This window comes from Triturus cristatus, chromosome 3_2, assembly GCF_964204655.1.
Source record: "Triturus cristatus chromosome 3_2, aTriCri1.1, whole genome shotgun sequence".
NCBI classification, from domain to species: domain Eukaryota; kingdom Metazoa; phylum Chordata; class Amphibia; order Caudata; family Salamandridae; genus Triturus; species Triturus cristatus.
In genome coordinates, this window is record NC_140584.1 from 1189759194 (window position 1) to 1189903372 (window position 144179).

A 144179-nucleotide genomic window follows, 5' to 3' on the forward strand; every position below is an offset into this window, starting at 1 on the left:
GCTGAGTGGGTAATAGGGCAGCTTCTTCCCAGTAGTACCAGTCCCCTGCCAAAGTGGGGGGGAGGCGGGCAGGCCAGAGGAGGGAGGTAGGGAGGTAAAGAGGGTTTAGGGAGCAAAAAAAGAAAAAATTAAATAAACTCACCTTGCTGCCACCACCGCTGTCTCCCGCGCATCGCCTCGTCCTTCTTCTGGCCCTGGGCACAGGCTTCCAGCCTACCCTGCAGCCAATCCTGAAGCTGCTCTCGCATGAGAACAGCTTCAGGATTGGCTGGAATGCCGGCAACTTGCACTCCCAGGGAGACTGTACCTGCTCTCTCCCGCCCCAGAAATGCAGCGGAGGCTGGAGAGAGCTTCACTGCGCATGAGGGGTTTGGCCAGCCTGGCCAACCCTCATGTGCAGTGAAGAGAGTGCCCACCACTCCCCCACCAGCAGTGTCATCCCCTGGACCCGCCCCAAGACTTCTCAGAGTCCTGGGGGTGGGTCCAGAGGATTAAAATAAAATCATAATAAAAAGGGTTTAAAACCCTTTTTATCATTTTATTTTCTGTCGGTGGCAGGAGGGGCGGGTCTCCCGCCTACAGCAGTGGCTGCGCACACACCTACGTTTTGGGGCCGGGAATCAATACCGCTAGCGGAGGGCGGCTGGAGGTGACGGAGCCTAGCCAAGATGGCGGTGCACCCGGATACAGGGGGAATACGTGGGGCCCTGGCAGCAACGTACCCCACGACGAGGTGGCCTGGGGCCCTGTAATTGACGATGTGATGACTTATATGGTGCAGAGGGAAAGCATAAACAGCTGCACCCTGTATACCTGGCGATCTCTCTGAAAGAAGCCTCACACCATCAGATTTGGTGCATTGAGAAGGGAGGCGACTCTGCCTAGATAGACTTGCACTAAATGCTGATCGCGCAATAATTACACTCCACGCTGTTACTTGAAGCGTAAAAGGCCATTTTATTAGGACAAGGTTGCAATCACTTAGACTTTATTAACAGTGCATAAATGCAATCAATATACTTTTCGCATCCCATACCAACTCATTCTCCCTTCAGCCTTCTCAAAACCATCTCGCATGTTTGCCTCTTCCCCATTCACTCGGTGACCTCCTTCCTCTCCCCATTCTCACCTTCACTTGCCCTCCAAGCATCCTCTGTTGAATTCCCTTTGTTGCTCATTGCCTCCCACGCCCCGCTATCAGTCACCTGCGTACCTTTCTCCCCCCTCCGAGGGGTGGATCCATCCGTATGTGACTTACCACCCCTCCAAAGTACCGCCAACCAGCAAAACCCCCATAGGGCAGTTACCTGCCCTGCCCCTAGATCCTGTGCGCCTTTTGTCTCCCTTCAGCCGACCGTGCTGCACCATGTGTATTTCTTTCCACCACATAATAACTGCGTCCCGCATTCCAATAATACTATGACCTTCCCTGTCGCAAAAGGTGCACACCATCATTGAACAAGACCACTTGTTCCGCCATAAAGCTATCCCGTTTCCTGCGAGCCTATTCCCTTGATGCATGCTCAACCGTCTCCCGTTCCCCCTTCTGCAAGGCACAATTCATTCAACTTTAACCAATTATCCGACAGTTCCCTTTTTATCGAACCACAAATCCCATTGCATGTAACTTTGAGTAGTGTCAGACCTGACATACTCCCGAATACCTTTGTCCACAACATGTAACTCCATATCTGGACAACTCCTTGTTGACCCCCGTTCCACCCATAATTCCCACAACGCCCCTATTGAACTCCACATTTACCCCAGCATGTTACATCCTGGTGGCTGTCTCCCCAGCCTGCCTGCGGCTGTACACCTGCAAATCTGCATCCGTTGCTGCCCCAATGCACGAGAGAATGGCCACCTATACCGGTAACCGTCCTGGTTCCGCTTTACCCCTGCATCCTGTAGTAGAAAAATAATAATTAGTCCTGTATGAAATCCTTCCCTATTCCATAGCCCATTGCCCATTTGTTCCCAATCCAATCTCGGAAACCCCTTTCAACACTTAGAGCTTCACATCCTAATTGATGCACTCTTGTCTCCCCCATCGTTAACTCCCCCCCCATGTTCCATCCTGACCCCATGCGGCTACAGCCCCATAGCGCAAGGATTGTAGCTCTCCATAGGCTGCCCCCTGCCTATGCTCCATGGCCTGTGCTTAAGCCACATGATGGCCGGAAAGCCGTCATTCCACCTTTTCCTTTTGGGAAAGCAAATCCCCCCCCATTCGCAGACCCTCCCTGTCTTGACACCAAGATATTCGTATCAGACCTTCTGTTGTCTTCCCCGTCTCTTAAAAAACTCGCTCCACTTTCCCCGATCATTGCCTCCCAATTAAACTCAGGTACACCACCCCATCCATACCTATGCCTCAAACCGCTCTGTCAAACACCCCCTTTTCTTGCCACCCCACACTCGCTAGGCTCACTCAAAATCCCCTTCGTATCAGCCAGTCCCACTTTGCCTGCTGTCCATAGTGAACCAAAACGTCCCGTTCCACTTTTTGCATTCTCTGGCATCTAGTTCCACCAACCCTGCAAAATTTGCCATATGTTCTTTGATTCTTCATACATCCTCAACCTTCCCCACACATCCTTATTCCACACCTTCTTGTTCCGTCTACCGCTTGCACCTGCTAAAACACGTCCCCCTTATGCAACATCTTATGACACCCCTGCAGTCCATCTCACTATTCCTACACACCAAAACCATTCCCCTTCGCGAAATCCTACCCCTCTTTCCATCTCACAACCACACTCCCCCTTGGAAAGCATCCAAGTCACATATCCACATAAACTGCACTGAGCCCAACCATACCTTTCGGCACCAAGGCCTCTCAACTTGTTAAAACCTCTGATCCGGTGACCTGTCCCTTTGCCTACTCCACAGGCTCCCTGTCTTTTTGCACCCCATGTGCCCCTTAACTGTTATGCCTCCCGCATCCCCACTGGTCCTCATGTCACTAAAACCCCCACTGAGTCAGCTACCATGTTTCGGAACAGGTGCCCCAAACCTGCCTGTCCCCAGGCAAGTCTTCACCTAGATATATGCCCGCATGTTGCACACTGCGCCTATTTAATGGGACAAACCCAATAGACCCACTGCTCTTGTGACACCAAAAACAACCCCACCCAATGAACTAACTTGTTAGCCAAGGTGCTCCCATACTTGCCCGATCCCAGGCATGTCCGAGCCCATCACTATATGTAGGAGAGTAGGATCTGCTTCTTATAGTTACCCCCATGTTTTGTTGATGTGACACGGTTTTTGACTTAGTCTGACTGGGCTCCTGCTATCCAGGACCCCGATCTAGCTGCTTTCTCCTCTAAACTGATTGCATGTACTTTGGGTACACTCCAGATTGGATTCTGGGGTACCCTTATCAGTCCCTAGTATATGGTATACTATGTACCCAGGGCATATGTACCCCAGAGGCCTCTCAGGGGCTGCAGCATGTATTATGCCAACCCTGGGAGACCATTCAAAATGACACCACAGGTCTGCTACAGCAGCCTGTGTAAGATGGTGCATGCACCCCTTACCTAGATATAGGTTCACAATATCTATCCTATATCACTGAACATATAAACCTATCAGTCACCCCTATGGCAGGCCTTATCAATCCTGAAGGCAGGGTGCTGGGTTTTATGTGAGAGGGTGCACCTGCATGAGCAGAGCCCCTCTTCAGCCTTCGGAACCTATATATACTTAAGTGCATTATAACCTCGGGGTAAATGCTAACTTTAAAATGGCTGCAAGGAAATATGTTGTGTTTGGTGTCAAATGCCTTGGAATCATACCTTCACACCAGTAACTGGTGTGGGAGGTATGATTCCACCTTCCTAAAGGGACATATGCGACACACCGGTACACCCGGTGTTGTGTGCAGATTTAGATTCTGTGTATAGATTTCCCAATTTATGCCCTTGTATTGGTACAATTCACATTGCCCTTATTTGGACATAGAAATACGGCCCTTATTTAGACATTGTCCGTACAAACCAATTACAGGCATGGCCACCTACATCCGTCCGTCCATCCACGTCCCAATGAATTCTTGGAAAACCAGACCCTTCAGCCTTTAGGAATTTCCCTCAGTTTGAATATTGATTTCTCCAAGAACTCATTAAGTATGCATGAACATCTATTCCTTAGTGGTTCATTCATGACGTTCCTCTGCCCGACTTTTACGTCAATACTGGCATTCCTAGACACCTTCGAGGTATAAATATACCAGCACTTGCCCTGGCAAATTGCGGTTCCTGGAGGATTCGATCCGACCCAGACTACGCGGTTCGCCATGGCAAGTTCGGAAGGAGATCGAGTTCCAGCCTGATGCACTGACCTGACGCTGCCATCCTCCTCGCAGAGAATCCAGCTCCAGTGCTCTCTGACTTCCCTTGTGGGGGGTTAGACTATCGAGTCCAGAAAAGAGATTCCAACCTCTCTCATTCTAAGGTATGGAGCTGAATAGAACTTAGAGAAACTTTTGGCAACTCTTGGCTAAACTAAAATATAGCTAGCTATACTTTAGACATGGCACCTACTTCAAACCTCGTACTGCACTTAGGTTAGGTACACTGGGGTAGAACAATTTAGAAGCATCAGATGAGTATCACATTTTAGCTTATGTTATTTATGTATGTATTTTGATTAATATATGTCATAGCTACAAACCTTGCTATTGCAGCATTATTTTATCTTACTGCAAACATCGTACATATTGTACTTCGCAGTCTGTCTTACGATTGTAGCAATTCATATCTCTTGCATGAGAAATAAGACTGTTCAATAAACCCTTTTATTGAAAAGCCTGTCTCTCTATTTCTGTGCAACTCTGTAGAAACGAAGCATGCACGATTGACTGCGTGAAACTGTTATCTATTGTTTCCACGATTCTGAGACTGTTCCGATTCTAAAGAGAAACAAAGTTGTCATGTTTATGCGGTTGTCAGAAACTAATTCCTTCTTGTTCATTCGAGAAGTTTCTAGTGACCTCTGAGTTAGCTGGCACACACAAGTAATTAAGTTTAATGTACTCAATAGAGACATACTGACCTTAGTCCTATGTTAAATCTATAGTGTATGTTATTCCAATGCGAAGAGCCTATCAGGGATATGGGAACTACACTACATGGCGCCCAACGGTTTGGTAAGGCACTAATTTAACGCTAGATACTGAAGTAACTCAGTCGTGCTTTTCTCAGATACCCTCTACTCATAAAACTCCATAAGACATCTGGAGTGAGTAGGGATAATATCCGCCAAAGCTGATTAGGACGAAAGTCCTATGTATTAGCTGTTTGGTTTTGCTCAACGTTGAAGGATACAGTGTTCCAAAATATTGCGCACCTTATCTTTGTTTCCTTGAAACTTGCTCCGCAACTTTCATTAAACAATGTTGGATGATGTTCCTATCGTCGACAACGGTCAAGCTGCGGCTGACCTTACAGGTCTTAATAAAAACGAAGTGGATGTTATACACATCCCACCAAATTTAAGGAGAACCATCACTCTAAAACTTATAAAATATGGTCTGACACCAAGAGGTGGAAGAGCAGTTTTTGTGATAGAGGCACACGAATCTCACCAGACAGAGGTATTCTATTCATGGATAGTATTCCCAGAATCAAATCCAGTAACACACTAGATTCACTTCTACAAAGAAGATGAACCACCTGAGGAATATATTCCTTTCAAGGATATTGAAGTTCCAATCACATACCAGGAGCATGAGCTCTGGTTTAAAGGCGCCCTAAAACATTACAATCACATTACCAGGCTCGATCCCCTAGGTAGACCAGGAGCAACAAGGCCGATTTTTGCTGGCTATATACCTGACCCTGACATTGAATCAATGTCGGACAAGGAATTACTGAACTAGCTAGAATAATTGAAAAATCCTATGAAGAATTAGGCAGAGACAGTCTGGGAGGGAAACCAGTTAAACCACAACTGTCTGAAAGTCCTGATAAGGTGTTTACTAAAAACACTCCTACGTCTTCTAAAAAGAAGTGGGAAAATAGCAAACAGAATTGCAAAGAGAAGCATTCTCATTCCTGAGGTGTGGAAATTTAGCTTGTAACTGAACATTATCTGCGCCATCCTGCCTCTCCCCAGCGCCACGCACAGCGAACGCACGGCCGCCATTTTAGGCACCCCACTCTCTCCCCCGCTCATTTTCGACCGCCAGCGCGTTCCCCTGGCGCTGCAAGCATCCCCCGCGTGCCGGTCACCCCCGCTCTCTCATACACGGGCCATAAACCCTCTCCTTCTGCGCGACCCTGCCATGGAATCACACCCCGTGCCTGATCAACACCTCCTTTCATCCCATACATGGTCATACATCCTTCCTGATAACCCCCATCCTCCGCGCCCGATTATCCGAACCGATCCCAGGCCATCACCTAGCCCTACGGATGCAGTTTATTGCCCCTGCTGTAAGGAAAACACCCCACATCAGAGGGATCACAGCAGATCAAGGCCCTCACCCCCTGAGACCCGACCGGTTGCACACACCCCCGGGAATTGGCGGAATGTCCAGCAGTGTGATAGCCATCTCCTACTGTGGGTGGGGTGGGGACTCCCACTGAAGATATGTGTGGGAACGAGCTCGAAGTGGGGATTCCGAGGAAGTTCTTTCTTGTATCAAGACAATCTCAAGAATGTGCCATGTGTGATAAACCTGCAATAAAGCCATAAACCTGTGTATAAGAGGCTAGGTCTCAGAGATGCAGTTAGAGCACCTCTTGACGATACCTTGCTGTCTGATCTGATGTGTTCTGCTCCGACGGAATAAAACTTTGTTTCCTGCCTTCCAGTCTCCGGCGCCTGCCTCTTTCATTGGTAAATTATCGAATGGTATAAGAGGCGATTACCGCCGGGCAATACTTGAAAGGTTATCGACTGAAACTGCCGCTACCGTTTAACAATTGGCGTCCCAAGCGTGGGGCCCATCAGCGACACGTGGATCCAGTGGGAGAGGTCCCGACGACAGAGTGAACGACTGCAACGATCGGGAGAGCTCCTACCCGATAGACCCTCGTCTGGCAGTCGATCATCCGAACTTCACTGATTCCGAGCAGACCTCTCTCGAGCGATCTACGGTCCTGACTGGGAACCATCAGGAGTGCCGCGGCAATAACGGAGAGTAGAGGACGATCGGGCGCTGGAGGCGGAAGACGAGAAACTGTCCACGCGGTCCGGGTAAGGTCGTGAAACACGACAAATTGCAAAACGATTGATTGATTGAAATACTAGTATTGCTTATTGATTGTTCTCTTTGAGATATTCGCTGTCTACAAACGGGGAGGAGTAGAAAAACTCTCTCTCTCTCCCTTTGCAGATAGTGAAGGGTAGGTAACGCAGACTTTTGTCCCCGTTGTAACCCGTCGTGCCTATCTTTATCTCCCCACTGATTGATTGTCCGAACATTGATTGTTTTGAAGAATAGTGAATTTGAGATATTCTCTGTTTGCAAATAACGTAGAATAGAAATATTCTGTCTAGTCTTTGCAAATAGTGAAGGGTAGGTAACGCAGACTTTTGTCCCCATTGTAACCCGTCGTGCCTATCTTTATCTCCCCATTGATTGATTGATTGTCCGAACACTAGCTGTTCGATATTGGTTCTTTGGAGGTATTCTCTGCTTACAAATAACGAGGAATAGAGATATTCTGTCTAGTCTTTGCAAGCAGTGAAAAGATAGGTAGTGCTGACTTTTGTCCCCGTTGAAACCCGTCATGCCTATCTTCTCCCCACTGATTGGTAGTTGGTTCTGCCCGGACCGCTTATTAGAGGTGAACCATCCGGCTCCTCTGGAGGGCACCCCTAATAAGGACATGTTCACTAAATACGAACTAATCGCCGTAGTTTGTAGCAAGCTATGGCATAAAATATACAAAGGGGGACCCCGAGAGTCAGTGGCCACTGGTGGGATCCTTTTTGACCCTACAAAACTAAAGAAACACTAGGAAATAGCCCTTTGTGGGTTATATGAAACTAGGGGAAGGAGCCAAGCTCACGGTCAAGACGGCCACGAGGTAGCTCGGCTCCATCGCTCTCGCAGCCTAAACATGTCTGCCCTACCACCCACGCCGCCCAATGAACACGACAAAATCCCACACAACCGGAAGCCTGCTGATACCCACCATCGACGTCACCGAACTGGACTAGGATCACGCACAATTGGACTATGCCATTTTCCGATTACACTGTAACTAGATTGCAAATATGTACAAACACTCCAACAAAGTAATATGATTAAAACGTTTTAATAACTTATAGGTATAACAACATTCCGACAAGGTGAACAAGTTAAAACACGTTTTGAACAACTATTTACATGACAATCTGCTGCAACCTGCATCCCAAGGCATTTACGTCCGCGTGACACCGTCCTCGCCTCTCCTACCTCGAAGTTGCAACATTGGCCTGTTTTGGGCGGTCCTTTTAGTCGGCTTTGGGCTATAAAAGCCATGCAAAAATCCATCGACATCAGTGGCGGACAACTGTGTGAATAGGCCGGAAGCTACATACGGCGGCAAGACCCTGGCAACGCCGAGGTGGGGCCTGCCACGTCGTGCAGATCTTCCCATTCTCTTCTTCCTTCAATAACGAAGGGTGCCCTGGCGGGGGAAAGCGACGCGGACGGGCCTCCCCAGGTGGAGGCTCACCAGCAGATGAGGGCACCCCAACCGTCTCTTTCACCGACCAGCTGAGTTGCACCCTGCCATTTTACTCGCCGGCCAGCTGAGTTGCACCCCAACCGTCTCTTTCACCGACCAGCTGAGTTGCACCCTGCCATTTTACTCGCCGGCCAGCTGAGTTGCACCCCAACCGTTTCTTTCACCGGCCAGCTGAGTTACACCCAGCCATCTCACTCGCCGCCCGGATGAGTGGGCGCCCCTGCACTCACCGACCGGCTGCAACGGGACAGCCGTTCAAGTCTTGCCTACCGAGTAGCCGCTCAGGCGCAGATCCACTAAGATTGCCATTAGCGTTTGATTCGTGAGGCGGGTCCCCGCAGCAGAGTGATCAGGGACCCACCCCGGTGGCTGTAACGAAGAGCTGCTGCTGCCTTTGGACTCCGGCGGTCGGTTCTTCGGATCCAGGCCTAGCCCACCGTGAGACGGTTCTGGACTCGGAAGCTTGTCTGCTTGGGCGTGGGCCCCACCCTTGACAAAACGCCCCCTCAGCTTTGCAGAGTCTGCGGGAGTCATTGGCACTCGACTCCCGCGGACTTCCGGTAAGGGCAAGCCGCCGCCATTGTTCTTTGCCCCGGGCGACAACCACCTTGCCCCCGCCGTATGCTATGAAAGAGACTGATTCAAGGCGGCGACAGCGAGACCTGCCTGCTGTCCCGCCCTGAGGATGGATCACAGCATCGCTGCGAGATCGTGGTGACGTCATGCTGACGTAAGCTGACGCTAACAAAAGTTCTCGAACTATCGAAAAGGATTCTGGTCCAGCAGCTAGTTAGAGGAAAGACTTAGACTGTGCACTGGACCCACCCGACCTCGCCCCAAAATGGCGTCGAGACGCCTCTCACACCGTGGCCGGCCTGAACGGTTGTAGGCCCGTATTTTGTATACTGACATTGTTTTAAATAAAGGGCTTCTTAAAGGAATTACGGAATCAGTGTCATGACAAATCATCTAGGTTGGTAAAGGTTTTTTTTTTAATAAATGATTGTTACTCCCAAGCCATAGAAAACAGATAATGCAGACCCCATTTACCTGAATCTTTTTGATTAACGGAAATTGTACCCGTCACACCTGTCTTTTTCCAAGAGTTGTCAGAAAATGATCAACTATAGCTTAAGGTATATGCCGAATGCAAGGTATGGTATCTTGCACCATAATACACGACCGATTGAGAAATACATGTATGACCAGGGAACCCGAATTTAGGAGATGAATGAAATAGAGCATCTTTGTCTCGGAAGAAAGGAATAATAGGTCTGTGGTATTACCCACTCCTGCGGCTAGCCTGGTACGTAGTAAGTAGAACTTTTTCGTGTCTACATGCGCTAATGTACCTTGAATACTGCACATCCCCCCTCTCTTTTCCCTCTCTATAGGTCACGACGAAGTTCCGACTGAAGAATGGAGTGGACATGGACCGCACCGTGTTCAATATAGGGAAAAACATAGACAAACGTTGTGGGATAATGCACAAAGTGCAGACCACCATTGGGAACATGAAAAACTGTATGGTATGATTGTGCGTGTGTGCTACGATTATGCGGTATGAATGTGTATGTATTTCATGCTTGGGTCGCATGACGAGAGCGTCATCGTATGATTGAAGTGCTCGTCCATCGATCAAAGGGAGGGGAGTAAAAGGTCCAACACCCCCCCCCCAAGATAAACTACAAAATACTGAAAATACGCAGCATACATAGGAAAGAGGACAGGAAAGGAGAGGTCCCCATACTCAACGTAGCCCTGAGTCTCCGTCTTAAGTTTCTGCGCTTGATGTATGTACTGTCACGCTCTATCCGGTGTTTGTGTGTACGTGATCACCAAATTCGTGTCTTTCCCCCGCTTTTGTTTTCTTACATAGAACTTACCCATGCTACTCCATGTTGTGTGTGTGCACCAAGTAGCCTATTATCATACACATGTCTCTCTCTCTCGTTTTGTGTCGTACATACGCCAAATAGCCTACTTGATGCGCACGACTCTCTCTCTCTCTCTCTCTCTCTCTCTCTCTCTCTCTCTCCCTTGCACTCTCTCCCTCCCTCGCTGAAGGCTTTCTTGCCCTCTTTCTCTCTCTCTTTTTTTTGAATAAATTAACGACATTTACCTCTTCGGTAAGTGTATAATTGGCCTGAAACACGGCGGTGTTCGAACAAATTGACAGAAACAAAAACAACCGTACTTCACCACGTTACTACCTCTCCTTTCTGCAAATGTTGAACTTAATTGGCTGAGAAAGAAAGGACAGGTAAGACGACTGATGTCTCCCAATTTGGCCCTCATCACGGGGACTATATGTCAGTGGTTTTTCGTTTTTAGAGCTTTAACAACACCATCTCCACCGCCCAGAATTGCCCCCGCCCAATTGTTCCGAATTAGAATGTCTAAGCACCCGACCTCCCAGAATCACCCCAGCTCTGTACTAGCCGCCCCAGAGTATTTCGAGCAAAACAACTGATGACTTTGTTCTCTAAAGGTACATCGCCTAAGCTGATGAGGGTTACCTATTGTCTCCAGCAAGAAAAATGTTTAGCTTGTGTCCCTCCCCGAAATAGATATCTGTGAATCCATGACAGTAGCACCTCGCACTTTTTCATAAACTTAGCAGTCCTCGGAGGAAAATGTGTATTAACAGAACTTGTGTTAAGATGAACGAGTCTCTACCAGAGAAGCCGGTTCGAATTTTTGATAAACCAGAAAGTCAACAAATGTCAGGCTTCCTGCAACGATTATAGGGCGCAGGAATCGACACCTAGCAGGCCAGACGATGAACAGGAACACCCACAGAAACCTGCACCACAGCAATGATTAATAGATTAGTAACACACACCGACTTAAGAGTTAATAGACATCAATCATGCAGCGACCGACAAGGGCATTTCCCTAACTACTCGGTGGTTGGGGGAGAGGATGAAGTGTGTAAATGTCTTTCCTGCCAACTCTCTAAGATTTTGTTTCTTGTACTCATTCAAAGATAACCTGCGGCCATCGGAAGAGAGGGGTCGGACGTGACGCACAGCCTGGCTGCGGACCATGGAACATCTATGGCGTCGACCAAGGGGGAAGCAACGAAGCAAAAAGGGCGTGAGACGAGGCACCATTATCAGGATGATAAGCAATAGAATGAAGGGCTATCTCGAGGCCCCCTGCTCACTGACCAGCGTGCCTGAAGTCCCAACCCGTCGGGCCCGATTGATGGGCCCAGTGCTGGAAGATTCTGCTCCCCTTGGTCCGCTTTTTGATCCGATCCCACTCCACCCCCTCTTCCCTCGGCATCCCGAAGCACGTCACACCCCTTCTCCCTCTCTCTCTCCCTCTTTTACATGGATTTTGAATTTGACTTAACTACAGAAGAACAAAAAGCGGGTACCCCGTCTCAAAAGTACCTATGATGAACTGTGTTAGGGAACAGGACTGTGATCGGAGAACCGCGAATGGTCACACCCTGCCACGTGAGAAATTGGATTTGAGCTGGACCTTAGCTCCACCGCCGGTGCTCAACAGTGCCAACAAAAGAAGAACAATAAGAGCTTACCAGTGATGGCTCTTTATAATAGGACACTGGAAAGAAGAACTCATGTTAAGTTGAATTCCTCTCCCAACCACCTTTTTATATTAACTATCTTCCTATCGAGTTTTCATGATGCTGCGTCAGTCACTTCCGACTGTACACTGAGAAGTTAAGAAAATCTAACTTTGTATAATGACATTCATACAACACCAGCCATGCACACGACTATACTGACTATTTTTGATCCACACGAAGTCTGGGCCTTAAGTAATGTACGAAATATCCCTTGTTTTGCCAGAAACATTTTTTTGTGTTTGTTTTACGGTATCATGTTTGTGCTCGAACAAGCTCCCCTCCTCCTATCCCTGGGCCTGACATGCGGCACAGCTGATGTCATTTTGTATGTACTACCTCCTCGCCTACTTTATCAACTGTATGTAACTATGTACAAATGTGTCAAGATTGCTCCTGCCTGTCCTAAAAACTCTGTACTTTTAAGGAATGCATGAAAAACATTCACGGTATTATAGCTGAAGGGTTAACGAAGATGAATGTCGGCCAGGCAAGCTGGCGAGATATGTTAAAAGGGAGGACTGTGGAAATTTAGCTTGTAACTGAACATTATCTGCGCCATCTTGCCTCTCCCCAGCGCCACGCACAGCGAACGCACGGCCGCCATTTTAGGCACCCCACTCTCTCCCCCGCTCATTTTCGACCGCCAGCGCGTTCCCCTGGCGCTGCAAGCATCCCCCGCGCGCCGGCCACCCCCGCTCTCTCGTACACGGGCCATAAACCTTCTCCTTCTGCGCGACCCTGCCATGGAATCACACCCCGTGCCTGACCAACACCTCCTTTCATCCCATACATGGTCATACATCCTTCCTGATAACCCCCATCCTCCGCGCCCGATTATCCAAACCGATCCCAGGCCATCACCTAGCCCTACGGATGCAGTTTATTGCCCCTGCTGTAAGGAAAACACCCCACATCAGAGGGATCACAGCAGATCAAGGCCCTCACCCCCTGAGACCCGACCGGTTGCACACACCCCCGGGAATTGGCGGAATGTCCAGCTGTGTGATAGCCATCTCCTACTGTGGGTGGGGTGGGGACTCCCACTGAAGATATGTGTGGGAACGAGCTCGAAGTGGGGATTCCGAGGAAGTTCTTTCTTGTATCAAGACAATCTCAAGAATGTGCCATGTGTGATAAACCTGCAATAAAGCCATAAACCTGTGTATAAGAGGCCAGGCCTCAGAGATGCAGTTAGAGCACCTCGTGACGATACCTTGCTGTCTGATCTGATGTGTTCTGCTCCGACGGAATAAAACTTTGTTTCCTGCCTTCCAGTCTCCGGCGCCTGCCTCTTTCATTGGTAAATTATCGAATGGTATAAGAGGCGATTACCGCCGGGCAATACTTGAAAGGTTATCGACTGAAACTGCCGCTACCGTTTAACAGAGGCAGGTCTCCTCCACAGAAGGAGCCCTCTGAAAGAAGGTACAACCTCAGGAATAGGGATAATTTGAGAAAACCTGACAGATATCAAGATAATGATACACGTTCCTCTTGTACCTTTCAGATATCATCACAGACATCCGAAAGAAGAGAACGGTCAAAGAACAAAGAAGAACGTGTGAAGTCCAAAGCCAATCAACACGTTCAGAAAAATAAAGCAAAACCTAAATTCTCCAAGAAAAAGGTAGCAGGTCTGAAGATCTGACATGCCGAGAATACTGAGAACCCAACTCAGGAACAGGGAGTGGGCCCAGACCATGCGGGACAGTGCAGCAGAAGTTACAATAGCTCGCCAGAACCTGAAGGGACTTCTGGAGACAGTGGACTTGAATGAAGACATACAAGTTGAGACTGTAGACACCAGGGTTAGTTCTCCACATAGGTTATATAAAATAACACTCCGGATGGAGGAAGACATACCAAGAAATGTGAAAGCACTCTTTTGGGAGCATCTTTCAAAGGGTTATGATAATCCTCTAGCATAACAGGACTGGCCACCAGAGTTTGCCAGGGAGTGCCCACATGGCGAGGACATCATTATGCCTGCCTTCTCCAACCATGTTTCAGTTCATTTAAAATATACATTAGCGAGTAAATGGGCAGTAGCCCAAGCCCCAGCACTGTATAAAAATCATGTAGGATGGGATGAGGGCTCACCTCACCAAAAAATCCCGTTAAAAAATCAACCGACTGCACAAAGGCAGTACCCAGTTAAGCAAGAAGCTAAAAAACACGTCAGGGAAATTTTAGATCAATTTAGAGAACTGCATCCTCCTGAGGTGTGAGCCAGGAGAGACGCGGTATTACTAACTTTTAACTTGCTAATCTGCACATCTTACTGTTTGTATTTCAGGGCTGCTACGACTTTTTTGGGGGTAATTTTAATTGAAAGGACACCCAGTTGTTACTAGTGCTGCTATGTTAGGTGGGAAGGTCTTTTTTTAATCGTACTGGTGCTGCTTAGTGTCTGCACGTCTGCACATGCGAGCTGACACTGTTGGTCGCCATCTAAGGAAGGCGGGCAGCGGGCCAATCACGGAAGAACAGGGGCATTACAAAAGAAAGAAGCTGGCGCAAGTGCGCAGCGGACGCGCGCAGCGGGTGCGCCTAAGGCAAGCCCGTCTGCGCCCGTCCACGCTTGGATCGCAACCAGCGCCAGCCACGCTGCTTGCAGCCCCCCCCAGGTTAGAATTGTGTGGACAAGAGAGCAGCTTTATGCACTTTCACAGCCAGACTGTTTAGAGCCTACACATTTTGAACCAGGTCAAGTGGAGGCAGAAGGATGGGGACACAATGAGTTTCATTGTGGGTCTTGCAAGTTTGTCTTTAATAGGGCCCCCGGGAAGGAGAAAGTAAACATTTGTATTCCTGAGGATATACCCCCTTCTGGTCCGCTCAGTAGTTCCAGCCTCGGGCGACAGATTAAGGCCGGCTTGATTAACTGCAGGTCCCTTCCTAAACATGCTGCGGATATCTGGCTTTCGCTAAAAACTTATGACTGGGATCTGTTGTTTGTGACGGAAACCTGGCTGAGAGAGAGCTCAAATCCAGATATTTTTTTATCCATTCCCATAGGCTATAGAATAGTTAAGGTCGATAGGGCAGACAATAGGCTAGGTGGTGGCCTGGCCATAATTTTGAAGGAAGGTTGGGAAATTTCTTATAGGAAAATCGAGGACATTGGGCCCATAGAGGCCATGTCTTTTCATATTAAATTTTCCATAAACTCCTCTATGGCAGGGCTCTTGGTCTATAGACCCCCTAATACCGTGGCCACTTATTGGCCGAAACTGTTTGATTGTATTGCGAACCTCTCTTTGAGGTACTCTAATTTCACCATTCTTGGTGATTTTAATGTCCATATGGACAAGTTGAACTGCCCGTCAGCTATTCTATTAGAAGATACCCTTAAAAGTCTAAATTTGACTAAAAAGTATCATATCCAACTCATGCAGTTGGCCATTGAGGGACAGAATTTCTTTTCCTGCAGTAGCTAACGCTATATTTGTTAGCATGATGTAGCCGCACCTATATGTATGCACAGCTGCACGTCATTTTATTTCAGTTAGTTAAGATAAGTTTTCGTTCCTTGTAAATAGGTCACGTTGCACCATAGTTGGAGAAGCCAACAGACTCCATTTCGAATCTGTTGACTCAGGCTCGGGTAGCGAACACGTGTGGTTCTCCCTATACACCAGTCACGTCCCAATTAAGTTGAGTTACAGGACAGCTGAATTCACGACTGTTTCCTTGCTCCAGGGCCCAAGGTCGCATCTGGTTTTTAGAGACGATAAGCACATTCTTACCGGCGCTGGGCTGTTACTCCCCTGTAGCGAGACTAAAGGGAGTCACGCTTTCTGACCTTCCTTATAATAGTAGAAACAGACTTCTGAGTCGGCTTTGTGTTCCATATATGGTTCTTCCGGAACCTTTCGTATCTATTTGTAGAATGCCAAATACGGTTGTTTTATGTAAAGCGTGTTTTGTATAAAGGATTGGTCTCATGTGTAAATCGGCAGTCTTCTCGGCGCACTGACTGGGTGTGGACGAGTGGGCTCCTCTGCGCAGAGTCTCATAGAATAAAAGATTGCCTCTTCTTCACTGCCAACGGACTATTTATTTCATAATATATATTGGCTATCAGTGAGTATGGCCGATCGATAATTTTCAGAATACTTCAGTTGGCGACTCCGCCGGGACTCCGCGTTTGGGGTCGTCCTCCCGTAATACGGGGTAAAATAAGGACATTAGGAGGAGCGCTCTGGTCGGAGGGTACTGACTGACTTTAGCTGAACAGGGAGCTCCCAGCTGCTAGTGACCCCTCGCCGGAGTCCTACGGGTGTAACCCAGGAACTGATCCAAGTTGATCATCAGGAAAGGGCAGTGGAGAACTCGCAATCCTACCTGAGTGCACCAGGTGAGTGTGTTGGTCTGTTGTTTATGAATTAAATAATAACTGATTTTTGGTAGTTGCGGTGGTCGGCGTGCCACGAGGAGTTTTGGAGGTCTGACGGGGTAGCAGTGAGGCTACACGGGCAGATGCTCCGCGGACTTGTTCTGTGAATAATAGAGGTTTTATTCAGACGCCTTTGTTTGGCATTTTCTAGTGCTAACCCGGCCGGACTGCCCTCGGGAAAGCCTGCGGTTAAACCTAGGTGACTTCTGGACATATCCGAAGCGGCGCTAAGGCAGCGGGCTCAGTCGGAATAGTCTTGAAGGTGAACTGGGAGGACTGCGGGATGGCCTGTAGGCCGGTCTGTGGTTAATTCCTGTCTGATGACCTCTCGTAAGTCTTTGGACTGTCGGGCTTCTTTGTTTCTGTTTGGTCCGGTGGCTAAAGGGTCGCTACTTCTCTATGAACGGGAGTCGACGGGCTCCGTTCTTTGGCTGTTTGATATGAAAGGAACGACAAACTAATGCTATCCTTTCCCTTTTATAGCAGATTTTGTACTTAAATTTGTGTGTATGGTTGGTGCAAAGAAGAGGGTGATTGAAAGCGAGTGAAATATGGCCATATTCTGATTGTTGGTGACGGAGCGCGAAGAGTGATCCTTTGAAAATGTCGTGTTTTAGTAAAATCTGTTTTGGATGTTGTTGCAGGAAAAGAAATACACGGCTAGACGAAAGTCAACCTGCCCCACCGGAAGGCAGTCCAAATTTCGATATGTATGTAAAACATGGCCTCACACCTATTTTATTTAGTAATTTATGGCACAAATATACTAAAGAGAATGAAGAATTACAGTGGCCCGTAACAGGTTCTTTTGACGAAAAAAAAGATACAGCATTTACATTTACAGGATCGGTTGTTCACCAAGAGGAGTAGACAGGGAATGTTTGATTCTTTGCGACTATGGCAGAAAGAGGCGAAACGCCGCCGAATTAGAGAGGAAAAATTGTTTAAAGTACAGAATGGACAGACTATAACTCAGAAAACTATAGCATACGATAAAGAACAAACCGAGAAAAGGATTGAATGTTTGGATAGACAGTTCCGCTTACAGGCAGATAAAAGTTATACAGCCCGACCGGAGGTAGAGGATGAAATAGAGGATTTATTGAACACCCGTCCTCCGCCCCCCTATGCTCCCCAGCGGGTGTACCCCGCAATACCGTTGGCCGGCGCCCCCGGCGCACCCGTCGTGGTAGCCACGGCCCCTGTGTCTCCTGTTTCTACTGTATCAGCTGGAACTATTAATACTCCCTCCTCTGCGGCATCCGTTACGACAACATTATTGACAAATTATCTAATGAACTCTATCGCGTCACCAATGACACTGACCTTCCCTTCGTCGTCAGTAGCCTGGCCTTCTCAGTCGGCCACTTCAACCCCTGCCAGAATAGATTTGACCCCTTCCCATGCCCCCGGGTTAGTGGGTGTCCGACGATTATATACACGAGCTGTTGAGGGGTGTTCGGAGAAGCAAATGGTAATAGACCAGGCATCCCAATGGGTGCGAAACAGTATCTATACTATTGAGGATATTTGGGGAACTATGAAGGATTACGAACCGGTAATGCAGCAATATGCATTAGAGACCATGGCTAATCGGTTGATTTCACTATGGGAACAATGTTTTGAGGATGGGAGAGCCCCGCAGGTTTCATATGATATAGTGTATCGGGCTCATAAGTTTGAACTAGGACCGGAGTATGTATACGGAACCTGGCTACCATTATGCAATATAGGCTAAGATTAATTACAAAATGTCCTACATGGGATTCCCAACATCCCATGTGGGAAGTTCATCCCATTTATCATCCTGAAATACCGGAACTCAAAGACAATGCTAATCAGATCATTCAAGCTCGTGTTGAAGCCCGTTTTTAAGAACAGTGGGTATATACCCCTTGGAAGAGAAGTGAAGTTCTCTCCCTAAAATCTCATCTGCCTGATCCACGTAAAAATCCCACAGCCTATTACAAAGAACTTACTGAAGCAGCTTCCTCAGCCGTGATGACTCTGGCTGACATGGAATTATTCTTTGGGCTATTGGTCCCAATTGATGTGTGGCGTCAGGTACATGATCAGCCTCATGCTAATGAATTAGGGGGAACGTGGGAGCAATTCAAGATTTGGGATGGGGAACGGAAGCCCGGGGATAAACCTAGAGCTGAGATTTTGGCTTTGCCAGGTCGAATAATTACATATATGCACACCCTAATTCCAACCCGGAAAGTGGATTGGGATAAATTAACTGGTTGTAAACAGAAGAAGGATGAAAGTGTGTCAGATTTCTTTACTCGATTTGAGGGTGTGTTCATAGATTTCAGTGGGCAAGATTTATCGGTAGAAGGGGGAATAAGGTTGTTTGTGAATCGTTTCGTGACCAATTTATTGCCCAAAGTATCAGCGCGGCTTCAGGCCGCAGAAAGTACTTGGACCACCTCCACTCCGTCAGTTATATTGAGCATGGCTCAGTATTACAAGCACAGGGAGAACGAAAGTAAAGACAAATCGTATAAAAAGGTTAAGGATCTTAAAACTCGATTAGTACAACAGGTGGCCAGGGGACGGGGACGAAATGGAGGAACAAAGGGTTTTGGTCAAAGAGGGGCAGGAACCGGAAGCAGAGAAGACGGGTCGGCTGTCGCTTTGGGATCGAATCAGTGTGCTTATTGTAAGCAGGAAGGGCACTGGCGAACCCAGTGTCCTTTCCTTCTGGCACAGAACGGAGCTATAAGGGGCAGGAGTAGAGGAAGGGGAAGGGGTGGTATTGATCGTGGAGACCTGAGAGCAGAAGAAGTAGTATGAGGTGAGTCTAAAGGGAATTGTTTTGATAACAACAATGGGAGACAGTACTACAATGAAGATTATGTAACCGGCGAACAGGATACATATTTTCCTGCATAGGACTGCCGCGGACAGAGAAGGGGCCAAGTGTCAGTACCCGTTGACCAGAAAGGGCCTTATGTTAAAGGACAGTTAATGGGAATTTCTGAAAACTTTTTAGTGGACACGGGTGCAATGAATAGTTCGATTGCTCGGTCATTGGTCCCAGGGGCTGCTCTGTCCGGGCACAATAATGTCTCAGTTGGATTTTCTGGTGTTCCGGTGGTAAGCCCCATTTCAAAGCCACTCTCATTTACTATAGGTCCAGTTACAGTGGACTCTCCATTTTTGTTGAAGTCGCAATGTGGGGAAAACCTACTGGGGTTGGATCTGTTAAAAAAGATGCATGCTAAAATGTATTGTTCTCCTGATGATGGAGTATATTTAACGGTTCAGTCACCAGAACAATGTACTAAGCAGAATATCATGAGAAATGATCACCTCCCTCCGGAGCTGGCGGCCATTCCCTCAATGCTGTGGGCAACTGGGGATACTGATGTAGGGTTATTGAATATTCCACCAGTTTCCATTACGTTGAAATCAAATGCTCGACTACCTCGTATTCCTCAGTATAAAATATCCCCAGCAGGTGAAAAGGCATTAATGTTGATAATTCAGGATTTGATTGATGAAGGCGTGGTGGAAGAAACAGCCTCTAATATATGTAATAGCCCTATATTACCGATATTGAAGAAGGCTCCTATAGGGAGCAGTCCTGATTATGCTGACACGTACCGCTTTGTAATTGACCTCCGAGAGGTTAATAAAGTGGTAATACCACAATATCCGGTGGTCTCAGATATTACAACGATACTTACTATGATTCCCCCTAATGCCAAATATTTTTCAGTTATCGATTTAAAGAATGCTTTTTTTAGCATTCCCATACATCCTGAGAGTAGACATATTTTCGGCTTCTCGTTATCAGGCCGTAGTTTTAGATTTTGCCGTGCTCCTCAGGGCTATACAGAGAGCCCTAGCATTTACAGTCAGGCTTTGAAGGCAATTTTGGATGAATTAACTTTCCCTCGGGGAAACATTCTCCTCCAGTATGTTGATGATTTGCTAGTGGCGTCCGATACGGAGGAAGACAGCAAAGCAGCTACTGTTGAACTGTTGTCCCACCTAGCAGCCCATGGAAATAAAGTATCTCTCTCTAAATTTCAATATTGTCAACAGGAGGTGACCTACCTTGGTCATCTACTGTCGAAAGAAGGGAGGAAGCTGACTCCCGAACGTGTGTCTACCATTTCTAACATGTTTGTTCCTCGTACTCAACGAGATGTTTGTGCATTTCTTGGCATAACTTCTTACTGTCGCCAGTGGATCCCTAATTTTTCTCTTCTTACTAAACCACTGTTATATCTGATCACGAAAGAAGTGCATGAACCCTTACCCTGGACGGATGAATGTCAGAAAGCTTTTGATTCTTTGAAAACTGCTCTTTGTTCTGCACCTGTTCTAGGAACTCCTGACTACCAGAAGCCTTTTGTACTTTACGTGCACGAGGTGGACGGCTGTTCGCTTTCAGTGTTAACGCAAGGATTTGGTGGTAAGCAAAGACCTTGCGCTTATTTTTCGGCAGTATTGGATCATGTCGCTAGAGCACTTCCTAGCTGTCTGAGAGCTACTGCCGCAATGGCGGTGGCCATTAGACAGTCGGAAGGACTCGTTCTAAATTCTGATCTTACAGTAATGGTACCACATGCAGTGGATACGCTCTTGAATAAGACAAAGACACAGCACCTTACTAGTGCACGTCTCACTGGGTATGAATTGACTCTGTTTGCTCCCCATATCACTATTAAAAGATGTGCCACTCTGAACCCAGCCACATTACTACCCCTCCCATCGGATGAACAAGATAATGACATACATGACTGTATATTTCGGACGGAAGAGGAAACGAAGGGACGGGTAGACCTCACAGACACGCCCCTATCTGAACCTCAAGGGCAGTTGTATGTGGATGGCTCTTGTTTTAAGTTACCAGTTGGCACGACGACAGCTGCATACGCGATTACTACCCTGTGTACTGTAGTTGAAACGTCTCGAGTTCCCTATCATTCTGCACAGGCAGCTGAACTAATAGCCCTGTTACGAGCCTGTGAGCTAAGCGAAGGACTGGTGGTAAATATTTATACGGATAGCCAGTATGCCTTCGGCGTGGCTCATAGTTTTGGGAAACTGTGGGCAGAAAGGGGATTCTTCACTTCCCATGGCCAACGAATACAGCATGGCCCTCTAATATTAAGGTTGTTAACTGCACTGACTCTGCCTCGGAGAGTAGCGATTGTTAAATGTAGTGCCCATAAGGCCATAGTGGACACTGTGGGAGAAGGAAACGCTTTCGCTGACCAGATTGCAAAAAGTACAGCTAGATCTAAAATGTCCCCTATGTATGTAAATTCAGCCAGATGGGTGGAGGAGTCAGATATGTTCAAAAACACCATGGAGAGTGTCCGAGAGATGCAGAGGGAAGCTACCCCTGATGAACTAACCCGATGGGAAAATGAAGTAGGGAGGTTTGATGATAGTGGTTGCTGGGTTGATTTGAGTGAAAAGCAGCGATGGATGCTTCCTAATGCTTTTGTTAATGCCGTAGTGACAATGGCCCATGGGACTGCTCATATAGGAGCAAAGGGAATTTGTAGCCTAGTAGACCCAGTTTGGAATAATCCCAATATTTCGAAAATTGCCACTCATCTGGTACGACATTGCATGGTTTGTTTACAACATAATCCTGGAGGGAGGGAACATGTTCTTAGTGGGAATTTTGCGCCACCCTCCTTACCTTTCGAGGTACTTCAAATGGATTATATCCAACTGGAGAGAGTGAGTAACTTAAAGTATGTTTTGGTCGTGGTATGCGCTTTTAGTAAATGGGTAGAAGCTTACCCTACCAAGGAAAATACTACATTGGCAACTGGGAAGGCCTTGATCAAGGAATATTTTCCGAAATATGGGGTCCATCGGGTCATTTGGACAGACAATGGGACCCACTTCAATGCAGATCTTATCAGGCATATTTGTAATGGATTGCATATAAATCAGAAGTTTCTTGCTGCTCGACATCCTCAGTCAGCCGGATTGGTTGAAAAATATAATGGGATATTGAAGTTAAAAAAGTCTAAAATTCAGGAGAGCACTGGGCTGAGGTGGCCAGATACATTGCCTTTGGCCCTAATGTCTATACGTATGACCCTCCATTCCCGGTCAGGCCTGTCCCCATATGAAGTCATTTTTGGACGACCGGCTAACGTCTGGGGTGTCCCTCGTCCGAGACGTTTTAGAGAAATAGATTACCCAATGATGACTGATTATTTGTACACATTAACTAAGGATCTTTGTTCTATCCATCAGCAGGTATCTGATACATTGCAGCCCCTGCCAGAGGGTCCAGGACATCGTGTGGAACCTGGCCAGTGGGTGATGGAGAAGAATTACCAACGGAAATCGAGTCTTGAGCCTTAGTGGACGGAGCCAGTGCAGGTCTTGTTGGCCACCCGAACAGCAGTAAAGGTGATCGGACGGAAGCACTGGATCCATGTGGCCCACGTCAAGAGGGTGCCTCTCCCTCTTCCATTTGATCGTCTGAATCCAGAAGGAATATTAACCCAGGAAAGTGAAAAGGTTCCTTGTGTGGTTCCCTTTTCCGAGGCCCAGGAAATTGAAGGACAAGAACAAGGAGCCAGGGGCACGAGAGAGGCCGTATCACCAAGTACGGAATCGGCCTCTGAAGCTGTTGCTCCTGTCGTGAAACGAAGGGTGCATGGAAAATGTGGCACCTTGGAGGACTCCACACCTGTTCTGTTTGAAGCCCCAGGATCACCAGGCCAAACTTGATACAACCTGTGACCTAGAAACCAACATGGTACCCCTAATAATGGTAGGAGCTAGGGAAAGACTTTGGTAACAGGGATTTGTTAGAAGTATTTTCGGGTTACTGAGCGAGACATTGGACTGAACCCGTTGAAAGCTGGAACTCTGTGTTGCTCTGTTCAGAAAGAAAGATCGAAAAGAAAAAAAGAAACGGGGGCCAGGTTGTAAATTGGAGGAAAAGCGGATGAAAGGATTTGTTCTTTTGATGGACAATAGGAGCCTACCTGTGAGGCTCTAGACGGACACAGGAAAGAAGCACCCTCTGGCAGGACGGACTGCTGGGTTGGACTCTTAGTTAGGATGTATTCTGTTGGTCGATTTATTCCTGAGGAGGAGCGTCCTCTTGCTCCTCGATATATGCCGATCTATATACCCATATTTTCATCATGGACAACCAGAGTGGAGGTTGCTTTCGTGATTATCATCGCAATATTGTTTATAGTGATAATGAGTGTGTTTCTATATTTAGAACTTTATCACCCTGTGCATACTATGATAGGGACTCCTACCCCGCCACTGGAGCACCATTTCTTTACATTAGCCCCTCACAAAGAAAGACATCGTCAGACTTATGCCAATAATGTATTTGTGGAAATGCTGCATCAGACTCACAGTACTACTAATACGACCAACTGTTGGGTTTGTGGTAGGGGTGGGTGGAAATTGCGTAATCGCGTCACGCAAATCTCCGCGAAACGGTAAAAAATCTCAGCGAACACGCAGAAATTCCGCGAACACGCGGAATTGCTTGTTTGCGATACTTTTTTCCTGTTCGCGATCGCTGTTTGCGTGCTCGGGGTGAAATATCTCGCGAACACGCATATTGAGAACGCGAACAAGCAAAAAATTTCGCGAAGTTGCGGAACGCAGATTTTTGGGCAATTTCGCGTTCTCCGTGGAACGCGAAATTACCCAAATTCCGCAAATTCCGCGAACGGAACGGAATTTACCGCCCAGGCCTAGTTTGTGGTTTGTTACCTACTGTAATGCATCGACACGACCTCTTCATCTCATTGCCCCTATCTTACTTGGGAAGTTGTGAGGTCTGGTTTAAATTGTTAAGTATGATGTACTTACACTATACTGTAGATGCTTCCTGGCCGAAAATCTGGCTCTCCTAGAATATCGCACGTCAGCCCCAGACCACTCCTGTATCCAGATAAGGCGCATCCCGCTTTGGATCTCAAGCGACCCTGTACCAGAGGGCAGAAAGAGGGTTGCAAGCAACGATTCTAACTTGAACAGGGTAGATTGACTGGTTCAAGATCTTTTTCCTAAGTCTTGCTCTGTGGAGCCGGCTACTATTGCTCTCAATCATATCACCACACCTCTCGAAAGTCCATCTTCCCTCTCATTGCCCTCTCTGTCTTGTGAGATGCCCCCTAACATTCAGCCCACTATTACACTCGACAACTCCATGCCTCTCCTTAATCTTGTCTCATGGAATGTCGCGGGGCTCCCCAAAAAGCTCCTGATCCCGGAATGGCACGATTTTATTAGCACATTTGATGTTTGTGTATTCCAAGAAACATGGAGCACAATCCCTCTACACAAATCAGGGTATTCTACACACTATCTACCGGCCCTAAGCTCAGGGAAAGGTCGCCCATCGGGGGAATTACATGTCTGGGTAAATATCAAGCATAATTGGCTGGTACAGTCTCACAAGAATGTTTCCCCCGATCTTCTCCATTTGACAATAAAAGGTTCACATAGTGGTCCCACCCTAGACCTTTTTAACATCTATGCCAGAGGTTCGACGGGTGGACAGATGTCTCAAACAGTGTCTGCCCTGGATCACGAATTAACTCTTATTGATCCAAACTCTACTGTTATCATCAGTGGAGATTTTAATTGTACCTTTGAACCTCTAGCCTCAGAAGATCTATTGGGATCCAGTGAATCAGACCTCATTTGGGGAATTCCGCCTCTAGAGCTCACTCTGATTAAGAAATGGTCACAAAGGGCTATTCAACTGAATGCACTCACTCAAGAATTTAACTCAAGAATTTAACCTACGTGCAGTGAATGGAAGATCTATATCTGACAAAGGCGGTGCCTTCACCTTTAATAGGTTAACTTCTCCATCACGCATCGATTATATCCTTGTCGACATCTACTCCTGGGGGCTTATCACAGATATGGTTGTTAAAAACACAATAGATAGCGATCACAACCCATTGTGTTTACAAACTAAAGATCCCTGGATGACAATACCCAATGCGGACAATGAACCTCCTTTAATGGCAACTAAGCAAGTATCATTGGCAGGGTGTAGTCGACGCCTTAAATGGCATGGGATCTCACAACACGAGGAGAAGCTCGTTTCAATCAAAGAGCTCCTAGCTAGAAAACATACTGAACTTTGTGATGCTAGCACCAAAATGGATGATCCCCAACTTATAGCTTCAGTTTATCTTGACACCATCAGTAAAATAGGGGATTTCTTTATTCTTGGGGAGAAAACTCGTTCCAAGGTGGATTCCACGAAAAGCGGGAACCCATGGTATTCTAAAGATTGCAAAAGGGCCAGAGTGACCCTGTCTAAAGCCCTAAGGAAACAGGATAGAAATTTAATTAGCAAGGCGAGACAAGTCTATTCGAGATCCTTGATAGTCGCCAAGCGGAATTGGGAAGAAAACCACTGGCAGGAACTCAAGCAGGCGGCTCTAAACCGGAATTCAACGGCTTTTTGGGACCTTCTAAACAGAGCCAAAAGGGCTAAAACAACAAGCATCCCAAACCATATAGCGGAGCTGCAATGGTTCAACCATTTCTCTGCTATATATGCGGGAGAGACTGTATCTGCTGCTCCGGTGGTGGACGATCTGCCCCCTACTGTAGAGTTCCCAGCGGAGACCAATTTTGGGACCCACGAAGCTATCCTGGGTATCAAAAGTATTGCCCCCGGTAAGGCGGCTGGCCCCGATGGCATACCAGGTGATCTTCTTTTACACGATCCAATTCCCTGGGCCTCTTTTATCTCTGTTGTTATGAACGCTATAGCTAAGGGTTCTATAGTACCTGAGTCCTGGAAAGCCGCGGTGGTGATTCCGATCTTTAAAAAGGGCAATAGGGAGGACCCTGCCAACTATAGACCTATTAGTCTAATTGACGTAGTACAGAAAGTGGTTGGCAGGGTTCTCCTGATGAGATTGAGATGCTGGATAGAGAACAGGGACGTTTTATCACACTTTCAAGCAGGTTTTAGACAAAAGGTAGGCACCATGGATCAAGTTTTTAGATTTTTTATGATTTACTGGAAAACGGCAGTTTTAGGCAAGGGAACTTTATATTTAGCTTTTATTGACCTAAAGTCTGCTTTCGACTTAATTCCTCGCCAACGATTGTGGCAGGTCTTATTTCAATTAGGTGTTCCTCATGAGATCCTAGCATTTTTAAAGCTTTTGCATGAGAACAACCATGCTAATATTAGATGGGGTGCTCAGGGCCAGGTCACAGGGAGTGTCGCGGTGAACAGGGGGGTACGCCAGGGCTGTGTTCTGGCTCCCACCCTGTTCTCTCTATACATCAACGGGGTGGTGGATTTCCTTAGAGAGGTCCCAGCTGATGCTCCAGTCCTGGCAGATGAAAAGATCCCTACTCTCCTGTTCGCCGATGACACTCTCCTGATCTCCAAATCCCCGGCTGGCCTGCAAAGAATTTTAAATAGATTTGACTCTTTTTGCAAGTCCTATTATAAACACAGAAAAAACCAAATTAATGGTCATAAACCCTCCGAGACGTTTTAGATATACTTTTACTCTGGATGGCACACCGTTAGATATTGTGGATTCCTTCGATTACCTAGGCATACGTATTACAAAAGGGATGAAGTGGAGTTCGCACCTGACCAAGATGCTCCTATGCCACAAGAGGGTATCCGGTGCCATTATAAGAGAACAACACCTCTCTACTAGTCGACCTGTGGTACCGGCCCTTGTAGTATATGAGGCACAGGAACTGTCTAGTTCTATGTATGGGGCGGAAATTTGGGGCTACGAAAATATTCATGACCTGGTCGTCTCGGAGAATAAATTTATGAGGAATCTCATTTCTGTCCCAACATCATCTCCACTAAAACCCTTGCTGTATGACCTAGGTAGACATTCCATCCAGGACATTGCACGTTTACGACCTTTATTGTTCTGGGCAAGACTGCGACGGACCCCAGAACTTGCCAAATATGCTGCAGGCTTAAATGATCTTATTTCAGCGGACACTGGGAAGAGGCTAAAATGGATTACCTATATAAAACAAACATTGAGATCCATTGGCTATGAAGATTGTTGGGAATCCCAGATACCCCCTTCGAAACAGGATCTTAAGAAGGCCTACTGGAGCTGGGTAAACTCAAGAGAGTTGAACAATCCAAAGTCGGGGAAGCTGAGCGAGGCTTTTTTCTAACATAAGCCTTTCCGCAAATTGGAAGCATATCTCGACTTTATCCAGTCTCCATTGGATAGATCCTTGTATGTGCGCTTTAGATTGGGGTCCCTCCCCCTCAACTGTGTGACTGCTGGTTGGAAGGGATCTTTATCTTCATCTGTCGGTTGTCCGAGCTGTCCAGCACCCAAAGAGTCTATTCCCCAATTTTTATTTGCCTGTTACCACTATCGAAGACCAAGAGCTAAGTGGCTGAGTCCGATTTGTAGAATGCTCGGATGCCGCGACTATCGTACTGTGTTACGCATTCTGCAAACCGATGCCTCGTCCCTTACTATTGTCTGCGGTATTGCTAAGTATCTGGGTTGTGCTTGGCTGCTGCGAAAGAAAAAAATTGCCCTTCATTTGCACTGATTTACCTTTGCGATTTGCTCTTCTTGCACTCCAACGATCTCCAGGCCACCAAGCACTTTGTATTTTATATATGCTGTTCTTAACTATTTTTATAATCCTTTTTAGATGTACCTATGATCAATTGATTTTTTTTCTGTCTAACTTGATCCTTTTTTATTACTGTATGTTGTCCTTTTATGATATTTTTTATCGAATAAAGCTTTACCTACCTACCTACCTATTAAATAGTACCTCGGCATTTTGTGTACAGGGAGTCGGACATATTCCCGTGGGAGATAGCTGGTGTAATTATACCTATCGACTCCGTACTTTTAGTAGTCCACCATTGATAACGCCCCCTAATGTATATTTTGTGTGTGGAGAGAATGCATGTACCTGGCTTCCCCGGGATGGATGGGTCGTTGTTATTTATCCTTTCTATACCCACCTGTATACATAGCTCCCTCCAATTACCATAAAGTCCATAGGTTAGATGGATCAGGATCACTAATAAAAAGAGATAAAAGAGAATCCGACATGCCTGAGACAGATCAAACTGATACCCCTGAGCAACACTAGGTTGATATAGTAAAGGGAGTGTTTCCTATATGGGGACCCATAATAACTAGTAAAGAAGTGAGACGATTATCCAGGGTTGTTGAAAGAGTTATTGATACCACTACTGATATATTGACTAATCTGACCGTAGATCTTCAGGCTACGAGACTCGTCTCGCTTCAAAATCGTATGGTTTTAGATGTCATCCTAGCGGATAGGGGAGGAGCTTGCCGGGTCACCGGCAGCTCCTGTTGTGTATACATCCCTGACTCTGCCCCTTCAGTTCATTTAGCCATAAAAAAGTTACACCGATTAGCATCGGAGATACATGCCGATACTGGCAGTTGGCCCCTCTCTGGTTGGTTTTGGGACCTACTGTCAGCCTGGGTGTTAAAAATCTGGTTTGCGATGTCAACATAATCGGCGCCATCTTGTCCCCTCTCAGGCCCGCACGCTCCCTCAAGCAGTAGCCATTTTTGAAATCGCCACGGCCCCTCTGCCCCTCCCCCCCCCCCGCCGACCACCAGCGCGTTCCCTAGGCGCTGCAAAACATCCCCCGCGCGCCGGTCACCCCCGCTCTCTCATACATAGGCCATGAACCCTCTCCTTCTGCGCGACCCTGCCATGAAACCACATCCCGCACCTGGCCAACACCTCCTTTTATCCCTTACATGGTCATACATCCTTTCGGTAACCCCTTCCTCCACGCATGATCGTCCGAACTGATCCCAGGCCATCACCTAGCCCTACGGACGCAGTTTTATTGCCCCTACTGTAAAGGAAGCACCTCACATCTAAGGGATTGCAGTAGATCAAGGCCCCCAACCCCTGTGACCCGATCAGTCGCGCTCACCCCCCGGGAATTGGCGGAATGCCCAGCTGTGTGATAGCCATCTCCTGCTGTGGGTCTGGTGGGGACTTCTACTGTAGATATGTGTGGGAACGAGCTTGAAGTGGGGATTCCGAGGATGTTCTTTCATGTATCAAAGCAATCTCAAGAATGTGCCATGTACAATAAACCGTGTAATAAAGCAATAAACTTGTGTATAAGAGGCCAGGCCTCAGAGATGTGGTCAGAGCATCTCGAGAAGATTCCCTGTGGGTCTGATCTGATGTGTTCTCCTCCGGAGAGAATAAACCTTTGTTTCTTGCCTTCCAGTCTTCAGCGCCTGCCTCTTTTATTGGTAAATCATCGAATGGTATAAGAGGCGATTACCGCCCGGCAGTACTTGAAAGGTTATCGACTGAAACTGCCGCTACCATTTTTTAACATGGGGATGGAGGATTTTTATGGTATTGGTAGGTATAGTGGGTGTCATCTTTACCTGCTGTTTATGTATACATTGTGGGCCCGCCTGTTGTTCCTATTGCGCCAGGAGAGTAACTTCTGCCCTGGTACTGTCACCACTCACGAGGGAAAAGTCTCAGATGGTACAACAGGAAATTCGGGAATTAATGCAAATAGATGAGGGTATCTTTGAGGATTGATTAGCTACATCACGCTAAAAGGGCGGTTCTGAGGGACAGAATTTCTTTTCCTGCAATAGCTAACGCTATATTTGTTAGCATGATGTAGCCGCACCTATATGTATGCACAGCTCCACGTCATTTTATTTCAGTTAGTTAAGATAAGTTTTCGTTCCTTGTAAATAGGTCACGTTGCACCATAGTTGGAGAAGCCAACAGACTCCATTTCGAATCTGTTGACTCAGGCTCGGGTAGCGAACACGTGTGGTTCTCCCTATACACCAGTCACGTCCCAATTAAGTCGAGTTACAGGACAGCTGAATTCACGACTGTTTCCCCGCTCCAGGGCCCAAGGTCGCATCTGGTTTTTAGAGACGATAAGCACATTCTTACCGGCGCTGGGCTGTTACTCCCCTGTAGCGAGACTAAAGGGAGTCACCCTTTCCGGCCTTCCTTATAATAGTAGAAACAGACTTCTGAGTCGGCTTTGTGTGCCATATATGGTTCTTCCGGAACATTTCGTATCTATTTGTAGAATGCCAAATACGGTTGTTTTATGTAAAGCGTGTTTTGTATAAAGGATTGGTCTCATGTGTAAATCGGCAGTCTTCTCGGCGCACTGACTGGGTGTGGACGAGGGGGCTCCTCTGCGCAGAGTCTCATAGAATAAAAGATTGCCTCTTCTTCACTGCCAACGGACTGTTTATTTCATAATATATATTGGCTATCGGTGAGTATGGCCGATCGATAATTTTCAGAATACTTCACCATATTTTAGATCTCCTCTTTACTAATGACCCTGTTATTCAGGTGGAGGAGCCCCTACCTGTGACCTGGTCGGACCATATGTTGGTCACGTTCAGGCTGACTTGGAGGGTCTGTGACAGCCATAGAAGGTCTATCACAGAGAACAGGAGGAACTGGAGGAAGATTATTCCTGAATCTATAGGTGGTGAATTATATAACACCCCCCCCAAACTCTCCGGCGATACCAATCTCTATGCTCCTCTTTTTAATGCTTGGATCAATTCAGCCCTTGACAAATTGGCCCCGATTAGATCGGTCAAATTGTCCAGGAGTAAACCTTTGGCACCCTGGTTTAACATGGAGCTACGTAGGGAGAAAAGTTTGTGTAAGAGGCTTGAGCGTGTTTGGAGAAGAAATTATGAACCCTCAGCTAAGTGTGAATATAAGGCGGCACAGAGGAAATTCCACACCGCGAAGCACAGGACTATTAGGGAATACGTGGCAAAACAGATTATGGACTCTGACAACTCCCCTAGAGAGATTTTCAAGATAGTAGAAGGCTTTATGAAACCTCAGGCCTTGAAGAGCACGATTCCCCCATCGGTGGCTCTCTGTGAGGAACTGGCTGTTTTGTTCAAAATAAAATTTCTACCATTTATCAGGAACGTCTGATTTTGCAACACCTGACACATCAGATAAATGGTCAGCTTTTTGTCCTTTTGAGATGGAGATGTCACTGAAGGAACTAATGAAAGTTAAATCAGGCTCTCCTCTTGACCCCTGGCCTGCCAGATTCTTTAAGATATTAGCACCTAGGCTTAATGGTATCCTGAATTCAATCTGGAATACCTCTTTGGAGACGGGGATCTTTCCATCTAGTTGGAAAAAGGCCTTTTTTCGGCCTAGCCTTAAGAAAGTGGATGCCGATCCAGCAGAACCAAAAAAAATTAGGCCTATCTCTCTCCTGCCGGCTCCCGCTAAAATCTTAGAAAAAGAAGTTCAGAGACAACTTTCGGACTTCTTAGAATCAAATGACCATCTTTACGATTCTCAGTCTGGGTTCAGGACAGGATACAGCACAGAGACAGCCCTTCTGGAGGTGGCAGAGTCAATTCGTGAAACCTTAGACCAGGGAAGCTGTGCAATGCTGGTGCTGCTGGATTTGTCCGCAGCTTTTGTCACGGTTTCCCACAGGATCCTCCTGAATAGATTACATCATTTAGGAGTAACAGGGACTGTCTTGCGATGGTTTCACTCATTTCTTGAAGGACGGTCGCAACACGTATTTCTGCACCCCTATGTCTCCAGCTCTAGTCCTATGCATTATGGGGTTCCACAGGGTTCCTCTTTAAGCCCTACACTTTTTAATGTCTATTTGACTCCCCTTGCGGTAATTGTAGAAAAATGGGGGGTGAAGGTTGTCTGGTACGCAGATGACACTCAACTTGTGTTCTCTTTTAAAGATCAAAGCGAGACAGCCTTCGCTAATTTTGTCTTTTAAATATTTCATCATGGATGACGGATAGCTGGCTAAAGTTGAACACTGATAAGACGGAGGTCTTATTTTTTAATCAACCAATTCCTCCACATACGGAGCTATGGTGGCCAGCTGAGCTAAATCCGCCCCGCTACCTGTATCCTCGGTGAGGAATTTGGGTTTCAGGTTTGATTCCCAACTCACAGGTAAGGCACAAATTACACATGTGTCCTCCCAGTGCTTTTGGAAACTTAAGGCTTTGCGTAGATTTCTTCACTTCCTGCCGATGGATTGCACAAAGTCAGTGGTTTAGGCCCTAATTACCTCCCAACTTGACTATGCTAATAGCCTATATATTAGTCTCCCAGAGTATCTGATGAGGAGACTACAGCGTATTCAAAATGCAGCAGCCAGGCTGATTAGAAAGGTGCCACTGCGATATCACATTACCCCCCATTTACGCAGCCTACACTGACTTCCGGTGAGAAGAAGAGTTCAGTTTAAAGCTCTTGTATTGGCTCATAGAGCAATAAGAGGGGTAGGTCCTCATTATCTGAAGCGGAGGCTCCAGAAATATCGTCAAGTGAGAACACTCAGATCTAACAATTGGAACCTTTTGGTCACCCCTCGTTTTAGGAAGGCAATGACGGGCGGCCGTGTATTCTCTGTTAAAACATCTACATTATGGAATATTATGACTAATAATCTGAGAAATATAGAGGCGGAAATGCCTTTTAGGAAGGCTGTTAAAACCTAGCTTTTTGGTCTGCCCTAAATACAGTGATCCTTCCTGGTCTCTCCTCCCTTAGATAGGATGCTAGCGCCGGGACACTTCAGTTGGAAGTAGCCACGCGCTCTATAAGTGTTAATAATAATAATAATAATAATCAACTTGAATATCAGGGGGTGATTGAAACATGCACCTCGTCAATGAACAATCCTTTGTTTCCTGTCTCCAAACCAGACAATACATATCGTCTAGTTTTGGATTACAGACACTTAAATTCTTGTTGCAAAACATTTGCAGTGCAAAATGCACATGGTACAGCATTAATGATAACATTGTGCGTAAAAAATATAAAACCACATTAGACATTTCAAATGGTTTCTTTTGTCAAAATATTGCATCAGAAAGCAGATATTTGACTGCTTTCTCAATAATGGGGACCCGGGGTCAATTTTGTCGACTGCCCCAGGGATTCAAAAACAGCCCGGGGTTATTCTCAGCAAGGGTAACAGAGTTACTACAAACTTATGATGACGAGGCATTGTCATATGTCGATGATATATATCTGACAGACGATGACCTGGATAGGCACTTAAATAAGGTGAACACCATAATATTGGCTTCGCCTCAGAGGGTTACAAATTCAACTTTGAAAAGTCAAGAATTGCCCACCTCAACGTCCTTTTCCTAGGATATGAACTATCAAGTGAAGGCAAAAGCCTGGCAGCCAACTTTTTAGGAAAGTGTGCGCTGCTCCAACCTCCAAAAACACAAAACAATTTACAGTCGATTCTAGGTTTCCTGAATTTTTGAAGAACTTACATTTTAAATTACGCAGAAAGGGTTAAACCTCTCTACGAATTAATCAAACCTAATTTTAAAATCACACATTGGACACAAAAACACGCAGAAATTTTGCGTTCACTCCAAACAGACATGTTAGCAACGAAACTTTTAACGAAGGTGAAAAAGTACCAATTGCATACAAATCTCACTTGTATACACAAGCAAAAATGAAATTCACTTCTACAGAAAAAATTCTGACAGCAGTTCAAACCGCTGTTGCAAAAGAAAGAGCCCTAGCACAGGGGAAACGCATTATGGTTGTGACTCCTGTACCAGCCCTAGAGGCAGTTACAAAGTCTAGCATTCCAAATGCAAAAGTTTTACATCCGAGATGGATACAATGGGTTAATTCTCTTGCTGCAACTGATGTTGAATACGTTTTTGATCCATATTTAAAAGCACAAGCATTCCTGCAATATGAACACGAATGTCCTCTGCCTACTGAAATTCTCCCTCTTGACCAGTACATATTTATATTTTATACTGACGGCTCTGCACAGCCTGCAACGGGGAGTAAACAAGCTTACAGTGCAGCGTGTGCTATCGTTAAAGGTCGCATGCGAGATGGCAAATTCAGACCAATGGTCACAAAAACCCAATCTCTAGGAGATTGTACAGCTCAGTGAGCTGAACAACAAGCATTTAAGATGGCACTTGAAAATACAGATCGCGAATTCCCCACACTGCTAGTGTGCGATTCTTTTTACTGTGTTCAATCTTACAATGAATATTTACAGAATCGGATTCAAAATGGTTTCAAAGATGGAAAAGGTGGCACAATCAAGCACAAATTGCTTTGGGAACAAGTAGTTCAGTTGCGAAACGGACTACAGAACACTCACATGATACACAGGCTGTGTCCCCAATATCATGGCGTTCACGTTGAAGGGAATTCATTGGCTGATGAAGCCGCAAAAGGGGCTGTGCAAACAGCTTCCATAGCTGCAATCACTCGTTCAAAAATGAGAATAGATGGCGAAATAATGCTGGCTGTCAATGCATCAAGCAAAGGCAGCGGTGCGGCATTACCTAAAAAGTTTCCACTCAAATACTAATTTATAATTGATGCGAATGGTATTCCGTTTGCTCAAATCCCTGGAGTGGGGGGTAGAGTAATTCCAAACAGGGAACGCAGAGCAGCTTTGATTTACGAAGCGCATCTGGGAGAGGGTCTGATACATCAGGGGATCTCAAAGATAATTTTAGAACTAAAAGAGATGTACTAGTGGCCAGGAATGAATACACTGATTCATATCTTCATCAATAACTGCATAGACTGCAATATAGATCACAGTACAGAACGCCACCAGGTACCTGACTACAACATACCCAGCCCAGTTCAGACACCATTATTAGACAGCATTAGACTATCTACGTGCAGGCATCCTCTTGGACAAATGCAGTCCCACAAACACTAAATCAAGGTTCCTATGAATGTGGCCTCAGCGCTCGGCTGATGCTCAAACTGTTATAAAAGATTTGTGAGTTTTTATCTGCACATACGCAATAGGCACACTACATTCTGACCAGGGTCCTGCGTTTAGCTCTAGGGCTTACAAAGAAACCATGGCCAGTCTGGGCGTAGCATTGCGGTATTCTTCTCCATTCCATCCTGAGGGAAATTCTGTTGTGGAAAGAAAAAACCGGGACATAAAGCAGTCTATAACAGCTAGGGTATTAGGTTCGGGTGATGGGTGGGTCAAATAGTTATATGGGGTCTAGCGCGCAATAAATAACTTGCCAAGACGTTCTCCAGGGGGGTCACTCCATATGAGGTTCTGTTTGGGACTAGAATGTTGGTTCCGGACTTAGATATGAAAGGCACAGTGGTGGAAAACAAACAATGTGATATCAAAGATCGTTTGCCTGTTTTACAGGACTTAAATCATTTAAGAACGCAACACAACAAAGCAACGTGGTCCTGAAGCCAACCACCACTGAGAAAAATCTGGCCGTCCCAGCAAGGCCTGTCTGGATCCCAAAGCTTGGTGATCTAGTCAGGGAAAAGATCGCGGATAAGAAGGTATTTGGGCCTTCATACAGACAACCAGTACCTGTCCTAGCAATCCACGGATCAAGAACAGTACTTTTGCCGCCCCTTGCTGGTAAAAAGGAGAAAAGATTTGTGTCCATCGACCTGATCAAATCACACCATGTGGCCGATACTGAACAGTAGGCCAAGTGGACTCTGCCAATGTAGCAGACGCACTCCTCTAGCTACAATCCAAGAGGTTCAAACTGAGAGACTCATCACCTTTGAAGATTCGACAGTAAGAAATAGAGGACTAAGCAACAATGCTATGTACCTTTTACCTCCTGAGACCCAAATAACAGTTCGTCCAGATACACCTGTTTACAACGAAGTAACAAGTGATCAACTGGTTCCAGCAATTTCATCAACTACGGATGCTGTTCCAACCATTGATAGAACTGCTTCTGGCTATTTTATGAACTTTGATACGTTTTCTGAGGATCCCAGCGAGCCTGAAACGATGCTAGTACAAAGAACTTTCAAAGAACAAGCAACAGACTTTTTTCAACTCTTGAAAAAGACTTATCTGGTTTCACCATGGATTGAACTATGGATTGTTTTGGGAATATTCTTCTTTCTACTTTGGTTAGCTTTGGTAATAACTCTGGGTATGCTGATAAATGGAAGATATATTCAAATGGACACAGCAAGTAAAAGAGTGAACTTACTTCTCCAACCACACCAATCATCCCATCGTGAAGCAAGAGAATTGTCAGCAGTGAACATCACAGCGATTTCTATACCTGATGGTATAGTTTGGGACAAAACTGAATATGAAATTTTTGGCCCGTCGGAGCTTTTGAAGATTCCACATTTAGTTAAAATTTCATTTATTACCTCCAGTACCTTTTCTGAGGTCTTTAGATTTTACCTGGACTAAACTCTGCTACAGAAACCAAGTACTTTGACGATCTGCACGACGCTGGATGACTGAAGAATCTCCCTTGGAGTAAAGGAGTTACTCCCATGCAAGGCAGGCACCTAAAACGTATCTGACTGGTTTGCATCTCCCAAGCTCCTGAGGACTCTGAAGATTTCTGCAACACAGGAGGTGGGTTCCCGAGGTCTCTGAGGTTGATCTGTGCTCTCAGCAATTCTGAGGCCCGTATCCCTCGTGGGGACTGTGCAACCCGAACCCCTGTGCACTGCGTACATTTGCAGCAGCATATGCTTTTTGGCAATCGCTGAGGCTGTGCTTTGGGCTACTTGTAGTCCTGATCCCAAGCAGTAATTTCACTGAAGATTTCCAGCCTACACTCCATGAGTTTTCCGTGGGCTGGTATTTTGTGATTCAGCTCGAGGTCCCTTCGTGATCCATGGTCCGTTGGCCTGTGGGTCCCTGTGAAGGTAACTTTGACTTTCTGAGGGCTTTCCTGGTTGCTCCAGATGTGCCCTGACTCTCCATAGCTTGGACAGGCCCCAGGACCTTGCTGGTCCTCACCGAAGCATCTTTCCTCTGCCCACGTGGGTTGCAGTTGCCAAGGCTTGTTGGTGTTCAATCCGGGCACTGACCCCCCCCAGCACTAGACATCCTTCGTGGGACAGCTCACCTCTGGACTTTGGTCATCGTCGACGTCTTCTGGTCCCCGTGGCTGCAGAGTCAAGCTTCACCTCTTCTCACCTGAAACACCGACATCGATGGGCATTTGTCTATCGTGCCCCTGGTCACTGTGAAGTGACCCAGACTCTTTCCCCTCTGCTTTCAGCTTCTTCTTAGCTCTGATCCAGGCTTGGATCACACCGTACACTTTTCAACTCCATGGCAGCAGAACTTTTCCGCATCACGCCATTGAAAACTACGAAGGTTTCCGACATCACTTGACCCCTATGCACCCGGCTCCTCTGGATTAGGTAACATGGGTATCTCGGTACTCTCAAGGGTGCTGGCCTGAGAACCTTCTATGTTTTACTGGGTTTGCCTAAAGTCCTCTCCGAAGTTTCCTTAATCTTTAAAATTCCAACTGTGACTTTCCCATAGAGTTGTACAGAGCTCGTATTTGTGTTCTCACTCTGCACCCGTCCTCCGTGGGTCCCCTGTGTCACTACCTTGGGTGGTTCCTTGGGGTCCCAGTGATTCTATGTGCTCTAGGCACTGTGTCTAGTCAAGTCATGGTTGTTATACCATTTTCGTAGTATATGTTTTGGTCTTCCCCTGGAGCCCACTGTGTATTGTGCTATTTACTGTTGTTCTAGTGATTTAATATTGTGTGCTTTGTTCTCTAATCTCATAAAGAGGTTAGTAGAGAGTGTTTAGTAATAAATACATATATTTTATACATTCCTTGTGTGGTTCTCCTTTCATTTGGTCATTCAGGAGGTTATAATCTGGTAAACCAAGCTGCTTTACATTCCTTCGAGACTTAGCCTGAAGGCTGCTCTGCATAGCTACCACTAGGATAGCTTTCAATAAAGGTTGTCTTTAACCAAATCATCAATAAGGGTTGTTTAGACTGGTACAAGTGGACAGCGTATACAAGGCCAACTTCTCACACTATATACCCCACCAATTGCGTACAAAGCGAGACCCAGTGAGTGTCTCAGTATTGTCAAAAGAACCCCACTCAACGGTATACAACACCATTATATTGCCCGATCCACAGCTTTTACCCCCCTCTTCGACATATGTCCTCATCCACTGAGGCACACCGCACCCTAAGGAGTTCCACTGCTCCCACACATTGCTGCCCCGTTTTTTCCCCAGATGAGTTGTCCATCCCATGATATCCCCTGACTCCGTTCATTGGAGCTCTCCTTGCAGCCGAGTCTTCCCAAGTCCTCCCTGAAAAGGGCTGTCCGTATCAGACCAGAAACTCCTCTCTCATGAACTTCTTTCCCCCATAGTCTGCCAATCTTTGCGGTAAGGGATCTACCTCAGGTCGTCAACCTTTCTAGACACCTGTGGTCTTGCAACCGTACCGACCCCCATCCGGTAACACCCCCTTTGCTCGGAGCCGTAGCACCAGCTTCCTGTCGGGATATATCGAGCGCCATGGGCCCATAGCCTCCAATAACCGGGTAAGTGCCTATTAACCCGGACTACCCCCTCCCCTCCCTGAGTGGCCTTCGCCTTTTCCTCCAGGAGGCTAAATGTGACCTCGCGCAAGTAGATATCTCATCTTCTTTCCTCGGCCCTCAGTCTTATCTTCCTTGGTTATCTGGCGCAGGGACCAAAGCAGGCCCCCCCCCCATCCCAGTGGTGACACCTGATCTGCCTTCCCGATGCTCCAAAAAAGACCTATCCCTCCCACCCCCAATTCAGACTTTCCACTCCATATTAAGTGGTCCCCCATAAAGGCCGATAAATCACTCGCCTGTCCCAGCTTTTGATTTGAGTGGAGGCTGGGTGTTGCATCGATGCCCTCCAGTGCGTACCGTGGTCCCGCTCCAGGTCCCCCGTGTTTTAGCCACGTTGGAATTGATCCTAACGCTTCTCCCACATTTTCCCAGCCAGGCAAAAACCATCCCCCATCCTTTGTGCCATTCAGCTACTTTTCCAGAATTGCCCTCCTCCACGTCTCACACCCCAAGTTGCTGGCACAAATTTCAACACACCGATGTCCTTCTTCAAGGTAACGGGCACCCTCGGCCCCCTTGTCACTCCCTTCCAGCATGGCAACTTGTGATGCTTGCTCCAGATGTTTCCTCTTCTTTTCAGGCGTTTCCCACATTGTCTATCTGGACACCATCCCAACCGTGCCTGTTGGCTCCACTTTCCCTTTTGCTCCTCAAGCAGGCGCCGCAGCTGCGCATATTGCTCTGCCAAAGCTCTCACCCACCCCCTTCAGCAAAAACTGCCGACCGGCAGTAGTTCCTTATTTCCGTGTGTCCCCCTTCCCTTTTTATTTAGTTTATTCCATTACCTGAGAGTCCATCTGGGACCTGCTCATCCTGGCCCGGAGCCGCTGTTCCCTTATGGTCCTCGTCCCCTGCTCCGTCTTATACCCCACCTGCCTCCTGAAAAACACCAATCATTCTGGTTGCCTGAAATTCCCCCCCCTGAAAAAAACCCACTCAGCTGCACCCCTACATCAATAAAACTTAACTCACACCACGATTTCATGCAACACCAAGACTCCCAACCCGTCATCAGTGTAGTAGGCATCAGAGCCCTACCACCACACCCCCGTGGCTCCACGCGCTGCACCTTTCATGCAACATTCACCTCCCCGTCACACACCATCACACTCCCTCTCTTCATCCGCTCCCCGTCCCTGCCATTATTCTCAAATGCATTCACCACGTGGTAGGATTCACTGCACGATCCCTTGTTGGAGGGTAGGCCACCACGGAACCCACTACTACTTCTGGCCAGCGACCTGGGGCCGTTGTGCACCCTGCTGGCATCGCCCCGCTCGCTACCGGCCTCCCCAGCCGGTACTGGTCCCCAACCCCCAGGCTGCTGTGACCTTGGGGGGTTTCATGTGCACCACCGGGCCTCACCGCCGAGTGTTTGCGGAGTTTTCCGCACTCCGGGTTACGGAGAGCTCACGCGGTTCCGAAAAACTCCGAACTGTGCAGCGTAGCGGAGTTTTTTACCTCGCTCGCATTCATCAAAGTTAAGTTGGCGACCGTGAGCGAGGAAAATAAGCCTCCCTGTGAGATTTTTCCTGGTTTGCGATCGCCAACATCAAGTTGGTGAGCGCGAGCGTGGAAAATCAACCTCCCGGTGAGATTTCTCAACGCGGGGGGGTGGGGTCAGGTTTCTCATTGCGAGTGGTCGCATATGCTCGCGACCGCTCGCATTGAGAAACAGCCCGTTTGCATTAAGAAAGCTGCTGCTTGAGTAAAAATCTACTTGAGCGGCAGAAAAGGAAAGCATGGACCGCTTGCGCTGTGCCTTTCGTGATGATTGCACAGTGCGGACAAGCATCCAGGACTGTGCAATCACCGCAAACTGCACTTTTCTGTCGTACTCCGCCGCTTGCGGATCTCCGCGTAGTGCGGCAGAGTTTTTTTCCCGCATAGTGCAACTCCGCGAACTCCAACCCAGGGTTATCTAAGACACCCAATTACCTACTGCACTAGGAGGGCACCCCCGCCCAGGGCGCCACTGCTTCTCGCTCCCAGGTTACACCCCCTGGCCCCCTGTCCCCAGCTCCTAGAGTAACCCATCCAAGATCCCCTAGAGCACGCCTCACACTCCATGGCACCCCACTAAGGCATAGGGGGTCCCCGACCCATCATTAATAAGGCTCTCTGGGCCTGGTCTCCCTTCCGCTCCCCGGCAGGGGGTTTCAGAGTACACTTCTATCCTTGGGCCCCAGCCCGTCTGGCCTGCTGTAGCGCAGGGCCCAAGCTGTCCTAATGCTGCAAGCAATATACTGGAGAAAGCCTCCGAGGTGGGCCGGGGGAGGCCCGTTCTCCTCACGGGGCTCATTAGCAAAGTGGGGATCCACCGGCACCACATTCTGCGGCACCGGCTCATTTCAGGCAGCCCCTCACCTTCTCGGCAGCTGATTACCGCCAGGGTGCAGCGCAGGCAGGCTCCTTCTCCCGCCACTGCGCGCTGCTCAGAGACGTTTTAATGCATGGGCAAAGTGGGCTCTGGCCCAGGGCCCCAGCCTTTCAGGGGGCCCCCTGACAGTCAGCTCCATTCTCCAGAGTTTTGCCCTAATGACCTTGAATATTTCCTGAACAGTTTGTTTTAAATTCTGTTTTCCTTTCATTTATTTCTTATGTACCTGATGTGTGAGAGTCTAGTACAGCCATTTTGCAGAGAAATGTTGTGTTTATGTTTCATGCAATATACATAAAAAACGTTTATTTTAGATCAAAACAAGGCCTAACATATAAGAAATGGGAGGGCGTCACAGAGATTATTGCATTAATATTGGTAAGCTGCTGCTGTGTTACAATATTGAAAACACACATAACTATCCCTGAAAATTAGATGTAAGCACATTCAGGGCCTTATTTATGAGAAGTGATGCATCGCTGTGTGTAAACAGGGATGCGTCACTTCTTAGTGCACCCTCGTTGCGACATGATGGATGTGTCATATTTACTGTATGACGCATCATGTCGCAAAGAGTTACAGATATGTCAGTATTTCTGACGAATCTGTATGCGCAAAAGTGATGCATTGCTGGGGTGTGTCTGAAAATAGACGCAACTCCAGAAATGTGTCCTTTCACATGGGGCAAGCCCCATGTGAAAGGGCCTGCATCAGTCTTATGCCTGCTGTGTGGCAGGTGTAAGATATTGACGCAATGGCGTCCTAGAAGTGGCGCACTGAGTTCTCATAGATTTCAATGCGCCACAATGCGGGGTTTACGAAGTGAAGCATCTGCCTAGATGCGTCACTTTGTAAATAGGGCGTAACATTGCACATATTTTATGCTGCCGGTGTGTCACAAAAAGTGACGCACCAGCGGCATAAGAGTGAAGCAAAGCATCATAAATAAGGCGCTTAGAATTTGGACGAGTGTTCCTTTGCACTGTCAGGGACCTAATGAAATGAAATTGTGTATTTAATAAAGCGCGCAGCTACTCAGACTAGAGTGTCCTGGCGCATGACAGTGGGAGGAAAACATGCGTAAAAGACCCATCAGTTATCAAAAAGCCAGGTTTTTAAGTTCTTTCATGAAAGAGAGTAGGTCCTTGGTTAGTCTCAGAGAATCAGGGAGGCTATTCCACAATTTTGGGCCTAGAAAGCCGTGGGATCTGCCTCCAATGCGGGCACTGCATATTTTAGGCATGATGGCCAGGTTGGCATTGGAAGAATTTAGGGGTCTAGCTGTTGTGTAGCGATTAACGCGCTTATTTATGTAGCCGGCTCCTAAGCCATGGAAAGCTATAAAGAAGATGGTCATCGCTTTGAAGACGATCCGTTCTTTTATGCGGAGAGACTTAAGAATAGGGGTCATACTAGATCTGGGTTTAGGTCTCAGGATGGCTCTGGCCGCCGCGTATTGTACCACTTGTAGGCGCTGGATAAGGGATTTGGGAAGACAGAGGTACAAGCTGTTGACATAGTCAAGCTTTGATGTCACCAGAGTCTGCACCACGATCTTTCTGCTCTCAAGCGGTAACAGTGGCAGGAGTTTCTTTTAGCATCCAGAGTATGCCAAAGCAAGTGCCATTTAGATTTTGAATTTGAAAGCACATGGAGAGTGTCTTGTCTATGACAATTCCTACGTTTTCGACTTTCTCCTTTTCAGCGGGCAGGGCGGCAGATCTTTTGGCCAGCAAGCGCTCCAGTCAGGCGTTTATGGATTACCAAAGAAAACAACTTCAGTTTTGTCAGGATTGCACTTCAGCTGATTGATCTTAAGCCAGTTAAAAACCTTTGTGAGGCAAGACCTAATCATTGCCCCGTCAAAGTCGGTTCCTTTTTCACACGTAAAAATCAGCTGAGTGTCATCAGCATAGGAAACAATTTTGGCGCCCTCTTCCTCTACCAGAAATGCAAGGGGGATAGATATATATTAAAAAGGGTAGGACTGAGAATGGAGCCCTGAGGGACACCTACATTCATGGCCGGAACTGGGGATGAGAAAGGGGGGAGCCAGATGTCCTCAGATCTATTTGCCACGAAGGATGACATCCATGTTAAGGCGGTCCCCCCCCCCAGACCGATGTTAGCAAGTCTCTCCAGGAGCCTCTCATGTGGGACCATATCGAAGGCCGCCGACGTATCGAGCAATATCAGAACAGTCTTGCCTCCCTGGTCCAGCTTACCCTTGAGAAATTCAGTCACTACCAGCAGAGCGGACTCCATACTGTAGTTAGCCCTAAAACCGCATTGGGACTCATGAAGGAGCTTCCCATCTTCAATGTGTTTTTGGAGGGCCTTGTTTACATGCTTCTCTAGTACTCTGGAGAGGGTCGGAAGAAGGGAGATTGGCCTGTAGTTGGCAGGGTCCGTCGGTTTGGCGTTAGCCTTTTTTATCAGTTGAAGAATCTTAGCATTCTTCCATAATTTATGCATGTTGCCTGAGGAGAGAGAAGCATTAAAGAGCTGGTTTACTGTGGGGTTTATGGTGGGAGCTAATAGGTTCAAGCTATTCCCTGGACATGGGTCAGTAGGAGAGCCAGACTTAATGCTTTGGAGAGGGGTCAGTGACTCTTCAAGCTGAAACTCAGGGAAAGCTAGTAAAGATGGAGGATCCAAGAGGTGAAATTTGCTATTAGAACTAAGGTAGAAGGTCATTTCTTCCTCTGAGATGTTAGTGAAGGCTTGTTGGATCATGGAGATCTTTTTGTGGAAGAATTCAACTATTTACTTAGACCATTCTTCAGTGCATGGCTCTTCCTTTGTGCCGGCTCTCAGGGCAGTAAAGGATTTAACTATGCTAAAGATGTCCTTACTCTAATTTTGGGCATTTTCTATCTTGGTTTGAAAGAGGTTTTTCTTGGCTGCCTTCACGAGAATGTAATGAACTTTTAAGGTGTCTTTATACACCTTCCTGTCCTCAGGTAGATAGGATTTAAGCCATTTCCGTTCAATTGTTCCACAATTTCTGTTGCGAGATCTAAGGAAATCGTTAAACCATGGAGCTGGTGGGGCTGACCTCTTTGAGGAGCAGCAAACAACCAGTAACACTGAATCAATGTTGGTTCAGAGCCATGAATCTATTGAGAGGGCGTCCGAGTCGGGGCAGCCAGACAGCTCTGGTGAGGAAAGACCGAGGGCGTCTGCTAACATCGGGATGGATATTTTATGGAACGTCCTCTAATTAGAGACCCTCTGCCCTGTGTTAGCTCAAGGGGCTGTGGCAGAGTTGAGAATGACGAATTCTAATAGGAGGTGGTCAGACCAGGTAATGGGAAGAGGTAGGCTTACTGATATGTCAAAGTTGTGAACGATTTGGTCTAGGGTATAGCCCTTCTCATGGGTGGCCAAAGAAACAGATGGAAACATGTTGCAGGCCTGCAGCGCCTCCAACAAGGAAATTGTTTGAGGGTCTTTTCCATTGTCCATAAGTATATTGAAATATCCCAGAATGAGGCAGTTGTTGTATTTTAAGGCCAGGGATGTGGTGGCTATATTAAGCGTAGTAATAACATTTCCAATAGCACTGGGAGGTCTGTAAATCAGAAATCCAGCTATGCTATGATGGGGGGATAAGGTACAGCAGAAGCCTAAGCAGTCTAGTTTTTTATTGTAAATTATGGCAACACCTCCCTCCTTCCCCTTTGATCGGTCCTTCCTAGGAATTTAATAACCCGTAGGGATGGCTGAGGTGATAGTAGGGTTGGAGGCTTCAGACAGCCAGGTCTCAGTGAGAAATAAAAGATCAGACTGTTAGTCTAAAAGTAGGCCATAAATGTATGGTTCATGCTTTTGTATAGAGCGACAATTTAAAAGGGTGGCCTTTAAGTCCTCTGTTTTCTTATTGTTTTTACACTTATTGTTGCGTGGGAGGATATTGGGTGCAAGTTTCCTGCGCTGGAGGAGAGTCAAGTTGCACTTATTGCATCGAAAGTCTATCTCCAACCTCGGATCAGCGGCTGTACAGTGACATAATGGTAGCCGCCTAAGGCTAAGCAGTTTTTCTCTATTGCAATATAGTGGAAGAAACTCACCGGAGGGGAACTGGGCAGCATGGCCAGCGCCAAACGCTTCCGGGTGCAGACAGGCTTACCTTCGGCGCCAGCGGTGCGCCCGCTGTGAACGTCCACTTAGCGCGTCCGTTTGCATCGGGAATATATAGGCTAATGTCTATGATGCAAACTGGATCGCCAACGCAGCTGAGGAAGCGGAAACTGCATAGGCATAAGTGAGGAGCCCGATAGTAGCCCCAGCCTTCCGCACAATCGGCGTATCAGCCGCGGCGGACCAGGACTGGAGGAAAAGCGAGATGCGAATCGAAGCAGCTAAGGAGGTGTAGGCAAGCAGAATCAAGTAAAGTGCAAGTGCGCATAGGTAGGAGAAATTGTTAAAAAGCACAGAGTAATTCAGCCACACATATACAATTTAAAAAGTATTAAAAACGTAGTAGCAGGGCAGGAAACCCTGAATCCTACACCTGTAAGCTGCACATGTCCATTTACATCGGGAATATATAGGCTAATGCCTATGATGCAAACTGGATCGCTAGCGCAGCTGAGGAAGCGGAAACTGCGTGGGAAACAGGGGCTCAAATTAGATCATAAATTCAAAGCTGTCCTGAACAGGGGCCCCCAAAATATGTTTGGCCCAGGGCCCCCCAAATCCTTAAGATGTCCCTGGCGCTGCTCCAGACGCGTTCCCCAGTGAAGCCAGTCCTCGGCCTCCAGACGCCCATTCTCAGCGTGTGGCATCCTGTTCCACATGCTGCCACCGCTCTGCCCAGAAAACTTGACTGCACCGCGTGTGTCGGATCCCGCTCGGCCCCCACCCAGACTACATGCCCGGCCGCGGGAGATCCGCCCAGCCTTCCAGCTGTGAGACAAGCGGTGCGGCCCCCCAGGCTTTTAGCCCGTATGGATGCCGCCCCCACAAGCAAACACCAGCACCGAGAGGTAGGCTCCCATGCAACGTGCTACCCGGTGAAACCGCCGCTGTGATGCTGACCCCTAGCCAAGCTGCCTACAAGGCCCACAGCAGAACCCCACTAACTTTTCTGTCTACCCTCCTGGTGGTGCTAAGGTGTCAGACGGAAGAGTCCGGATCCTCCTCTCCTGACACTTTTATACCCTCCCAACTCCCGGCCATTTAACCTTCTAATCCCTCCCCACTTTGTCCTTCTGGCCATTGCGCGAATTGCCCCGGGGAAGACTGGTCTGCGACCTTCACTTTCCCCGGGGGCTGTCATTCACCGTCATGGACTTGGGGTGTTTCTTATGCAATGGGGAGAGTCATAGCTCTGCCACAGATCGGCCTGGGGGGGAAAGGGGGGTCCATGTGGCACTCTGACAGTGCGCTCTCTGGGCGCTTCAGATCAGATGACCACTGCTCCCTGTGGACACCGGCGGGGTGGCTGGCGGAGTGATGGGAGAGATTCTGCCCTGGAACTGTATTTGCCTGCCTGGATTCATCGTCCTGCGCTGGTTGGGGCCCCCGCTGGAAGGGGCCCAGATCGGCCACTGCAGACTGCTCGGCTGCACTAGGGCAAGCGGGTCTGGGACCACGTGACTCCTCTAACAGCCCTACTCACAAGCCCTATTGGATTCAGCGTCCAGTTGTGGCGGGGGGGAGGGGGGGTGGCACCTCCCCAGGGCAGATCTACACTCGGTGGAGCTGGCTGCTCGTGCTGCCTGTGCCACGTCTCTGCTCCCTACATCAACTGTCACCTTACAGTTGGAGGTGGGGTGCAATAAACCGCCATGCTGAAGCCATCCCAGACCAAAATGGACTTCTGTGCCGGATAATGGATTACTCCGGAACTTAACAGATCTCTACACATCTGTAGTGTGGAAACCCGTGCATTATGACCTCATGTGCTCCACGCTAAACAAACGGGGGTTCAAATGAATGTAAATTCAAAATATTTATTGTTCGCAAATTATAGTCACGTTTTGATCAAATTGGAATGTACACAGTCAGCTCCGCCACATGTTCAACTAGAAATAATATACCGTCCGGGTTGGAATTCTCACCGGATGAAGAGTAGGTGTCTTTTATACAACAATCTACAATAAGGGGCTGACCAGCTTAGCTTATCTCCTTACTTACATTTTGATTTGTATATTAACAGATACCGCTACCAAGATATTAGGTATGCCCCCATAATATTCTTTATGCACTGGTGAACACTTATTCACATGCATGGACACACGGATGTGGTGTGAGTGGCAGGTCTCCTCTCTGCACAGGAAATATGCACCACGGAAGATATATGTTGAAAAGTTATATGATGGGAATAAAGAAGACAATTATTTCTAGTTGCACTAAGAACTTATACATGTGACGAAGCTGACTGTGCACATTCGACTTCGATCAAAACTTGACAATAATTTGTGGAAAAGAAATATTTTGCATTTAAATTCATTTCAACACCCGTTTGTTTAGTGTGGAGAACATGAGGTCATAATGCATAGGTTTCCACACTACAGATATGTAGAGATCTGTTAGGTTCCGGAGTAAGTTCGGAACTACACACAAATCACCATAGGTGATGGGAAGAGTTTGGTAGTAAATATTGATTTCAAGAAAAAACGTTTTGTTTGTATATGATCTCATAGCACTGAAGTAGTTGCGAGAGATGCGACGAAACACGTGTTGGCGGGGATCAAAGAGAAGTTAGAAAGAAGAAAAATAAAAGAAGTGGATATAAAAATGTGTGTACAATTTGTCGCAAGTAGAATGAAAATTTTCAAGCGTGTGCTAGGGAACTAACTAGTATTGATGGAAACTGAAGCACAGATTTTGACAAAAGATGAGGTAGTGACCCTCAAAGATTAAGTCTCCAAACTGATGTCCACAGCGGCCGACCTGGAAGAAAGGGCAGAAGATGCAAAAAAATGATATAGAAGGACAAACCTGCACCTTATCGTCTTTCCGGGCGGAGGTCTCCAGGAAGAATGGCCTCCTAGAGGAATGGTTCCGGTCCTGGGTCCCGATGAATAAATTGTCTTGTTGTTTTATGGTGGAATGGGTGCATCATGCCATTACTGAAAGACCTCCACTTGGGGTCCCCCTTCGCCCAGTGATAGCACACACCCTCAACCATCGTAACCATGAGGTTATCCTCTGAGAAGCCTGGACGCAAAAAGTTCTGCGATACCTCAACACCAAAATCTTGATCTTCCTGGACTACACCAGAGCAGTCGAGCAGGGTCGCTCCTTGTTTGAGGATTGTAAGCAGAAACTGTGCTCTCAAAGTCCAGTACTTCCTTCTTTTCCCGGCTAGTCTCAAGGTGATCTTTGACTCGTTGGCCAATTTTTTCGACAACACTAAACAAGCCTGGAAGTGAGCAGCAACTACTAGGGCTGACAGGTTGCAGAAGCCTGACACATCCAGGGGCGATGGAAAACCCTCAACCCCTACCTACGCAAATGCCCCGGAGAAGACGTACCCGCTCCCGGAGAGACCAACCCGCCCAGCATAGAAGACAGGAATTGGCAAGTAGGGGTGGGCGATGGACTACTCTCCTCAGTCGGAGTTCACAGTGTTTTGCCCACTCCGCTTGGAGCACAGTGTTCAACAAAATCTCAGCTGAATGGCGCGTAGCAGAGTTTGCTGCCCAGTACCCACCCCACAAGCATTGCAGTGATAACACAGGATGAATACTTCAGCACTTAGCACAGTTCAAGGAGTGATTTTGAAGTAATGAATCAGTGAGATGCAACAAGACAAAACCAGTCGAGACACCATGTGGACAATGTGGTTTATTATTGTGTGACATTATTTTTTAAGACCAAAGAACATAGTTCTAAGTTTAGTGCTTTCAGAGTTACGATATTTCAATAGTCTAAAAATATATCACTTTTGTGCTCAATTACACACCATAGGAATCAATGAGGAAAAAGAGGGAAAATGCATATAAAATCAGGCAATGCCTTCATGAAGTTCACCTACTCATTTTACGTCAATGTCTGGACCAGGTCCAAAGTTTCAGCGGAGAAGTTTAAGAGCGTCCTGGATCGGGGGGAGCAGAGGGCTGAGGGTCTTGAAAACTGGTGCGCAAAGACAACGAGGGCTACTTGAAATGCACTGCACAGTTGTTCTCTCAGTTAAGTCTGGCTTGGTCTTCTTGTAGGGAAGAAGTTGCAAAGCCTGGGGACCAAGGGAGCAGAGCTAGTTAGTCGGTGGTGGGGACGGGTGCAAAGCGAACAGGTCACCTGGGTGTTGTGCGTCTTCAAGGGTCCTCAAGGTCAGGAGCAGGCAACTTGATGAGGCAATCTCAGGACAGATGGGTCATCCATCAAGTGGGTCTCGGGTGCCTCAACGTCCCTCGATGGATGCTTGCTTCTGGTGCTTTGTGAGTCTGGAGCGGACTCTTCTTCTTGATTTTATTGCTGTGGGTCCATGTCCCAGGTATTGGCATGCTGTGGCTCAGGTAAGCCCTGGTGCCTCCAAACTTGGTGGAGAGGCAGATCTGACCCTCCGGAGCTGTGGTAGCTGTTCTTGCTTTGGTGCTGCATTGAGGTCGTTGAGGAGCAGCAAGTCAATACACCAGACATTACGGGATTGTTATGTTATGTTATGTTAATTTAATTTCTTAATGTTGGAAAACGAGGCAGCATCCGTGAGGCCTGCACAAATAACATGACTACATTTGTCCTTCACTAGGAACCAAACACCCAATTGCAGCGCCTGACTCTCAGAGGGTAGCGTTGCAGAGCAGTCTGAGGCTTACTCAAGGGAGGTGGTGTGGGCAAGTAATCACCCTTTGCGGGTGCACAAAAATAACACTCAATAATTGATTGTCCAGTCTGTACTTTGCTTTAAAAAATGAAGAGTACATTTATTAAACACACACACTACTCAATACTATGCACCGATTTACAAATATACATAAGCTGTTGGAATTACTTTGTGCATTGCATAACATCTCCACCCCTCCCACAGGGCGGGTGGGGTCTAGTACCACCACTCCCATGTATGCACGTCATCTTGCCCCCAATGCAGGTAGTTGACCATAACCTGGAGCGAGGGCCCTGCGCACTGGCACCATCCCAGTGGCGACCCATCCCATTACCTCAACAAATATTAAAAATGGGTACACCTGCCTTGGTGACACATGACCCTGATTGAGCATCTCCTACTGACCATAAAGTATGCACCTCTATATCTAAGGGCTAGCAGTCTGGGGTCTTCACCTAAGCGCAGCAGCAAGAATCCATTTTTACTCACACTTTGGAATAACAGTACTCATCACCTTGGTTGATCATTTGAATGCATTGCAATTAGAGCCCCTAAAGGCATCACAGATGAAATCACAGGATTGCGCATATACAGCCAGACACCCTAGCAGGACCGCCTGGCAACATAACCCCACTTGGCTTATGACATCTCCTTACACATGTGACTTACAGTCCCTTCAAAAGAAGTACTCCTGGCAACTACACTTCTCCTGCAGTGCGCCTCTTCACTTTAAAAGGAATCACAGGTAAAAGCATGGGATTACGTAAATACAGCCAGACCCCCTAGCAGGAAGGTCCAGCAACATAACTCCATTTAGCTTAACATCACCTTACACAGTTACTTCACTTTACACATGTGACTTTCAGTCCACCTAAAAAGAAATAACCAGGTTAAATGCATTTCTGGTGCAATTACACCACTTCACCTCCAGGGGATGCCCTGCTCCATGGATCCCTAAATCAGCCCTTCACTCCTTGATTCATTTCTTCATTCACCTTCCACTGTAGACCAAAGGTTCCAGCCTAGAAAGTGTTAACTGCTTGCTGAGCCCTTGAGGGGTTATTCTTTCCAAGTCCCCATGAGACTTAGGGTGGAACTCTTTTTCGTGCTGGGGGGGAGACTGCGCTTCTCCAGCAGCTCCCCCAGCACCTTTGCACACATATGGTGGTGACCCCATCCGCCTGAGGACACCACGAGCAGAGAAACAGTTGATTTTCCCTGCAGGCCGGTCCGGACCTGCAGGGCATTATGGTGCGATTCTCTCATCTTCATCAATAATCGATGAGCGGCTCTCCCGCTGTGTCGGGTAGAGTCGCGCTGGTGGCGCTGGTGGCTTCGCCGCATCTTCCCGCTTCGGTGGGGGGCCCGGTCCCACCCGGACCCCCAGGTGATGGTAGGCCGCTCGGGGAGCCCACCCCCAGCCGCTCCTTCGGTTTTCTGGGGCCGGGTCCCACCCGGGCCCTTTGCACCTCCTTTGATCTTCTGGGAGTCCCGGTTCCACCCGGGGCCCCCGATGCCCCTTCGAGGGAAGGCAGCCTGGGGAGCCCACCCCCGGCTGCCCCCGCTGGCTCCCCGCCCAGCCAGCACTCTTCTGTGCTGCCACGGGAGCCGGCTCCTGTCTTCAGGTCTGCCCGCTCTGGCGGGCAGACCCTCGGAACCCAGCAGGTCCTCCTGGACAACGGGGGAGTGTGACGGCACTCCCCCGCCATTTCCTGCACATCGGGGCCTGGGGATGGGGTCCCGAGCCCCCAGGACCATCTTCATGGGGGGCGCGATGGCGCCCCCCCGGCTTGGACCGCATTCCTTTGGCGGGGGCCAGGGTGGGCTCCTGGCACCCCGTGGCTGCCACCTCATCTTCTTCGGGGCCTGAGGATGGGGTCCCAGGCCCCTCCTCCTCATAACGGTAGGCGCGACGGTTGTAAGCAAATCCTGTGCACACGTGACAATATAGTTAATGAGATCACAGAAAAGATAACAGGGTTCAATGAGCAATGGAAAGATGTTGTTTTAATTCAAACGATGTCTTTCATCAGTACAAAGAGCGCCAGCCGACACGTGTTTCGTCAACAGTAGAACAACTGTGACTCTTCAGGGCTGTGTATGTCGTTGCGTTGTAGCTGAACTTTCTTCCGAAGTGCTCCCTGGTGGCTCTTCGTCGGCGTGGGCCAGGGTGGGCTCCTGGCCCCCCCGTGGGGGATATCTTCACGGGGAGCGCGATGGCGATCCCCGCCTTTGCTTCGGGCCCGGGGATGGGTTCCCGGGCCCCCTTTTGGTCACCTTCACGGGGATCTCTGAGACCGAGGGCAGAGCCCCACGTGCTTCGTCGTCGGTCTTCTTAGGGGTCAAAGGTCGCCTACCTTCCAGAGGCCATATCTCAGCCCTTGGGGGTCCATTCTGCCCCATTTTCGCGTCTTCTTGCTCCCGGTGGTACACCTCAGCCACTGGGAGCACTCTCCTTCGCCCTCCGGGTCTCCAAGAGGGTGGATTCAGCAGGGAGCTGTCTTCACTGGCTCCCTGCGCCAGCCTTTCGCCTGGCTCTCCTCCTTGGCCTCTCTTCTCCCTGCGCAGAGGCCACTGCTTCTGCACACCGGTCCTGGGCTCTTCTTCTGGTGCTGATAGGGTCCTGGGGGCAGTCAGGGGGTCTCTCCTTTCAACTGCCCATTGTGCCAGGCTCCAGCACCTTCAGCCTCAGCAGACCACACCCCAGAGAGAGCTTCTCTTCCTGTGCAAGCACATTTTAAAAGTTGAGTAGGGGGCTGTCAGGAAGTCTCTGTTGGTCCTATCAAACAGCGACACATCACTTCCCTGCCCCCTCCTTCTTGTCCAGCCTCTGGGCTTGTCCAAAATGGTGTCATCCAGGGTCTCTGGCCACATGTCTCTGAAGCCCCTTCCCCCCACACTGCCTTCCCTCCTTGGTGCAGCCTGGTGCCTGGCACCCAGTGACAGCTGCTAATGGATGAGCATGTAGCCCCACCCATCGTCTCTTCATGGAGAGGAGGCCCTAGCTTGTGGAAGAAAGGTTATCAATCCATCCAGCTGAGGTCAGCCCTCAGCCTGGGTCTCGTCATGGCTGGCTCAGAGAAATATGACAGTTCTGGATGACCCAAAAGCAGTACAAATATGACTTTGGACTCTGCAGAATACTTCTTTTCACATCAGCTACAGTGGACTTTAGTGCGTGTCTGGAATCTGTAGGCCTTGTGGAAGTCACTCTAGCCATGGGCCCCACATTCCCATAGGGGAATAATGAAGTGAAAACACAGTAAAACACACTGACTTTCCCTGGCATGTTTTTTTCCAGTGTATAAAGCCTATTCCATGTCACCACCCAATACTGCATAAGTCCTGCCACACCATTCACTTTGTAGCTGCTCCTGGACTGCGCACGCTAGGAATCTCCCCTGCGCAGCCCGTACACATGTGCACACGCATGTACACATGTGTCTGCATGTAACCAGCCTGGTCAAGCCAGGGGGACACCAGTAAAATCCCCTTGCAGTCTCTTACATCCTGAGTTCACTGTGGGTGAGTCCCAACTTATGAGGCTCCCCCACAGTAAAAGCTCAACAATTAGGTGCTCAAAAAGCGAAAAATCCGGGCAGCCCATAGTGTCAGAACCATCTTCTAACACTTAAGCACAACGGTTACCCTTGGGTGTCCTGACGCTGAGCATTGCCTATCAGGTTACTGAGATGTAACGTGACTATATGGTGAAAAACCACATTTTCAGTCCCCTCCTGAAAGAGAGGAGCTTGGTTGACTTTCTGAGGTAGAAAGGTAGATTGTTCCAGGCTCTTGAGGCACTTGTAATAAAGCTCCTACCACCCCAGTTAGCTTTTATGAATGGGGGAATGATCACTCTTTTTGCTCCCATGGAGCGAAGGGTCCTCTGGGAACATACCATTGGAACTGTTGTTTCAGATGGTCGGGCCCACTCCCTTGAGGGATTTCAAAACCGTGCAGAGGGCTTTAAATTGAGTCCGTTGTTTAACTGGGAGCCAGTGTAGTTGTTCTAATTCTTTCTTAACTGAAACAAACTTAGGTGTCTCAGTCAGCAATCTGGCCGCCGAGTTTTGCACGCTTTGGAGTCTGTTTAGGTGGTTATTATGGGCTATTGAGATAAAGACTGTTGCATTAGTCTAACTGCGACATAATAGGTGCGTTGACGACTGTCCTAAGAGTGTCCGCCGTAAGGAAAAACTTTATATTCCTTATGATTCTAAGAAGGAAGAAACTCGCTGAGAAAACCCCACTTATCTGGTCCCCAAAAGTGAGTCTGTTGTCCACTATAAACCCCAGGTTCTTCGCTTTCTTAGTCGGTTCAGGGAGGGTCCCCAATTGTTCCGGCCACCAGTCAGGCGTCCAGATGTTCAGGTTGTTCCCGAATATGATGAACTCCGTTTTGCCTGAATTAAGTTTCAGGCAATTTGAGGACATCCACCCCGTGATGGCTTCCATACAGTGATGGAATCTTATTCCTGTTTCAACCTCTTGCCCATGCAGGAGTGACAGCACTATTTGCGTGTCATCCGCATAGAATGTCAATTGGAACCCAAAAGTTTTCATCAGGGCCGCCAGAGGTGTCACATGAACATTAAAAAGTGTTGGGCTGAGGGGCGAGCCCTGTGGCACTCCACATGGAAAGGAAAAGGTCTGGAACTGTCTTCGTCTAGGTCCACCGTTTCAGTTCTATCGGTGAGGAAAGATTTCAGGAGGTTCCAGGCATTGCCTTGTCCCCCTCCCTCTAATAAACAGTCCATTAAAACATTATGATGAACCTTTTCGAAGGCCGATTGGTGCCTACGGTGTGCAGGGGAGTGATAACTTCACCCCAAGGGAGCTTCTCGGCTATTTCTCGAAAGGCTAGAGGTGCTCCTGGACTCTTGGAGTCCTTTCAGGTTTCAGAACAACAAAGCAGCGGCGCTTGTAGAGTTCTTCGTACAGCTGGCAGGGTTTGGCACCGTTTCTTTTTGCAGCAGGGCTCCTGCTCTCGCATAGCAGGACTTCTTTTGTCTTGGTCTTCTTTGGTCGATGAATCTGATGTTCAGGTCTTGGGGAGCCGCCTAAATACTGGATTTAGGGGTGTTACAAGTGAAGACAGGTAGAGGCCAATGGTCTTCTTACCCTTAGGGTGTCTACACCCTCTAGTGTTCCCTTCCCGTGGTACGAGGCACTACCCTAGCCCAGATTGGAGTTTTTCCCACCATCTCAAGAAGGTGGAATTTCAGGAGAGGGGTTCGTCTTGCCTGCTCCTCCCTAGAGGTGTTGCAGGCTGAGGGGGTGCCCTCCTCATCTAACTAATTTTCCAGCCTTTCTTTCCACCAAAATTGGACCAGGAAAGGGGGCTTGACCTCCCTCTCTATCTGGGGGTTCTAGGGTTGGATTTCAAAGCCGGTATTGCCTTTGAAGCTTCTCGCCTGGGAAGGCCATCCTGACCTGGTGGAGGTGTAAAACACACCCCCACCCAGAGCAGGTACTGATCTGTCCTCTGAGAGTGCTGGCCCTCACCGCATGAGGTTAACATCAGGTGGTGAGAGACTGGCAAAAACCGGCCAGAGACCCCACTAGTGTTTGGTTAGGTTTGAGGGAATCCTTTTTTCCTGTGGGAATGTATTAATAAGTCCAACACTGGCATCAGTGAGGATTTATTAAGACAAGATGTTTGGTACCAAATATCTTAGAAATCAGTGAAGCCATCATGGAGCTAGGGAACTGTTGTTGAGAGTATCCGGCCCATGTACTCTTTATGTCTTCCCTGTGCACTTACAATATATCAGAATAGACTGGGCATTGTAGGGGCATGTCTGCTAATGCTGATATGCCCACACATAGGATATAGTGCACCCTGCCTTAGGGCTAAAGGCCTGCAGCAGGGGTGACTTACGTATATCTTATACAGTGTATGGGTGGCATGGCCCACAGAGCTGTGTGCCATGTCGACTCTTTGAATTTTCCTGCACCAAGACATGCAGCCTGCAATGGCAGAGTGCAGAGCCTGGGTGAGGGGTCCCTGGGCTGGTACAACCAGTGCTGCAGCCCCAGAAGACCCTCTTCAGTACCCATGACCTAGGTAGCAGTGGTACCATTTGCTAGGGACTTACAGGGTTAGTTGAAGTTGTGACAATCGCGATGCAGTGTTTTGGAACAGAGATCTGGCACTGGGGATCGGGTTAGCAGGGACCCAGTGCGCTTACAATTCGAAATCGCATCAGGCAAAAAGTGAAGGCTAAGCATGGAAAAAAAGAGGCACTTTCCTACAACAGACATGCACGTGAATAAAGGGCCAAGACAAAGAGTATAGGGGATAGTGGGCATCCCTGTTTGGTCCCCCTTTGCAGTTGCCATTTATCAAAGAACAATTTGTTGGTGGGTGCCCATGGCATCGGTTTTATGTATAAGAATTATATCCATTTTAGTATTCTTTCTTCAATCCCAATGATGCTCAACATCTCAAAGAGGTGAGCCACGGTGAATGTGTCGGAGGCCTTTCCACCGTTCTGGGACTGTGGCTGTTTGGGTGTAAAGCTTGGAATCTGCATTAGCTCCAAAAACTGGGCAATTCGGATCGGGGCCCACGGGGGTCATATAAGCACCTTGTAGTAGTAAGCAAACTCTTTATTAAAAATCATCTGCGTCGTGACCAATTGTCCCGTGTGAGTTTTTACAACCCCTATTGACTTCTGTGGTTATCTGTCCACACTAGCCAGGCAAGGGGGCGTCCTGCCCTGTCGCCCTCTCTGTGTTGTTGTGCCAGGTACTCTGTTTAGTGCAAGCACCGGAGGCGCTCTATCAGCAACTGATAGGTTTAATAAAGATCCAGGAGTCATGGCCTATCCACTGGGTTTGCCACTGAATATTTCAAGCTCTTGAATGCGCCCTTCAGTAGTTAAGGTTTAGTTCAGGAGCGTTGTTTTCACACCATTCAAGGTTTTTATACATATCCCCCTGAGGACCACCTTAAATGCATCCCAATCCACATTTGTGTGGGAGGCTGTCCCCTCGTTATCTTTAAAATATTGTGCGATCAGGTCCCTTATCATGGCCCTAAAGGAAGGATCCCACAATGCTTTCTGCTGTAGTCGCCATGTCAGAATTGTGGGTTGAGGTCAACCTAATGTCAGCGTGAGCATTAGCGGGTTACGGTCTGAGTCAGTACAGCGTGCATATTCTGAATTATGTGTACATCGTATCAGATCTTTCGTCCCTAGAAATCTGTCCAACCTTGTGTGAAATCTGTGCACTCCTGAGTAATAGGAGAATTCCTTTGTCTGTGAGTCTGTCTCCCTTCATAAATCCACCAGTTCTGATCTCAAGTATCATGTTCGGAAGTCCTGCGCTAGAAGCCTACCTGAGCTTGATGGGGAGGTGGCAGTGAGTGGTTAAAATCACAGTCAAGCACTAAATTGTAGTCGCGCCCCCATAGTCGATAGGTTCCAATCTTCCTTATAAGATGGGTGGATATCGTATCTAGGAGATTGAGCTGTCCATTGTTTGGTGCATATATACTAGCTACCAGTATCAGCATCCCGTCTAACGTTACATGCAATAACGTAAATCTGCCCTCTGGGTCTATTGTCATCCGGGTGGTAGTAATAGTGACCTCAGTGCCATCCAGATCAAGGTGCCTCTAGAGACGGCCGAGAAGACTGTGCCAAGGACTCGGCCCATCCAACACTTCTCCAGCTTCCCTAATTCTGGGGCAGTCATATGTGTCTCCTGCAAGCAGGATATGTGTGTGTTACCTTCACCTGAGGAAGTAGTATACTCTATGTTGTTTCATTGTAGAGCCTAAAGCCCTCAACATCCCAAGTGATGAAACTATCTATTAGACATGATTAGTGGCGCTCAAGTTGAGGTGGCTTACCAAAGTCTCATGTAGGGGAATGGGTGCCGGGGATCGCTGTTCCTGTGTCAGCGCAATCTCAGTACATATGGCGCGGATGTGTGTCTGCAGACTGTCTCGGCAAGGGTGTCTGGTTTGTATGTTGCGGGTAAAGAGAGGGGAAGTCCCACATTTGCTTTCCATAAGCCTCGGGCAGGCGGCCACATTGGGTGAGGCATATCAGTTTGAAGGTCTGGTGTAGATGGGTTCAGCCGTGTCCCCCTTCCCCGTGTGGAGCAAAAAATGCTCAGACCATCGTAACTAATATCAACAACAACAAATGCAATAACTTAACCATGTGCTAGATACGCTTGCCATGCTGCAGTATCCTGCAGTGGGTGATTTCTGGCTCAAGTGTAGTGACACTGTCGCTCCACTGTGTCAAGGATGGGAGTCGGTTCTCTGGACAAATAGCAGGTAGGCCTAAGCTGGTACGTTGTAGTGACTGATGTCTCTCAGGATACATGACTTGGGTGTTACATCAAGTCATCCGCTGACTTGGGGCTGACGAGGAGCCCTTTCATCGGTGACATTTGTTCACTGGATAGTGGAGTTCCCTCCATCGTCTCCATGTCACTTGTTCCTGCTGAGTTCTGCGGATCTGTGAGTGCCTAGATGTCAGAGATGAAGGATGCTCTTTCCGCCACTGCCTTCTCTCTCATAGGGGCCCCAGATAGTGGTTTGCATCGGTGGGACTGGTGACTCTGTGGTTTGTCACATCAGGTGAAGAAAAGCGATTTTTATGTGCCATGACTCTGCGCTGAGCTGGACAGATCACTCTGTAAGGTATCCCTAGATATTTCAGTGTCTGCTTATTCTCCAGAAAGCTTTGTCTGAGCTTCTGTACCTTCCTCGTATAATCAGGGAAGATGTGTATCCTGTTTCATCAACAGTCCAAGGTCCTTGAACACATGCCCTTTTTAGACTATCATCACGGTCTCTGTAGTTTAGCAGGCAGGCCTCCAGTGGCTGCAAGAGTGCCCCCACGGGCAGCAGCTGGTTTGGGACCTTGTGTGTTGCTTCAACAGTAAAATATTTGGATTGGGCTGAATAGTCAGTTCAGGCAAGCCCACCACCCTTAGGTTATTGTGGCAAGACTTGTCTTCCATGTCCTCTGCAAGTTCCTGCAGTGTCTTCACTTCTCGGCTCATCTCATTCATTTGAATTTGTAAGGAGGATACAGTCAGTCTCAGGGCAGCGAGTGTTGACTCAGGTCCCCCAACCCTGTCAGACAATTTCCTATGATCTGCTCGGAGTAGGCCAAAGTCAATCGCAAACCCATCTATTTTCTGTTCGAATGCCTTGCGGGAGTCCAGAATCGCCTTGAGGATAGACTCCATTTTGTTGACACTTGCAGTTCCTAAAGGGGAGATCTGACCAGGCGTCATTGGGTTCAGGGTCCCAGTATCCCCCGGGCTTTGGGTGGCCGTCCCTTGTCCCTCTGGTGCATATGGCCTTGGCAGTGGGCTTACCCAGGTCATTTAACTTTGTGCCACGAATGCGGCTCAGACTGTGTGGTCTACTTATGCTGACATACTTTCGCGGCATATGAGATGGTACAGCTGTATTTGATGCCATGGGCATAGGGTCTAGTTTGCTGCAGGGCCCGGGATCCCCTAGCCCTGTTTTGGACATTTGTGCCCATCCTACAACTCTCACCTTGGTTTCATGTGCTTTGTTGGGTTGACATAGTCACTCTCACTCCTCTGGGGGCAGGCCATGGTGGCGTCATAGATCCTGACTCGCGGGTCAGTCATTCACTGTAGTCCATGCCCAACCAGGGTACGTATATCTTATTGTATTGCAGACTGTACACTCTAGTGGCAAGCTTTATTGTTGTTGTGAGCAGGACCCTCATAGGTGTCTTTGTGGCCCCTCTTACCGCCGCTGCTGTATCCCAGGGGTCCATGACCCAGGCCCACCTCAGGTCTTACTTAGATACGACCCCAAATCCACTCAGCAGTGAGTACTCCACTGATGTCTTAAGTGCGACACTCGTAGCAAGTGGCAGAGGAGGCGCCTGAGTCAGGCCAGGCATCTCGGGCCTCTCCCAGGGTCGGCCCAAACCACGTGGAGCGGCCCTCTGCTTTCCTGCTCACCACAAGAAAGGCCAGGCCTTCCCCAGGATCAGCCCACGCTCCATGCAGCGGCCCTCTGCTTTCCTGCTCGCTACAAGACAGGCGGGGCATCTCAGGCCTCTCCCGGAATCAGCCCACACCCCGTGCAGCAGCCCTCTGCTTTCCTGCTCGCCACAAGACCGGCCAGGCATCTCAGGTCTCTCCCTGGATCCGCCCACACCCTGTGCAGTGGCCCTCTGCTTTCCTGCTCACCACAAGACAGGCCAGGCATCTCGGCCTCTCAAGGGTCGGCCCACGCTCCACGCAGCGGCCCTCTGCTTTCCTGCTCGCCACCAAGTAGGCCAGACATCTCAGGCCTCCCAGGGATCAGCCCACACCCCGTGCAGCAGCCCTCTGCTTTCCTGCTCATCACAAGACAGGCCAGGCATCTCAGGTCTCTCCCGGGATCAGCCCACACCCCATGCAGTGGCCCTTTGCTTCCCCGCTCCCGCCTCGGGAGCATTACCAATCACCGTGCGTCCATGCTGCGAGGCAGAGCTCAGGTTGGACACTCCAAGCTCCTCCTTGGGCCCTTCTGCGCTTTACTTCTCTGTCGTTGTTATGGGTAGAATTATTCCCAAGGGTCCGTCCGAATGCTTGGCGGAACAAAACACTCCAAGATAAGTCTAGGTGTCGGCTTGGGTTGCCAGGCTGCAGTCAAGATTTGTTTGGTAGAGAGGAGCGCGTCTCTCACCCGTCCACCATCTTGACCTTCCAGGCAATGCGCCCCAGCTCTTGACAGGTTTTTTCAGCCAGAAACCCATGCAAACCTCACACTCTGACTAAAAGCACACATGTTCCTCACATGTCTATGAGGGAATATTCTAGATTCTGTGGGGAGTCACAATTTCCCTACCAAGTCTCTGGATAAAACTGCTACCTCACGTGTAGGGGTAAACCTAGCATCCGCGACAGGAAAGGACACCAGAAAGCAACATGGACACATCACATTTTTGGGCACTGAAAACAGACCTTTTTCTGCAATGTGGGTGGCCATTGGATTTTCAGCCCGCACCCACGGAAACCCACGGAAACCTAGCAAACCTGCACATTTTAGAAAACTAAACAATCAGAGGAGTCCAGAGAGGCATGAATTGTGTGGCTCTCTCTAGGTCATCTTACCCAGAAGCATTGGCAAACCTCAAACTATGACTATAAACAAATGTTGTTCCCACATTTTTGTGACGGAAAGTTCTGGAGTCTGTGGACAGCCACAAATTTCCTATCAATGCACTATCGTATGTGCTGATGAAGTTATTAACACATATTGGGCCACCTTGAGATACGTGAGCTCAGGATTTGTGCTGTACAAGAAAGGATTCATCTTTGTACACGGACAGTGCGCATCCTGAGTTCACGTATTTCAAGGCGCATTGATATGTGCTAATGAGTTTGGCACATGCAAGAGCTTTGAAATACATGAGCCCAGGATGTGTGCTGTACACAACAGGATTCATTTTTGAACAGTGCACATCATGAGCTAAAGCATTTCTGGCTCAGCGCAAGGACTCTGTGTCACAGCAGCGACCGGCCACCATGTCTGGGGAATTGGGTAAATACCCGGTCGCGCTTCAGCATCCTCTGAATCGTTGCAAATCTCACTGCTCCTAAAAAAGCTAAAAGCTGTTTCGAAGTCTCTGTACCTTGTGAAGATCTTTTCTGCCCTTGTGCAAGGTTTGTGCTATGTAAAAGTGCCCGAAATAAATGTGGACTCTGCCTGTCACCCCCACTCTAATCTCATCCTCCAAGAATGAGGGAGAAAGCATCAACCTTTGATCTCAGAAAGCAATAACCATCTAGTGCTCAAATTGCAGTGTGAAAGTGGGAAATCTGGCATCAATCCCAGCTTCCCTGCTTGACCAAATTGTTTGATCTTGTGCAAAGACTTTATTTCACAGTAGCATGTTTTTGTTCATTATTATGTATGAGAGTGCATTCAAATACCTGTGTTCAGGATGTGCGCTGTACAAAAAACTCTCATGTTTGATTTAATAACTTATATTGTGCTCCAGCTATAACAAGAATCTAGTCCACATATAGGGAACATAACAAAGAACTTGCCTCATTGGGCTTGAATACCATACAGTTGTAAACATACTCGAAAGTGTAAAGGTGCTCAAAAGTGTGCTTGCCTGTGTGAATCAGGGTCACAATCTTTAGGATGGAGGCAGGAACGTTTCTCACTTGAAGGGCCGTCAGTTTAATTTAGTGCACAAATGTGCTTCCGTTGAGGACCCTGTTTGAAGCGAGCCAGCCCACCCTCTGCTTGTAGGAAGCCCACTCCAGGGCCTCCTCCTCCCTTCTTGAGTTCTGCAAGAAGCAGAAGGCCTGGCTCTTCATATAAGCACCTTGGGGACCACAAACCGGCACACCTGCCCAGGTGCCTGGATACCCTCTCGGGTGATTAGTGTGCTATACAAATCTGCATAACATAAACTTTACTGTGACTTTTCCGAGGGGAGTTGTAGTCTGCTGATTGGCCTATATTACCTGCTCCTGGGCCTGACCCACCTGTGCCCAGAAGATTTCAGGAGCTACTAACAACAGTAGGATAAAAGTGGGGGGCCATGGTCCGACATCAAGGAGCTGCCGGCAAACAGCACTGCATAGGTTTAGAAACGTATTGTTTTTTTCTCAATCTTTCATCATTCTAAGGTTGGTAAAATGGTTGCTTTGGGTAGTAATGCGTGAATCAGTGTTTCTGTATAATGTGTATGTGATATAAAGTTGTCTCATATCTTATATTGGAATGATCAGTGCTATAGAAAAATAATAATAAAAAATGAGTGGAATTTAACTGCTATTTAAGTCATTAGCATTATTAGTCATAGAGGCAGATGTATCTGACATTCTTACAGTGCAGGCATATTTCCTACATACAGGGCTTTAACAAAGTCAGAAACCTGCCCCCAAATGATAGCTTCCCTTAAGCACTTGTGAAGTCATAATAAACCTTTTGTTACCCTCCAGTGCATTGGCACATTGGTTTAGACTCCAGATCGCTCCCCGCCAGGTTTGGACAACAACAAAAGCAAGGCTGATGGCCCTTTAAGTGAGGCCTTTGTGTTGGGCCCAGCTGGAAGTGAATCTAAGAGACCCCTCTTCCTCTGCAAGTTGCTGCTTTGAAAGGACAGCAGACTCCCTCCTGGCAATGCTGAACGAGGCCCGGGTTTGGCAGATGACACCGGGATGCTTTCAGCATATTTCACTAATGCTGGCCCAAATCTAGCTTAATATTAGCTGCCAGGCCCAGCACCAGGCTGGATTCCATTCATTTCTTGTAGTGATGAAAGGAAATATGTACGGAAGGGATAGTGAAAAGCTGGTGTTGAAGAGGAAACAGATGAAATGCTGGTGGGGGATTTCAGAAAGATGGGAGGAAAAGGACATTACTGCCCTGGCATCACCTGGTCCATTAGGACATGCAAAAGTGGCTGGAACCAAGCCCACGGCTGTGTGCTCTGCAGAGAGGCCAAGGATTGGATGTGCATGTAGTCCGAACACTTTAATAACCCACTGGCAGGGGCTGTGAGAAACATGATCTTTAGGGTATTCAATCGTGCACTCTAATAAACACTCGCCCTCAACCTGAACTCACCCAGACCCCTGGCATGGAGTCGGGTCACAATCTGCTCTGTAAAAGAGTAATATGTTGCATTTGAATAAAAATGCACAACCCCAACATCTGGAAAAAGCAGATGCTCTTCGGGAGGGCAGGATGAAGTAAAACACATGGAGTTTAACCAGGGACTGCTTTGTGACATGGATTACTTTAGAGTTTCTCACAGTCATTGTTGAGAACTCCATCCAAGCTCTGGCCTCTGATGTTGATCCCGTGAATATAGGGCCTGCTAGGGCCCCCCCTTGTCTCTCTTAAAGCCCAGGGGGACGTGATCGGTGTAAAGGAGCCGCACAGTCAGATGAGACTGCCCGGTTCGGGGGTGGTATGAGGGGACAGAGCTAAGGAAGAAGGGCTGTGGAGTGGGCGGGACAGGAGGCGTGACGACAGTGACAGCAGAACGGAGGGAGCGTCAATGTTGAGCTGTTGGGACAGGTTATTGCTGAACATGTTGGGAAAGGCGTCTTTTTTCCTTTCTTCATTCATAGCTACGCCATCATTGGACCCAACACCACGGCTCCTGGTTATCTTTAAGTTCCAGAGTTAGTGTTTATGGTGAAGGCCTGGAGTGCAGCATTGTGGTCCGAGTGACTGTGCCTTCTCTGTCCTTTTCAATACAACATCACTGAAGGGGTCTCTTACTGCACCATCCTTTGTCCCTGATGGACAGGATGCGTCTCCTTCCAGTCTTGGGTTTTCACTCTGTCGCTCCACATTTAAGTGCACTTCTTTTGCATGACTAATCCTTTTCGAATTCTTTGCCACAATGGTGATTTTTCCTGCTGGTTCATACTGTCACAGATGCGTTGTAAAAGAGGGTTTTTCTTCAATTATCTGATGTAACATTGATAAATGCAAGCCTTGCCAAACATGTTGTGCCGGAATTACTTTCACATACGGGTTGTTTCTTCATACGTGTATCATTGTATGGGTTAAACATGAAATATCCGTTTAATGCACTGTTTTTGGACCCAGCTGCTGAAAGAGCTGGGATGGTCCCGCCCTCAGACTTCATTAAGGCGGATGTTGATCTGCGCTGGTACCATTTATTCCTGAATGTCGGGTTCGTAGTTGGATTTGTGGTGACAGAGCTGCCAGTTTGGTCCCCGTCGGACTGATTTTTAAAGCGAGTAGTTATTAATAGAATTAGGACTTGATTTCAGATTTGCCTCGGTGCCCAGTGAACCCCCTCCCACGATATACATATGGAATAGAAATTAGAGTTAGGTTTAAAGTGGTTCCTGTAGCCTATATTTTCATAATTTGAAAGCTGCAACGTTGTCGTGGTTTTGGGCTGATACTGGGCTGCGTTGGGCTGAATTTGGGCTTTAACCTTAGCTTTGGGCAAGGGACGGGTCTCAAAATCTGGCCACACTGGCAGCAGAACAAGGAAGATGGAAATTAGGGGTGTGATGGAGCGCCCGTCCGGCCAACTCTACACCGGGCCCATCATTTGGGTTTGTCTCCTCTACTCCTTAATAACTTAAAATGAGCATTCTTGTATTTGATGTGTTTGGCAAGGGAAGCCATCGCTCTTTTCAGTTCCCAGCCCTGCACGTGAGCATTTTTAAAGGAATGTTGTGCAGAAGCGTTGCTTATCCACAATGAAGATGGCTGCCACTCTCTAGGGCTTCTGCCGATCCCAATGACGGCCTGCCTCTGTAATGCAAGAAGGGTGCGGATCTGAGTCAAACTGGAGGGTATGGTGGAGGGAAGACATTGGAGAGCAGTTTGGGGCACTACCGAAGACCTGAGGATCACTGGCTGCAGTATGAGGGTGCAGTAGCTGTGACCCACCCACATCCAGTGTGCACTCCTGGAACTGCCAGCACAGCGAGGGGTGGACAGGACAAAGGATAGTCCGACAGCGTCCGCTCACTGCAGAAGATGGTCTGCAGGTTAATGTGAAATTGTTCATCCTGAGACTCTGGAAATCGACGACAGTCCCTACACATTGGGACTAGTTTAGGGAGAGGATGAACAAGCACTAAATATAACCTTAATGGTCATAACTTCACCTTCAACATGATGTGAGGCATTTTGTGAGACCCCCAGAGTGCTGACCGCTGTCTGTGTAGCACCTCACCCTGATCGCCTAGATGTCTCCCCACAACCCCGATTGTGCAACCGCAGACCTCCTTCTATACAGCCTAGAGACCCCCCCTTCATTTTTCATGTTCCACTGCCAGCTAAGCCCTTGTTGTCCTTTTCGTAGAGAAAGCTATCCAATGCTGGCCCTGCTTGCGAGTTCTCCTACCACTACAGTCTTGTCCCAAGCGATGACTCTTGACCGAACCCCTCTTTTTTTGCAGGAATCCTGATTACTGGTAGGTAAGGGAGGAATGTTTATTTCTGGAATATGCAGAAATTTGGTGACACGGTGTTACTCTTGTAATGTGGGGTTCTGGCCAATTTCGCCAATCACCCCATAGTGGGATTTATTCTCATACAAGCACCAAAACGGGAAGTTGGTGAGCGCTAGTAAGATTTGGCATCCCCTAGTGCGCATTATTTTTGGTCGATAGGAGGACATCTGGTCTTCCCAACTCAGGCAGTCGCGACTGTTCGTGGTCAGAAGGCTGCCACTCGCGTAGAAAATCTACTAGAGTGGCAGCAAAATTAACTCGAGTAGATGCACCATCTAGTGCACAGTGTAGTGCCGTTTGTGTTGATTTTTTATAGCGGAATGCGCTCCCTGCTCTAAATCACACTGCAAGCAGCGCTATATGCCTATTTCCGGCCACTGGAGGAACTTCACAGAGTCTCGCTGAGTTTTTTGTAACTCTGTGGAATTTTACGGAGTCAAATTCCGCGCGTTTCTCCCAACCCTATTTACTGAATGGAAAGCTCCAAAGGGTCAACGCTTATATAAGCCTCACCATGATCATACGTCTCCCATACTCCTTCACTAAAAGCAACGCAATGGTAAACAACACCCCGAGTTTGATGCGAGCCGGTGGTTGCCGATGGGGGCCACCAGCACTCATTTTTGGTGACTGGCACCGTTGTTTCGGCATCAGACAATTATGAAAGCAAGAGAGGGAAAAACACAGAAAATTCAAGAGAGAGAAAGATGGAAAAAACGTCACAAAGGTAGAAAGCAGGAACCTGCAAGAGTGAAATAACGATATTGGGAGTGTCGGGCAGTGGATTAAAAATGCCTGAGGTGGATTATGCCAATCCAGCCTTGGTATACAGGGCATCGCAAGATAAACAGCACTATGTGAATGCAAAGACTTTTACCGGAAGAACAATAATGAATAATGATTAAGGTCCAATGAGGGGAATGTTATTAGGGTGACACAAATGAGCCTACTCAGTTTTGTTTCCCTGCTTCTAAAAAGAAAGAAGTGGCAGCATCTCTGACATATCGACCTCTAATGTGCAATGTCCATCAGGGTGGTGGATGATAATGACCTCTATGCCTTGATAGCAACCCTTGATAGCAAAGAGATGATGGACGGAGCGCTGAAACTTTTCAGACACTCACCCCCCGTCACTATTAGATCTGGGTTGAATCCATCATCGTTCTTTAGATCACTTCGCCACCCCAGTTCAGACCCAGCCATGTGCAAATCAGTCTTGACCCAGTGCCTCATGGGAACAGTCCAGCCCACACTGCCAAGCCAGGTCTTCCCTGGACCTTGAACAAGCATCCTGGGATCGGTTTCGGGGTAACACCCTTTATCAGCCAGGCTAGCTTGAATCCAGTGGCAAAGTGTGCAAGGGACCCTCATCTGGGCATACTTTGCCAACTTAGGGCGAACAAAGCAAAACCAAAGGATGATTTCAACCCAGATCTGTGACTGGGGGTGAGTGTCTGAAAAGTTTCATCGCTCTGTTCATCATCTCCTTGTATTTCCTTTGTTCTCCCTAAGTTGGCAGGGAATGCCCAGACGTGGCTCCCTTGCTCACTTTGACACTGGATTCAAGCTAGCTTGGCTGATGAGGGGTGATACCCCAAAACTAGTTCCAGGATGCTTTTTTGCGGTTCGGGGAAGACCTGGATTGGCAGGTTGAGCTGGACTTTTCCCATGAGGCACAGGGTCAAGACTGATTTGCATATATAGCTGGGTCTGAACTGAGGTGGCAAAGTGAGCTAAAGAACGATGATGGATTCAACTCAGATCTGTGACTGGGGGTGAGAGTCTGAAAAGTTTCAGCGCTTCGTCCATCATCTCCTTGTGTTTGGCTTGATAGCAACCGCCATGACGGTTTCTGTCAAATTACAAAACGTTTTGTGAAAGGCTGCTGTTGGTTTTGCTGGACATCCATAAACTTTTAACAATTTTCTTGCTTATCAAAAATAAACTAACAAAGTATGAGTTTGTGTTTCAAAAAACAGAAAAATGGATGACCCCCTACACCCTAAGACTTTTCTCCCAGGGTGTGTGGGTCAGTCATCTTTTTTCTGTATCTCATTGCTAGGTTTTTCCTAGCTATGGCAGACACACAAAAAACATCAGAGCACTTAAATAGAGTAGTCAGTGCGATGGCTTTATACTGAGAGCCCCATCGTAGCCAGCTTAACCTTTATGGAGCCACAGGGGGCTCTGTAAATGGAAACCTGGCAGTCCACCTACCTCTAAATAAGATGGGTGAAACATCAATTTGTGGACAGGGTATGCCATCATGTTTGTGACAGTACTCTGTCCGCCAAACTCAAAATCCACTCTTTAGATGAAGTTTTTCATGGCCGGACTGGCCGTAATGGGCATCGGGTGTATCCACAGGAGGTTGGAAGGTTGGGGGGCTGCTTTTGTTACCAGGGGGTGGTTTTGTAGCAGTGCAGGAATGTTAAAGGCACTGCAGAGTTAACTGTATATATCCAACAGTTTTCAGGCAACAATAATAGTGCCAAAATACCTATGATGATTAATGTACCTGCTAAATAGAGATCACAGTTTTGTCTAGTGGCAGCTTTGACTCATCTAAGATAGCACAGAGGGTTAACATGCCTGCTACAAAGAGTGTGCACCACACAGATGACAGAACAGTATTTTATGTGCACAGCTCAGTGGGTTACTGCTTTTGTCACAGAGATCCTTGTGTTTCTGTGCGGTTCATAAATTACAATCATAATCTAGGTTAGAAAGTTATATTTTTTTCCCAGTGTTTCATTATCCTAATTTTGCTAAAACTGGTTTGTTTTGGGCAGAAATACATTCTTATTAGTAAAGTCAACCCTAGCCACTGTGTTATGTTCTGAATCCTGAGTTTGTGCTTGCCCAGACCAAGAACACTTGCCTACCAATATGGATGGCATGTGAATCCTACACCTTGTAGTCCCCTTTGCTGTATGTAACATTTTCAGTTCTCTGATTTACATACATATGATTCATAGTCTCTGTATGTGCTTGTGTTGTAAAGTGCTCCGACACTGTACGCTGGCACGAGAGGCGCTTGAAAACAAATCCCATATGCGTATCCTAAAACAATGAGCCTTTCTCTGCAACGAAAGGGTGCGGCGTTTGCTGCTTGTTTCATTGACGAGGTAAAAATGCACTCACCGCAACCACGGACACCAGCTTTCTGAAACAGACACCGACTATGGGGGAACTGGAAGACACCAACAGACAGATGACTGTGGACAACTGGGAGCCCCAGAGATACCAGAGAAGTGTGCTGACCTTCTGGATCACCCTCTGGCCCCAGTGACTGAAGGGAGTATGAGGTACTGAGACAGAGGGAACCTTGCTTACTGCAAGAATCCATTCCAGTTCGCCCCAGGGAGGCGAACAGCTCCTGTGGAGATGGAAACAGAGTTGCTGGGCCTCTGCTGGAATCGGACTGTGGTTTGGGGAGCCGGCCAGAAAATCTGAGAACTTTCCAACAAGGTGTCAGCTGTACCCGGACTGGCACAAACGTTTGGGCTTACAAAACATGTCAGTCCTTCAGACATGTCAGACAAGCGTTCAAGCCTACCTGAAGAAGACAGCACCTTGGCAGCTTCATGGGAGTAGTTTTCACTGCCCTGAGCTTTCTGGCAATGCCAGCGGGGGATGGCTTAATCACCACCTCCAGCCTCGTGGGGCCCTTTGAGGACACAACTGGAGCTGAGAATGTCCGCCCTCACGGCCGCCGTCGCTGATGGGGAACCCAAGTGTGTCGACGTTATGGTCAAAAGCATGGAAGGCATTTTAACTTGTTTTACCTTATTTTGCATTTCATATAGGATAATATTGAATTACTTTTTACCAGTGCTTTTGTTTAGGAAGCTTTTGTTTAGGAGGAGTTTTTGTTTCCTTCTAATTCTTGACCGCAACATTGAAGTTTCTTCTCTTTCTTTGTGACATCTCTGATTGTGATAGGTCAGGTGGACTGTGAGCTCAGTGACCGCCCACATCAAGTCTTTGATCTCTGTCTCTCTCAGAGCCTGGCATCTGGTCCCCATAACAAAGCTACGATCATTGGTCCTGAGAGCTGTCGCTCTCTTCGACTTTGCATGAGGAAGTTAATTGAGTAAACTTTAGCACATATTTCATGACTGCAACTTTAATAACATTATGTGTAGGTCTTTGGTAACAACTAAAATCACATGAGCATCAAGGTAGACAAATCATTTCAAGATACATCTTTAAAGTCACTAGCCAGGATAGTGTGTTTATCTGGTTCAGGGCTCTGTCTGAGAAGTGAGAAATATACCCTGGATTAATACGTTATTAATAAAAGATCAGATAATGATGACTTGATAAATGCTGGGTCAAAGAGTGGACGATTGAAATCCTCCACATGATCAAAGTAATGGCCGGCACTGCATGTCACGCACTCGGCTGGTTCTATCCGGAGTATGTCTAACAATACCTAAGCAGTCAAATATACTTGTTTACTTATTTCTAACAATAAAATCACCAAAAATCGAAATGCTGTTACCAAAGGTATCAATGTTCTCACATGGGCTGACCAGCAAAGCCATCTCTGTAAGAGGTAGAGATGGGGGTAGATTCCTGTTGTCGGATTGATAACAATTCTAAGAGTTTTCCTGAAGATCGATAAGTCTTCGATTTTCAGCGGTCCACCAGTGAGCAATCTTCGCCAGGATGCTTTCTTTCAACGTATGAGGGTAAAGTTTCTTCCATCAGTTGTGACGCGCCAGTGAGAGGTGGTGATCCTAAAGTAACTCCTGCGTCTCTCATGGGGCATTCCACTATTCAGTTCTGACAACAACTACAACAAACCACTACAGCACACAATAAGGGGGCATGATTTTGCTGAGTGTATCCTGCACCCGTTAGAAAACCCTTCACGTCTTCCTTCCATTTCCACGCAACTTATTGTACAATCAATTAATTTACGATATCTCATCGATGGTTTCAAAATGAAGATCCTGTAAATTTGCTCAGATTACTGTTTCGGATCATGCACCATTATTTACATCCAAGCGTTGTAAGCCAGGCCTTTAGCACATGAATGCTCCTCTCCTCCAGGATGAGGATGTGACATCAGTGAGGGATCTGTGTCTTCTTTTACTGTGGTTTGGGATGCCGTTGTGTCTTTTCTAAGCCGTTAGCTCCTGCGCCTTGAATCTGCAACAGCAGATACAACTCTGCAAGTGGGAGGAAGTCTGCATATATAACTTCTGGGATTTAATGGTTGTTTGTCCAAAGTCAGCAGATACACCTACATACACACACTAATGGCAGCCATGATTATGGGAACTTGCTTTCAAGGAAAGCTGATCCTGGGTACCCCAGAAGAAATGAAGAGTGTTGTGCTTTAGGGGAAATGAGGATAAACTCAGCCTATGGAATTTAAAACTGGCTTCTTTTACAATTAATAATGGAAATTATATAGTTGTAACTCACATGAACATTAGTGAGCTCTTTAGCAAATACTGTGCATAGTTAAATGCCTCTGTAGCCTCAGACGAAGAGGTGGAAGCTTATCTGAGGAGTGCAGAAGTCCCCTCATTCAATTCCTGATCTAAAATATCTGAGCCCTGGAGACGTAACAACTGAAGAGAGTGTGGGGGCAACTGCTTCTTTTGAAATGAATGAGTATCCAGGTAGGGGTGGCCTCACTACTGACATTTACTCTACATTTCATACTAAAGCTTCTCCCCTTTTTAAAATTCCTTTTGTGAAACGATGCGCGGGCTGATAAACCCGATTCATTGAGTATGGCCGCGATACCCTTCCTTCCAACCGAGGGGCGGGATGCCTTAGCTGCTCATAGTGTAGGCCAATGTCCCTTTAAATACTGATCCACATACTCTAACTAGAATCCACCCCTTTAGATTAGGAAGAATTCTTCCCAGTTTAATCCTTCCCAACGGGCTTCACTAAGAGGTGTTTGTTCCATTTCAAAATCCAGCCTTTTCTGGGCATGGAGGACCTTAAGGGGTCATGAGCGATGTCCCTTTCAGCCCCTTCCTAATCTTCATCAGGAGAAGGCTTTTGAGACGGTGAGTGTCGCGAAGGAAGAGTCTTGACTCACCGTCAGCAGGGTACAGCAGGAACGATGAGTTGCTAAGAGGCCCTCTCCCCACAGGGGTGACACCCCTGCGTGCTCATAAAACACCGCATGTATGTCACCCTTCTAGGGGGAAGGGTAAAAAGGGAGAAAAGAACAAAAACGAAATAATCTACTGCTGGCAGGCTCAGGCACGGGAGGTCCTTGCTAGATACTCTTTCTCTGGGAAGGTCCACCCCAAGAAGCCCTGCAGGTGGGACAGAAGCACACAACACATCAGACGCGCGCTCTGCTCCTAACCCCCCCCTTCTCTAGCTCCCCTCCCTGCTATACACTTACTTTGGCCAGTTTATGCTTTTCCCTTAAGTCTGCAGGTTGAAGAAACAAACGTCTTCGTACAGTACTCAATGGTACTCAATGGTAGGAATGTTAATAGTACTTATCTGCCGTGCGGGAATACTGGATCTTCCTTGGTTACTTCACCAGGAAGTCTTCCTGAATCTCGGCATGCCCAGCTACCGGCGTCTCCCGGGTGTCCTTGGGGAGTCGGCCAGGTAGGGATGCACGTCCCCGAGAGGGTAGGGCGGAAGGGAACAGAGAGCCGCGCTTTCGCGGTAAGTTGGGGGGTGTGCGGTCGTCACCGCGAAGCAAAGGGGGAGTAGCGGTTTATATTCCTGTAGCAAAACACCATAGAACCGGGTAACGCGTAGAGCGCGTCACCACCAGGTAGGCGAGTGTGTACCACGCACCCGCCCTTCTCTCCGGGAAAGGGAGCAGCGCTCACCTCTGCTGGGCTCGAGGGTTATTCGCTCCTTGCCGCGCTCTGGAAGGGCGGCAGTGGTGAACACGGGCCAACGCCCGTGATGAATCCGGGAAGTGGGGAGGTTCGAGCCAAACTTCTCGCTCCGTAGCAACGAGGCCAGTCAAAGGGATCTCCGTCTGAGACCCGGAAGTACTCAAAGTGACAAGCCCCGCGTTGCAGGTAGGCGGAGCTTATAAAGGCCCCGCGCGACTCACCCGAGGAGTCTGGGAAGTGTAGTTTCTAGTCGGGCTCAAGCCTACGCTGCGCCTCAGCTATCGCCTCCGTCCCTGCACCCTGACAGTACCCCCTCCCCAGGTCCGGCGTCTCGACGGCCTGCCTGGCTTCAGGGGGTGACGGGAATGAAACTGCTGCAACAACAAGGGGCAGTGGAGATTGGACTTGGGTTCCCAGGACCGCTCCTCGGGGCCGTACCCTTACCAGTCCACTAAATAGTATACCCGCCCCCTGATGACTGTAGAATCTAGGATACTCTGCACTTCGTACTCCTCTTCTCCTTCTACCTCGATGACTGAGGGGCGGACCGGGACCCGCGTGTCTGGGTGACAGGGTTTGAGTAAGGAGACATGGAATACTGGGTGTATGCGCCACTGAGGTGGCAGTGTGAGCTTCATGGCTACAGGGTTAATGATTTTGGCGATCAGATAGGGGCCCAGGTATTTTGGCTGTAAGCGGGTGTTGCCCTTGAGTCGTAAATGTTTGGTACTAAGCCACACTCGGTCTCCAACTTGATATTCTGGTTCAGGGTTTCTCTTTTTGTCTGCCTGTTTCTTGTCTCGCTCTTGAGCTTCTTTCAACTGATTCGTGGCTGCGTCCAAGGTCTGTTTGAGGTGCGCATGGTGTTCTTGTATAGAAGGGTGCGAGGAGGTTCCGGGCTGGGCGAAAGGCAACATGTTGGGATGAAACCCTTGGAGACAGTAAAACGGGGAACATCCTAAGGAGGAATGGGTAGTATTATTGTAGGCAAACTCGGCGGACCACAGTAAGCTGCTCCATTCATCCTGATGTTGAAGCGTAAAGCACCGAAGATACTGCTCTAGTGTTTGGTTAAGTCTCTCCGTTTTCCCATCCGTCTGGGGATGATAGCTGGAAGAGAGACGAGCATCGATCTTCATACAGGCACACAGGTGCCTCCAAAATTTTGATGTAAATTGGGTTCCCCTGTCGGTGATGAGGATGGATGGCACTCCGTGCAATTTCACAATGTTTTGTAGGAAGACCATGGCTGTGGTGCTGGAATTTGGTAATTTGGTAAGAGCCAAGAAGTGCCCCATCTTGGTTAAATGGTCAATCACTACTAGGATGGTGTCATACCCTTGACTAATGGGCATCTCTACTATAAAATCCATTGATACAGTGTGCCATGGTGTTGGTGGAGTGGGTATAGGTCGTAGCAATCCACTGGGTCTTTGGTGTTGCGCCTTAGCTTGAGAACAGATGGAGCATCGGGCCACATATGCTGCTACATCCTTTCGTAATGATGCCCACCAAAAATATCTGGCTAGCGTCAGTTCTGTTTTCTGTATTCCCGGATGTCCTCCCAAGGGGGAGTCGTGGATCCACTGCAACGCCTGTTGTTGGAGGTTCTCGGTAGGCAACAGGATTTTGTTTTCATGGAACAGGTATCCCTCCTTCATATGTCGTTGGTGGGGGGCTTCTTGGATCCAGGTATGGGGATCGACTGAGGCGGAGTATTCCTGTAGTTCGGTACAGAAGTCGTGAGACGACAGTATTGCCACTGTCTCTTCGGGAAAGGACGCCCTTTGCAGGATCACAGGAGGTTCTTCGTCTTTTTGGGGAGCCAGGGGTTCTGCCACCGGGGGTCGCGACAAGGCGTCTGCCTTTCCGTTCTGGGGGCCTGGCCGGTACTTGATCACGAAATCAAAGTCCGCAAAAAATAGCGACCATCTGAGTTGTCGAGGTGTCAGGGCTCGGGCACTTTTCAGAAAGAGTAGGTTGCGATGGTCCGTGTATATTTCCACGGTGTGTCGGGCTCCCAACAGATGATGACGCCACTCTTCGCAGGCTCTTTTAATGGCTAACAGCTCCTTGTCTGAAATAGTGTAGTTGAGTTCGCACGGAGTCAGCTTTTTAGAATAGAACGCGACGGGATGGAGTTGTCCGGTTCCTGGGTGACGTTGTGACAATACACCTCCTATGGCGTAATACGAGGCATCCGTTTCCAGAATGAATGGCAGCGAGGCGTCCGGATGTCGCAATACCGGGGCGCTGACAAAGCGTTGTTTGAGCTCTTGAAAGGCCTTTTCTGCTAAAGGAGACCAGTGGAATGCCGCCCCTTTTTTCAAAAGAAGAGTCATGGGCTGAATGATTTTCGAGAAGTCCTGAATAAAGCGCCGATAAAAGTTGGCAAACCCCAAGAAGCTTTGCAGGGCCTTTACACAAGACGGCGACATCCATTCCCGAATGGCCAAGGTCTTCTTAGCATCCATACAGAGTCCCTTAGGGCCTATGACATACCCCAGGAACTCCACTTCTGGGGAATGGAACAGGCATTTTTCGAGCTTCGCATAGAGAGAATGTTGTTGGAGTCTCTCCAGTACCGCAGAAACATGGGTAACATGGTCCGTTAAGGAGGTGGAATACACTAAAATATCGTCAATGTAGACGATGCAGAAGACATCTAATAGGCCCCTCAACACCTCGTCCATAAAGTACTGGAAGGCGGCGGGGGCGTTGCAGAGACCAAATGGCATCACCTGATATTCATATAGGCCGAATTTGGTTCTGAAGGCCGTCTTCCATTCATCCCCCCGCCGCACTCGTACCAAATGATATGCTCCCCGAAGGTCCAATTTCGTGAACACTGTAGCCCCTTTCAATTGATCTAACAGGACCGGGATCAGGGGGAGAGGATATCTGTTCTTCTTTGTGATGCGGTTGAGGGCTCTATAATCGATACACGCTCTTAATCCTCCCTCGCGTTTTGGTATGAAAAAAAGAGGAGATGACGCTGGGGAGGTAGAATGTCTTATGAAGCCATTGGCCGTGAGGGTTTTGAGATATTGCTGCAGATATTCCGTTTCGGCTTCGGTGAGGGCGTATATGCGACTACAGGGAATGCTGGCGCCTGGTTCAATGTCAATGACGCAATCATATTCCCGATGAGGCGGGAGGGTGTTCGCCTCTTGTTCACTGAACACCTTTTGGTATTTGAGGTATACGTGGGGTAGAGTTGTTGTACAGTTCACGCTGGCGGGTACCTCACTGTTGGCCAGAAACCCAGCGGGGTTGCTTGTGAGCGGTGGTGATGGCCCCGTTACTCTGGTACAATGCTCCTTACAATAAGGAGAATTCAGCGTAACCGACCGAGCGGTCCACTGTATTAAGGGGTCGTGGAGCGTGAGCCAAGGCATGCCTAATATCAGTGTAAACTGGGGTGCGTCAATAAAATCAAAGCGTATGGCTTCTTGGTGGTGGGCTCCGATTATCATCTGAATTGTAGGTGTATGATATCGTATGGGCCCTGATGTTAGTTCAGACCCGTCCACCGCCTTGACCATCTCAGGTATTTTCTTCTTCACCCCTGGTAGACCTATGGCTCTAGCATATGTTTGGTCAATAAAGTTGCCTGTTGCGCCGGAGTCCAGCAACGCATGCACCGATCTCAGGCCGATATCAGGAACGTCCAAGGTCACATAGATGTTGATATGGGCAACCGCGTTCTGGACGGTGTTGATCGCCGCGTGGCAGACCTCCTTCTCAAGGGGCCACAAACAAGGGGTCTGAATCGTGTTTGGGCCTTCTAGTTTTCCGGTGATTCGGGGGAGTAGGCCATCGCAGGCACTTTCTGTTCTCCCTTGCTGTCTCGAGACGGAAGCCGGACTCTTGCTTTGCATTCCTTGATGAAATGACCAGGCTTCCCACAATAGAGACAGAGCCGTTGCTTCCTTCTCTTCTCTCTTTCGTCCGAGGTCAGGGGTCCTCTGATCCCTCCTATTTGCATGGGTTCGCTTCCATCGGTGCCAAGGGTAGGACTCTCGTTGGGAACGCGGGCGCGGGGCGTTGAGAATCGGATCTCTGGGCGCGGTTTATCCCCCTTTCTATCTAGGAGTCGATGATCGAGCTGTACCGTGAGATCTATTAACTCGTCACATTCGGAGGGTAAATGTATTACCTGGGCCAACACATCCTTTAGCTCACTTCTCAATCCTTGGTAATACAGAGATGACCGTTTTTCAATAGGCCAGTCTGTTTCGGACACAAGTCTGTTGAACGTCGTTATATATGTAAGCAAGTCTTGACTTCCTTGTTTTAAGGTGAGTAATTCTCTGTCCAAGGAAAGGAGGTGCGCCTTCCTATCAAATAGTTTACGCATCTCGTCACAGAAGGTGTCGAAGTCTCTCAGGATCGGGTCGTTTCTTTCAATAAGGGGAAAGGACCAACTAGCAGCATTCCCTCCCAGATAGGACATGACGAATGCAGTCTTGGTTTGATCATTATGGAAGATCTCGGGTTTACATAGAAAGTGTAATTTGCACTGCCCCAGGAAAATGCCGAATTTCTTTGGGTCGCCATAATATCGTTCGGGAGGTGCCAGAGGCAGGTATGGGGGATGGAGGACCTGGACCGTCGGAGAACTCGCACTCCCTCCTGTCGCTCCTCCTCCCATCCCTTGCTGAGTGGGTGGAGGTAGTGTCCACGGTTTGATGTATTGGGACCCTCGCTTATCGCTAACCCCCTGACGAGATATCCCTGCGACCTCTCTTCTCATTGTGCTCATCTCATTGCGGAGGTCTAGATTCTCCCCGCGAAAGGCGTCTACTTCCAGCCGTAAGGCTGTTATCGTTTCTAACACCGAACTAAGTACGGTGTTAGTATCCATCGTTCGGGCTGTACTAAAACGTGGGCTTGTCACTCTGTCGCGAAGGAAGAGTCTTGACTCACCGTCAGCAGGGTACAGCAGGAACGATGAGTTGCTAAGAGGCCCTCTCCCCACAGGGGTGACACCCCTGCGTGCTCATAAAACACCGCATGTATGTCACCCTTCTAGGGGGAAGGGAAAAAAGGGAGAAAAGAACAAAAACGAAATAATCTACTGCTGGCAGGCTCAGGCACGGGAGGTCCTTGCTAGATACTCTTTCTCTGGGAAGGTCCACCCCAAGAAGCCCTGCAGGTGGGACAGAAGCACACAACACATCAGACGCGCGCTCTGCTCCTAACCCCCCCCTTCTCTAGCTCCCCTCCCTGCTATACACTTACTTTGGCCAGTTTATGCTTTTCCCTTAAGTCTGCAGGTTGAAGAAACAAACGTCTTCGTACAGTACTCAATGGTACTCAATGGTAGGAATGTTAATAGTACTTATCTGCCGTGCGGGAATACTGGATCTTCCTTGGTTACTTCACCAGGAAGTCTTCCTGAATCTCGGCATGCCCAGCTACCGGCGTCTCCCGGGTGTCCTTGGGGAGTCGGCCAGGTAGGGATGCACGTCCCCGAGAGGGTAGGGCGGAAGGGAACAGAGAGCCGCGCTTTCGCGGTAAGTTGGGGGGTGTGCGGTCGTCACCGCGAAGCAAAGGGGGAGTAGCGGTTTATATTCCTGTAGCAAAACACCATAGAACCGGGTAACGCGTAGAGCGCGTCACCACCAGGTAGGCGAGTGTGTACCACGCACCCGCCCTTCTCTCCGGGAAAGGGAGCAGCGCTCACCTCTGCTGGGCTCGAGGGTTATTCGCTCCTTGCCGCGCTCTGGAAGGGCGGCAGTGGTGAACACGGGCCAACGCCCGTGATGAATCCGGGAAGTGGGGAGGTTCGAGCCGAACTTCTCGCTCCGTAGCAACGAGGCCAGTCAAAGGGATCTCCGTCTGAGACCCGGAAGTACTCAAAGTGACAAGCCCCGCGTTGCAGGTAGGCGGAGCTTATAAAGGCCCCGCGCGACTCACCCGAGGAGTCTGGGAAGTGTAGTTTCTAGTCGGGCTCAAGCCTACGCTGCGCCTCAGCTATCGCCTCCGTCCCTGCACCCTGACAGTGAGTTGGTTCATTTGGAGAAAAGCACTGGAGTCATTTACCTTACTAGCGGGTTTTAACTTGACTTCTGCCCTGTACCAAGGAGCTACCTTATGTGTTGGAACTCATGAATTTTTTTAAATTTTACTGCAGTCGTTAGTCGTATGTTGCTTCATCCCAAGTCACTACATCACAGAACCTTACATCGCAGAACTGGATACATCGGTTACCACTAGAACACGTCATATATGTGGAGAAGTGTGGCTCAATGATTAGAGCGGCAGACCCTGATGCAGAGGTCTAGCCTGGTACCAGGGTTCAATTCCCCGCCTCGGCGGGTCTTGGGCTCAAAAATTCCACGGACCTGATAATTATCGCCTCGGTGCCTATTCCAATCATGGAGTCCCACTCTGGGCAATAGCTTGCTTAATCTCCACAACGGCCCCCACAACACTAAGGATGCCTGGCCTCCACATTGGGGGTGCCCAGGAGTGGATACCTCACAGGGAAAGCCAGGATGGGTTCCACAGCGGTATTCGTACAAGCGCCTTGAGACCCTTGCGGGTGAGTAGTGTGCTATACAAGTATCAATTTACATTTACATTTATGTCTTTCACCACTATTTTATTTTGCACTTATCATAGCTGAGCAGGGAGATGCCTCCTTCTCAGTCCTCTAGCTTTTACCTGATTTGTCAGACATGGAGGCATCTGACAATAAATCTCTTTGCCTCCTCTGAAACTGCCCCTCTGAAGAGTTTCTGTGCAAGTCTGAGGTCGGAGGGGCTGTGGGGAGTGAATGCTCCTCCTTGTCCCAGTGGTCTCCTCCATGCCAGCCCTCCTCTCTCCTGATGTCCAGGTTCTTGGTCAGGGTCACAGAACAGACAGCGTCAGTGATTCTGGCCCCACTCTCGCTGGTCTACCCTCCCAATATCATTGAAGACTTGTCAGGACAGCCTCCTTCCGGTTTCTCCATCCTCACTGGTGCTTCCTCCTCCACACAACACACCTTAGCAAGGCTCAGGTTGAGGCCTGGAGAGTGAAAAGAAGGGCTCGTAAACAGCGGTCTTTCGAACGCCTTACTCAGGACCATTCAATCTTCAAGAAGTCATATGCATGCATTCAGTGGGGGGGGGGGGAGTCAGTAGGTTTTGTGATGCAAAGACTTTGTCTCTGCAAGAGGCAGATTTCGTTCAGGCACTTTCATTCCTTCAGGATGGGGTTGCCTTAGAATGAAAGGTATCCACTTTGGAAAGCCAGTGGGCAGCCAATAAGGTGTTGAGCAGTATTTGGGATAATCTGTCAGCTAATCAACGGTCTTCAGTGGATTAGTTATTCTCCAATAGCATAGCTCATGTTCAATGTATGGGGCTGATTCACAATTAAAGCAAAATAATGCAGTCTGACTTTGAAATCCATGCCCTATGAATAGTGCAGGATTCTATGAGGTGGAAGAAGGTGACAAGGTTGTGTATTAGAGGTCTTGAGAGGGCGGATGTCTGTTGCATCTGTGCTGTGTTTGGCAAATTATTTGATCACGGTGAAGATTTCTTTGCTGTTGTGTGCGTTGGCGTTGATACGTTTCTGTATGGTGGTTCTGAAGAGGTGGTGGTGTGCTGTGATTGTGGTTTTGAAGGCTGCGTGGTCTGCCGAGGTCTTGCTGCTCCTCCATCTTCTCTCGAGCTGTCTGCAGGTGAGCCTGGATTCTTGGAGGGCAGGGGAGAACAGGCTGGCTTTCTCAGAGGATTGCTGGCTGGAGGGTTTCCTGAGGGGGTCCAGCGTGTTGGCACAGTTGGAGAGCCATAGGTGAAGGTTGCGTGCTGAGGCGTTGGCATCCTTTGGAGGTCGGCAGTGGGATTTTACGGAGGGAGGTGGTGGTTTGGTCTTTGGAGACCTTGTACCAGCTTCTGCATGGGTAGCGGTGGGCGTGGTGGTGTTTGGTGGGTTTGGTGGGTTTGGTGAAGGAGAAGTTGACACAATGGTGATCACTTCATTGTAAATCAGAGGTGTGGCTGACGGAGATGTTGTTGCTTGCAGAGAACATGGGGTTGAGCGTCTGTCCTGCTGAATGGGTTGGAGAGGTGACCAGCTTTTTGAGTTCGATGGTGGCGAGGTTCTCCAGTAGGGATGAGGTGTTGTATTTGTTGAAGATGTCCTGGTGGAAATCGAGGTAGTCAAGGAGGATGTAGTACATTGAGGCGAGAGCGTTGTGTGTGATGAAGTTGCCTATGGATTCGCTGAAAGGGGTATGGGGTCCAAGGGGTCTGTAGACAAGGGTGCTGTGGAGAGTGGCGTTTGGATTGGTCTGGACCTGGAAGTGGCGGTGTGCCATGTCGGGTGAGTGGTCGTCGAGTTAGTTGTGAGACGGAGGCTGTTTTTTGTACAATGGCATTGCCTCCTCCTGGTCAGTTGGTGCGGTCCTAGTGGATGATTTTGTAACTGACGGGGAGGCCGGCGGAGATGTCCAGGGCTGAGGTGGGTTTCATCCAAGTTTCCATTAAGTAGGCGACATCAGGGGAGATGGAGTCGAGCAGGTCCCAGATCTCCACAGTGTTAGTTGAGGGAGCGTGTGTTGAGTAGGATGCAGCTAAGGTGGTCGAGTCTAGTTCTTGGGGGTTGTGCAGTTGGTGGGTTTGGGGTAAGGAAGCAGGAGAAGGTGCAGTTGCTGCAGGTGAACAGACCTTGGGTGTCATTCGTCAACGCAAGATGGCAGGTGATGGTTTGTCCATGTTGAGAGCGTGGAGGATGCTGGCATCTTAGCAGTCAAAGGTGTGGGGACCAAGGTTCGTGGTGCTGGGATTGACACAGGCACGGACAGGCGCAGACGTGCTTGTCTTTGGCGTGCAGCCATCATTAAGTAGTGGTAGAGAGGTGGGAGGGACTGATCAGCTGGAGGCGGGAGGCGGCGCTGGAAGAGGGCGGGCCGCAGGGACACAGCAGTGACAAGGATGGGATGAAAAGAGGACATGGATTCTGTTTAAATCTCTATGCCTGGTTCATGATGCAATTTATTCAATCAACAGCTTAAGTCTCACGTCAGTATCTTCCCAGTCACATCTTGCGGTCAGTTTCTCACTGTAGCTTAATGGGTCCAAAGCTTCGGAACTGACAGGCTTTTCCCGTTACAGCTCCCAGAAGCAGATCCTGCTTCTGGGTTCCCTCAAGTAGGAGTCAAATGTCATGAATTGCAGAAGACTTCTGAAGACCTGGCTTTTTTTCTGGTGTTTAACGATGGTTAAAGTTGGTAGGTAGAGTGTTTCATGAGGACATTGAATTGAGCCCTTTGGATTGGTGTAGATCAACGGCAAGATACCGAAGAGCACCTGCATCAGTTCCTTCTGGCATACAGACAAACCCCTCACTCCACAACCGGGTGCACCCCTGCCAATCTGATGCTCAAACGGCCACCGCGGGACATCATCCCTGAGGACACTGAGTGGGTGCCGTCCAGTCTAAACATAGAAATGGTGCAACAGAAACGACAAGCAACAAACGAGAAAGCCACCAAAGATCGGCAAATGGAGGCTCCAACGTTGAGCGTGGGGAATTGTATTATGCTTAAAGACCTCCACCCAGGGTGGAAGTTTTGCGCTCCTTATGAGCCGAAGGTGTAGACAGTGACACGGGTGGAGGGCACGATGGTAACTGCCCAGCGTGGTCGGCACACAGTAGTGAGGATTGTCTCCTGGTTCAAAGCCATACGTGTCAATGCCGCGCACACAAGCACCCACCACAAGAAGAAAGTGGGCTGGAAAGTGGGGATGAATTTCCGAACATGGCAGACCGCCCTCCTTTGCAATCAACGGGAGGAGCAACACCAGAATGCAGCAGGCAAGATGGAGTGTCCCCTGGGCTATACTGGGAATCTTCGGGGAGTGCCCCGGATGCCAGCGCCAATGGTGAACACGGTCCAGTCGGAGAGCCGAGAAGTCAACGTTATCTGTTGTGGCCTAATCCAGTGCCCAGTAAGCGATTGAGAGACTTTATGTGTTGACATTTGTTTGAAACCTGTTTTCAGTGCTTTTGCTGTCTCTGTTTCTTTAATAACTAAAAGACGGGAGGGATGTAGTGAGCCACCCGGCCTCTCCTATACTTGGTGTCTGCAGGCACCCCTCATGGGGTGCTTTTGCTGTCTCTGTTTCTTTAATAACTAAAAGACGGGAGGGATGTAGTGAGCCACCCGGCCTCTCCTATACTTGGTGTCTGCAGGCACCCCTCATGGCCGGGCTCGGCCCAAGGGTATAAATAAAAGAGCTAGGGTCGCACGTGATCACTAGCCGAGCAGACACTGATTGTTATGTGTAGTGTGTACTTCTTGCCGCCAGGTAGGCCCACGACCCCATCGGGCCTTGCTTTCTACAGCCTCTTCTCTTAGTGCACCAGTACTCACCGCCTCTTGCAATCTCTGATATTCCCTGGACAAACACCTGTTATTTTTCATGGAAATCATTTGATGAGATACTTTTCTCTCTCTTCACTGAAGTGTCTTAGATGTCTTCAACGTTCTAAACTCTGCAGACAAATCAATAGAAAAAATTGAAATTAGAGTGATAATTTCAAATGTGTACCTCCTGTGTGCACATCAGATATTTTCATCTCTGTGTGTTTTTTTTATTCCTAGGAGATGTCATTCTGCGTGTTGTCGCTCTGGGACGAACCTATCAGCGCGGTGGCGACGCTGATGGGAGATTTCACACTCCAGCGTGGATCAATTACTCATTGCCTTCAACATTGCGGCGTGGCTGGAGCTCTCAGCGTCTTACACGTCCCACTCATGTCAGAAGCTGATCATAAACATCCCTGGCCTCCCACAGAACTCCTGGGTCCTCTAATCAAGGATGGCGGATGCACTGAGGTGTCAGAAAACACCAGAGCGCTGCGTGGGACGGGCTGGGCGCGCGGGCAATGAGATGAAGCTGATTGGAGCGTTGGGGGTGGGGGATCGGGGGGGAGGTTGGAGCACTAACAGCAAAAGATCCCGAAGTTTAGCTCGCCAAAAGTCTGCTGCATTTGTGTAAACCAGGGGCGCAACTAGACCCCAACTTCGGGGGTGGGGGGAGGTAACACTCCCAGCCAGGGCTGGCCCTGACACTGGTTACACACAGTGCAACAGTTTTTTTTGGCGCCCTCCCCCATTTCCTCCTTCTCCATGAATTCCCTCACTACCACTCACCAACAATGCACCTCATCTCTCTATAGCACTTTTCTGACAAACATTTCATTTTTTTATAGCGCTACTCATAGTTTACTCACGCTCAGTTCTGTGATCTGCATGGTACACGTTCTTTGTAGCAGGCACATTAACCCTCTGCTGTGTGGGTGGCAGGAGTGCCCATGTGAGTGCACTGGCAGCGATGCTACAGTGTGAGAGTCGGGTAAGAGGAGTGACTGCATGGTGAGTGAGGTGACCATATGAATTTGGGAGCGGATGTAAGTACAGAGTGAGATGAATAAATTAATGGTTAGTGATGGGCTTGTTTGAGTGAGTTTGCATACTGAGCAGTGAGGGGGACAGGTGAGTGAAGTGTCACATGAGTGCAGGGTGGGTAGTGTGCTCGTGTGACCGCAGGGTGAAGTACAGGGTGAACAGCACAAGTGCATTGTGAGTGCACAGTGATCACTGTGAGTGCAGGGTGAGCGAGTGAATGGTGTGAGTGCATGGTGATCAGTGTGAGTGCAGGGTGAGCGGGTGAATGGTGTTCAGTGTGAGCGCATTGTGATCGCTGTGAGTGCAGGGTGAGCGTGAAAGTGAAGGGCGAGAATGAAGAGTGAGTTGACTGAATGCATTCCTAGACACTTGACGTAACTCAGCATGTTATTGACAGCGGCATAGGGTTTCAGATATAAGTGAAACTATTGCTATTATGGCATTAATCAGGGATCGAGGGTGGAGGAAATAAATAATGTGCTGATCCTGCAACAAACTTCCAGTCTTATATAAAAAATGTACGAGTCCCTGTTTACGCACTGCTCCCCATCTTTACAGCGTCTCCGCGGGGCATGGGAGGAGGATGTGGGCTCACTTGAGGAGGAGGACTGGACGGAGGCCCTGGCCTCCCCACGCGGGGCGGCTATTGCTATGAGCCTTTGACTCATCCAGTTTAAATACCTCCATAGGGTATATTTTACTAGAGTCAGACTGTACAGTGCTGGCCTGGTGGCATCCCCGAATTGCCTTTGCTGCTTGCATGAAGAAGGGACTCTGCTGCATACTATATGGGATTGTTCTGCGCTAACTAGGTTTTGGCGGGGTGTACTGGCATGCCTCTCAGAGGTTCTGGGTTGGGATCTCCCTCGGTCTCCTAAATTAGTGCACCTGCATGTTATGGATGATATAGGGGGCAATGTCTACAAGCGCCACCTGATGCTCCTGGGCTTTACCCTTGCCAAGCGCGACATTGCGAGGGCTTGGAAGGCGACGGCCGCACCCTCCGTCTCAGTGTGGAAGGCAGGACTGGATTTCTGTATGGGCCTTGAGGCCCCCATTTTTATAGCACAGGGCTGCCCGCGTAAACATTATAGAATCTGGAAGCGCTGGGCGTATTACAGGGGATTGGAATTGGAGCCCATTCCAGCGTAGAGATTGTGTGGGTTGTAGTCTTTTCCTCCCTTGTCTTGGGGGGGCCTGTATCATACGCGTATCGGGTGGTATGGTGTCTCTTGAACATTTTTCATAGCGAGGGTACAACTGTAGCTCTGATCATACTTGCTGATTTCACTGGGTTGACTGTGCGATGGGGTGTGGGGTGGGGGGTGTTAGTTTTTTTGTTTAATTTTGTTGTAATTCATATGCATGTCCCTTCATTATTCCTTTTTTGTTATTACATGAGAAAACTGTCAGGATTTTGTTCATTGGTGCTACGGAAGCCTCTGGGTTACAGAGCTCCGCTGAATGTGCATTTGACAAATTAAATTTGTTTTAAAAAAAAACTTCCAGTCTTATGATTAGGGTTGCCAGCTCATTATTTTGATGTCCCAGACGGTACAAAAATAATCAGTCACCTAAAGCTGTATTTTCAGCACTTATCTGTGCATACGTCGAACAGCAAATATAAATATAAATCACTTTTAATTGTGTTCTAGGGCTGCCTGAATAATCCATGACTGATAATTAAAGGGAACAAAGACAGAAATGTCACATTACAAATGAATGCATACTATTTTATTTATAACTCAATTTAGTGTCAAGACGAGGTCTTTGCATGGTCTTTTAACAACACATGGCTGGCATTTTTCTTTTGGCAATCCTACTTTATATTCCTTTTCATGAAATGCATTCTCGTACTATGGCAGTAAATGTAAAATACAAATGTAATGAATAGGCAGAGTGGGGGCCCAGGGGGTACTGGAACCAGAAAAAATTAAGCCTCGGTAACCATTTTACAAAGGTATGTAAATATGCAATTGGTCTTATCCCCTTCGGTGCTTCGGACGGCCGACGCACCAATGCTCAAGTGTGTCGGACGGCCCCCGGCCGTCCTCGCACATGGCACAGGGAATCCCCCTGGGGATTCCCTTTACCCCCCAACAGCCTCGAGAGCTGGGTAAGAGCTTCTCCGGCTCCCTAGGCTGTCTGCTTTGTTTCCCTGAAATGACGGTCAGCGGGCACATCACGCTGACATTATTTCAGTGAAACAGAAACTGAAATGAGCCAAGAGGCTCATTTCAGTTTCGCTTTCTACATGCTCAGGGGGCTATCTCAACCCCCTGAGCATGTAGAAAGTCAGGAGAGGTATCGGTGGAAAGGGGAGAATCTTCCCTTACCAATGGTACCCATCTGTAGTGGATCCCTGCTTGGGGATCGCCCCAGGAGGGCGATCGCCAAGCAGGGATCCACCCACTAGGCACCAGGGAGGGGGAGCGGCACCTTGGGCAAGGGCCTTTGCTCCACCCATATTAATTTTAGCATAGTCAGTCTTTCTGCCTTCCCCTGCGGGGCAGATGGGGGCAGTAATCCCCAATCTGCCACCCCGAGGGGGTGAGAATCCCACTAGATAACAGGGATATTTTTCTAAATTGAATTAGGGGTGGGGGCTGCCCAATATGGGCATGCCAATTCTCGCTCCCCCAGCCGCAAAATGACAGTCTTTCTGCCCCCCGGAGGGGCAGAAAGCCCAATAGAAGCCAGGGATTTTTTTCCAAATGCAAATTAGGTGGGGGTTGCCCAAAATTAGCATGCCAATGCCCCCACCCCCTTGCCGCAAAAGTGCAGTAGCCCCCAATCTGCTGCTCCGGGGGGGGGGCAGAAAGCCCACTAGACATCAGTTTTTTTTCCAATCAATTTAGGGGTGGGGGTTGCCCAAGATGGGCATGCCAATGCCTACACCCCCCCCTCCCCCCCATAATTCCAGTGTTCTGCCCCCCTGGGGAGCAGATGGAGGCAGTATCCCCCAATCTGCCCCCAAGGGGTGGCAGAAAACACCCTAGACCCCAGGGATTCTTTTTTTTATAGACCCGGGGTGCTGGCTGCCCAATATGGGCATGTATATGCCCCCACCCTATCCCCCCAAAGAAAACAAAAGACTTTCGGCCCCTCCAGGAGGCAGATAGGGGCAATAGCCCCTGATCTGCCCCTGATCTGCCCCCAAGGGGCGGGGTGCAGAAAGCCCACTAAGCACCAGGGATTTTTTTTTATATGGGTAGGGTTGGGGGATGCCCAGAATGGGCTTGTGAATGCCGCCCGCCTTAAAAATACTACAGTCTTTCTGCCCCCCCCCCGGGAGGCAGAAGGGGCAATAGCACCATAACTGCACCCCCTCCCCCTCTTGGGGGGGGAGCAGAAAGCCCACAAGCCACCAGGGACTCTTTTTTCTCCAAAGTTCGGGGTGGGGGCTGCCCAGAATCGGCATGCCAATGCCCTCAGCCCCCCAAAACAGATACCACAGTCTTTCTGCCCCTCCCAGGAGGCAGATGGGGGCAGTAGCCCCTGATTTACCCCTCAGGGCGGGGCATAGAGCCCTCTATGCGCCAGCTATTATGCTGGCTTTTTTATACGTAGGGGTGAGGGCTGCCCAGAATAGGCATCCCAATGCCCCCACCCCCACAAAGAATAGCCACAGTCTTTCTGCCCCTCTTGGAGGCATATCAGGGCAATAGCCCCCAATTTCCCCCATCCACAGGGCGGCAGAAAGCCCACTTGTCACTGACCTTTTTTGGAATGTGCCTACCTGTGGATTTTGGGTACCAGCGCAGCCGGCACCTAGGGAAACATAGCAAACCTGTATATTTTTGAAAACTAGACACTAAGGGGATTCCAGGATGGGGTGACCTTAGTGGTTCTCACTAGGTTCTGTTACCCAGAATCCCTTGCAAACCTCAAACTTTGTCCAAAAAAACAAATTTTCCTCACATTTCTGTGTTGGAAAGTTCTGGAATCTGCATGGACCCACCCTGCATTCCCCAAAGTCTTCTGAGAAAAATGGTACCTCACTTGTGTGGGTTGGCCTAGTGCCGGCAACAGGAAATGGCCAAAAACGCAACGTGGACACGCCACATTTTCACAGTAAAAACGGACCCTTTTGTTGCAAAGTGCCTAGCTGTAGATTATGAACCCTAGCTCTACCGGCACCAAGGGAAACCTAGCAAACCTATACATTTTTGAAAAATAGACACCCAGAGGAATCCAGGATGGGGTGATTTGTATGGCTCTCACCAGATCCACAAAATTCCACCCCTGCCTTCCCCAAAGACTTCTGAAGAAAATTGGTATCTCACTTGTGTGGGTAGGCCTAGTGCCCGTGACAGGAAACAACCCAAAACGCAATGTGGACACACCACATTTTCACAGTAAAAACTGACCCTTTTTTCAAAGTGCCTAGCTACAGATTTTGAACCCTAGCTCTGCCGGCACCTGGGGAAACCTACCAAACCTATACATTTTTGAAAACTAGACACCCAGGTGAATCCAGGATGGGGGGGACTTGTCTGGCTCTCACCAGGTTCTGTTACCCAGAATCCCTTGCAAACCTCACCCTTTGTAAAAAAAAAAACATGTTCCTCCAATTTCTGTGGTGGAAAGTACTGGAATTTGCGTGGATCCACAAATTTCCTACCACCCAGCGTTCCCCCAGGTCGTCCGATAAAAATGGTACTCACTAGCATCTTCTCCTCCAGCAAGCACATCTCCTTCAGCCACTCCACCGGACTGCACTGGACAGACCACAGCTGCGTCCACTTCAACTTCAGGAGAACCATGACCCACAACCACCCTCAACAGGTTCCCCGCAGAAGCTGGAGCAAGATCACCGCCGACCAGCTCACCACCTCCCTCAGCCAGAACCCCCCCACCAACACGACGGACCCCAACGAAGCAGCCCGCAACCTCACACAGTGGCTCACCAACTGCGCCGATGACCTCGCACCACTGAAGAACCCTCCCCAGCAGACACGGCAGCAAGAAAGCCTCCTGGTTCACCAACGACCTCAAAAACTCCAAGAAAACCTGCCGTGCCCTCGAGAAAGCCTGGCGCCATGACCAGACTACAGAAAACATGACAGTCCTCAAGAACGCCACCCGCAAACACCACCAACTGATCCGCACTACCAAAAGGACCACATTCAAAGAACGACTGGACAACAACTCCTACAACAGCAAGGAACTCTTCAGCATCGTCAAAGAGCTCTCCAGCCCCAGCGCCTGCAACAACGACATCACACCCTCGCAGGACCTCTGCGACTCACTCGCCTCGTTCTTTCACCACAAGATTGCTGACATACACAACAGTTTCGGCGCACAGACCGCGCACCCTACCACCGATCCGGCGCCCCCCACCACCACCCTCCGCACCTGGACTACGGTCAGCACCGAAGATACCACCCACACGATGAACACCATCCACTCCGGCTCCCCAACCGACCCCTGCCCACACCACATCTTCAACAAAGCCGACTCCATCATCGCACCCCAACTCCGGAACATCGTCAACAGCTCCTTCGCATCCGCCACCTTCCCAGAGAGCTGGAAACACGCCGAGCTCAGCGCCCTCCTGAAGAAACCCACCGCGGACCCCACAGACCTCAAGAACTTCCGCCCCATCTCGCTCCTCACCTTCCCGGCCAAAGTCATCGAGAAGATCGTCAACAAACAACTCTCTGCCTTCCTCGAGACCAACGGATCCCTCGACCCCTCGCAGTCCGGCTTCCGAGCAAACCACAGCACCGAGACCGCCCTCATCGCAGCCACCGACGACATCAGGTCCCTGCTCGACAACGGGGAAACACCTGCCCTCATCCTCCTGGACCTCTCGGCAGCCTTTGGCACCGTATGCCACCGCACTCTGATACAGCGCCTCAGCAACATCGGAATCCAAGGAAAGACCTTGGAATGGATCATCTCGTTCATCGCCGGCAGATCCCAGAGAGTCTGCTTTCCCCCGTTCCGGTCCGTGGCCACTGAAGTCATCTGCGGCGTCCCGCAAGGATTCTCGCTCAGCCCCACCCTCTTCAACGTCTGCATGAGCCCCCTCGCAGCCATCGCACGCCAACACAACCTCAACATCATCTCCTACGCCGACGACACCCAGCTGATCCTCTCCCTCACCAACGACCCCGCCACAGCCAGAGCCAACCTCCAGGAAGGAATGAAAGACGTCGTGGAATGGATGAAGCTCAGCCGGCTGAAACTGAACTCAGATAAGACGGAAGTCCTCATCCTGGGAACATCCCCCTCCGCCTGGGACGACTCCTGGTGGCCTCCTGCCCTGGGCTCCGCTCCAAAGCCAACGGACCATGCTTGCAACCTGTACTCCTCCCTCACGATGACCAAGCAAGTCAACGCCGTCTCGTCATCCTGCTTCAACACCCTGCGCATGCTCCGAAAGATCTTCCGGTGGATCCCCACCGACACCAGGAAGACGGTCACCCAGGCCCTCGTCACCAGCCGACTGGACTACGGAAACACCCTCTACGCTGGAACCACAGCCAAACTACAGAAAAGACTCCAGCGCATACAGAACGCCTCTGCACGACTTATCCTGGACACCCCCCGCTTCAGCCACATCTCTCCCCAGCTAAGAGACCTGCACTGGCTCCCCATCAGCAAGAGGATCACGTTCAGACTCCTCACCCACGCACACAAGGCTCTCCACGACATGGGACCCACATACCTCAACAACCGCCTCACATTCTACACACCCACCCGCCACCTCTGCTCCGCCAGCCTCGCCCTCGCCACCGTCCCGCGTATCCGCAAGACCACCGTCGGAGGAAGATCCTTATCCTACCTGGCGGCCAAGACATGGAACTCCCTCCCCACCCACCTACGACTGACCCAGAACCATCACTCCTTCAGGAAACAGCTCAAGACCTGGCTCTTCGAGCAGTAACGGATCCCCCTCCCCCCAGCGCCTTGAGACCCTACGGGTGAGTAGCGCGCTTTACAAATTCATTGATTGATTGATTGATTGATTGGGTCAAGTACCTGCAAAAAGCAAGGGCCCAAAACGTATTGTGGAGACATCAAAATTACCTATCACAAAACAACCTGGTTTTGCAAGGGGGGGTCACCTGGGTTTTTGTCCCCGGGCTCGGTGGTCATCTTGGGAAACCTACCAAACACACACATTTCTGAAAAGTACACACCCAGGGGAGTCCAGCGAGGTATGGCTTGCGTGGACCCCCGACGATTTCCTACTCAGAATCCCCTGCAAACCTCAAACTTAGCTGAAAAAAACATATTTTCCACATATTTTTGTGTGAAATCACCGTGCCGGCACAAATGTCCTACCCCACAGCGTTCCCCTTAGTCTCCCCAGTAAAATGATACCTCACTTGTGTGGGTGGCCAATGCAGAATTGGCTAAAAACGTATTTTAAAAAAATGTAGCGCTTAGAATTCTCGGTGCTATACCCTTAAGCCCTATTTTTTGGACTCCTCCCAGTCACAGGCCCTTGCCCCACCCACACAAGTGAGGTATCATTTTACTCGGGAGAACAAGGGGAACACTTGGTGGTATGACATTTATGCCGGCACGGTGATCTCACGCAAAAATTTATGGAAAAAGTGATTTTTTGCAGCTAAATTAGAGATTTGCAGGGGATTCTGGGTAGTATGTCTTGCGTGGATCCCCCAACGTTTCCCTACCCAGAATCCCCTAAAACCTCAAATTTTGATGAAAAAAATCAAATTTTTCTCAAATTTCTGTTTGGGAAGTTGTAGGATTACCGGGCTGACTTAAGTTTTCAGAAATGTGAGGGTTCGGTAGGTTTCCCTTGATGGCCGCCAAGCCCAGAACCAAAAACTCATGTGACCCCCCCCTTGCAAAATAGGTCATTTTCGGATACAAAGGGGGCATCTACGTTTTTGGTCCTGGGGTTGCGCTCTTAATTGCAGCAGGTTAAGTGACAGATAAAAGAAATGCCGCTGGCCGCGTCCCACGCAGGGGGACATTAGCAGGTCAGCCTTCTAGTGGCCACCCGTCGGAGCCTCACCCCTGGTTCCACCTCTCTCAGGACAGGATGCCGCGCCTCGGGAGGGGAGGCCCCAATCATTGGCCCTGCAGGGGGAGGCGGGCCACCGGGCGGGGCTAGGCCTATTTATGCCTCCCGCCTCTGCAGATCGCCCTCTGCTTCCTGTTTCCCTCCTGGCCGCGCGAGATTACAGCGTTGCCGCCACCGTCGTCGGGGTCGTCGTTGCGCCAGTCATTACGGTATGCCCATGGTCTTGCCTCCCCCCGGCCCCGTCCCTGGGTTAAGCCCGGGTAGTACAGGGGCCCTGTGGTCGGACACCACGGGGGGCGGAGGTGGCTGCGCGTGGTCGGGAGCGGCAGGGTGGCGGTCAGTTGCGGGACAGGGGCAGATGTAGCGACGCAGCAGGGTTAGGGGTGGGTTACGAACGCCTTAGGACGGTTGCCTATCCTTGCGTCGGGTTTGGCAGGTGCCCGTTGTTTTCAAGTGAAACTTGGTGGGGCGAGAGAGCGAGAGCCGGTGTGCGGGGCAGCTGTCGGCGCCTGTGGCTTCTGCTTGCTAGCACCGTGCGGAGGGTTGATGTGCCTGCTGCAAAGCGCCTTTGCCGATTGTGGTGCAGTTTGGCTTCGTAGGTCATCCCCGTTTGGACACTGCCTCCGGTTGGGTCGGTCCACGTGGGTCGGTCGGCTCTGAGGGGAACGGGCATCATGGTTCCCGCCAACGGGCTTCTAGGCACTGCGGTTTGGGACGGGGTGGCGTCGCGGCGCTGATCTCCGGTCGCTGGGCCGCGTTCTGTCCAGGCCGCAGCGTGACAGGGAAGCCCTTTAGAGAGCGAGCGATATGGTGGCGGGCCCACTACCCCCCCTGGTATTGCACGCCCGCGCTTCGTGAGGTTTGCAATGCGCTGTATGGGTTTACTTACAATTCGATGTCCGGCGGTGTTCGCGTACAAAGGGTTGGGCTTTCTGTTGACTTGGTTGTGTTTGTGCGGAGTATTGTTCTGCCTGCTGCGAGGCGCGGGTGCCGATTGTGATGCAATTTGGCCTCGTGGATCATCCCAGTTGGGACAAGTTGGCGTCGCTGCGCTGATCTCCGGGCGGCAAACCACGGGTTGTGCAGCGCTGTATGGGTGCTTCCAGTCTGAAACTACTATAACACTACTTTCAACGCTGTAATACCGCCGTAAGGCGAGAACAATTCGTATCCCAGCAACTGCAGCTGGTGACAACAGTCCTACGGCAGATATTGTGGCCATGTTGCGATGGTGCTGCTTGGCCCGTCTCGGGCGATGGTCTCAACCCCTCCCGCGATGGTCATATGGCGCCCTGCGCGCGGGAATATGTCCGGGTCCTGGGCTACGGCAGTGCAGGCCCCAGGAGGGTCAAAAACGGCCCCGGAATTTTGGTTAGGACAAAGGGGGGTACAAGACCGGCGGCCCATGATACAATGACACCCCCCCCCTACCGTCCATCATTCACCCGGGGGAAAGACTAACGTCCTCGACTGGAGAGGGGATGTCGGGCCCTTATGTTGCGGGTGCGCTGTAGCTACAACACCCTCCCCATCTCCTTGTCCGACCGGGAATACAAGCAGGAGGTTTCCATGCGAGCCCTGACAGAGAAGCGAGCAGAATCCACACAAACGAGTGGTTCGAGGAAATACTCTCAGCGTTCCAAGATTGTTATATGTTGGGGATGAGTGACAGCCTTAGGGAGAGGATCTTGCGTAATGGTGATTGCAGCCGACCTTGGAACCAATGAGCTAAGTCGTCAGCTATTCTGGGCAAATCAAACAATCTCCCGATGTTTGGAACTGTATGGGGTTCCCCGGGGTTGCAGCCAATCATTCACTGTGACCATCGCGGCACTAACTGTCATGAATATATACGGGGCACGCATGACACAGCTCAGCGCGGGAGTTTGTGTTAACAGTCAACCCCAGACATACGTCATGTTAGAGTTAGGTGTGTGTACTACAGCAGCGAGGGGCTGCTTGCCCTGGATCGCCCGTAAGATAACCCACTCTATCGTCATACTTATGTTGTATGAAATAAACCTGCAGCAGTTCTTCACCCATAACGAATGTGTCAGTGTAATCCTTGGGTGACGTCTGTGCATGCGTGTTGAGTGGAGCGGATGACGGTGTGGTCACTAGGAGGGACAGACTGGTAAAGTGATTTGCCCAGGATCAACCCTTCCTGGGGTGCAGCTGTGAATAAAACGCCAGGCTCCTGGTCCCACAGCCGGTAACGCTGCCCCTTAGACACATATCTTTGCCGTCGGTTGTCAATACCTTCTGTCTTGAGCTACTCATGATGTTTGAGGTACCCCTCTGAGTGTCCTGTCATTTAGGGGTGCAATACTGCACTCCATAAATATCGACGCAGTGATAACGAGTTAAACCTTTTTTACACTCAGAATGTCAGTCAGTAAAATCGCTCGAGGCTTTAGCTGCAGTCCGCGTCAAAACTTGCTCTTCCCCCACCACTATTTTCTCGGGGGAGGAGGGGCAGTGCATCTCCCGCCGAGGCATCTTCCCACCCCTCCCTCCACACTCGATACAAAGAGGGAAGGAGGCTCTGATAGATGGTTCAGGCAGAGTGACTGAAAGCAGTGACTGACCATCAAGGGTGGTAACAAGGCAGGAATGGCGTGCACATGTGTATTCACAAAGCTCACAATCACTTCTCCCCTGCCCCCCGGTGCCTTTGCACACTTCTGTCTCCAGCTTACTTTCAGCCTTCCTACTTCCGGTCCGCCCTTCACGGGAACGGAAGTGGTATCCAGGCCATGAAGATCCTGGACCTCTGGGTTCACTACTCGCGCGGTAGCATCCATTGATGGAGCCTCTTTTTAAAGTTTGCAGTTTTACAGCAGCGTCATAGATCTTAAATACGCAGTCCTGCATGCTCATACAGGCCGGCAACCTCCCCGCCCTGACCCGCTCCCCCATCACAGGTGGCCCTGCCCTACAGGAAATTGCCATAACCTCACCACAACTATCAATGTGACAGGTATTAATAAGGTCTGCTTTGCATGGGTGTTGGGGTTCTGCTCCATGGCATGCTACAATTTCAGGCCTGGCCTAGAGAGAGCTTTAGCTGTTTGCCACACTAGTGCACTGAAAAACAAACCATAAATAAAAACTACCAACATATGCACGTGCATAGAAGGGCTTCGGGTCCCCTCTTCATAGGCCTTGGTTTCATCAAATGTCATTCACATGTTGTCTCCGCCCATCATAGTATTCCGCATGTGGCAGTGGGCTGCCCCCTTTCCTCTTCCTCCTCGCCCTGGAACACCTAGCCTCTGCCATATGGCCATCAGAAGCGGCCTCAGCATCCCCAATGCACCACCCTATTTCCCACCCTATACCGATCTCAATATATCCTCTACCTCCCCTCTCTGACTCATCCCAGACCCCATTCCACTACTATGATCCCCAAAATAACCTTTTCTAGACTCTTGCCTCCTCTACCCCTCCTTGCATCATCTCACACCTCTTTTACTATTCCCGATCTCCCACACAAGCCTTTCTAAACTTTTCCCTCTGACTCTTCCCCCTCCACCTCCCTTGTACTCATCCCAAACCTCCTCCTACTGCTATAAGCTAAAAACAAATACACTTTCTAGACCGTGCCCTCTTCTATCCCTCCACTATTCTTTTTAATCCAACTAACAGACTCACAAGTCCACTGCTCAAATTATTTTATTAGCTCCCTATACAAATTCACCACTAATCCTTTATGGGTTCTGAAGTAGTGTGCTACTCCCCAAAAAAGTGCTCTGACGCCTCATCAAGGGTAGTAAGCGATATATAAATGCAATTACAATGACATGTGGATGCTCTACTGATGACACCACTGAGACCGCAAACTTCCATCCCTGCACTAATGTCACTGCTCAACTTGTGATATATAATAAACTGGGGGAAATCCAAGCAGCGCGGCTCTCCAGATGCCCTACTAAAGCCAGAGAGGGGGATTCCTGTGTCGTGGGAGGAGCAAGGAATGAGATACCAGGGAATCAGTTTTAACAGACACCTCAAAAACATGGCAGAAGGTAATCTTCATTCCTATTCATGAAACTTGAGACAGACTTTGAGAAGTGGACCAGTTAACCCTGCCACTGTGGAGGAGAGTGCGGGAAGATAAAACAGTGACTGCTCAGAGGAGAATGCTGCCTATCTAGACACAGAAAACTAACACTACTATTAACTCATTTACATGGGAAACCTCTTAGCCAACCCAAGGAGGAGCAAACTTAGACCCATGTCTAAGCATGTGGTCTTCATGGGAACATTCAATCTAGCTCGTCAGCTCTCTCAGCTGGGACACTAGAACCCCAAGATGGAACATCACTGGACTGCCATAGAATGAAAAAATTTGAACAATCAATCAATCAGGGACTTGTAAAGCGTGGCTACTCACCCGTGATGGTCTCAAGGCACTGGGGGTGGGGGGCTGCTCATCGGACGGGGTGGAGTATCATTCAAAGAGTCAGGTTTTGAGGTCCTTCCTGGATTGGGTCAGTGACGCGGATTGCCTGGGGTGGATGGGCAGGGTGTCCCAGGTCTTGCCGGGAGGTAGGAGAGGGATCTCCCTCTGGTTCTGGTCTTGTGGATCCTTAGGATGGAGGCAAAGGTGAGTTGGATGGATCAGAGTTGTCTGGTGGGTACGTGGAATGTGAAGTTTGGTTCAAGTACGCATGTCCTACATGGTGCAGGGCCTTGTAGGAGTGAGTGAGGAGCTTGAAAGTGACTCTCTTGTTGACTGGGAGCCAGTGAAGCTGTCGGAGGTGTTGCGTGATGAGGCTGTGGCGGGTGATGTGTTGAGGACCAGTCTAGAGGCGGCGTTTTGGACATACTGTTGTTTCCTGAGCTATTTCTGGGTGCCGCGGCGTAGAGTGCGTTGCCGTAGTCGAGTCTGCTGGGGATGAGTGCGCGAGTGATTGTCCTTCTGGATTCTGTGTGGATCCATCTGAACATCTTTCGAAGCAGGCGGAGTGTATATGCACCACCTACAATTGGTAGTGCCAGGTCTCTCACTTCTGTTCCCCTTACAACAGCAATTTTATCTAACGTTTACCACCAATGCACAGACACAAATTTTTTCTGACCAGGCTCCGTCTCTGCACTTTGCACTTTCTAGTAGCATTCCCTAAACAATCAGTATAAGTTGATAATCTTATGCCTTGCCCATGTGACAATTTGGCAGGTAAGAGCACTCTGCACTTGATGTTGTTTTGCCCTCTTTATAAACAGCCGAGGGTACAATTTTTAGCCCCACTTTTGAGGGAAATCCTTCCCTGTACTTATATTGACAGTTTTACTTTTTGCACTCTTTGTCTACTGTTTCTATGTGCTCTGCTGTCTCCAACTATATTAAAGTTGCAATGTCTATAAGAAAACGCTATGCGTCACAATAGATAAACAGGCCTTTAAAAAAAAAAAAAATAAAAAAATAACAATTATTATGGTTGGCATTCTAGTCTGTTATACTGGATACTGGATGCTATGAATGAGGGATGATATCACTTTTCAAATTGCCTGAACTCTGTGAAATGCAGGTTTTTATTGATTTATCTCACAACGTTGACATGGAAATTTTAAAAGTGTAATGTATGTCTGTCGAACTTTTATGGTCCTTGGGATCGAATAAAGGTATTTTTAACTTTGATAAAGACTCAATTACCGTTCAAAACAATCTAATCAGAGCTTATATTGAGAAGATTGGACAATACAGTGGTACAATCTCTAGTATATAAAGTACCCTAAGTGACTACCTATACTCGATACCTATCTGAGGGAAGACCAGAGTCTTCTGGTGGGAAAGACATAGAGCTACATATTCAAAGCATTTCTGAGGTCGCAAACCACCTGATTCGATGAATTGAGCAGTTTCAACCACAAAAATGCTTAATATGATGTACAAAGCCCAAATTGTGATTTGGTAACTTGTTACTGAATCGCAATATGAGTTTTGCGATTCTGTATTAGGAAGGGGCGTGTTGAGGGCGTCCATTCCTAATATCGAATTGGAATGGTATGCATGAATGTGTTGCGACCGAAATACAAAGCATTCACAATTTACTGCCAATAGGAAGTTCTTTATAACCCATTCACAAATGGGAAGGGTTCCCCAAGGGTTCCCTTCCATTTTTAAAATGGTTAAATAAATATTTTTTACGAGCAGGCAGTGGTCACATGGTCCACTTTCTTCGTCTTAAAAAATGAATCTTCCAAGTTTATTTTTTTTCTTTTTAAACACATTCCATTTTCCTTTAAGGAATTCAGGCTGTGTTAAAAAAAACAAAGGGATTGCTTTATTTAAAAACAATCACAGACATGGTAGTCTGCTGACCGCAGCAGGCTACCATCCTTGTCATGGCTGCGACTCCCAATGGTTCGCCATTTGCGATTTGCCTCATTAATATGCATGAGGCAGGTTGATCAGTGACCTACTAGTTATAGCAAGTTGGGGAAAAAAACATACATTAGGAGTACTGGTTCCTTAATTGAAATCAGAGATACTCACCATTATAAAATCGTTATTCCTAATGTTGTACATGTGGCCCTAAGTCATGACTGTAGTGCAGAAGAATGGGGAGACAGCCTGGATATTCACGATCAACTCCTGCACGAATCCAAGCCTGAATTTTACAACTTTAAAATTCTTTAGACTTGGACAACGATGGGTGCCAATTCTCAGAGTGGAGGAGGTGCAAACAGGAAGGATACAGCAGGACACGCATATTCGGGGAATGCAGGTCGATACAACCCTATTGGATGGTCATCAGTGCTTTAAATGGGCCGGTACTCACCGGTACTGAGTACCGGCACTTCTTATTTTTACCGATCAGAGTACCGGCACTTCTTCACTGCGAAGGAGAGTACCGGTACTCATTGGAGGTAAATTAATTGGTTTTAGTGCTGCGAAGCTCAAGGCAGTCAGAGGGGAGCAGATCTGTACGGCCCTCTGACAGCCAAAGCGCATCTCCAGCTCGTAGGTGAGTAACGGCTGAACCCTTCAGCAGCGACTCCTGCTTTATGCAAAGGATGTCCCTGTTTTGGAATTTTCACACCCTGCTGTGTTTGATAGAGAAGGGCCCATTAAGGCCCTTCTCTGTCAATCACATTCATACTGTGCTTGTTGTGCCCTAACGATCCCTAGAGTGTGTGTGTGCGTGTGCACCAGAGGCGCAACTAGAGGCAAATTTCTGGGGGGTAATTCTTCCACCAATAGGCAGAGTGGAGCTGCAGGGGCTCTTAAAAAGGGGTGAAAAAAACAACCAAGCCTCATGCACATGCAAATGGTCTTTTAAAGACCTGTGAAGTACTCGGGTGCGGCTCTGTGTGTGCCAGGGAAGCTGTCTCGGCCCGGGCAGACACACACGATGGAGGGGTGGGGGGTGGGGGGTCAGGAGGGGGCTTGAAGCCCTTTGATCCCAATGGGCGTTGCGCACCTGGTGTGCGTGCCTGCTTCTGTGTATGTTTCAGTGTGAGAGAAAAAGCAGCTCAGAGAGGAAAAGAATGTGGACAATCTCAGGAGGTAGTTTTAAAGAAATGCGTGGAATGCTTTTGTGTGTGCATTGTCTGCTTGTTTCTGTGTGTATTTGAAGTATTGTGCCAATAGCAACCAAGTAGGAACAGTATGACAGTGAGAAGCTGGAAATATTGCAAGACAAGGAAACCTTAACATATCGTGTTTGGTCTTTATTTTGTGTAATGAGTTAACACTTTTTTTGTTTATATTGATACTTTTCTCACATGTTTTGGTATGTCCTGCAACTGGCGTAGTACTCCTTATTAATGCTGGTATTCCAGAATCTCTTTTATTCTGAGGCACACTCATAATTAGCCTGAATAGTGCGGTTGATGGCTTGAATGTATTGATTTAAAAGCTCCTTCTATTATGATTTAGGGCCTGCTCCCAGCAGGTATTCACACCACTCTTTATCATCATATGCAGCTGTTAATCTGCATATATGGGAAGTTTGAAGCTACTATCAAAGGAAATGCACGGGCAAAATGAATACTCTATAGAAATGTCCTAGTATCATCATGTCACGCCCCGCCCCTAACCCCGCCCACTAGCCACGCCCCTAGCTCAATTTAATGAGTACCTACACTTATTTTTTCCCATTTAAAGCACTGGTAGTCATAAAGTGGATGCTAAGCTTCAAACCAGATGTGTCAGTAACCACATCGAACCGCCTATCTGTTCTACATGACATGACCAATTGTGTAATATCCAAAGATGCGGATAACCAGCAGTGGCACTAGCAGTAACAAAGACTTGTACCATTCCCCACTGAAGGAAACTAAAAGCAAACACAACTGGTAATTGGATATAGGATCTGGTGAGAGTAGTGGGCTGCAAGGGAGTCACATACAAAGTAAATGATCACGTGTATATACGAGCAGATATGAAAACAACTCTGGAAGCCCTGATCCCCACCTGGTACCTGTTCATACCACCAAGAATTTCACATACACCACAAAGTGTAAACTGGCCAGCTGCAGACACACACATCAAAAGCCCTGCCCCTTCAGCAGTATCCTTCGTTTGGGGCCCTTGCTCAAACTCCAGACCCTCATTTCTTTTTCCACAGGCTAAACTCACCTGCTACCAAGACAATGGTTGAGCGGGCCAACTTGTAAGCAGAACCCTCTGACAAACCGTGCCAGATTCAACCTTAAATACGAGCAACCGTGCCACTACTTGGTCCCTTTGCACAGGCACCCGCCCCTCCCTTCCACGGAGAGTTATGGGGTACCCGTGAAGGGCCTATGCACTGAAGCCCCCAGCCTGAACCCGCCGCTGACCACTGAAGTACCGCTGCCCTGGCTTGGGTACAATTGAAGCGTAACCGAGAGTGCACCTGATTTTTGTCTATCTGATGCCAGCGTTCTACCTGCTTTGTGGCCAACCACGAAGCTGCTCCGTGGAATTCACCACAACAGGCTTATATTTAAGAGAACAAACACAAAGCATGAGCGTTGTGAAGAAAGTAATGCCACACACGACGGCGATCTGCTGCTCACCCAAGTGTAGGTGTGAAACTTGACCTGCCGTGTTCTGTCTTTGAAGCCCTATAGAATGTGGAGGGCAGGCACCCTGCCCGCTCTGCGGAATCAGATATGCAACAGCCGTGCTCATAAAGCAAAGTACCCTCCTTTACAAAGCGAAATCCAATCGAGACCCTGCTGGACAGAGAACAAGTGTCCCCACATCGGCTGGAGGGATGCCCCCCCTCGAGCCCCCCCCCCCAGCAATGCATGTCCAGAGAGGTGCCCGCGCCTTCGGGCGTCCGAGCGGCGCTGCATGTCACACCGAGTGCAAAAACACTGCAGCCCCCCTCCCCACCCCCCGAAGCCGCTGCTCGGGTACAGCAGGGGTAAACCCCTCGCTAAGAATCCCTGGGGGCATCGAGGCCCCCCAAGCCGCTGCTCGTGTACAGCAGGGGTAAACCCCTCGCTAAGAATCCTTGGGGGCATCGAGGCCTCCAAGCCGCTGCTCGGGTACAGCAGGGGTAAACCCCTCGCTAAGAATCCTTGGGGGCATCGAGGCCTCCAAGCCGCTGCTCGGGTACAGCAGGGGTAAACCCCTCGCTAAGAATCCCTAGGGGCATCGAGGCCCCCCAAACCGCTGATCGGGTACAGCAGGGGTAAACCCCTCGCCAGTGGTGGACGGTGACATTTGAAAGTGGTGGGGCGTAAAATGATTTTCATACTTCACACAGTAGCGAGCGAACGTAGCGAGCGAGCCCGAACAACCTAAAGGGGGGTTCGGGGGGGGGTTTTCCCCGTAAGAAAATTTTGAAAAAAGAGTGGACAAATGGTGCATTTTCAAGCAAATTTGAGAAAGGAGGAAGGTTAATAAAGCAATTGTGAAAGTGCAGTTATTACATTAATAAAGAGATGTCATATAACATAGGTAGCTGCTTATTCAGTGTATAACCACAGAGCTTCATAACAGACTTTGAGAAATAATGCATGTTTGAGTACCTCACAGGTGTTTTTTATTTAACAAACAACTAAACAGGTCGCAAACTAGCAGCATTCAACATATGTTTACTTATTGTATCTAAAATCAGCACGTCTGTCTTTAAGAGCAGCAAACTTTTCAATAACTCCCAACAGGGTGCATGAACAGTGGCCAACTCAGAATCTGGTGAGGTAAAATTCTATATGGTAATTAATTCTGCTCCACTTGGCGCTAATCAGGGACAAACTGTTCAATTTTACATTGTAAGAGACCATAAGAATTCCATTGTTTACTTGTTGGTAGTGCTTCAAATTGAAATTTCATTCATATATATGCCTGAATTTCTTTACGGAAACTCTGGAGCTGCAGGCAGCTTTGAGCATCTTTGGTTTGTAAAACCAGCATCATTCTCACCACGTGACGTGCTAAACACAATTCGGGCACAAAATCCTGTCAAGAAAAATGTCGAATAAATCTGGAAAGAAAACTGAGTAAATTACACCTTTTGGCATCTCATAATATGGGAAAACTCGCAATATTGCAGAGTTAACTCCCATCCTGAGGCCTACAACTCGAAATTATGTTTTAAGTGCCCACTGGGTAAATCCCGGACCGCGTGGTATTGTGCTGGGGTGAGCAAGTACCACCAGGGATCGCATGAGTGTCAGACTGAGGCCGCGACGCATACTGCGAAGGAGCCAACTTTTCATTTTAGCAGAGTAGTTTTGCAAAGCATGAAACACTCTTTACGAACCCGGCTAATGTCCATTTAAAATTTTACATTTAAGTTGCACTTGCCCTCCAGGATAATTGAAGCAGTGCCATGAAGGTTTATGAAAGTTACACCATATCAAACCAGCCAGTGGTTACCGATGATTCTCAGCAGGAATTTAACGGGTCAACACGTCGGAGTAAAAGCACTTCCTTATTGCTTGCTACTTCACCAGCTAATCTGAGTCATGTCCACCTCCCCCGAGCCCTTAGATTCTATAATCCCCTTGCCACTCTGGCCTGTGGTTAGAGACCACACACCACAGACATGCACATATGTAGATTGCAAGTGCAATTTAATTAATAATATCCAAACGGTCAAACGATCGGAGGAGGCTTATACGCGGTAACGCAGACAATTTTCCTTGCTTGCGCCCTGGGCCCTGACACTCTCACATTGCAAGCCAGACTAGATAATAATACAGTCACTGTAATTAAAAACTTACATTATGGGAAGTTGGGAACGAAGACTGACTGACTGAGTAGTGTAGTAGCTGACTCACTCGACTGACTGACTGTGTAGACTAGACACACACCGGCGGCACGAGGTCTCTACCGTCGACGAGTCCGACTCGTGACTCTGACTCGTGTCGTGTGGCACTGGCGCGGTGACATGCGCCGACAGCGTAGAGAGTAGAGGAAATGGCCAATCACTACTGCATGGCTTCACATAGGCGCAGTGTGATTGGCCATACAAGTGCAGCACTGGGCATGCCACCATACTACTGCAGGCTGCGGCGTTGCGCGGTGTTAGACTCTCAGCCAATCCTGACGCTGCATTAGCAGCGCCACTGCGCCAGCAGCGCCAAGATTGGCTTAAGAGCAGGGTTACTCCCTGCCCATAATGAGACCCGGGGGCTGCGTTATGAAGAAGCACCCTCGGGTCCCAGTCGCCACTGTCTGAGTCGTAGTACTACACACGTGTGCGCATGTTCGGGCCAGTCATCAAAATGACTAGCCCAAAACTTGACATGCGCACTGCTGCGCTATTTCCACGTCGTCGCTAACTAACTGCCGCAGCCCCGCCCCCACACACCCTCACCAATCCAGAGCTAGAGCGTACTTGAACAGACGGCGACTGAGTGCGCGCTCACCTAGTCAGTGCGCTGCCGCTGGCAAATATAAAATTTGGCTGGAAATTTATAATTGAATTTTATTTAAAATTGAATGTTAGAGTGATTGATCATGATGTTGTGACGGTCGTCCAGCTTAGTGGGGCAACGCCCCCAATGGATGCACCGCCATCGAGGCCCCCCAAGCTGCTGCTCGGGAACAGCAGGGGTAAACCGCTCGCTAAGAATCCCTGGGGGCATCGAGGCCCCCCAAGCCACTGCTCGGGTACAGCAGGGGTAAACCCCTCGCTAAGAATCCCTCGGGGCATCGAGTGTCGGCTCAGCATAGGGATAAGACAACAGTCTGCTGAGCTCTGTGTGGGTCTCCCCGAGCCCCCTGGGGAAACAAGGCTCAGTCGGGCAGGGACCCCGCCTGGTACCTGGCCTTCCATTGTTGGGAGCTCGGCTTGTGCGAAATCACAGCAATGCCCGAACTCGTACTCAATATACACACACACTTACCTAGCACGGCGCTTGTAAAATTTCTACAAGAGGGACAACAAATTGTGTTTCAAAGTCCACAAATCTTCAGTAGAATCTCAATATTACCATCCGCAAGCACGTGGGCTCATTTGTGCTGTTGCGCAACTAGGAGTAAGATGTACTAAACATAGGGACGTCCTAAGGATTTTGGGGTCCCTGAGCAAAACGAATTTTTTGTTTTGGAGGGGGGGCCCTGTTCGGAACAGCTCTGAATTTATGAGATCCAATTTCAACCGTTTCATGCCCTCTTTGGCAAGTCATTGACAATGCACAGGCACACTCCACATTCTAAATGTGTTTACATATTATATTTAGCAACAGTGACTTGTTTTTGCCACCCAGTAAAACAGCGGCAGCTCACTAACATTACTGCAAATAATCTCTGTGACACTGTCCCATTTCCAAAAAGTGAGGTCCAGTTTCGATCTAACATAAACTTATGAATGTTGCGCGCAACAAACAGACCATTTTTCGTCACAATATCTGTGTATCACCCACACTTAAAGACTGCGGTTGGGCATTCTGGAATTGCAAGGTCTCTGATTGCCTGCGACATTTTATCCTCACTACTTACATCCACGAGGCGGGGGTCGAAAATATTACCCGCGTCTCAATAGTCAGTTATGGCTAACCCTGAATGGTAGTAAAGGTAGCCTTTAAATCACAGCAATCGTGAGATACACTGGAATCGTGAGATACACTGGCATGGTTGACGAACCAAAACCATCGCACAGCCGAGCTACAAACTGGACTAACATTGCACGTAATAGAACTGTCCATGTTCCACACCGGACAGAGACATACCGTAATTCTCAGCATACGACAAAATACAGCGCTTAGCCGGCCAAGCAGGAAAGATGTCCCCGCATGCTAATATACTAACAGAATTCCTTCTCAAAGGTGCCAGAGAACTGCCTGAAACACAAGGACCGGAGCTGCTCCCGCGCTCGACACATCGCGGGTTGGGTGAGTATAACTCCAAACCCGCATGGCTCCCTGTCCCGTTTGAAATGCTGCTATGCTGCCGCCACATCCACGAACAGCTTATTGCTTCTCCATCCTTCAGACGACCTGCACAAAAAGAAAAAGAATTGTTGGGGCCTCCGACTGAGGCCCTGACCCGTCTATGCAGCAAGGCTGGGGAGCGGCGAAATAAGAGACCGTCTGCTCCTCAGCCTTTTAAAGTGTAGAGCCGGGCAAGCAGGTTCCAACCAACTTGCCCGACATTGCTGAACGGGCGAACCGGAAGCAATTGTAAGTGCTTCCGGTTCACGCATATGTCCCCCAATCACCTGTGGCCTTTTGAGGAGGCCGGGGCACCACGTCAGTATTGTGCACAGCGACCCCCGCCTCCCCCGGTTGTGGGGGACCGGCACGACCGCCATACTGGCGGCGTGCCCGAGTCCGTGCCTGCCTTACAAATCACCCTGCCATATTTGGTGTAATTCCGTTCAGCAGTTCAGGCTGTAGCCGTGTCTGAAGTTTGTCCCCCCCCCGCCCCCCCTTGACGAATCACCCCGAAATTTTCAAGACAGGAACTGACCTGAGTGAAACAATTCGTTCTGAAAATGTTATAAAGATTCATCAAATGGCACCAAAGTTATTAGCAAATCAAAAAACGCTGTTCCTATGGCAACTAGGTTCTAACTATAACTACCTACTGGCGACTGCCAGTAGGTAATATATATATATATATATATATATACACACTCGCTCCAAAACACCCGCTAGGTGCACTCTCAGGCGGGTGCTGCTCAAATGCGGGGGTGCACTCGCATACCAATTTCAGCTCCAACTCTCCTCCAAATCAAGGGAAATCCCAAAGGAAGACAGCACTCGCGGGGGCAGGTTACGTAAATGTATTTACACAGAACGCTGGCACTCAACAGACGCGATTCGGCAATGGCCTTATTCTATGTGTCATTTGAGATGTCATCAGTGATGTCATGAGTGATGTCACTGACCATGTCATGAGTGATGTAATATGTGACGTCATCACCAGTGCATAGCGGGCACGCAAGTTATAGTTAGCTCAACTAACTATAACGGGCAAATTTTTCTGGTTTTATATGAGTCCAATGTCCAAGTAACTATACCGTCCCTGAAACCTATGGTTTTTTCAGTGAATTTCTAAGGTTTTTTAAATGCTAATTTCTAATTATAATGTTCATAAATTTCAAAGTAATTTTGAAAAAAATGTGATATTTTGTAACTTTAATATCCTAAAAATTGTTTTGTATTTTTTTATTATTTAATGTCTTCTTGTTTTTTAAATACTAAACAACTACATACAGTATGAAAGGGAGCCCAGCCCAGAGCCACATCTGAAGACCAACACATGTCAAAGACCTACTGATGAAGCAGCTCCGACACCCAAGAACGCCACAACACCCACCACCACCCTCAAGACCACCCCCCCTCTACCACCGAGGCAGCGCAGAACAAGGCAGCGAACTTTCCAAAAACGGCATGGCCCCTCAGCCACACAATAGTTGAATATTGGGACAGGTGTGAACAAACTATATGTGAAGGAAGCAATTCACCCATGAATAACAATGCACACAATGCAAAGTGTAGCGGTGATGTGCTGGACACATCTCAGTATGCAGAACACACACCTCTCCATGTGCACAAATACTACTGGTGCTTGTAGTGTTGTGGACAGTGGACCCAACCATGTTACGTCAAACACTAGGGACAATCTCAGTCATGTAGCTGTATCGTGCCCCCCTGTAAACATAAGGGTAACCGGAGTGGGCTGGTCCGACGTACACCACTTCAGCGTAGGAGTGTGAATAAATAGGCCGGGGCTCTGGGCATGGTTCACTTGTGAACTGTGAAGACCAACGACTGTGCCAGAGCGGCTGGCCTCACCCTGCCATGAGGATGCCGCCGTGACCGCGGGTCTCCTTGACACAGGCCCCCTGCGAACTCAGCGGCACAGCACCACAGACTTATGTCTGTACAGACTACTCTCTTTGATCTACACTGCGGACAGCAGGCCTCACAATTCATATGGAGTAGCGATTGCAGATGACGCAGTGCAGTACGCAAGATACATTGCTCCCAGTGCGGCCCTCTCGGACCACGCATCATCGCAGGGTGCGCCCACACTGAGTACTTCAGATGCCACTAACTCAGTGCACCACAAGTCATCACCACGTGGCCTTACCGGGGCAGAATTCAATAGACAAAAGACATTGGTCCGAGTGCGGGCCCTCCAGACAACGCATCATCGCAGGGTACGTACACGCCGAGTGCCAAAGGTACTACTAACTCAGTGCACCACAAGACATCGACACGTCTCCTTACTGTGGCAGAATTCAATAGACAAAAGACATTGCTCGGAATGCGGCCCTCCCTGACAAAGAATCATCGCAGGGTACGTACATGCTGAGCGCCAAAGGTACTACTAACTGAGTGCAACACAAGACGTCGACACGTCGCCTTACTGAGGCAGAATTCAATAGACAAAAGACATTGCTCCGAATGCGGCCCTACCGGACAACGCATCATCGCAGGGTACGTACACGCTGAGCGCCAAAGGTACTACTAAGTCACTGCACCATAAGTCATCGCAAGGAAGAGTGAACAGTTTTATGACAGCAGTGAGGCATACTATCACTCGAAAATCACCCAAAAATACTTATAATATAAAAAAAACAGAAGAATCAAAGTACATTAATGATTACAATCCAGTAATTTTGAAGATGTGGAATGCAAATATGGACATACAATATATTGCAGATAACTCAATTCCTGTTCCTCGCATATTATCCAAATAGAAGTCCATACCTGGAAAACATATGTCTATATGAAATACTGCAACATTATAGTTTTAGAAAAAATGTTACAGAGAAAATAAATAAAGGGAAATATGCTGTAATTGGATATGATGGATGTTTCTTAAAGAATGCCAAAGGAAATTTGATTAATCAAAGGAAATTAAGTTCTGATACTCCAGATAAGAGAGAGTTTTTCTATTTAGCTCTTATGCAAGTCTTCAAACCTTAGAGGACTGGAATGGAATTACTTGGAGATTTTGACTGCTATGAAGATTCTTTCAAAGCATGTAAAGACATTGCTACCAGTGAGGCCCTCCCGGACCACGCATCATCGCAGGGTGTGCACACGCTGAGAGTTTGAGGTGCCACTAACTCACTGCACCACAAGTCATCACCATGTGGACTTATTCAGGCAGAATTCAACGCAAGCCGCAACACATGGTGCCTGTTCAACATAAGCCGGCGACACGTGGTGCCACTAACCCTGTTTAACACAAACCAAATGATCCCACATGTGTAACTGTGTCCTGAGTGCTGAATGGCAGTGATTCCAAGTCCATGGCAGCGACCACAGCACCAGACTCCCTCTGATTAGTTAGGCATATTTCCATATGCAAGGCCGGCAACACGTGGTGCCACTAACCCTGTTCAACACAAGCCGATCCCACATGTGTAACTGTGTCCTAAGTCCTGAATGGCAGTGACCCCAAGTCCATGGCAGCGACCACAGCAGCATACTCCCTTTGATCAGTTAGGCATATTTCCATATGCAAGGCCGGCGACACGTAGTGCCATGAACCCTGTTCAACACAAGTCGATCCCACATGGGTAACTGTGTCCTGAGTGCTGAATGGCAGTGACCCCAAGTCCATGGCAGCGACCACAGCAGCATACTCCCTTTGATCAGTTAGGCATATTTCCATAAGCAATGCCGGCGACACGTCTGTGGCAGCGACCACCAACCTATGCATGTAGCTGTGGGCCCTTGCTCACCACTACCTCTGGCCTACACTGCGGTCAGCAGGACTCACAATACAGATACAGTCACGATTGCAGATGACGCAGTAGGCAAGAGACATAGCTCCCACTGCGGTCCAAGCAGCATCACAGGCTCATACACTTCGACAGTGTATTCTATACATATTTCATCTTTTCATGATACGCCTACACTGCGGTCAGTAGGGCTCACAATTAAAATTAAATCTTGATTCATTAATTACAGAGTCCACTAGGCAAGTCACTTTCATAGGCCTAAAACCTACATAATATCCTTTTAGTATCCTTGCTTCAAGAACTTCTTTTATATCAGTTATACCTTTAGTACAATCAACAAATTCATCTTCAAGTGCAAACAAATACTCAACGACAGTGTACACTGTGGGCAACAGAACTCGCAATTTGAAATTTTAACACATGGTGCCACTAACCCTGTTCAACACAAGCTGCGACATGTGGTGCCACTAACCCTGTTCAACACAAGCCGATCCCACAACTGTGTCCTGAGTCCTGAATGGCAGTGACCCCAAGTCTGTGGCAGCAACCACAGCACCAGACTCCCTTCGATCTGTTTGGCATATTTCCATATGCAAGGCCGGCGACACAAGGTGCCACTAACCCTGTTCAGCACAAGCCGGCGACACGTGGTGCCACTAACCCTGTTGAACACAAGCCAATCTCACATGCGGAACTGTGTCCTGAGTCCTGAATGGCAGTGACCCCAACTTCGTGGAAGCAACCACAGCACCAGACTCCCTTCAGTTTTATTTGTTGTTCTCTTTAAATAAAATGTTTCATATGTAAACCTATAAAAGACTAAGATTCTTATTTGTCCAACCACACAGGGACACTTCCGGGCCCAAAAAGGTAGTTGGGGGTATGTTGGTAATGTGGGAAGAGGGTGCGTTACCTGCTGATGTGGGGAGAGGCAGCGTGAAAGGGTTATCTCTCACAGAAAGAACTCCGATATGTTTTCAGAAATGCCTCAGACAGTTGCCAGCTGACGGACTGAATCACAAAATGGTTTTTCAATGCTTATGTAGTGTGAGTTATGAACAGTTCGCACCCAGACTCGCAGAGGGACAACTGCAGCCCGTCTGCTCGACTCACAAACACGGTACTATGAGCCGTCCGCTCCCAAAGGAACAGCACCGTAGTAGCTCGCAGAGGTACAAGCACAGTAGCGTACTAGCTCGCAAAGGTAGAGAGCTACGAGCCGACGGACTGGCTTCTAACGGCATAGCTGCGAAGTGGTGATGTTGGGCAGAGGTAGCGTGAAAGAGTTATCTTGCAGAAACAGAGCTCCGGTATATTAAATTGCCTGAGACCTTTCTTTTATAATTTCACTCGATGCAAGAAAGCCCGCTTTCTAGACCAAGACCTTGCTCCCTGCCAAATTTGGCATAATTCCGTTCAGCAGTTTGACCTGCAGCCTTGTCTAAAGTTTCCTATGGAAAATCCATTGAGAAAACACGTTTTCACACCCCCCCATAGCTACCTTACGCAAGCATACTCACTGTTGGTGTGCAGGTCAATGCTCTAGTTGTCAACATATCACGGCCACTCCCTGAGGGCAGGTTTGCACACACGCCACACCCATCCGGCACATGCGTCACAGGCCATGTGACCACGCAAATATAATGCCTCGACATCGTCACATCCTTTATTGCCGTGGTGACTGGATGGCGGCACTCCACGGGTCTGAATCGTAAAGAGTCCATGAAGAGAAGCGCAGAGGGTTAGTCGCACCCTGAGCTGCATGGCCGTCAGGGGCCTACTACCACGTGGCGTGGACTTGACTTGCACAGGGTTAGTGCCACCCGAAGCTAATGTGGCCATCAGGGGCCTACCACCATGTGGCGCCGACTTGAGTTGCACAAGGTTAGTCGCACCCTAAGTTGTATGGCCGTCAGCGGCCTACCACCACGTGGCGGTGACTTGCGTTGCACAGGGTTAGCGGCCCCAAAAGCTGATGTGGTCTCCGTCATTGATGACTCAGGACTCGGCGACATGTGTGAGATCTGCCAGGCCATGGAGAAGCTGATGTGGTCTCCACCATTCATGACTCAGGACTCAGCGACATCTGTGAGATCTGCTGGGCCGCGGAACTTTGACGGGCACGTGGAGTGCCCACTGGTAGACACTCCGGTGGCAACAGGTAATTATTTGATCATGGCTGCGCAGGGGTGGCAGTGTCTCTCTCTCTCACTTCCCTCTCTTCACTCTCTCTCTCACTCTCTTCCTTTCTTTCCTTCTATCTCTCTCTCTCCCTTCTCCCTTTCTCACTCCCTTTCTTTCCTTCCCTCTCTTTTTCTCTCTGACTTTTTTTTCCTTCTCTCTTTCTCTGTGTCTCACTCCTCTGATATGCGCATTACACGCGTCCTTATTTTGTGCTTTATTTTCCAGGCTGTGTCATCGACATTGATGGACCCGACAGGAGTCTTCCGCCTTGTTGTTTTGTGTTGAGTTTGTTAAATTTCAATAAAGTTTTTGTTTGTTACTTAAGTGCTATGTCACTCTTTCTCGTTCTTATTACTGTTATTTGGTGGTGTTCACCATTGTGTTAAATTTTGGGCCAGTTATCGTGGAAATACTGGTGATGTCTGCAGTTTGCACCAGCTTCTGAATAGTGTGTTAGATTTATCTCAACTTTAGTTGCATTAAAGTGCTGATAATGAGATGCAGAGTAGGCGTTCCCGTGCAAAAACACACGAGGTGCACCTTTGCGATCTATTCTAATTACTAAAATCCTGTATTGAATTCCACTGTGTTAGTGGGTGCATTTACAGTGTACACACAAAATCAATAAAAAAATCTCATTATATTTATATTGATTGGGAATAGTGGGTCAGGTGCTGGATCTTGACGGGATACACTGCCCAGTTTGTTTATTTTTCCTGTACACGAAAAAACCACATCACAACTTTCACAACAAAAGCCAAAAAGTATGAAACGAAACAAATTCCGGCGATAAGCCGCATTAGCACCAGAGATTTTACACCTGCTTTCTGCTGGTGTTAAGCAGGACGACTACCTGCAGCATGAAAAGGAACACAGCCAAGAGCCACAACTGAACACCCACATGTGCCATAGAGTTAATGAGTATGATACACGGATACCCATGAGGGCCATAACACTCCTCGCAACAACCTGAGGACCACCAACGCCCACCGAACCCGCATCTGAGCAAGTATGCCTGTGTGGTCATTGTGTTAGCATTGTAGGCACCGGCCCTGCAACATCACAGTGTGCTGTCTTCAGCGGATGTTATCATGTCACCTCAGCGTTAGCAGTGAGCCTGGAGATGTAGCTACGCACGCATCCTCCTGCATGCACAAGCGGCAAAGGGAACGGGGTGTCTCACACATGTCCATGTGCAAGAAGTGCGGTAAGTGTGTCTCTGTGTTCTGCTGTGGTCGCCACAAGGGCCGCAGCAGTCGATATTGTAAAGTGGCATGCACCACCTCCAAACGGCAGTGTCACAGTGTGATTGGAATGCCGCAGGACATGCGCCAATAGGCATTACAAAGGTGTGCTGTAGGAGTGCACAGGATACAACAGCGCAGCGCATAAAAGTGTGGGGGCTCGTTGGAGGGAGGAGCAGCTGTTTGGCAACGTAACACACAGTGAACCTGCCCATGTGCCATGTGCTGGTCATCTCATCCATGATGACCAGGGTCGCAGACATCCCACAACACCCACAACCGGCCTTTGTACACATCCTGTATGAATGCACCTGGAGAAGTTACTGTAAGGATGAAAGGTTCTTTGTCTGAGCTATCTTGCGCTAACACATCTGCTGCTCCGGGAAGGAACTTGCAAGTAGCCAGCCCCCCTGACAGATACAATATCATTTGCATCCGTCTCCCACACTAAACACTGCTTGATTTGAGAACAATGAGTGGACATCCCACACTCAAAAGTCCTTTGTTGTAGTTAGCGTGCACGAAATGGCCTTCACACGTACTCCCACCACAACCCTGCCCTGCACCCATTGCACACAGACCCAACTCATTGCACCAAGCTGTGCCATTTCATCCACAAGACTGGCAGACAGCAAGCCAGTGCAGCTACAAGCAGAGCCACTGACACATAGCAGGGCATCCCGAATACATGTTCGACTCCATTCACGTCCACCTATACCTTGCACATCTGCTGCATGTCCTGGGTGCACTGCCTTTGCAAGTGCTGCGGATCACTTACCAGCACCATATACCGTGTTCCAAACAAAACAGCCTCCTAAAACGTATAAAATATTGCTGACACTACTTGGACAGGTGTGGCACAGTGCCCAGAGCACATGACTTCACAGCATAGGACACACAGTTTGGGCACACGGTTTCATCCCCGAGTCCAGCAGCAGCTCAATTTAGCAGCATGACACTACAGGCAATACCTCACTTAATTTCCGTACCCCGCACTTTCAGACCGGTGGGTGTCAGTGGTTCAGCGCCTTTATCCCCGAGTCCGGCAGCAGCTTACGCCCCCAGCGCCATCAGACCCGTACGAGTGAGTAGTTTGCACTTTCCAAATACCGAATTGATTTGATAAGCGTGAATTTCCCTCCGCACTCACTGTATAACACCCCCTAAACACCATACACAACTTACAATATTCAAAACAAAAGTTCCTCCGAGTAGGTATAACTACATGCTGACACTACTTGGACAGATCTGGCACAGCGGCCAGAGCACATGACTTCACAGCATATGACACACAGTTTGGACTCACGCTTTCATCGCCGAGTCCGGCACCAGCTCAGCTTAGCAGCATGAGACTCTAGACAATACCTCACATATTTTCCGTACCCCAGCACTTTCAGACCAGTAGGGGTCATTAGTTCATCCTAGTAGGTATAAACACATGCTGACACTACTTCCACAGGTGTGGTGCAACGGAGAGGGCACCTGACTTCACAGCATAAGACACACAGTTTGGGCTCACGCTTTAACCCCCGAGTCCCGCAGCAGCTCACATTGGCAGCATCAGACTCTAGGCAATACCTCACTTAATTTCCCTAGCCCAGCACTTTCAGCCCGGTAGGGATGAGTAGTTCGCTTTGCACCCCTGTATAGCACACCCTAAACACCCCACAGAGGTTACAGTGCTCCTACCCTCCTCTTTCCTCCTTTTTTAGCCCTTTTTTCCCTTTACTCACTTCGACAGAATCACAAAAGGGCTGCCAACACTGCCTAGTTGCAACCGCTCGCACCACTCGCAGCCAATAAGCAGCAAGCTCGTGCTCGTAATGCCTCAGCCAATCAGATGGCAGAATTCCCAAATATCGGTTTCTCCAAAACTACTGAACGGATTTACACCAAATAAACAAAAGTGTGCTTTCTAGACCAAGTCCCTTCTACCTACCAAATTTGGGGTAATTCCGGTCACCCGTTCGACCTGTAGCCTGATCTAAAGTTTCCTATGGAATTGAGCATGGAGAAAACATGTTTTGGGACCCCCCTTTTTTCTCCGCCCCCCTTGACGAATCAACCCCAAACTTTCAACATAGGAGCTGATATGAATAAAGAATTCGTTTGGAAAATTTCATGAAGAAGATTCATCAAACGACGCCAAAGTTATAAGCAAAACAAAAAATGCTCTTCCTATGGAAACTTGGTCCTAACTATAACTACCAACTGGCGACCGCCAGTAGGTAATATCTCACTGCTCCTGTACACCTTTTCGGCAGATCACTCATGGATGGCTGCTTTGTTCATGGTGGTGCACCAACGTAATATAGTTGCTCAAACCTCCTTCCTTCATGACTAGAAAGAGAACAGCACTCGCGGGGAAAGTTAGCCGATGTTTTTATTTCAGCGCCACAACAAACGCGTTTCGGAAGACTCCTTCCTCAGTGTTTACACATCACACTGAGAGGGGCCATTTTTAAATCTTAATTCATTAGACACAACGACATAGAAAGAGGACCATATTCTTTTTGTCTTTATTGAGCGCCATATTGGAAGGAACGATTATTTCCTCCAGATTTGCGACATCATGTCATTATATGTTTTCACCCATGCTTTTCATTATTACGCTGTATATCGGCATTCACCCCTGCAGTTTCCGTGCATCAGAAATTTGCGCAAACATTGTTCCTTTCTTTCATGCAGCCTAAGAACATCAAATTTAGAAGGCGGACACAAAATAAAATACCATACATTAAAGTAATTCATTACGAGTTTGCATATTCTGCCGTGAATCGGCATTTTCACCCACGTCGCCCTATTCTGTGTCACCCTTGTCCTTCATAGAAGGTCCTAATGTAGCCATGTATTGGCACTATTACATTCAAAATTCATATGTCTATTGAAAGAGAAAGAAGAAAATACGATAAAAATCTCATTCTGTACAGGAAAGTGTTCTACTACTACTCTAGATGTTTAAGTACCCAAGTGTACTGCCAATTCTTACCCACTATTGAGGCCTTTCGGTGCCTTGGTTTGCAAGTCAATGATATAACGAGACTCAAGCCTCCGCAGTCTCAAGTCTCTGTCCCCACCTCTAATATTAACTGGAACGTGATCAATACTGAAGTACTGCAACATGTCTCTGTTGCTTTGGTGTTTAATGGAAAAGTGCCTGGCTACTGGATAACTCAGGTCTTTATTCGCAATAGCGCGCATATGCTCTAAAACGCGGATCTTCACACTGTGTATTGTGCTGCCTATGTATCTAAGCCCGCATGGGAAGGTCAGGCAGTAAACAGAATGCGTTGTGTGACATGTCATGAATGAGTTTATCATCTTCCGTTTTCTCATCCCTATCCATACTACCTCATACATAAGTACTCTCTTACTATTGGCGCAGGCCTTGCACTTTCTGCAGGGGAAAACACCTTTCATCTCACTCAGTGCCCCTTGTTTAGATGGTATATTTTCAAGATGGCTATGGACCAGTTTATCTCTCAATGATCTAGCCTTTCTGAATGTTACTAGGGGAACTGGGGGAATATCAGTTCCTATGATCATGTCCGTTTTAAGGGTATGCCAGTTTCTTTGGAGAATGTTTTTTAAAGAGTCAGCATCCTCCGAATAAGTGGTGATCATCTGGAATTTTCCTCCGTCTTTGTTCTCAGTGCTTTCTGTTTTTTCCTTTTTGTTCACAAGTTTCCTTTTCGGGATACCCTCAACTCTTCTAAGGGTGGTCTCTAGAAGGTCAATGTTGTAGCCTCTGCCACAAACCTAGAGATACTTTTCCTCGCTGCTGATTTAAAATCACAATTTCTGGAACAGTTTCGTTTGAGTCTGAGGAGTTCACCATAGGGTATGCTGTTTCAGTGGGTGGCTGGTGGTGGCGTGCAATGTAGAATTACCCACCGTGGTCTTCCTGTATAGTTCTGTTCCCAGATCACCTTCTTGTATACAGACTCTAAGATCGAGATAGTTCACTGCCAATGAGCTAATCTCCCCAGTGAATCTTAAATTCACATTATTTTCATTCAGAGGTTTGATGAATTCCTCTGCCATGATCTCTGGCCCCTTCCATACTAGGAAGAGGTCATCCATGTACCTATACCAGGCTACTATTTCTTTTACCCATATCTCATTGGCTGGAGACCTGGCTACCTGCTCCTCCCACCAGCCCACGAACAAGTTTGCGTAGCTGGGGGCCAAGCAGGTACCCATTGCTGTCCCGGAGATCTGTCTGTAATGGTCCCCCTCAAATAAAAAACTATTATTCAGCAGACAAAATTCAATGAGTTCAATCAGCATGGGTTTATGTTCTGCAATTTTCAAAGGTCTCTTTTTCAGGAAAAAGTCAATTGCATTCAGTCCATGTTTGTGATCAATACACGTGTATAGACTCGTCATGTCCAGTGCAATCAACCTGTAAGTTGGTTTCCATTTCAGGTTCCCAGTGTGATTAATAAAATCCTTTGTGTCCTAGATATGGGAGGACAATTGCAGAACCGATTGAAAGAAGAAGTGATCAATGTAAATGGACATGTTTTCAGTGAGGCTCCCTATAGGCCTGACTGGCGGATTCACACTGTCTTTGTGTATTTCGGAAGATGGTAAAACATCGGTATCACTGGATTGGTATTTCATAGAAATATATATTCCTCTGTATCAAGCATCGATTTTTCATGCCATTTGTTTACCAGTAGATGATATTGTTTGATACTATCATTATATATCTCTCTGGCTGTTTTCTCGTAATGCCTGCCATCTGTGAGTTGTTTCAGGGCTTCACCACAATATTGGTCCCTAGTCATCAGGACAATATTGCTCCTCTTGTCTGAGGGCTTGCTTATGATGGTGGTATCCTTTTGTAAGTTCTCCAAGGCGTTTACTTGGTCTTTTGTCATGTTGGTTCTTCTTGTTGAGAGTTTCATATTCTGTCGGAATTTCACAAGATCTTTAATTACTTCCTCCGAAAAGGTATCAATTGCGTCAAATGGCATCTGCAGCATGAACTGTGACACTGGCTTGAATGAACTAGTTGGTGCCTCTTGCTCTATGCCCAGACGTCCTCCAATATTTCCAAAGATGTTAAATCATCAACTGTCAAGATGTCAGTATCCTTAGATTTATGTTTGAGCTGCTTAGACTCTTTAATAGTTGGTTTGAGCTTGAAGTATATATGCAGTTTAAGTTTAGGCACAAATTTAAAAAGGTCTATCCTTGTTTGTGTAAACTTGAGTCAATCATTTGGACAGAAAGTCAATCCCAGCTTTAGTGCCAACTCTTCAGTTGTTGTTAGAGTACTTGGTGTTAGATTGACTATCGTTAGATTTTCCACTTCAGTTACCATCTCCCTCCTCTCTTCCTCCGTGTTACTCTTGGTGTTGTCTTTCCTCTCCCTCTTCCTGTCCGATTCTGAGCTTTCTACACTTGCTGGTACTGGTGCGGGTTTTTTCTTGGACATTTCCTTTCTAGGTCCATCAAACTTCTTCGCAAAAGTCAGCACTCTTCCCTGTGAGCAGTCCCTTTCATCTCTCTCGAATTTATCTTGTTTTCTTTGTATGATTTTTAGCTCATATTTCAGCAGCCATTTTTTTATTGATTCTCTTAACTCCTCTTGTTTATTTTTGTCAGAGTCTTTCGATATTTCTTCCTCTAGTGTTTCTATTTCTTTCAGGGCCTTTTCTCTGTCACTCCAGGCGAATTTGATGAGGATATTCAGCATGCCTTTGCATGACAAAGTTGTATGCTCCACCCACTCTTCTAATAGGAGTTGGTCTGGGTTGTCATACGCCGGCACAGTATAAATTTGCAGTCCCCTTGGGACTCTGTCTACGTCCATATAATTTTGGAGGGAGGTTGCCTGCCACCACTTCTGCATTTCTCTCTCGTACAATCTCTCCAATTTGAGAGATAGTACTTGCAGAGTGTTAGAGGTATTGGGCTCGTCATATTTCCTGTCTGTGAAATATCTGATTTCTTCTTCTTAAAAATGTCAATGGCACCCTCTCTGTGCGTCGATTCACTGAACATCCTATCTGAGATGTCGTGGATGAGCTACACCTCCATTTTTTTCTGATCTTGTTTTTGTTGGCCAGGGCCCCCTGTGTACTTTACCTTTGCTAACTAGTGCTAACATGTGTGTACTGTCTCCTTTAAAAATGGTGAGATTGGCTTACATCCAATTGGCTAATTTATTTGTCTTGTAAGCAGGCCTGGGCGTAGTGGGTGTATTGGGGCTACGTGGAGCAGCGCGTAGTGTGCCCAAATCTATGCACACTCGCGTGCTCCACGTAGCCCCACTACGCGCCGCCCGCCTCCCGCCCGCCCTCCTTTTAAAATAATGTAAAGTATGATAAAAAAAATTAAATATAATGACTTACCTGCAGCGCGGCGTCTCCGGGGCTCCCTCTTCCTCGTTGACAACTTCTTTTCACAAATGCGCATGCGCGGATGCCTGCGCATGCGCATTTCTTGCGAGAAATGCGCATGCGTGGGCGTCCGCAAATGCGCATTTGTGAAAAGAAGTTATCAGCAACGAGGAAGAGGGAGCCCCGGCACGCCGCGCTGCAGGTAAGGCATTATATTTATTTTTCTATTATAGTTTACATCATTTTAAAAGGAGGGCGGGCGGGAGGCAGGTGGCGGGCGGCAGGCAGCTCTGCTTCGCCCTGGCGTGTGCGCAGCGCTGCCTGCTACGCCTACTTTGAAAACTGCGAAGCAGGCAGCGCTACATACACTCCGTGGGTGAAGCGGAGTACTACGCCCGGGGTTACTTATAAGTCCCTAGTAAAGTGGTACTAAATGTACGCAGGGCTTGTAAATTAAATGCACTAGTGGGCCTGCAGCACTGGTTGTGCCACCCACTTAAATAACCCTTTAGGCATGTCCCAAGTCTGCCACTGCAGCCTGTGTTTCCAGCTTAAACTGCCATTTCGATCTGGCAAAATAAACCTTTTGCCAGGCTCAAACTTTCTTTTTTAATACATATAAGCCACCCCTCATGGCCCGGAGAGTAGGTTGCAGTGTATTTAAACGTTGGACATGAACTTCTAACTTTTATATGTCCTGATAGTGAAAAACTCTTAAATTAATTTTTCACCACAGCAAGACCTACCTCTCCCATAAAATAATATTGTATTACCTTATTACATTTAATAAGTGCTAACTTTTGATTGGGAAGATGTACATTTTTCATGTTTGGAACTGAAGAATTAAAATTGAAAATCAGGTTGGATTTTAAGTTACAATTTTGAAAATGCCCCTTTTAGAAAGTTACTATTCCCTGCCCTACCTATCTGGTTCCTGCAGAATTTTCCTTTGTCAGATGACTGGGCGTAGTTGGCAGCTAGACTTTGTTTATTCCTTTCAGACAGCCAATCAATGAAGGGATTAGGTGTGCCTGGATGGGCCATCAACTGGTACAATGAGGGAGCGGAGCTGGGCACAGCGCCACTTGCAAATGAATCGGCTATGTCCTGCCTACACACAAAGGACTTATCACCACTGCATTGTTCATGCATCCAGCCTAGAGCCAGGGCAGGGGGAGGCTGGATACTTCAAGGACTTCAAAGGGAATTCTCCAGAAATTTCTCCTACTTCAAAGCTGCCAGCAAGTATAAATATTGTACCCTCAAATCCACTCTTCAGTGCTCTGCTGGACCTGTGGATGCTACAGAAGCACTGCTATGCTGCTTTGCTGCCAGAAGAACTGACACTCTGCTGCCCTCCTACTCTGCTGCCCTTCTTGCTGTGAAGAAAGACTGGTCCTGCACCCTTAATCCCAGGCTAAAGTGACTCCAAGGCTGACCTTCTGTTCCGACCTAAAAGGACATAAAAAACTCTAGAGGCCACTGCAACTGACAAGCTAGCCTGTTGCCTGGATCTCCAACTTTACCTGCAACTGGACCTGCCTGAGCCCTGCTGGTTTCTGCTTGAGTGAGTTCTTGGCCTCCAAGAGCTGTCCCTCAGGTCTTGGACCCTAGGTGTGGCATCAGTTAAGCTCCTCCTCAAAAAAAAGGAGAAATCCTGAAGATGTGGGGATCTTCACGAACGTGAACGGGCTAGTTTGCAGCAAGATATTGCTGCCCGCACTGCCTGCCAATGCAAAGCTCTGGTGAATCCGACTCTTTGCTCCATAGCGTCCACCAGTGATGCCTGGCAACACGAGAGATGCACTTTATGCCACAGTATCAACAGCTGGCGGTGACTGCTAATGCAGAGATCCGGCAATGAGAGTCCGCAATGCCCACCAGGATCTTCACAGCACAGCTACAAGTGTCTGCGCGGAGTCCAGCCTGCTCTTCACGCTATATCGATGACCACCCACAATGCTCTCTGTGTCCCTTGCTGCCCCTTCCACAGCAAATGGAACTTTTTGCACTGGGCTTTGAAGGTACCGCTTCCAGTGGGACCAACCTGGTCCCTGTATCCAGCATGAGCTCCATCGTGGTCGGCCTGAACTTGTGACTTTCACCCGGTCTCGCATTAGCAGATAACGCAAGTGGCACTTTGTCCTTTTAGGCTCTTTACCTACCTGGAATCATTAAAATTGCATATCTCCGGTTCCACTGATTGTATTTTTGTTGTTTTAGTGTCAAATAATTTATTCAATTTTACTGTATTTTTCAAAATTAGTGTAAGATTTTTCCTGTCTTGTGTTTTCTCTTTATCAGTGGTTGAAGTGCTCCATAAATACTTTGCAGATTGCCTCTAATTTAAGCCTGGAGGCTCTGTGCCAAGCTCCCAGAGCGTTAATCACAGGTTAATTTGGGGTATGCTTGTGACTTCACCCTGACCGGAATTGTGGTTGCTGCTTGAGAAGGGTTTTACCCATTCAACCACTAACCCAAGTTCCAACAATAACATAGCAAATGGCAGTGATCAGGAACACTAAGCTCCTTGCAAAGCGAAAGGCCTCATCACATATCTAAAGAAGCCATGTCTCCTCTTCTCCCCCCTTCAGTCTTCAGCAGCAGCAAACGTCCACTGTTGCGGTACACAGCCTTTACTTCCATGCCATGCAGAGCCAGGGCAAGGGTGTCCATAATGGACCTCCCTGGATCTACAGTACTCTGGCTCACTCACACACAACCCATACCGTGCACATACAACAGTGGGGTACATAGAATAACATGCATCACATGTACACAGAGTGGGTCAGGGCATTGACGTGGGTCTTTACATGAGTGGGCCAGTGGGACTAGAGACTTAAGTAAAAAGGCTTGGTCACATTTGGGATTCTCAAAACACTATATGCTGGTAGCACTGCGCTATGTACTACAGCCATGACAGACATGTCAGTAAATAAACGTGTCTCAAGGTCACAGGACGAGCACAAGACCTAATCATGTCAGGGACAGGCCCAGGCCTCTGTGGAGATGCTAGATTAGGGGGATACCAAGGCCAAAAATCAAAAGTCAGGATACCTGATACATGCAGTGAGACAGCCAGGGCAGGGGATCGGACTGTACACCATGCAGGTGACTTTAATATCCCAACATGTTTAATAGTACTGACAGTATGCACCCTTATTTTGCTAGGTAATTTTATTATTCACACTGACTGTGTTTCGGACTGTGATACTTTATCTGTGCTTGACAGAATATCGTCTCTTATTCTCCTAACCTTTCTCAATTAGTTGCCTTCCCCCAAACCCCATCCCCCCTACCTCCCCCCCCCCGCATGAAGCTGGCCATTTGATTGACCTTATTTTTTCTGACTCTCCTATGAGAGCTGGTGAGCTCTGTCCAGTGCTCTGGGATGATCGCTTTCTTATCAGAGTCCATTGGCTGGCTGGCACTCAAGCTGGTCTGGGCAGTACTGAGGTTTCTGCCACCTTCCAGTGTATAAAGTCTGCTGATTTAAGTCACCTGCTCGGTGCCGCCTCTTCTGGGTTGGATGCAGGGAGGCTCGTTGTTGTCTCATTCTCATGGCCCCTCTGCTCCTCGGTTCACCCAGACTCATGCAGTAGACAGGAGTGTGTAGTATCCTGCATATATGTTGTAAGGTGTTTTACCTCCCCTGCTCAGCCAGCGCCTGTGCTCTGGCTCATTGGAATGTCGGAGTCTGGTGATGCCTCGGAATGTTGGGACACAGAGAGGTGAAGGGACTGTGGAGCGTGGGCTGAGCAGCAGACAGGCTGCTCCTGGTGTGGCTCTGATCTGCCACATATCTACTTGATGTTAACTACAATAAAGACTTCGTGTTTTACATCCTTTCTGCATGGACCTTCCTCACTACAGAGTGCTTGTTAAAAGGCTGAGATGCTGTGAGACTCTGCTGGAAACAGAATCATTTGAAAGATAAAGAAATCTAGAGCGCAGCTTTGAGAAAGTACCACCTAGCAATCAAGGCAGCTAAAACGCTGTGTTTTTTGACAGGGAAATTGCTTCAGCTACTAATGGGCCTAGTGAAACTTTTTAAATTATCAATAATTTTCTATCACGTGTATCCTGAAGGAGCGGCATTTATCCTTCTCAGGAAGCGTGCGACAAGCTCCCTGTGTTTCTATCTGTGTTTTTGAGGATGACATTTCTAAAACTGAAGCTCATGTGGCTCTGACCCCTGTGCTAGCTGACGATGAGGCACCTATGAGCTTCAGTTTTATTTTACCTCCCTAAAGTAATCTGCATCTGCTACTATGGAACTGAAGTCTGGTTCCCCTGGTGGTATCTGTCCACCTGTCCTATTGATTGAGGCAGTCGAGGTGATCAATATCATCTCGAGCAGGCTCCTCAACACCTCTCTGTCAACCGCCGCTGTTCCTTCTATGTGAAAAACCTTCTGCAGACCATAGCGTTTGCAAATTTTGGACCAGTTTCTCTTCTCCCAACATTTTCCAAAGTTCTTGAGAAACTGGTTAACAAGCAATTGTCAAACTATGAGGAGAATAATACTCGGCTGCCTCTTAGCCAATCAGGAGACCGTCCTGAGTGCGGCTCCGAGACAGACCTGTTTGAAGTCTCTCGATTAATTGCACTGACTTTGGACCGAGGAGGGAAGACGGCGTTGATATTACTTGAGCTTTCTGCAGCGTTTGATACTGTCTCACACGCTCTACTTCTTCAGCGTCTTGAATCTCTTGGCGGTTGAGGGGCTGATACTTAATTGGATCCAATCGGTCCTTGAGAACAGAAGACAATCTGTTTGGCTCGCCCCTTCGCTTCTGGGCCGAAGCCTCTTCGGGTTGGAGCATCTCAGGGCTCTGCCCTCAGTTCTGATCTTTTTAATGTCTCCTTGCTCCGCCAGCTCTTCTGGAGGGATCTTATGGCTTTAAGGTGGCGTCATATGCCCATGGCACTCATCTTTTCCTCATCTTTGAGAAGGGGGCAAAGGTCTGTTGTGCCCTCTCAAGTCCCGCCTTTCCGCTAGTCTTGAATGGCTTCGTGTTACCCTCCTCGTGTGAAATATGGACAAAACCGAGGTCCTTCTACTAGAACCATCTCGAGCTGACTGGAGGCCAAATTGTTGGCCTGATAGGGCTCCACCCTCTCCTTTGGCTGTAGCTAAAAACCTTTGTGTTGGATTCAAGAACCTTTTATCTTTACATCCGCAGGTGTCCGCCGTGGTGGGAGCCTGCTTGGATTGATTTGTTCTTTACATACACTTCTCTTCCTTCTTCCTCTGCTCTCTAGGATGACTGTAGTCAATGGTCTCATTACATCTAGGCTGAACTATGCTAATGTGTTATATTTGGGTTTTTCTGAATATCTGATTCATATCCTCCATATTGTCAAAATGCTACTGTTCTGCTCATTGTAAGACTCCCTTATCGAACATCCACGTCCCGTCATTTGAGATCACTGCACTGGCTGACGGTAAAGAAGAGAATTCTCTAAAAATCACTTGTTTTGGCCCATTGGTCCTTTTTGTGACTGGCCCTCACTATTTGGTAACCAAGCTACTGAACTATTCACTGGCAAGAGTGTTGCGCTTGCCCTGTGCCTCTCTTGCGGCGGGTCTGTAGGTAAGGCAGGCCGGAAGGGGTGGTCGTGCCGTTTCTTATTTGGTCGTGCACACGTGTAATCAGCTTCCTCCTTTTTTTTCTTTTTTTTACATTTCTAAATGCATTTTTACTGGTTTTAAAATTACAGCAAAACCACATCAGTGTTACTCTTTGTTCACCTCTGCATTGGTTGTGATTGACTGTGCTCATCCCTGCTCTTCTCTTGATGTTCCAATCTGAAGCTGAGCTAGTACCACCCTTGTTGGCAGGGATTTTACCCTTTTCTTCTGATGTTTGTACCCTTTGCATATTCCACAGAAAGCTTTCACACACAGGGCATATGGGCTACCCAGGATCGGTGTCGCCTAAAGCATACAAAAACTGCATAATAACAATGGATTGTGATGTGGCCCTAAGTAATTACCAGTGGCTGAGATTAATTCAAGCATTCTAGGGAAAAATATATACTCTGCCTAGGAATGTGTAAAAAATCTATCTTTGCGGCCAAGTCTAAGTACTATACAAATAAAAACAGCAAATGACGAGAATAAAACCCGCTTTCAAACTATAAAAAACAACTGTTCACTCCTATGGTAAACAATATAGCAGATAATAACCAAGATTTCTGTGATTCTTTATCCTGCTTCTTCCAGGAAGAAGTCATGAACATTTAAAAAAACTTAACTAGTGGCTATTCTGATTCTGGTAATGTATGTAAAAAATTAAGAACCAAGCCCGTTCGTTTAGGACACTTTGCTGCTCCCCCAGAAGAGCAGAGCAGAGCTAATTCCAAACATTAAAGCGGTATCTCCTCATGACCCATGCCCTTCGAAGATTGTACATTTAGTTAAAGACCTTATAGTACTTCCACCATGCTTAAAACAGGGATCTTTTCTACCTCCTGGAAGTCAGCATCAGAGTTTCCTCTCGTAAAGAAACCTCATCGTACTATTCTGGATCCGAACAGGTATCGACCCATATCTTGGCTTCCATACCCAGCCAAACTGGTAGAGAAGATTATGAATCTGCAACTCTCCTCTTTTATTGAAAACAATCATCTTTTAGACGAAACGCAGTTTGGTTTCAGAAAAAATCACAGTACTGAAACTGCTTTGATAACAGCTACGGAGGCCTTTAGAGCGTCCCTGGACAGGGGTGGTAATGCGGTCCTTATCCTGCTTGATCTATCAGCAGATTTCTATACGGTCAACTGCAAAATATTGGTTGACCGTATGCAGGATTTAGGGATTGGTATCACGGCTCTGACCCTATTAAAATCTTTCCTTACGGGAAGCCGACAAGTGGTGTCGCTGGGCAAATTTAACTCGGACCCATACGTTTTACCTTGTGGGGTCCCACAGGGCTCATCTCTATCCCCCACCTTATTCAGTCTTTATGTTACACCGTTTGCCTCCCTGATAGAATCTTTTGGCCTATCATTGGCGTCATACGCCAATAACACACAAATTATAGTCTCACTTGCAAGAAGCGCAAGCCATTCTGGTGGCCTTTTCAGAAACTGCATGAGTGCTGCCAGCAAATGGATGGATTGTAATTGCCTGAAATTAAATTCTACAAAAACAGAGGTCATTCTGTTTGGCAATGATATGTCCATTTGGTCTCCGCACTGGTGGCCATCAGGATTAGGCACTCCACTGATGCCAACTTAAAAAGTAAAATATTTAGGGAAGTGATGGATAGGGAGTTAAAATATAAAGACCAAGTTCATAAGGTCACCCCCACCTCTTTGTGCGCACCCAAACCATCAAAAAAATTGAAAAGTTTCTTCTAGAAGGTCACTTGAACTCTGTACTCATTGCCTTAGTTTCATCGCAACTGGACTACTGCAAGGTCTGTATGTGGACCTTCCAAAAGGTCCACTTAAGAAATGACAAACTCTTCAAAATGCTGCTGCACGTTTCCTACTAAACACCCCAAAATCTCAATTGGCCAAATTAGCCATTAGGCAACTTCACTGGCTCCCTGTTAGCCATCGTATCACCTTCAAGGAACTCTGCCTAGCCTACAAGATCTTGTACAGGAAAGCCCCATCTTATTTTAAGAAAAACCTAGAATGGTACATACCTACAAGAACCCTCTGTTCCAGCGCAGCTAGATTCATAAAGTTTGGAATCTCCAAACGTGCTTCTTGGGGTCGAAGAACCTTTTTCAGATCAATGGCTCTGCAATGGAAACAGCTTCATCACTTTTGGTTTTCAAGAAACAGCTTAAAACTTGGCTTTATTTCCAATTAGCTTAGAGTTGTTCAAATCTAGGACTCTAAGGGTTCATCCCTGTTTTGCACAGTGCCAAGACGCCTCCGGGCATTCATGTGCTTTATAAGACACTCCTTTCATTCAAGTTGTGGTCCTAAAAGTGCAGTAGGTGGGTGATCACAGGCCGGGGGGGGGGAGGGGGGCATGGTGCAAGAGGCCTCGCGGGCATCCTGTGCAAACTCTCCAGGTCAAAGAGTTTAGGAAGTCACTTAGGGCGACCACCTCATGTATCCAAACCTCCAGGTAAGTACACATAGAGGGGCCCTCAATGCATTCAGCAAACCAATCACCCTTATGTTGATCTGCCGGACCCAGCCCTCTTGATCCCCAGTTCAGGACTCTAGCATTTTCATCCTGCCCGTCAAAGAGTCCAGGTTGGCTGTGTGGGCCTGGAACTCATGTGAACAGATCAAAGTTATGGCATTCAATGGAAACATTGGTGGGAGAAAAAACCCTCCTCCAAACTGTCCAAAGCCTACATGAAGAAACAAGCGTTTCCGTCCGCTATGGAAATGTGGGAGAATTTTAAAATCCACACAGGGGTACAGTATGGATATGTACTTTGATATTGTTCTCCATTTCTTCTGAACAACTTTGAACAATTTCTTTTTAGGAGAATCCCAGACATTACAAAGGTGTGTCTCAAAAGCATAGACCTCCTCTTCGCTGATGACGCTGTAATATTGTCATGTACGCAAGCTCAAATGCACAAGTTGTTAGACAATTCTAACAACTTGTGCACCACAAACACTTACGAATCACAAAGACTTATGGATTGATGCACAAAAACAAAAATAATGCCAATGTCAATGGCCACATGTTTAAGAAACTCTGCAAGGCTAACCGGGCAGGTGCACGAAACTGTTAAGCAATGTGATTACCTAGTGTGAGAAATTGGCCTGGCATATGCTGTTCACTAGTTAAAGTGGACACCTTGCACCAGTACAATTCGACTCTTATGGTAGTAGGTTTCAGACAACCTTTTAAAGAAATCACTAAATGAAAGGACACCACACAGGTATATATATCAAATATATATGTATGTATTACTAACAACTCTCTGCTAATCTCTTTATGAGATTAGAAGTCAGGAACATATGCACAAATCAACATTTCACAACAAGGTAAGCACAAATATGGCTGGGGCCCTTGGGGCGTACCAGACCATATACTAAAAAAGAGACTTAGAGATAACGACTTGCAAGGGGACAAGGCCTAGGGCTTTCAGAAGTGCTGGGGCCTCACTAATCCACCCAAGGCAGGTAAGTAAAGGGCCCACGGGAGATGCATGCAGTGTGCGAACACAGCCGCGGATCCCAATTGACTTCAATGGAGCAAGTCGCGAATGGAAATTTAGAGTTTTAGGATACTTCGGGAGAGTCTACAAGCAAGTCACTTACAGGGTAAGTAGTTCTAACACCCACAGGAGCACCGTAGTGCTGGAGTTACCTCACCTAGGGAAGCCGGGTGCATAGGTGTCTTTTGGTGTTGGGTCGCGGCGTCATTTTCAATGGGAGAAAGAGAAGACTTGCTGCTTGTGAAGACAGGAGAAGTGTCCGGTGGAATCAAAGGCTGGATTCAGAAGAAGGAAGACCTGAAAGCAGAGGGGGACAGTGTTCAAAGTCACTTGGCAGTGACCCGGAGCAAAGAAGATGGATGCCCACAGTCGTCGGGTGATTTCAGGTGATCCACGGGTGTCTTGACTCTTCAGCCATGAGGTCCAGGAGGCATCGACGATGACCAGGAGCTGGATTTGGCGTGTCCCACGAAGTCTGCAGCTTACTGCAGTGTTGGCGACCAGATTGGAGCCAACAAGCCTTGGCATCAGCAAGTCTCGTGGAAAGTGTAAAAAGTCAGCGGTGCAGACCAGCAAGGTCTGAGGGATTCCCCCATGAGGGTAAGTCAGGGCAGGCCTGGAGCAACCAGGGGAGTCCTTTGGAATTGTAGAAAAGTCTCCTGGGCACCCACAAGCCAACCAGCAAGGGATCGCAAAGACGCCTCAGGAGGATTCACTCAACAGGGGCCCACGGTCACTCGGGATGGGGTAGGCCTCTGATCTTCGGTGGAAATCCTGCTGGAGGCTTGGACCACACGTGGTCCAAAGCACAACGTCGTGAAGGGGTTGCACTTGAAAATAGTGCACGGTACCCAGGGATTGCAGTTCCTCGTCACTCGTGGGGTCCACTTGCCTCAGCGTCGCTGGGGACTCACGATGGCCTTGGAGAAGTCAGGAAATCCTGTTCCTAGTATGCAGGGACTTCAAACTCCGGTGGGAGCGGGAAAGTTTGCGACCGTTGATTGCAAGATTGGGTGCCTGCCAAGCAGGGGAGTCACTCCTTGACTCCAAGGGAGATTCTTCAGTCTTCCAGAGGTAGTGGAACGTCGAAGGTCTAGGATTCTTCTTCAGAGCGTCGTCCAGGGATATCTAGTTTGCAATGGCAAGGGTTCCCTAACTTATACTAGAAGGAAGGGAGGGATTAGCTCTATGACCCCACCTATGGGAGGGTCAGGGGAGTGGGTGGCTACATCCTCTTCCCATTGTCCAGTTTCGCGCCAGAGCAGGGGCGGGTAGCCACTGAGCCGGTTTGAACTGGTGTATGCACAGAGGAGCCTACTGCTCCCCCAGTGCAGGACTTCAGTGACAGGATGCCTATTGTTGGGCCTCCTCCACTGCGAGTTTCGGTCATCAGCAGGAGGGCAGCCCAGTGGCTGTGACTGGTGGCATCCATTTTGTGATGCCAGGGCTCTTCAGGATTCTACCGTGTTTCCACAGTAGGTACATGTCTATCCCTCTAGAAGGGTGGGATCATACTCCCACACCAGTTACTGGTGTGGGGGTATCATTCCAAAGTGTTTGACACCAAACACGACATGTTTTGATGCAGCTATCCAAGAGTTAGCATTTACCACGAGGTTATAATGCACTTAAGAGTATATGGTTTGACCGCATTCACAAACAGCCCCAGAGAATAGACTCTGAGAGCTGCAGAGGGGCCCTGCTCAGGCAGAGGCCCCCCCTCACATGGAAACCAAGCACCCTGCCCTCAGGATTGATAGGGCCTGCCTTAGGGGTGACTGATAGGTTTAAATGTGTGTGCAGGGAGAGATATAGTGAACCTATATCTCAGTGAGGAGTGCTAACACTACCTCACTCAGGCTGCAGTAGCAGGCCTGTGGTGTCAGATTTAGTCTGCTTCCCAGGGGTGGCATAATACATGCTTCAGCCCCTGGTAGGCCTGTGAAGTACCTATGCCCTTGGTGCCTAAGGTAACATATACTAGGGGCTCATAAGGTACCACAGTATCCAATCACTGGTGCATCTAATATGCACTTCAAATTGTTTAGAGAGAACAGAGAGGCTGGGGCCCTGATTAGCAGGGTCCCAGCCAGACTATAGCCAGAAACCAGTGTAAACATCAGGAAAATAGTGGGGGCAACACAAGGTGCAGATCCTACTCTCCTACACCGAGGGATTTGTTTTAATAAGTTGACCTGGTGAGATCAAGTTGAAAAAGCAGCCAGCACCTTCCAGCGCTCACCAAATGCCCACCTGTAGGTTAAGTATAAAATGGCTGCCACACCTTGAGTGCCATCCTGCAAGAATACAGGCAAGAAACAGTGTCAACAGCGGTCGATGCCACCGAACTCTGGAGTTGTAGTGACTGTGAGCAACTTCAAAAGATAGAAAATCCTTTCTGAGATACTTCCTGAATCTGGGCCGGGGCAAGCCGCTTCTCCCTATTTCCTTGGAGTTGGGACTGGTGTCCTTTCCCGTGTGGTTGTCCTCCCCTCAGTGTTGTACTGGCTTCGTTGAAATCAAATTCACCAGGGGTGTCTTATCTGAAAGTGGTGCTTGAGGCTTCGGATCAGTGACAGAACATCGGAAACACAAATATTGTGTGGACAGATCGTGTCAAAAATATCGAGGACAAGAATATCGAGAAGGCAAGTGCAAATACGGAAGTATAAATGGACTATTCTTAGCCCCAGATCTACGTCCCTTGAAGATACATATATCGTCGAGATAAATATGTAGAGTTATATATATAGTAAAACTTTACTAACCCACACGATATTCTTTCTCGTGATATTTGAGTTTCTGATATTTTGTCCAAACTCCAGAGCATCATCGCGGGTTGATTTTAATGCAACGCTTGGTCAATCTACGTTAACATGCTTGAACGAACTCGCCCTCTGTCACCTCTGGTCGGACCCGGCCCTTATTGTTGGTGCCACGGCTGCTATGGTGAAGGATGCCTTTATGAGCTCAAAACTCAAGCCCTGCATCGAGCTTGCACATTCCTCAGAACTGACCCATAATTATGGCTGGCCATGGAACAATATTTAAATGAAATTACTCCTGACGCACGTTGCACTTTATACTTAAAATTCTGACTCAGCCCTTTACTCGCCAGGTCCTACCTGAGCGTGGGCCTGAATTAGATATTTGCGGACGGGTCACTCCATCACAACAGTGACAGATATCCCATCCGCCTGGAATATAAATCTCATAATATCCTATGGAATTTGTATTTCGGCAGACAGGAAATCCGTCACCGTTGTGACAGAGCAACCCATCCACCGAGATCTAAATCAGGTCCTAAATTTGCTACTAACCATTCTAACTCTGGCCTCTGTGACTGCGAGTTTGGAGGCCTGGGGCTGTCTTACAGAAAGAGCCTCAGGGTGCACCGGGCATTTGCGCCCACTTTGTGCAGCTCTCTGGCACGTTAGTATTACAGAAAGGGCCACAGATGATTGTGCCGCCCCTTTTGTAATACCGATAGCACGGGCGCATATAAAGCTCCAGTGGTATTTTCAGGGGGCGTTCCCCATGCAAATGAGGAAATCCCTGTGCTTCTGCGTCCGTGCCCTAATACAGATGCGGGCACAGAGGAAGCTCTCAGGGGGCGCACTCACAGTGAGAGCAGCCCTCTGGAGGAGTGAAAGGAGGTCCAAGGGACCCGCCTGCATGGAGATCTTTAATCCCCTTTAAAAGTTTAGGCGGGATGCCACCTGCACTGTGAAAACATGGAGGCAGCGCATTCATCATGCACATTTTCATTGTTTGCGCAGGGCACACCTTTTCAAAGGTGCGCCCGGCGCAAACCATGGAAATGCTCCTTTTCTGTAATGCGGCCCCTGGAGACATTAATGTAGTTCCTGTTGTTTTGCACAAAAACTAAGACCTTACATTTTAAGTGTCTCTTACCACTGATTAAGCAGTTCTCGAAATGTAACCTGTTCAAAAGCACATACGCTTTATCCTAGAATGGACAATCCGGTCATATATAACTCTGTGGCAAGCTCTATCCTGGCGACCCGGATTGCAACGAGAAGACAAGTGAAAGCCCTGCCCTCAGCCCCCCAATCATTACACTAGTACTTTTCCTGTACATTCATTAGTGACTTTTACCCATATGTGACAAGATGAAGTAAGACCATTGGAACGCCGGGTCCATGTTTTGATGTTTTATTGTCCATAGAGTGGGCCAAAATCTGTTGCTTGTTTGGCACGTCTTTTAAGCAAAACGAAACTGCCTCAGCTTAGTTTTTTTTTTGCATTTACTAGATTGTAGGGTTTTTAAATTATTGGGAATATTGTTACCTGTTTCAATTGTTTGGCCACAATTTTATAATGCATGTGTACCTATTTCTGTACTCTTAGTATAGTTATAAATGTCATGACATATATATATATATTTAATATTTAAAAAATGACATATGTGCGTTATGTAAAACATTTTCATATATTCATTCAACAGGTAAAGGAATGTACGTTTGTGAAGAAATTCTTAAATATTTCTATTTGGACCCTCGTCTCCTTCACAGTATACTGTACCCCACACGGAATATTGGGGAGATCTCTCTGTTTTGGGCTTCGGGTACTCCTCGGATTTTGGTCCATTAACCTGATGCACCCAGGCCGTGTTCTCCCTTCGTCCCTTCGTTTGTCATCGCCTCTCAGTATACACCCCGGCCTGTCCCCTGTGATCACAACACGTCACCGTCCCCAATGTTAGATCAAATATCATTTCTGTTGGGTTGTCCTTCTCTTTGACCTACAAATGTCCCCGAGACACATCACACATGGCATCTGGAGCCTCTCGCGCGCCTGAGGCTGGGGCTCCTCCCCCTTCTTTTCTGCCTCGTTTTTACTACACTAATTGAACATAATTAACTTTTTACACTATTAGTGTAATAAAACTGTATGTCCCTCATTGGGAGCAAGGTTCGAGCAGCCCGAGGCAGGTAGGGGGATCCCCAGCATGGCTGGCTCAGCCACGGCTGCCAAAGTCTCAGTTACTAGAGGGTAAGAGTGAGTAAGAATGAGTGGGTGAGAGTGAATAAGAATGAGTGTGAGGGAGAGTGGGGGTGCGTGAGGGAGGGTGGGGGAGCGTGAGGGAGGGTGATTGAGAATGAGTGAGAGTGAGTGAATGTAACTGTGAGTGAGAATGAGTGAGTGAGAATAAGTGAGACTGAGTGAGAAGAGTAAGAGTGAGGGCAAATGAGTGTGAAGGAGTGAGAAAGCATGAGTGAGCAAGAGAAAGAGGGTGGAAGTGAGAGTAAAAAAGTAAGTGTATGAGTGAGTGAGTGAGTGAGTGAGTGAGTGAGTGAGTGAGTGAGTGAGTGAGTGAGTGAGAATGAATGAGTGGGAGAAGAGTGAGAAGGAATTAGTGTGAGTGAGTGAATGCAGTCAGTGTAAGAATGTACTGCAATACCTGCAAGTGGCACCTGGGGCATAACACTGGAATGGGCATACCGGAGGCATTATTATCATAAGAGGAACTCGCATCCAAATACTGGCACTGGAATACTAGAGGTGCCACTTGCCACAGGGGGCCCCCGTGGCACCATGTTGGTGCTAATGCACTCTAGGTCATTCCTGGCATCACTGGAGAAAGGGCTTGGCTTATCTGGCACTGACACATTGGACGCAAACCTTGGCATATGGGAGGACAAATGTGTTATATCGGAGAAGGGCAACCATAACTAGCTCCCGGCTCTGATATACCAGAAGTAGTGTATGGCATGAGGGTCGCCTATGGTAAACAGAAAGCTGCAATGGCAACATTCTTGCACTGGGATCTTGTATGTCGTGTTGCCTTGAGGGGGATCCCTCGATCTACTGTGAGCTCCTATTACAAATTGCTGACCCAGTAAACAAGCATTGGCATAGCCAATAGGTCTCGCTTTTGGGACCTTATAAGTGTTTAGCCATGCAACAGTTAGTGTTGTTGCAGTAAGGATATTGTGCTGCATAACTAAATACTTAAAAGGTCCCAAAGGTGAGACCTATTGGCTATGCCAACTTATTAATATCTAAACCAACAAAACATCTTGTCCAAACTGAGACCTATTAGACAACAGTCTCTTTTCAGAAAAAACCTATCATGAAGTGAAACAGGAAAGGAAGGCTTTACAAATTGCCTGTTACTCAGAAAAACATTTATTATTTATTTCATATTTTTCTTTTCTGTGTGATCAGCAATTATTAATTGCACATTTGTAATTTACAAAAAACCATACATTAAACGTACAAATATATTGAAACACAATAACACCGGACTGAAAATACCCTAGGGGTTTTTTTACACTACGTTCATTCATCAAGCATTCTTGGCCAATCCATTCATACCAGAAACTGACATACACTAAACAAAACGGTCCTTATGACACCTCTCCCTTTTAAGATGAATTGTTATCCACACTTTATGTGTATTGTGACATTTTCTCTTATTTCATATACAATTAAAAAACCAAAACGATGAATGAACGTAGTGTAAAAAAACCCCTAGGGTATTTTCAGTCCGGTGTTATTGTGTTTCAATATATTTGTACGTTTAATGTATGGTTTTTTGTAAATTACAAATGTGCAATTAATAATTGCTGATCACACAGAAAAGAAAAATATGAAATAAATAATAAATGTTTTTCTGAGTAACAGGCAATTTGTAAAGCCTTCCTTTCCTGTTTCACTTCATGATAGGTTTTTTCTGAAAAGAGACTGTTGTCTAATAGGTCTCAGTTTGGACAAGATGTTTTGTTGGTTTAGTTAATTCTGCTTAGTCCAGCTGATTTTTTGAGCCAGAGCCCAGTTTTGGTTTATAACTTATTAATATCTGGCACCGATTAAGATCCTCTATCATGTCATACGCCGTAACACAAAATGCTCTCTATCCAAATCTGTTCAGGAATCTAGTAATTATTTTGAATAGTGGACTAATGCTTGAAGCCCAGGTTTCTACTGTTACTAAAACTGTACCTTACTGTTTGTACTTATTATTCAGGTATACATATATCCCACACACATAGCGTTCTTGTCGCAGCTGGGTGCAAATGGAAACATTTATAATTAAAAAAAAAACACATGAACGAATATACGAGGGAAAGTTTGTCAAATTTTGCCGAACATTCTGTTTTTTAACTGAAGCGTAACCAAAGGCCAGGAACGCAAATGGCAGATATGAAATACCAGGGAGTTCCATACTTCAGGTCCAAGGACAGCAGTCGGATGTCCCTGAAACAGGAACAACGAGCAAGAGAGAGCACCAAAAGCAGATGTTCAGCTGACTCACTTATCCACCCTGCCTCAGCTTTGACATCTGAGTATTGCCTTACAAACCTTGGACTAAGAATGCATGAATAGATTAACACCGATCTGGCTTTAGGTAGAATATCAGCAAAAGCGATTATTAAACAGTGACAGTCAAATCTAAAAAAAAAAGTACTATTAATTAAAATAATTACAATTTAAAATGTAGTTTAAAAGGCCATGCTTTAAAATGATGAAACAATTGATTTGACATATCTATTTAGTATGTCAAGAGCGGAACAAAACTGTCGAGTGGTGTAGATCTATGCTGTACGTAAGATTAGATCCATAAACATTCAGTGGGATTCCCACAGGAACCCTGGGGATGGGAGGTACCCCACCCACAGGAGAGACTTCACCCAAACAACCTTACAGTGGACAGCACAGCATTAGGACGATTACCACCACTAACAAACAAACTGAACACGTGTCCGCTACTTACATGGACCGTCCATGAATTTAGCATTTGTCGTCCAAATCAATGTTGATCTTTTAACGGATATCATGTGCTCGTAATTTGGGCACTTCGGGGTTGCATAATAGCCAATCATACAGTCGAGCATATTCCGAGAGCCGACTGGGAGGTACTGGTATGAAACTTGACCTATGATTGGAGCATTCAGAACACCTCAGCCAATCCTAAGTACGACACGCAAGTCTGGGAGTGACAGCCAGGTTTTCCCAGGCGGAACTGGTCGGGTTATGGTGCTGTCTCAATGTCTGTGTTACGTCGTTGAATATCGGCCGCCGATCTGAATGGTTGGGACAGGCACGGTAGCGCTGCTGTCTCAATTTGAAAAGCGCGCTCAAGACGTGCTCTGTGGTGGGGAAGGGGGAGGGGCGTGTGTTGAGGCATGGGAGAGCGAGAGGAATGACAGATGGCAGCTGTGCACGTGAGAGTGAGAAGGGTGAAAAGCACGCAAAAGTGAAAGTAATCACGCTCCAGATGGCGCCTCGGGCGCTGAAAGCTGGTGGCTGCGCGCGTGCACGCACACGTGCACACAAGCGCTAGGCCCGCAAAAGCGTGTGGTAGCACTTTGAAAACCCCACTTACTAAATGTCTCGCAGGGCAGCGCATGCGCTGGCTCAGGCGAGACCTAAAAATGAGGTAGGTTTTGACATATAGGGGCACTGATATTACATCTTGGAAAAAAATTAAGTCAACCCCTGGTGGCGATAATTTTCTTCGGCTTGGCACACCAGAGGCCATATTACAGAATATGGCGTGCTCTCTTTGTTTGCACGAGGCACACCATTCAAAAGGTGCGCCCTGCTCAAACAAGGAGAGTACGGCATATTATATTGAGGCCCCAGTTTACAAGAGGCCGGCGCCATCGGAGCATCACTTTTTATGACGGTCCGATGCCACAGGCCTCTCAATCATATCCATGAGGCGACTCAAAGCCACCCTGCATGGCTTTGCATGGCCTCCTAGATATGGATTAAGACAAAGCAGCGCAAACCACTGCCTTGCCTTACTCTGCATCAAGAAGGCATTCTATAGGAGCTGCTGACAGTGTTACCACTCAACACCCATGGATTTTGACGCTTCCCCAAATTTTCAACATCACATAACCCTGTGGCAGCGCCAAAAACATATGCCTCCCCAAAGCCGGAGTAACGAGGAGAAATGTTTACTCCTAATTTTTTTCCTCTTTCCACGTGTACATAGAATGAGGAAAACGCCTCTTGTGATTATTTTTGTGCAGAAAGGTGTCCCTTCCTGCACAAAGACAATCATGCGAACAGCAGAGATACTCTTGCACCATGGCGTAAGGGTGCCTGCATGAGTGCTCGTCTGCAGGTTGTGCACTGTCTGAAAGGACAGAAATGCACCATATCTTGCTAATACGGTGAATTCCTGTCTTTCAAATTGGCATAGGGCAGTGCAGCAAAATTACTTCCAGGGTTACCCTACAACAATTCTTTACAAATGAGGCAATGAATGTGCTGTGCTCAGGGCAGCCGCAAACTTGTGCTGCCCAGGAGGCAGGGCATTCAAGTGAAATACGGAGCGGCTTGGAAGCAGCCGCTCTCTGTTTCACTGTGCAGGCGGCAACTCGCTTGCACTTTTAGGAGGGTAGAGAAGTCCCCTTGCAGACGGATGCAGTGAGTAACTGCACTTGCTTGCAGGAGGATGTCTTTGCCCGCTCCAGAAGGCTTCCATCAGGGGTCGCACTGATAATAAAGTGTGCCTCCTCACAGCCTCTGTGCCCGCATCTTTAATACGGTGCGGGAACAGAGCAAAGGAATTACCTCATTTGCATGGGGCCATGCCCCCATGCAAACGAGAGCACACCCTCTGGTGATAGCGCTGGTGCTATGTGTGCGCCAGCGCTATCGGTATTATAGAAGGGGCTACACAGGCGTCTGCGGCCCCTTCTGTAATACCAAAGTGGCCCAGGGGGGCACAAAGTGGGCGCACATGCCCATTGCAACCCCAGGGAACTTTCCATAATACAGCCCCAGGAAAGGTCTTGAATATTTAAGGAGTGCGCTTTCAGAGCTTATCGATATTTAGAAATTTTATGTGAAGATTATGCATTAAAGTTCCTAATTTACCCCATTGTATTCAAACTTTTCTCAGAGAACTCCCCAGCCCTCCAGGAAGAAGCTCGGCTCCCTTTGCTGGTTTGCTGCAAGTATTGAGCCACAGCAGATCAGCAGTTAATCAATCAATCAATCAATCAGGGGTTTCCATAGCGCGCTACTCACCTGTGAGGGTCTCAAGACGCTTCGGGGGGTAGCAGCTCCGGATCTGTTGAAGAGCCAGGTCTTGAGGCCCTTCCTGAATGAGTGTAGGATCGGGGAGCGTCTGATGTTAATGGGGAGCTCGTTCCAGGCCTTGGCTGCGATGTAGGAGAAGGCTCTCCGCCAGTTCTGTTTCTGCGGATGCGGGGTACCTCTGCCAGGGCGAGGTCGGCGGAGCGGAGGTTTCTCCTGGGAACGTGAAAAGAGAGTCTCTAGTTGAGGTTTTTGGGTCCGATGTTGTTGAGGGCTTTGTAGGCGTGGGTGAGGAGTTTGAAGGTGACCCTCTTCTCGAGTGAAGGCGTCGTATGTGATGGGTCATGTGTTCGTGGCACGGAGTTCCCAGGATAAGTCTGGCTGTGGCGTTCTGGATGGTTTGGAGTGTGCGTAGAAGAGTTCTATTGATTTCGGCTTAGAGGGCGTTGCTGTAGTCCAACCTGCTGGTTATGAGCGCGTGGGTGACGTTCCTTCTGCAGTTGGAGGGGATCCATTTGAAGGTCATACGGAGGATGTGCACACAGTTAAAACTAGTGGAGGCGACGGCGTTGGTTTGTCGGTTCATGGAAAGGGAGGAGTCGAGGATGATGCCGAGGTTACGTGCGTGGTCCATAGGAGTGGGAGGATTTCCGAGGGCGGGAGGTCACCAGGTGTTGTTCCAGGCAGAGGTGCAGTGTCCGAGGATGAGGACCTCGGTCTTCTCCGAGTTGAGCTTGAGGCAGTTGTCTTTCATCCAGGCTGCCACGTTCTTCATTCCTTCCTGGAAGCAGAGTCTGGTGTCTTCGGGATTCTTCGTGAGCGAAAGGATGAGCTGGGTGTCGTCGGCGTAGGATACGATGCTGAGCCCATGCTGTCTGACGATGGCAGCTAGGGGGGCCATGTAGATATTGAAGAGCATGGGGCTGAGTGAAGATCCTTGGGGTACTCCGCAGATGATATCGGTGGGTTTGGAGAGGAAGGGAGGGAGTCTGATCCTCTGGGTTCAGCCGGAGAAGAAGGATTGGATCCAGTCGAGGGCGGTTTCTTGTATCACAGCATCGTGAAGTCTGGCTGAGAGCGGGCGGTGCGAAACGGTGTCGAAGGCTGCGGAGAGTTCCAGTAGGATGAGGGCCGCAGTGTGTCCCTAGTCAAGTAGCCTGCGGATGTCGTCCGTGGCAGCGAGGAGGGTGGTCTCGGTGCTGTGGTTACTGCGGAATCCAGACTGGGATGCGTCTAGGATGGAGTTCTCTTTGATGAAGGCAGTCAGGTGAGCTTTTACGAGTCTCTCTGTGACTGTCCACGAAGGGGAGAAGAGAGATGGGCCGATAGTTTTTCAGGTCAGTTGGATTGGCGGTAGGTTTTTTGCGAAGGGGTTTGACCTCCGCCTGCTTCCAGTCATCTAGGCAGATGCCAGAACTGAAGGAGGAGTTGATGGTCTATCCTTGTTCGGGTGCAATGGCGGCGGCGACCGTGCGGAATATGTGCAGTGGGCAGGGGTCCGTTGGGGCTCCTGAGTGTGTTTTCTTCATGGTCGCGGTGATGAGTTCGACGGTGGTGGGATCCCAGGTCGTGATGGTTGGCTTATCGGCAGCGGTGGAGGTAGTGGTGTTCGGCGTCGGTTCGCTGAAATCATTGTTGAGGGTCTTGATTTACAGATGGAAGTAGGAGCTGAGCTTGTCACAGAGTTCCTGGGAGGGTGTGATGTCCGTGGCTTCGCTGGTAGGTTTTGTGAACTGCTGTATGACGTTGAACAGCTCCTTGGCGTTGGCCGCGTTGGTCTGGATTTTGTCTCTTACGAAGGTCCATTTGGTGTTGTGAGAAGTTGGCCTGGCATATGCTGTTCACTAGTTATGGTGAGCACCTTGCACCAGTCCAAACAACCCTTATTGATGATAGGTTCAAACACAACCTTTATTGAAAGCTATCCTATTGGTAGCTAAGGAGAGCAGCCTTCAGGCTAAGTCTTGAAGGAGTGTAAAGCAGCTTGGTTTACCAGATTATAACCTCTTGAATCACTAAATGAAAGGAGAACCACACAAGGTTTATATAAAATATATGTATTTATTTCTAAACACTCACTACTAATCTCTTTATGAGATTAGAGTCCAAGACACACAATAATACAGTTCTAAAACAACAGTAAATAGCACAATATACAATGGGCCCCAGGGGCGGACCAAACCATATAATAAGAAAGTGGTATAGGAACGACGACTTGACTAGACACAGTGCCTAGAGTACGTAGAATCACTGGGACCCCAAGGAACCACCCAAGGTAGTGACCCAGGAGACCCACGGGGGACGGGTGCAGTGTGAGAACACAGGCGCGAGCCCCCTTCTATTCTATGGGAAAGTCGCAGTTAGAATTTTAGAAGTTAAGGACACTTAGGAGAGGACTTCGAGTAAACCCATTTAGACTTAGGGGGTTTTAGGGCCAGCACCCATGGGAGCACCGTAGTACTCGAGTTACCTCACCCAGTGAAGCCGGGTGCATAGGCGTCAAATGGTGTCAGGAATCGTCGTTGATTTCAATGGCGATCTGCCGCAAAGTGCTGCTGCCGGGAAGAAGAAAAGTGGCCGGTGTGATCCAAGCCTGGATCACAGATCAGAAGAACCTGAAAGCAGAGGGGACAGAGTCTGGGTCACTTGCCAGTGACCAGGGGCACTATAGACGAATGTGCACCGATATCGGGTGATTCAGGTGCGAAGAGGTGAAGCTTGACTCTGCAGCCACGAGGACCAGGAGGCATCGACGACTACCAGGAGCTGGATTCAAGCTGTCCCATGAAGGATGTCAAGTGCTGCGGTGTCGGTGCCCGAATTGGACCCAACAACCCTTGGTAACAGCAACCCACGCAGGAACAGAAAAGCTGCTTTGGTGCAGACCAGCAGGGTCCTGGGGACTTCCGAAGAAATGGAAAGTCAGGGCACATCAGGAGCAACCAGGTAAGCTCAATTAGAAGTAAAGTTGCCTTCACAGGGACCCACCAGTCGAAGGACTAGGGATCGTGAAGGGACCTCGAGAGAAAACACAAACGGGCTAGCTCACGGAACACTCGTGGAGTGTAGGCGGGCAATCTTCGGTGGAAATGCTGCTCGGGGTCAGGGCTACAAGTAACCCAAAGCTCAGCTGCAGGAGTCATTGGAAAACTGATGCTTCTGCAAAGTGACGCAGTGTCCAGGCGTTCAAGTTGCACGGTCACCACGAGGGATACGGGCCTCAGACTTACTGTGGGCGCTGATCGGCCTCTAAGACCACGGAAACCCACCTTCTGTGTTGCAAAGTTCTTCGGAGTCCTCAGAAGCTTCGGAGATGCAAACCGGTCAGATGCGTCTTTGGTGCCTGCCTTGCAGGGAAGTAACCGCTTTACTCCAAGGGAGATTCTTCAGTCATCTAGTTCAATGTAGATCGTCGAAGTTCCAGGATTCAGTATCAGAGTTTCGTCCAGGTGTAATCTAAAGTCCTGTAGCCAGGGGTTCCTATCTTATACCCAAGGAAGGGGTGAGACAAACTCTAGGGACCCACCTATGGGAGGGTCAGAAAAGAGGGGTGGCTACACCCATTTCCTTTGTCCAGTTTCATGCCAGAGCAGGGGCTGGTAGCCAGTGCAAACGGTTTGAGCTGGACTATGCACAGGGACACCAAATGGGCCCCCAGTGCAGACTTCAAAGCACTCTTGGAGTGCACCAACCCAGCCCCAATACACTAAAGCCTGTCTGGGAGGTGGTGACACCTCCCTGTGAGAGGAAACCTATTGTGCAGGCCTCCCTTTCCGGAGTTTCGTCCAGCAGCAGGAGGTCCGACTCGTGTCTGTGGCTGGCAGAATCCATTTTGTGATGCCAGGGCTCTGTTAGCTGGTACCGGGTATACCGGTGCTGTCATGTCTCTCCCCCTAGAAGGGTGGGATCATACTCCCACACCAGATACTGGTGTGGGGGTATGATTCCAAGGTGTTTGACACCAAACACAACATGTTTCCATGCAGCCATTCCAAATTTAGCATTTACCGTTTGGCTATAATGCACGTAAGAGTATATGGTTTGGCTGCATCAAAAGCAACCCCGGAATAAAGGTTCCGAAATCTGCAGAGGGGCTCTGCTCATGCGTGGTCACCCTCTCACATGAAACCCAGCACCCTGCCTTCAGGATTGGTAAGGCCTGCCATAGGGGTGACTGATAGGTTTACATGTGCAGTGATATGGAGATATAGTGAACCTATACCTCAGTAAGGGATTCATGCACCACTTTACCCAGGCTGCAGTAGCAGACCTGTGGTGTCATTTTGGAAGGTTTCCCAGGGGTGGCATAATACATGCTGCAGCCTCTGGTAGGCCTCTGCGGTACCTATGCCCTGGGTGCATAGTATACCATATAGTAGGGACCTATAAGGGTACCCCAGGATCCAATCTGGAGTGTACCTAAAGTACTGGTAATCAATTTAGAGAGGAAGCAGATAGGCTGGGGTCCTAGTTAGCAGGGCCCCAGCCAGACTAAAGTCGAAATACAGTGAAACATCAGCAAAAAGTGGGGGTAACCATAAGAAGCAGATCCTACTCTCCTACAGGTGTCTCTTATGCACTGGTGGTATTCCTTCAGCACGCTCCTGTAGTTGTTCCATGCTTCCATGGTTTTCTGGTTTCGCCAGGTTTTCTCTAGGTGTCTACAGGCACGTCTGGCTTCCTATAGTTCTGTCGTTAACCAGGCAGCCGTCAGGGGGCGTTGTTCGGCGGGGTTCCGAAGGGGTGCAAGCTTGTCAACGCAGCAGGAGATCCAGCGATGCAATTCTATGGCCGTGGCGTTGTTGTCGGTCGTGGTGCTGGGGGGGTTTTGGAGGAGGGTGGTGTTGAGGTCCTCCTCTGTGACCTTGCTCCAGTTCTGTCTAGGTGGGCGTGGGGCGGGCTTGGGTGCGGTGGTGGTGTTGAAGGTGAAGTGGACACAGTGGCGATCTGTCCAGAGGGGCAGGGTGGTGTGGCTGAAGCGGATGTTCGTTCTCGCAAAGATGGGGTCGAGGGCATGGGTGTGTCCCGCTCTGTGAGTGGGCGTGTTGACCAGCTGCTTCAGTCCGAGGTTGGCGAGGTTGTTGAGGAGAGTGGTGGAGTCGGGTCGCTGACGTTGTCTAGGTGGAAGTTCAGGTCCCCGAGTAGAATGTAGTCCATGGAGGTGATGGCGTGGGGTGCGACGAGTTCGGCGATGGTGGGTGCGGGCTGGGTCTGAGGTCCTGGTGGTTTGTAGATGAGGTTGCCGCGAAGCGTGGTTCTAGGGCTGGTCCGGATCTGGAAGTGGAGGTACTCTGTGTTGGAGTCGCGGTAACTTGTGCTGGAGGTGGAGAGTCGGCGGGATGTCTTGTGTGCGATGGCGAGTCCTCCTCCTGGGCGGTGGGAGCAGCCCTTTCTCTGGATCTTGTAGCCGTCGGGGATGGCCTTGGCAATGTCGGGTCCGACGGAGGCGTTGGTCCAGGTTTCCGTGAAGAAAGCGACGTCGAGCGAGAGGGTGTCGATCAGGTCCCAGATTTCTACGGCGTGTCGGTGCAGGGAGCGCACGTTGAGGAGTATGCCAGTCAGGG